Genomic DNA, 144,179 nt, shown 5'->3' with positions numbered 1-144,179 from the left:
GGTGGTGCCAATCTGACTGGAAGCATTATCCGCTATCCAACTAACAACCTGTTGACACTGGTCTTGGTTCAAGAGCGGTGTACTGCTGCGGTCCCCAAGAATTTGGGACAGGACGTGCGAGCGAGTAGATGTGGCCCTTTGTTGTGGCGAAATTATAGCTTGCACACGACCTCGGTCTCTGCCTGCACCACCATCACGTCCACTTCCTTGTTCGTTGCCAACGCCCTTGCGCATTTTGCAATGCTGTGCTGATGTGTATTCACTAGACTTGTGCGTTATATCCAAGTTTTTGCAAAACGCACACAAGTGCACCTGAACGCTGCCACCAACAGGCACACACATGCGGTTTTTAAATGCAAGCACGGATGCACTAAGAACCTAACAGGTCTCTATCCAGGGACAACGTGGAGCCTCCCAATTTTTGGCTGCCCTGCCAAAGGGCTATACTACAATAGACCCACTTCCTTACAATGGGCACTTCAGGTTTACAGGCCCTCATGCACGTCTCTATCCAGGGACAACGTGGAGCCTCCCAATTTTTGGCTGCCCTGCCAAAGGGCTATACTACAATAGACCCACTTCCTTCCAATGGGCACTTCAGGTTTACAGGCCCTCATGCACGTCTCTATCCAGGGACAACGTGGAGCCTCCCAATTTTTGGCTGCCCTGCCAAAGGGCTATACTACAATAGACCCACTTCCTTACAATGGGCACTTCAGGTTTACAGTCCCTTATGCACGTCTCTATCCAGGGACAACGTGGAGCCTCCCAATTTTTGGCTGCCCTGCCAAAGGGCTATACTACAATAGACCCACCTCCTTACAGTGGGCACTTCAGGTTTACAGGCCCTCATGCACGTCTCTATCCAGGGACAACGTGGAGCCTCCCATGTTTTGGCTGCCCTGCCAAAGGGCTATACTACAATAGACCCACCTCCTTACAATGGGCACTTCCGGTTTACAGGCCCTCATGCACGTCTGTATGCAGGGGCATTGGTGAACCTCACAATTTTGGACTGCCCTGGCAAAGGAAAATACTACAAAGACTCACTTCCTCAAAATGGGCACATTAGACTCAAGAGGCCTTCATGTACGTCTCTTCTCAGGGACATCGGAGTGCCACACAATGTTTTATGTAAAATCTTTCATATATTAATCTCAAAAAGTAACATACACCAGCTCTATCTCACTATTGGGTATGTGCCCTTAACATTTCCGCCATGAAAATTCATTTTGGTGTCAATTTTGAAGGTTTTCTGGTGAGTCCGTAAAAATGGCGTAAAACGCGGACAAAATTGTTCACAGCTGTGACTTTTGAGTGATAAATGCTTCAAGGGGTCTTCCCCATGCTGTTGCCATGTCATTTGAGCACTCTTCTGAGACTTTTGTGACATTTTTAGGGTTTCTACATGCTGCCGGGGGTCATTTCATAAAAATACTCGGGTCTCCCATAGGATAACATTGGGCTCGGTGCTCGGGCCGAGTACACGAGTATCTTGGGATGCTCGGCCCGAGCCTCGAGCACCCGAGCTTTTTAGTACTCGCTCATCACTATTAGTAGTATTTAATTTCCACCATAGCCCCCTAGAGTTTACTACGGCCATTTTACATCCCAGAACTTCTTGTCCCCATTGACTTGCATAGAGTTTGCTGTCAGGGGTCAAGTTTGGCTGCCGAACTTGATCATTTTTAGTCTGTGCTTGTTCGACGAACCCAAATATCCACAGGTTTGCTCATCACTAATTAGGCCCCTACATTAACTAAGGTCCAGTAGTAAGAATTGAAATTTGTCTCTCACAAAGCTAAAAACTACTACGGGGATGTTTGGACGCATGATTCGCGTGATGTCCCAACCTCACGTATGCCACAGGAACGCGAGTCTTGACATCACTGAAACGAAACTGGCAAAGGGTGAAACAAGTGGATTCAGAAGGAGTTGTACTAGTAGTGGACAATCCCTTTAAAATATTGTAAAATAAAGCATTAAACTAAGGAAAACCTTTTTTCAATGGTTTTCTGAAATTTTTATTTCAATAATGTATGCCTTTTCAATCCTACACTGTACTATCCATGCTACTATTTTCAATTGGATTGTATATTTTGGAAATTCCGCATAGGGGTTATACTATTTTTTCATGTGAATAATAATCTATATGGATTTATATATTTCTTTAGAAAAAATAATGTAATCATTTTTCTGTATAATTATGATCAGTCTAAATATACTAAAGTGGCCCGAATAATCCATATAAAGTACAAACCAAAAGTTTGGACACACCTTCTCATTCAAAGAGTTATCTTTATTTTCATGACTCTAAAAATTGTAGATTCACATTGAAGACATCAAAACTATGAATTAAAACATGTGGAATGAAATACTTAAAAAAGTGTGAAACAACTGAAAATATGTATTATATTCTAGGTTCTTCAAAGTAGCCACCTATTGCTTTGATTACTGCTTTGCACACTCTTGGCATTCTCTTGATGAAGAAACAAGAGGACCATGGGAATAGTAGTCAAGAGGTCATAAAATGACCAATTCAAAATAACAACAATCACTACTTTTTTGCAAAAATATAACAAATATTTTATTAGGTATAATAAATAGCAAAAAAGTGACATAAGACAATGACCAACAACATTAGACAAAGATCAGGCTCAACAAGGAGATGTCACTGACATAAAAGAACCAGGAATCCACCGCTCATTAGGGGAACAGAATCACCAAAATAATCAGTGGGACATGGCCAGGGGAATCACCGGATAGTGGACCCACAATAACCCCAGTGCTCCGAGATGCGCACACCTGTTATAGTATGCACCAAAAGGGAACAATATAAATAGGGGATCCGGTACCCGGAGGGTCAGACCATGTGCCACACAATAATCATAGCAGAGACAAGTACTAATCAAAATACATAACGTTTACATACAATAGTCTCTGTGCTGCACTCACCCATAATGAGGAAGGTGGAACCCGAGTAAAACGTGCCCCGACGCGCACGTTTCGATGTCTTCTTCGGGGGGCCGTGGTGACACACTATTTATATTGTTCCCTTTTGGTGCATACTATAACAGGTGTGCGCATCTCGGAGCACTGGGGTTATTGTGGGTCCACTATCCGGTGATTCCCCTGGCCATGTCCCACTGATTATTTTGGTGATTCTGTTCCCCTAATGAGCAGTGGATTCCTGGTTCTTTTATGTCAGTGACATCTCCTTGTTGAGCCTGATCTTTGTCTAATGTTGTTAGTCATTGTCTTATGTCACTTTTTTGCTATTTATTATACCTAATAAAATATTTGTTATATTTTTGCAAAAAAGTAGTGATTGTTGTTATTTTGAATTGGTCATTTTATGACCTCTTGACTACTATTCCCATGGTCCTCTTGTTTCTATATCAATTAATAGGGTGTAGTCTGTATTTGATGCCATAATTATTTGTCACATCTTGCCCTCATTTTCTCTTATTTATGCATTCTCTTGATGAGCTTCAAGAAGTAGTCACCAGAAATGGTCTTCCAACAGTCTTGAAGGAGTTCCCAGAGATGCTTAGCACTTGTTCGCCCTTTTGCCTTCACTCTGCGGTCCAGCTCACCCCAAACCATCTCGATTGGGTTCAGGTCTGGTGACTGTGGAGGCCAGGTCAGCTGGTGTAGCACCCCATCACTCTCCTTCTTAGTCAAATAGCCCTTACACAGCCTGGAGATGTGTTTGGGGTCATTGTCCTGTTGAAAAATAAATGATGGTCCAACTAAACGCAAACCGGATGGAATAGCATGCCGCTGCAAGATGCTGTGGTAGCCATGCTTGTTCAATATGCCTTCAATTTTTAATAAATCCCCAACAGTGTCACCAGCAAAGCACCCGCACACCATCACACCTCCTCCTCCATGCTTCACGGTGGGAACCAGGCATGTAGAGTCCATCCGTTCACCTTTTCTACAAAGACATGGTGTGTGGATCCAAAGATCTCAAATTTGGACTCATCAGACCAAAGCACAGATTTCCACTGGTCTAATGTCCATTCCTTGTGTTCTTTTGCCCAAACAAGTCTCTTCTGCTTGTTGCTTGTCCTTAGCAGTGGCTTCCTAGCAGCTATTTTACCATGAAAGCCTGCTGCACAAAGTCTCCACTTAATAGTTATTCTAGAGATGAGAAGGTGTGTCCAAACCTTTGGTCTGTTGTGTCGCCCCCCATGTCAGTAGCAGCTGGGCTGCTCACATCCGAACCCGCAGTGTGGCTCGAGGGATTCTCCGGACCCGGGGGTCACGCGGACACTCCAAATGAAAGGGGGGTGTATTTGTACGGGATTTGCCGTAGTCAGTCTGTGATGCCACCCATGGTGTGCGGTGAAGTATGGCACCACCGCTGCTGTTGTGGGACACCCGGGGCGATGGGATGGCAGCTGGTTGTTAACCCCTCCGTGGGTAAGGATGGTTGCCCCGGGACTCGGTGACTTGGTGCAGGGGGCGATGATGGCAGGGGCCGGCACGCCTGGTCAGACCACGGAGTCTCAGCTTACTCATGGTTAAAGAAATCAGACAAGTCCAGTGGTTAACCAAGGTGCTGGTGGCTAGCCGCCGCGGCCGGGTGTACTCTGGTCCCCCATGCGGGCTGGTGGTCTGTGTCACTTTTCTCTGCACTGTGTTGTGATGTGGTGGACTTCCTGGTGTGAAACGCGGGAGTCTGCTCCCGGTACTACTGTTGGGAGCCGTGCCAGCTGACGCTGACCCGTGGGATCTACCGGGCCCTGGCAGATGCCCTATCCCTTTCTGTGGGTGGTTGTCTGCTTTTGGGACTTTGGTTGGGACAGGACCTATAATCCTGCCCTCAATTGGTTAATTAGCTAGGCCGTTGGTTCTGGTCCTGGCTTCAGGGTCCAAGTACTCCCTCTGTGCACGGTTTCCGGGTCGGTTCTCCGGTGTCTGTACCGGCGGGCTCTAACCCTGCCCCGGTCCACCTCGGATCTTCGGCTGCCGTCTTCCCGTCTCCTACTAGACACGGACCACCGTCTGCCACCTAGCCAATGCACGAGGGCTCCAACCCCGGCGCCTCTGCTCTCTGCACTTGAGCTTCACCTCCTCCACTAGTACTCCACTCGAGCTCTAGACTAGAACTCCAACTTAGACTACTCCTTTTCCCGCCCCGGGTTCTCCAGACCCCCAGGTAGGCGTTTCACATCCACCTGGTCCCGCTCACTGATGTGCATGTCCTACCCTGAGGCGAGTGATTAGAGTTTCAGGTCAGCTGTTTGTAACCCTGTGAGTGAAGGTGTTGTGCGGGGGCCTAATCTGTGTGACCACCTGGCAGCGCCAGGGCATCACACTGTACTGTACATAATCAAGTTTGCACTGGATTCCGTGCTTTCATATCAGCTTGAACACTGTAATGCTGTAATATAATGGTTAAATATTTCCCTTGTCTCAACTTCATCTTATTTTCACTAGTATGTCATAATGTTTCTAATTGGTAACTGAATTCTTAAGATAGCATATATAAAAGTAAGTATTTGCTATTCTGAAAACACTCACTGTGTTTGAAATGCGTAAAGGCCCCTTTACACATTGCAACAATGCTAGCGATATCGCTGTAACGTCACCGGTTTTGTGACGTAATAGCAACCTCCCCAGCGACATTGCAGTGTGTGACACGCATCAGCGACCTGGCACCCGCTGTGAGGTCGCTGTTCGCTACACATTTTTCAGGAACATTCTTTGGTCCTTTGTTTCCCACTGCGCAGCATGCATCGGAGTGTTAGAATGACATCGTTAGCGACTTAGAACCCAGCCCGTAGGCATGCTATAGCGTTCCCTTTCCCGCCCCCTTACCTCCGATTGGTGGTTGCTGTTGCCTTCTGATTGGGTCGCCAATAAGAACGCACTAGTGATCACCAATCGGAGCTGAGGGGGGCGTGTAAAAAGGACACCTAGGTGACTTCAGCGCCAAACACCACGCCCCTAACATAGGTGTGAGTTGTCAAAAAGCTGCTGTGTGACACGTCCCCAATGACCAGCGAGGTCGTTCTGCAGGTCCGTATTGCTGCTGCGTTGTTGGCCAGATCTGCCGGTTTGACAGCTCACCAGCGACTATATAGAGACTTTTCCAGCGATCCCGGCCAGGTCGGGATCGCTGGTGGGATCGCTAGAAAGTCTCAGTGTGTAAAGAGGCCTTTAGAAAAAATTGTTATATAAAGATTAGAGTTGAGCGCGGTTCGTGGTTCGTGGTTCTCCAGTTCGTGGTTCGAGTGATTTTGGGGGGTGTTCTAGATCGAACTAGAACTCGAGCTTTTTGCTAAAAGTTCGTTAGCTTGAGTTACGTTCGAGAACGGTTCTATCAGCAAAAAGCCAAGTTAATTACTAGCTGGCTTTTCGCTGTAATAGTGTAAGTCACTCTGTGATTCACACTATTATGAAATTTCAGCATATAGTGTGCGGGGACTGCGCGTTCAGATCACTGCTTCTGGGATAATGGCATCGCCATTTTTTTTTTCTTTTCTTCCTTCCCTAAGCATGTCAGCCAATCCCAGACACACACACAGCTAAGTGGACTTTTTGCCAGACAAGCAAGGGCATGTGTCATAGGCTGTCCATGTCACATGTCCTTGCATTATAAATATGGCAATTTTCCCATCTGGACGCCATTATCTGCCTTCTGCGTCTGGGTAACACTCACCGCTGACGCAGCTCCTGCCGCCGATCCTGCTGTACGCTCTACACACAGCACTCTAGAGATTAGGGATAGAAGTTTAATTCAGCCCTTTTCAGGGCTAATTTCATCCGGCTCAGAGCTATAGGTGACAGTCAGGTCCGTGGAAACAGTTTTTAACAGCTACAGACAACAGCGTCTGTGTAGCTAAGCTCAGGGACTTCCTTGCTGTATTTCACCATTAGGAGGGATAGAAAGTGAGGCTTCCTTTCCTCTACACTGACCCACAACCCTGCCACTGTACCCTCCTGCCCTTTTTAGCAAAGCCATTTTAATTGCAGAGTGCTACCAGTTAGTGCCATCCAAAGAGTGGCTGATGTCCTCCATTATTGGGGCACTTGTGCCAAGCAAGTCCCACCACCTCTGCATTCTCCCCTCCTGCACATTTTTGCAAAGCCATTTTAATTGAAAAGAGTGCTGCCAGTTACTGGCATCCTAAAAGTGGCTGTTGGACTTCAGTAGTGTCGAACTGGTGCCAAGCTATTTCCAGCACCTCTGCATTGCACCCTCAAGCTCATTTTTACTAAGACATTATAATAGCAAACACTGAGGAAACTTAGTGGCATCCTATAAGTGGCTGTTGGACTTCATTAGTGTCCCACTGGTGCCAAGCTATTTGCAGCACCTCTGCATTGCACCCTCAAGCTCATTTTTACTAAGCTATTATAATTGCAAACTGTGCTGCCAGTTTAAGGGCTATAGTTGCATTGTCAGGGATAGTCTGTGTTGTTTCTTCTGCTGTCAATAAAGCTAGACCACCTCTGCAATCTACACCACCTCTCAATTTTTACTACCACATTTTAAGTGGACAATCTTGTCGCAATCAAAATGAGTGGCAAAATGACAGATGCTGGTGGAAAGGGGAACAGGCGTGTTGTAAAACGAAAAAAGTTTGTGTCCGTGGGGAAGGTGGCAAAGCTCCATTAACATCTGCTGAAGATAGGCCATCTTCCAGCAAAAGTAAGATGTCTACTACTTTCCGTGGACAATCCGATGTGCTCCCTTTTTTACGGACATGAACAACTGGAACAAAGGTATATGATGCCCAAAAAAAGAACATGCTTGAATGGATCTCAAGTGGTCCAACAAGTGCCCTCTCCTCCACCTCAACTACCGCATCCAAAAAAAACAGTCCTCTGAGTTGTCATTCCTATCACACTTGCTTTCTCCCAGCTCTCAAGTCTCCATCTGCCCTGCACAGTATGGTGGAACAGAGATGGTTGAGTCTGCAGAGCTGTTCAGTCACACTATAGCCTGGGAATCAGAGGTCTGCTCCCAAGCTACAGTGAGTACAGACCAGGAAATGGTCTGCAGTGATGCCCAGAACCTTTGTGACTCAGTCATCACGGCCTGAATCTAAGTTTCTGAGCATAATGTTGACACTTATTCACAAACTGTAACACCTGTTGTTATGGACAATGAGGAACATACTGATGACGATGAGACGCAGATACCAGATTGGGATGACAACTTAAATATTCGTTCAGGGCAGGAAGAGGCTCGGTCTGAGGGTGAGGGGAGTGTAAACACAACGCTTGATGAGGAAGTTCTAGATCCCACCTACTGTCAACCCACAGTCAGGCACTCAAGGAGGTCAACAGAGGCGGTGGAGGAGGATGCAACTGACGACGAAGTTACCTTGCGCTTTCCTGGACAGAGGAGGAGTACTGGTAGCACGTCTACAACTGCATCCTCTGCCTCTGAGCACTAGTCGGGGTGGCTCAGCAGGTCGCATGTTCTCTAAGCCTTGCCTAGCCTGGTCCTTTTTTGACCTTGCAAAGGATCGCCCAAATCATGCGATCTGTAATTTAAATTTAATCTGTAATTTGTCGGGAATCTGTTAGTAGAGGCAAAAACCTCAGCAGTTTGACACCTTCTTCCATGAATCGTCGCATTTTTTCAGGGACACCCTACTCACCACCATCTACACACAGCAGCCAGATCTCTGTCCCTCAGATGTGGACAAAAAAAAGGCCATTTCCTGCAACCCATGACAAAGCTAAGAGGTTGACTTTATCCCTCTGTAAGCTCTTGGCTACCGAAATGCTGCCTTTCCGCCTGGTGGACACACAGGATTTTAGAGACCTTATGTCTGTTGCTGTGCAGTACCAGATATCCAGTCGCCACTACTTCTCTAAGAAAGGTGTGCCTGCGCTACACCAGCATGTCGCACACAACATCACCGCTTCCTTGAGAAACTCTGTGTGTGAACGGGTGCATTTCACCACCGATACTTGGACCAGTAAGCATGGACAGGGACGTTACATGTCGCTGACTGGGCACTGGGTAACTATGGTGATAGATGGGGCATGGCCTGGACGGCAATGTGAGGAGACGTGTTTGTGGAGCTCTCCTGCAAACACCCATGATAAATACCTGAACACCGCTGTTACCACCTTATCTTCCAGACAGCCCGCTGAGGCAGTAATGAGGACTTGTCTGGGGTGAGTCTGGTGGATGCAGAGCGGTGCCATGGTCCGTCGCAGGCAAAAAGATAATGGAGGTGGGAAAGTTCCCAGCTCTCAAGATGGTGCCATGATAAGGGAGGGCTGAGAAAGCTAATGCAGCCTGTCAACAAAGAATGCAGGTCATAGCAAGGCTGGAGAAGTTTGCCTGGACTATAGAGATATCACTTCAGCATATAGATAACAGAGATGAGAAAGGAGAGGAGGGGGAAGACAATGCCAGCTCTGATGAGATGGGGGATGGTGAAGACCAGCAAGATAATACAGGAGAGATGGAGAAAGCACATAGTGCAGAGGAGGCTACAGAAAACCCCACTTTAAAGGACGTTTTTGCAGTGGTGTCTTTTTGTAAAGAAGCTCTGACTACCCTGACAAAGCAAATTAAGGGATTACAGGCAGAGGTTGCTAGAATTAAGAAAGACCTCAAAAAAGCAGACCTGAGAACAGGAGCTGTGGAGGAGAGAATGGGGATAACAGAGGATCATATTACAAAACTACAAAAGTCTGAAAAAACATTTGCACAGCAGATAGCTGAAATCATGGCAAAAAATGATGATTTAGAGAATCGCTCTAGAAGGAATAACATCAGGATTGTCGGCATCCCTGAGAAAGCGGAAGGAAGAAACCCCACTGAATATGTAGAAGACTGGCTTAGGGAAAAAATTGGGGCTATTGTCTTATCCAAGCTCTATGCCATGGAGTGCACACAGAGTCCCGATGCAGCCACAACCAGCAGGCAAGGGCCCTCGCACTATGCTAGCCAAGCTCCTCAACTACAGGGAAAGGGACACTATACTGCGAAAGGCAAGAGACATGGAGGATCTTATGATTGATGACCAGAGAATTTCCATATACCTGGACTACTCTATTTCTGTCCAAAAGCTACGTATGACTTTTACTGGAGTAAAGAGGCGCCTGCGAGAGATTGGGGTGCAATACTCAATGATGTTCCCAGCAAAGCTAAGAGTGACGGCGATGGAGCGGGTGCACTTTTTTACAACTCCGGAGAAAGCCATGCAGTGGATGGACGCAAACGAAAAGCGGATCCGTTTGAAGGAATGAGCGGACTGAATCTGCAGTGTGTTGGAGAAGGCCGGCTGAGGCTCTACGACATCCTTAGGAGCTTACAGGGGACCCTTCTTGTTTTTTCTTTCTTTTCTCCCCCTATTTTTACCTCCTTCCCTTTGGGATTGAGGTAGTATGCAGGGGGAATGCGAAGGGTTTGATGTGAGCTTCGCAGGACATGGGGACTGCCTAATTAGGTGCGGTGGTGGTGTTTACAATTTGAGATTTCAGTTTAATTACTGTTCGCCATTTTACTGTTATATTGGTTGAGTGGAATGTGATTATACATAGAAAGGGTGGGAATGGAGAATGGTTGGAAAAGGGACGAGTTTCAAAATGTGTCTAAGAGGGGAAGGCGAGGGAGGTGGGGGGGACCAGGTTTGAAAAACCCGATGCTTCACGGGAGTACTCAAAAACAGGAAGTGGTGGGGAGCAGGAGGGGAGGGGAGCAGGGGAGGAGGGGGGAAAGGGGTAGGGTAGAGGCAGCATGGGGAGATACTACAAGGTTTGATGGTTTTACTGGGTGGGATAATGGGGGATAGAATTAAGGTGTTGAGTTGGAATATTAGAGGGTTATCAGATAGGTCTAGGAGAGCGGCAATAATTAAATATGTTCAAGACCAGAATCCGTCAGTAATATGTCTACTAGAAACGCATCTAACAAAGGAGACAACACATGTTTTAAATAGGAGATGGGTGCAGAAGGCCTATCATTCCACCTTTTCCAACTATGCAAGGGGTGTATCACTGCTGATCCATAACTCTGTGCAAAATGAAGAGATAGAAGTGTATGTGGATAAAGAGGGACAGTGTGTGGCCGTCAAGTGTAAAATATTTGGCAGACTCATGTGTATAGCTGCAATATATATACCACCTCCATATATGTGCACCAAACTAAGGGAGATAAGGGAGTTCTCTGAGAAGGGGGGAGTAATCCCTTTTTTACTGGTGGGAGACTTCAATAATGTGATAGATCTGTACTGGGATAGGAGTAGTAGACCTCCAGGTATCCAGGATAGTTGTATGACTTCGTTTGGCACTCTTATTGGGGAACTTGGAATGGTGGATGCCTGGCGAGTGAGGAATGGGAGGGTATCCTGCTTCTCTTGTTATTCGGCTTCACATAACACTCTGTCCCGCATTGACATGGCTCTAGCTAGTGATCTGATGGATGCAATGATAGGCGACGTGCAATATCTGACAAGAGTGATTTCAGATCATAGCCCGATTCTAGTGTCTATACGACGGGGGATCCTGACAGGGGGAAGGAGGGGAGAGTGGAAGCTTCATCCAGCATGGGTCCGTCATATTAATATGGGGAATATAGAACGGGATCTCGGGGAATTCTTTATCCACAACGAGGGTAGCACTGGTCCCATGGTGGTATGGGATGCGATGAAGGCATACCTCAGGGGGCTCCTGTTCAGGGATATCTGTAAACGTAAAACACAGACGAGGCAGGATGAGAAAGATAGCCTGGAGGCATTAGATAAGGCAGAGCTGGATGCAATTCGGAGTAATACTACAGATGTGAAGCAAAATCTTAGGCAGGCGCATGAACAGGTTAATAAGATGCTTTTGGAGAAGGCGGTAAGGAAGCAGGCATTCCAAAAATTGCATTTTTATGAGGAGGGAGAAAAAGTTGGTCACCTATTATCGGTCATAGCTGCAGCTCAAAGGAGTAGTTCATTTGTGCATGGTATGGACACGGTGGAGGGGACACAGGTCACTGAGGTTGAGGAGATCCTTGGGGTCTTTAAAGATTTCTATCGCACTCTATATTCTTCTAGCGGAGAGATGAGGGTGGAAGAGGTGGACTCATTTCTTGAGCGAGGTGAGCTTCCGGTGTTGTCTGTGGCGGATAGAGATAAACTGGAGTCACCTATTACTATTGATGAACTGGAGGGCGCTCTGCATGGCATGAACAATGACAAGGTACCGGGAGCAGACGGGCTACCAGTTGAAATTTATAAACAGTTAGAAGAAATCCTATTACCCAAACTATTGAAAGTCTTTGATGTGGCGGAGGGGGCAGGTGTATTGCCTGAATCTATGAGAGAAGCAATAATAGTAGTAATTCCTAAGGAGGATAAAAATCCGAGGCTTCCAGACTCATATAGACCAATCTCGTTATTAACAGCGGACGTGAAGCTTCTGGCTAAGGTGTTGCCAAACCGGCTGACTGGAGTTATATCTAACCTAATACATATGGACCAATCAGGGTTCATGGCCAATAGGTCGACAGCTGCTAATATCAGGAGATTATATCTTAATCTACAGTTGCCGCCTGACAACCCTGGCCAGAGGGTGATCGCTTCGTTAGATGCCCAGAAAGCATTCGATAGTGTTGAGTGGGGGTATCTGTGGAAAGTGTTGCAACATATGGGTTTTGGCCCACGGTTTGTAAAGTGGGTGTAGCCGTTGTATAATAGGCCTACTGCTAAAGTTAGAGTTAACGGTATGACCTCCTCAGCGTTTGAGTTGCACCGGGGAACGAGACAGGGCTGCCCACTATTGCCGCTCCTATTAGCTATTGCAATAGAGCCTCTGGCGGCGGCCATTAGGAAATCGAAGGGGATCCATGGATTTAGGTATGGAAACTTAGAGGAGAAAATAGCTCTTTATGCTGACGATTTATTACTTTTCTTGGGGGATCCGTCAGCCTCATTGGATCATGCCATGCAGATAATAGAGAAATTTGGAGAAGTTTCGGGACTGACCATTAATTGGTCTAAATCGAGCCTCTTTAAAGTGGATGGGGAAGTAACCTGGACAAATGATGATACTGGGGCTATCAAATTGAAGAGTGTGGACGAATTTAAATATCTAGGTATCCAGATATCTCTGCCAGTAGAATAATACATGCAGGTGAACTTATGGCCGCTTCTTAAAAAATTGAGTGCCAAAGTGGATGCCTGGAACAAGCTACATTTGTCAGTTGTTGGAAGGGTTAATTTACTAAAGATGGTAGTAATGCCTAAACTCCTATACATACTGCACAATGCCCCTGTTTGTATTTCAAAGAAAAGATTTAAAGGGATAAACTCGCTGTTTAGGGACCTGGTGTGGGGTAAAAAGCAGCCAACGGTGCGATTAGAGACTTTACAAAGGCCGAAAGATGAGGGGGGTCTAGCAATCCCAAATCCGGAATTATATTATATGGCGGCGCAATGTCAACACCTTAGGGGCTGGTCTGATCGAGAGAAAGATGGGGGTATTAAAGAAGTGCTGGAATACATAGTGGGTAGAAGTCCATTGGTAATGGGATTAGAGGATGGTGCGGTGGAGATCTTGGGTGGAACGTGTCCTACAATGGCACTTATAAATAAGACCTGGGATAGGCTGAAAAGGGTGAGAGGGGTGACCCGGTTAACTAAGTTTACACCTATCTGGGATAACAGTAATCTCCCGGAGATTCAGAAAATGGGGAATATTGAGGAATGGAAACGCAAGGGTGTAATATACATGCATCAGATATTGGACGGAGGAATTCTGAAATCGTTCCCACAGTTACAGAGTGAGTTTCAGTTGCCGGCGTCTGTCTGGCTCCACTACAGTCAATTAAAACATGCGATTGCAGCCCAAGCGGCTAAACAAAGTGTGGACATACAGACAGACCTGGTACTGGAGTATGTGTGTAAGGGGGGAGGAAGCACTAAAGGGATCATTTCTGACACGTATAAATATATATTACATACCTTTCTTTTAGACTACCCAATTAAAACTAAATCTAAATGGGAGGAGGAAGTTGGGCCGATAACGGAGGAGGTGTGGGAGAGTATCCTGGAGTATGTCACTAAACTTTCCATGAGCGAACCGGCCAGACTATCTCACCCATACCTCCCAACCGTCCCGGATACAGCGGGACATTCCCTCTTCTGAGCCTTTGATCCCGAGTCCCGCCCGTGAGGCTGTTTGTCCCGTGCTCCGCCCACCCACTGTAGCCCCGCCTCGCTGTTTCTCCCTTCTATTCATTACAGAGTCGAGAGTCGGAGCGCGCACCTTGAAACTCCTGTGACTGCTGCTGAGGTATGAATCACCCCCTGCAGCAGAGCGACCTCCCTGCAGCAGAGCCGACCCCCCCTCCCCCAGAGCGGACATCCCCAGCCCGGAGTGGATCCCCTGCACCAGAGCCGACCCCCCCCTCCCCCAGAGCGGACATCCCCAGCCTGGAGTGGATCCCCTGCACCAGAGCCGACCCCCCCCTCCCCCAGAGCGGACATCCCCAGCCCGGAGTGGATCCCCTGCACCAGAGCCGACCCCCCCTCCCCCAGAGCGGACATCCCCAGCCCGGAGTGGATCCCCTGCACCAGAGCCGACCCCCCCTCCCCCAGAGCGGACATCCCCAGTCCCGAAGCCTGCGTTTCTCTGCAGCTGTTCTCTGACTCCCCGTGTGCGGGTTCTCACTGCTGCAGACACACGGGGAGTCTCAGGAAGCAGAGGAGACCGTGCAATCAGCACTTCTCTCTCCTGCAGATAGCACTGGCCAGTAATAACCTATGCAGAGTGACATCTGCAGGCTTCTATTAGCTTACCGATCAGTGGTCTCTCTCCTGCCTGTGGAGCAGAGCTGCTGGGTCCTAGCTTCCCAACAGCTTCAGCTCTGCTTTATCCTGGCTCCTCTACCAGTTAAAGGGAACCTGTCAGCAGAAATTTCACAATAAAAATAAAAGATTCCCCTCTGCAGCTCCTGGGCTGCTTCTGGAAAGGTTCCTGTTGTTATTGTGCCCCCTTTGAGACCTACAAAAATACTTTATGAAGTCTTACCTTTTTGTATGCAAATGTGTTTTTATGGTCACGGGGGCGGGCTGTCTGGCGTCCGTTATTCCCCCTCCTGCCGCTTTACGCAGTCCCCCATTGCTCATTTACATACACAAGGACGCGTTCCTCATGTAACTGTCCTCCCGAAGTTTTGCGCATGTGAACGCTTTTTCAGGTGATTGCGCAGGCGCGAGATTATGGGCGGCGCTGTGATTGTCATCAGCAGCGTTAACCAAGTACCCGCCCATAATCTCGTGCCCGCACTTTTCCCTCTGACTCCACCGTTATGCGCAAGTGCTGGCCATATGAACCATGTTACCTATTACTGCTTGCACGAGTTTATGGGCGGGTACTTGGATGACTTTGCTGATGACAATCACAGCGCCGCCCATAATCTCGCGCCCACGGTAATAGGTAACATGGTTCATATGGACAGTGCTTGCGCATAACGGTGGAGGCAGAGTGAGAAGCGTGGGCACGAGATTATGGGTGGGTACTTGGATGACGCTGCTGATGACAATCACAGCGCCGCCCATAATCTCGTGCCTGCGCAATCACCTCAAAAGCGTTCACACTTTGCACAGTGCTCACTCCCGCGAGAGTGGCACTGGGCATGCACAAAACTTCAGGAGGACAGTTACATGAGGAAGGTGTCCTCATGTATGGAAATGAGCAATGGGGGACGGCGTACAGCGGCAGGAGGGGGAATAACGGACGCCAGACAGCCCACCCCCGTGACCATAAAAACAGATTTGCATACAAAAAGGTAAGACTTCATAAAGTATTTTTTTAGGTCTCAAAGGGGGCACAATAGCAACAGGAACCTTTCCAGAATGCAGCCCAGGAGCTGCAGAGGGGAATCTTTTATTTTTTTTGCTAAATTTCTGGTGACAGGTTCCCTTTAAAGGGAACCTATCAGGTGCAATCTGCACTCAGAGCCAGGAGCAGTTCTGGGTGTATATTGCTAATCCCTCCCTAACTGTCCCTGTATACACTAGCATAGATAAAGGCATCTATAGAAAAAGTATTTTTAAAGAGCTTATATGTTATGCTAATTAGCGCGGGGACTAGTCCCAAGGGCGTTACTTCACTTAGCTAGTCGGCTCACATAGCGTGTTAGTACTCACACAGGGGCGTAATAACATGCTAACATGCTATGCGAGCCGACTAGCCAAGTGAAGTAACGCCCTTGTGACTAGTCCCCGCGCTCATTAGCATAAGATATAAGATCTTTAAAAATATTTGTTCTTGATCTCTTTATCTATGCTAGTGTATACAATGACAGTTAGGCAGGGATTAGCAATATGTACCCAGAACTGCTCGTGGCTCTGAGTGCATATTGCACCTGACAGGTTCCCTTTAAAGGGAACCTGTCACCAGATTTGGGGCCTATAAGCTGCGGCCACCACCAGTGGGATCTTATATACACATTCTAACATGCTGCATACCTCCCAACCGTCCCGGATACAGCGGGACTTTCACGCTTTACGTTGATTGTCCCGTTGCCACGGGCGGGACGGCCGGCTCCCGGGCTCCGCCCACCCACTCTCTCTCCGCCTCCCTGCTTTTCCCTCCTACCATCCTAGTAGACGTGGCATAGAGAGGAGCACTGCCTGTGCTGCTGCTGGTACAGTAAACGAATCTCCCCAGCGCTGATTTCCCTCCCTCCCCCCTCACCCCCGGCCGGAGCCTGTCTGTGCGGTCGGCCGGCCGCCTGTCTGTGCGGGCGCCCCCCTGCCGCCTGTCTGTGCGGGCGGCCGGCCGCCTGTCTGTGAAGGCGACCGGCTGCCTCTCTGTTCAGGCCGCCTCTTTGTGCGGTTGGCCCGCGCCTCTCTGTGCGGCGGCCCGCCATCTGTCTGTGCGGGCGCCCCCCGCTGCCTGTCTGTGCGGGCGGCCCGCCGCCTCATTGTGCGGGCGGCCGGCCGCCTCTCTGTGCGGGCGGCTGGCCGCCTCTCTGTGCGGGCGGCCCGCCGCCTGTCTGTGAAGGCGGGCGGCCGGCCGCCTGTCTGTGAAGGCGACCGGCCGCCTCACTGTGCGGGCGACCGGCCGCCTCACTGTTGCTGCCTGCGTCTCCGTGCTGGAGGCCCACCGGCTGCCTGCCTCTCCGTGCTGGAGGCCCGCCGGCTGCCTGCCTCTCCGTGCTGGAGGCCCGTCGGCTGCCTGCGTGTCCGTGCTGGAGGCCCGCCGGCTGCCTGCGTGTCCATGCTGAATGGGTGTGGATGGGGAGTGGATATGGGCGTGACTGTGAAATGGGTGTGGTTAGGGGGCGTGGCCTAAAAATTTGCCGCGGCGCGCGTATCATCGGTGCAGCGTCGGCGTAATTCATAATTACGCTGACGCGACGGTCCGATGTTGTTCCTCGCTCCTGCGGCAGCACACATCGCTGTGTGTGAAGCCGCAGGAGCGAGGAACATCTCCTACCGGCGTCACCGTGGCTTCCGTAGGTTATGCGGAAGGAAGGAGGTGGGCAGGATGTTTACATACTGCTCATCTCCGCCCCTCCGCTCCGATTGGCCGCCTGCCGTGTGACGTCGCAGTGACGCCGCACGACCCGCCCCCTTAACAAGGAGGCGGGTCGCTGGCCACAGGGACGTCGCACGGCAGGTGAGTGTGTGTGTGAAGCTGGCGTAGCGATAATTTTCGCTACGCCAGCTATCACCACATATCGCTGCTGCGACGGGGGCGGGGACTATCGCACTCGGCATCGCAGCATCGGCCTGCGATGTAGCAGTGTGCAAAGTGCCCCTAAGTGTGTACTAAATGGAATGTAGTATCGGGGAGAAGTGTTGCTGCCGGGGTGGGGGAGGGGGCGGGAGGGGGAGTTAAAGGGGTAATAGATGTGATAAACTTAATTTGGATGCCGATTTGTTATTCTGTTATATGTATTCTGTTTTAATAAAAAGAAGTATCTGATTTAAAAAAAAACAAACTATGGTGAGAGATGGTGAAGGGTCTGCTGCACAAGTCTTGCCGTCCCCATGACTTGTGTGTCAATCCTCTGTCTGTCCAAGTTCCTCCACTGCTTCTGCCTCCTCCACCTCGTCTGGGTCCTCCACCTCCGCCCCAAGCCTGCCTGGTCAGGCCACCAGCGTTGTAACTGCGCAGAAGGAATCACACACCCCTCATTACAATGCTGGCAGCAGAGTGCAACGGCATCAGGCGGTCTTTATCTTGAAATGTCTTGGAAATAAGAGTCCCACAGCGGCTGAGTTGTGGGCAGCTCTGGAGACTGAGTTTGGTAAATGGTTGTCTCCACTCAACCTGCAGCCTGGTAAGGCCGTGTGCGACAATGCTGCAAACCTGGGTGCGGCCCTTCACCTGGGCAAGGTGACACACATGCCTTGTATGGCTCACGTGTTGAACCTTGTTGTCCAGCAATGTTTAACACACTATCCCGGCCTAGATGGCCTTCTGAACAGGGCACCAAAACTGTCTGCTCACTTCCGCCGTTCAACCGCCGCAGCTGAGCGACTTGCATCACTCCAGAAGTCTTTCGGCCTGTCGGTTCATCGCCTGAAATGCGATGTGCCGACACGCTGGAATTCGACTCTCCACATGTTACAGTGACTGTGGCAGCACCGCCGAGCCCTGGTGCAATATGTCATGACGTATAGCCTGGGTCAACGAGATGCAGAGGTGGGGCAGATCACCCTGATGGAGTGGTCTCAGATCAAGGACCTATGCACCCTTCTGCACAGTTTCGACATGGCGACGAATATGTTTAGCGCTGACAATGCCATTATCAGCATGACAATTCCAGTCATTTACATGCTGGAGCACACGCTAAACACTATTCCGAGTCAGGGGGTGGGACAACAGGAAGGGGAGGAACTACAGGAGGATTCATATGCGCAAGGGACAACAACATCACCAAGGTCCAGACGTTCATCATCACCAAGACGGCAAGCATGGGACCATGGGGGACAGGGATCAACAAGGGCGCTTGGTAGCAGGCGAAATGTTGAGGAAGATGCAGGAGAACATGAAGAAATGGAGGATGAACTGTCCATGGACATGGAAGACTCAGCGGATGAGGGAGACCTTGGTCAAATTTCAGTTGAAAGAGGTTGGGGGGAGATGTCAGAGGAAGAAAAAACGGTTAGCACCTCTATGCCACAAACACAGCGTGGACTTGGTCTGCATGGCTGCGCAAGACACATGAGCGCCTTCTTGCTGCACTACCTCCAACATGACCCTCGTATTGTCAAAATTAGAAGTGATGATGAGTACTGGCTTGCCACACTATTAGATCCCCGGTACAAGTCCAAATTTTGTGACATAATTCTAGCCATAGAAAGGGACGCATGTATGCAGAAGTATCAGAAAAAGCTGTTACTCGATCTTAGCTCGGCTTTTCCACCAAAGAACCGTGCAGGTTGTTAGGACCAGGTGGACGGGCAGACCCAGGAGGTGGATCCACTGGGCTGAACACCTCACCGAGGGCAAGGTGCCCGGTAGCCGGAGCACTACAGGTAGCAGGACAGTCCGTGCAGAGGAGTGGAGTGAAGAAGTCCCTGGGACCACGGGGTCTCTGATGGTAGTCCGGGTGACGGAGCTAAGGTTCGGAGGCCGAGATGACGTCAGGCAGAATCCGGAACCAACGGAGCGAGAAGGTGGGTCACCGCAGGGATCGGAGAAGGTAGGAACTGACGGGATGGCAGACAGTCACCGTTCGGGGTTCGGGTATCGTCAGGACCGGTTGACGTGGCAGGAGTGACTCTACGAGAGAGATAGGTCTCCTTGTGTCTGGTGCCATACTTACCTGACTCCTAGCTTAGCAAACATGAAGAACAGGCCCCGCCCACTTGGAAATGATTCCCCTATATACCCTGTACCTGATACTTCAATATCCTGTTGGAGGACACTGGCCCTTTAAGAGAGGGTCAATGACCGCGCGCGCGCCCTAATGCGCATGCGCGAGGCCCGGGTGCCAGAAGCCAGAGCAGGGAGCGGTGCACAGGAGGCAGGAGTGCCGGGCTGGATCAGAGTTGCCGCCGGGCGCCGGGAGCGGGGACCGGGCTGCCTGGGGACTGCAGGTGATGGGGCATGGAGGCTGTGGAGCGGGGGACGCGTGGCAGGGGAGCCGGTGAGCAAGGCAGGGGAGCCGGGGAACATGGCAGGGGAGCCGGGGAGCATGGCCGAGGAGCCGGGGAGCGTGACAGTACCCCCTCCCCCACGCCCCCCTCCCCGCAACCGGGACAGGAAGGCACGTATCAGGGGAGTACCCACATTCTCCCGGGGTTCCCAGGACCTATCCTCAGGACCATACCCAGCCCAGTCCACCAGGAAGAACTGTCGGCCCCGCACGGTCTTCATGGCCACGATATCCCTTACCGCATAGATGTCATCATCAGCAATAGGAGGAGGAGCAGAACTGGCAGCAGCGGAGAAGGGACCAAGGACTACCGGCTTGAGCAGGGAGACGTGGAAGGAGTTGGGTATTCTCATCGTGGCCGGGAGCTGCAGCTTGTAGGAGACCTCATTAATCTTGCTGATGACCTTAAACGGCCCGATGTAGCGAGGACCCAGCTTGTATGATGGTAGCTTCAATCGGACGTACTTGGAAGCAAGCCAGACCAGATCTCCTGGAGAGAAACACGGAGGATCCAGACGCCTCTTGTCTGCGTGTCTCTTCATCCGCAGGGAAGCACGTCCAAGGGACGTCTTGACAGAATCCCAAATTGTTGTAAAGTCACGGACTACAGCATCAGCAGCAGGGACATCCGAGGAAGAGGATACAGGTAATGGGACGGAAGGCTGTAGTCCGTAAACGACATGGAAGGGAGAGCTGGAGGAGGACTCACTGACATGGTGGTTATGGGAGAATTCAGCCCAAGGAAGATGCGTGGACCAGTCATCGTGATGGGTATTAACATAATGACGTAAGAAGGAGGTCAGGATCTCATTGACTCGTTCCACTTGGCCATTCGACTGAGGATGGTAGGCTGAAGAAAAGTCCAGAGCCACTCCCAGATGTTTGCAGAGGGCCCTCCAGAAGCAGGAGGTAAACTGAGTTCCTCTGTCGGACACAATGTGTGATGGAAAGCCATGCAACCGGAAGATGTGCTGGATGTAGGCGTCAGTGAGTTCCTGGGCAGAGGGGAGTCCAGCCATAGGGACGAAATGAGCCATTTTGGAGAACCGATCCACCACGACCCATATGATTGTGTGTCCGGTGGACAAAGGCAAGTCTGTAATAAAGTCCATTGCAATGTGTTGCCACGGAACGGAGGGAATAGGCAGAGGCAGAAGGCGACCATATGGCAGGTGTTTGGGCGTCTTGTTCCTGGCACAAGAGGAGCAGGCTGAGACAAAAGACGCAACATCCGTGCGAAGGGATGGCCACCAGTAGTGACGTACAATTGTACTCCATGTTCTCTTCTGACCAGCATGGCCGGCTATTTTCGAGGCATGGCCCCAGTGCAACACTTTTTGTCTGTCAGTTTCAGAGACATAGGTCTTCCCGGGCGGTATCTGGGCCAGGGTGACAGGGGCCACCGGAACGATTTTACTTGGGCAGATGATGGGCTGAGACGTCTCCTCCTCCTGTTCCATGGGCATGAATGACCTGGACAAGGCATCTGCTCTCACATTCTTGTCCGCGGGCCGAAAATGGAGCTGAAAATCGAACCTGGCAAAGAACAAGGACCACCTGGCTTGGCGTGGGTTCAGTCGCTGAGCGGACCGCAGGTATTCCAGGTTCTTGTGGTCCGTGTAAATGATCACGGGGTACACTGCTCCCTCCAGAAGGTAGCGCCACTCCTCCAGAGCCAGTTTGACTGCTAATAGCTCTCGGTCACCGATGGTGTAGTTGCGTTCAGGCGCGGAGAAGCTCTTGGAGTAGAAACCGCAAGTAACCATCTTCCCGGAGGAGGACTTCTGCATGAGCACTGCTCCGGCTCCCGAGGAGGAGGCATCCACCTCCAAGGTGAACTGTCAGTTTAACTCAGGACGGTGGAGCACAGGAGAGGAAGCAAATGCCCGTTTCAGGGAGCCAAACGCGGCGTCTGCCGCAGGTGACCAGTCCTTCGGATTAGCCCCCTTCTTGGTCAAGGCGGAGAGAGGCGCTGTCAGGGCAGAGAAGTGAGGGATAAACTGACGGTAATAGCTTGCAAATCCAAGAAACCGTTGGATTGCCTTCAGTCCGGAAGGAGGGGGCCAGTTGAGAACGGAAGATACGTTCTCTGGGTCCATCTGCAGACTGGTATCGGAGATTACGTAACCCAGGAAGGGAAGAGAAGACTGCTCGAAGACACACTTCTCGTACTTGGCGTACAGACGATTCTCTCTCAGTCTTTGTAGTACCATCTGCACGTTCTCTCTGTGGGTCTGGAGGTCCGGAGAGAAGACCAGGATGTCATCCAGATATACCACCACACAGACGTAGAGAAGGTCCCGGAACACGTCGTTCACCAATTCCTGAAAGACTGCTGGTGCGTTACACAGGCCGAAGGGCATTCACAGTATTCATAGTGCCCATCGCGAGTATTGAATGCGGTCTTCCATTCGTCCCCAGAGCGGATGCGGACCAGGTTGTAGGCACCCCAAAGATCCAACTTGGTAAACACACGAGCTCCTCTAAGCCGATCAAACAATTCAGGGATGAGCGGCAGGGGGTATTTATTTTTCACGGTGATTTGGTTCAATCCCCGGTAGTCAATGCATGGGCGCAGGTCGCCCTCTTTCTTCTTAACGAAGAAGAAGCCTGCTCCAGCAGGAGAGGAGGACCTCCGGATGAATCCCCTTGCCAGGTTCACAGTGATGTAGGCAGACATGGCCCTTGTTTCAGCAGGGGACAAAGGATATATCCGTCCTCGAGGTGGTGTAATTCCCGGGAGTAGGTCGATGGCACAGTCGTAAGGACGATGCGGCGGCAGTACCTCTGACTCCTTTTTGTCAAAGACGTCCGTGAAGGACCAATAGGCCGAGGGCAATCCTGATAGGGACTCTGGAACCGGAGTTCGTCGGATGGGCTGTATGGTCTTCAGGCAGTTCTCGTGGTAAGAGGAGCCCCATCGGGTAACTTCACCAGTACGCCAGCTGACTGACGGTTCGTGTGTCCGTAACCAGGGGAGTCCCAGCAGGATTTGATGAGACATGTGTGGGAGGACGTAGAGAGTGATGTTCTCGGTGTGCAGGGCACCGATACGTAATTCTACCGACTCGGTGATCCACGAGACGGTGTCAGAGAGGGGTCTCCCATCCACAGAGGCAATCACGAGGGGTTTGTCGAGTGGAGTAACAGGCACCTGGTACTTGTCCACCGTGGCCTGCTGGATGAAATTGCCTGCTGCCCCGGAATCGAGGTACGTCTCGGCCGTGAACCGCGTCTCTCCCGTGGTCACTTTAACAGTCCACGTAACCGGGTCTGAGAGAGTCCCAGCACATAGGGTGGCTTCTCCTACCAACCCTAGGCTTTGGAGTTTCCCGGTCTCTCTGGACAGGAACGTAGCAGATGTGTGCCCTCTCCGCAGTAGAAGCAGAGACCCTTAGCGAGCCGTTCTGCTCGGCGTAGGTTGGACTGCCTCAGATGATCAATCTGCATGGGTTCGTGGACAGAGACGCCAGACGATGCCGACTGAGGTACGACGGGCTTCTGCGGAGGAGAGGAATGCCGTATTGGACGTCTCTCGCGGGACACCTCTTTGGATCGTTCCTGGAATCTGAGGTCCACGCGGGTGGCTAGTGCAATTAGAGCATCCAGTGTGGAAGGAACATCGCGGCCCACCAGCTCGTCCTTAATACGACCGGAGAGTCCTTCCCAGAAGGCGGCGGTGAGGGCTTCATTGTTCCACCCCAATTCTGAGGCCAAGGTGCGGAAGAGGATGGCATACTGCCCCACCGTCATGGTCCCCTGACGTAGCCTGAGGAGTGATGAGGCGGATGCGGCGGCACGGCCGGGTTCGTCAAAGGTGGTTCTAAATGCCTGCAGGAAGTCCTGGATGTTAGTAGTTAAAGGGTCCTCCTGTTCCCACAAGGGGTTCATCCAGGCCAGTGCCTCACCCTCTAGATGGGACATCACAAACGCCACCTTGGCTTGGTCGGAGGCAAACAGGTGTGGAAGCAGCTTGAAATGAAGGGAGCACTGATTTAAGAATCCTCTGCAGGTCTTGGGATCTCCGGCATAACGGGGTGGAGAGGCCAAGCGGAGTTTAGAAGCTTCCGAGGCAGCCACCACGGGAACCGTGGCCGTGGACTGTGCAGGAGAAGCCTGAGATGCCAGGGACGTGGCAGTTGCTTGCAGCGTGTTCAGGCGGGTATCCACCGAGGACATGAAGGCCAGCATGCGGGACTGGGTCTCGCGCTGTCGTACGAGTTCTTGCTGCAGGGTGCCCAGCTGGGCCGCTAGTGCTTCGGCGGGATCCATGGCCTGTTCTTACTGTTAGGACCAGGTGGACGGACAGACCCAGGAGGTGGATCCACTGGGCTGAACACCTCACCGAGGGCAAGGTGCCCGGTAGCCGGAGCACTACAGGTAGCAGGACAGTCCGTGCAGAGGAGTGGAGTGAAGAAGTCCCTGGGACCACGGGGTCTCTGATGGTAGTCCGGGTGACGGAGCTCAGGTTCGGAGGCCGAGATGACGTCAGGCAGAATCCGGAACCAACGGAGCGAGAAGGTGGGTCACCGCAGGGATCGGAGAAGGTAGGAACTGACGGGATGGCAGACAGTCACCGTTCGGGGTTCGGGTATCGTCAGGACCGGTTGGTGTGGCAGGAGCGACTCTACGAGAGAGATAGGTAAGTATGGCACCAGACACAAGGAGACCTGACTCCTAGCTTAGCAAACACGAAGAACAGGCCCCGCCCACTTGGAAATGATCCCCCTATATACCCTGTACCTGATACTTCAATATCCTGTTGGAGGACACTGGCCCTTTAAGAGAGGGTCAATGACCGCGCGCGCGCCCTAATACGCATGCGCGAGGCCCAGGTGCCAGAAGCCAGAGCAGGGAGCGGTGCACAGGAGACAGGAGTGCCGGGCTGGATTAGAGTTGCCGCCGGGCGCCGGGAGCGGGGACCGGGCTGCCTGGGGACCGCAGGTGATGGGGCATGGAGGCTGTGGAGCGGGGGACGCGTGGCAGGGGAGCCGGTGAGCAAGGCAGGGGAGCCGGGGAGCATGACAGGGGAGCCGGGGAGCATGGCCGAGGAGCCGGGGAGCGTGACACAGGTGCACAGAGTGAATCTCCCAGTTGTAACTTGACAAACATGGGACGGTCTCGTCATCTTCAACAGTCTACCCGTACCAGCACCACCATATCTGGTGCTGGTAACAGCAATTTTATTGAATCTTTTCATAATTTTTTTAGACCATTCTTTGCAAGGCCACTAGAGACAACAATTCTGACACATAGTCAACGGCTGGAGAGGATGATACAGGAGTATCTTTAAATTAACATCGATGCCATGACTTTGCAAATGGAGCCTTGCTTATTTTGGGCTTCAAATCTTAAAAAATGGCCAGAGCTCTCCACTTACGCCTTGGAGATCTTGTGTCCAGCTGCCAGCATTGTCTCTTAACGTGTCTTCAGTGCTGCAGGGTGTGTGCTGACAGATAAGCGCACGCGTCAGTGTGTATACATTGTCACTGGACAAACGTTCATCAAAATGAACAAGTCATGGATCCACAAGGATTTTACTACCCCTGTGTCATCCTGGGGAGAGTAAATGCTTGTGTATTTTGAATGTGCTTGATGCAAATCTACCTGTGAAGTGTATAACTGGGGCACAAGTGCTGCCACTGAAGGGGTTGTCTGTGTGGCCCAATTTTTGGAAAAAAGGGAGACTCCGCTTGGAGTAACCCTTGCTTGCAGTGTTTCTAAAAATGATCCAAGATGAACAAGTCATGGTTCAGCAAAGACTTTGCTACCTACCCCGGTATCATCCTGGGGGCGGTTAAGGATGGCGTATTTTTGAATGTGCTTGATGCAAATCTACCTGTGAAGTGTACAACTCGGGCACAAGTGCTGCAACTGAAGGGGTTGTCTGTGTGGCCCAATTTTTGGAAAAAAGGGAGACACCGCTTGGAGTAATCCTTGCTTGCAGTGTTTCTAAAAATGATCCAAGATGAACAGATCGGGGATCAGCAAAGACTTTGCTACCCACCCCGGTGTCATCCTGGGGACAATTAAGCCTTGCATATTTTGAATGTGCTTGATGCAAATCTACCTGTGAAGTGTACAACTGGGGTACAAGTGCTGCCACTGAAGGGGTGTCTGTGTGGCCCAATTTGTGGAAAAAAGAGAGACTCCGCTTTGAGTCACCTTGTGGTGTTTTACATCATTTTAGAAGGGCATGCCATGCCTATATCTGTGTCCCGTCCTCTTTTTCCTCACTCGAACTAGACCTCCGTTCGACGAACCAAGCTCGTGCCGAACTTCGCTCATCTCTAATAAAGATATTCTATCATTTAATCCATTTGTGAGTGACTACACTTACTTCTTTGGAATCAAATATGTAAATTGCCTTTTCATAAAGGAGGGGGACTTTAAGTCTAGTATTAGAAATCTTTCAATAGGTGGCACTAGAGTTCATGTCCTCTTCTTCTCTGAAGAGGCAATTTGCATTTTTAATTTCCTAGAGGAGCATTGCAGGGCCCATAAGCCTCCTCACACAGGCGTGCTAGATATGTCACTCTCCACAAAGGAGAAATGTTACCCCTTGTATCCCCTTGAATAAATAAAACATTGTTAGCACTGTGGAACCATTCTTCACTCTGATGTGATAAACCCTTTAAATATGGGACAGAAACACAGTTACAAAAGACTGTGTATCAGCTAAGGAATGACTATGCAGCTACATAAACCTCACAACTTTCCCTTTCAGACATCTGCTTGATTGACTTCTCTTTCTGGTTCATTTTCTTTAATATATAACTTTAAAGTATTCCTTTCCTGTGTTAGTACTATATGATCAGCAAGAACAGTAAAAACAGAAGGAACCAGAGTGGACTAAGGAATGCTTGGCAGACTCTGCTGTAGGAAATCTGACTTGTATTAACACAATACAGAACCCAGGGAGCCTAAGAGACCTGTGCGCTGGCCCTGGAATTTGGACAAACAGAAGCAAAGATCTCATAGTTATTATGAGCTTCTTGCAAGTGCATCTGTAACATATGAAATTAACTATCTTAAATATAAACGATTGTCTTATATAAAGGCACTCCATGCATTAATAATTATTGTAACTGCAATATATGTTTATAGGATGTAGTGAATTTTATGTGTTTTCTTTATAAATATTGATCATCAAGCACTGAAATGCTCGAATGCTCAATACTCGAATTGGGCAGGTTAGATGCTTGGATGGGCTCGACTCAAGTAAAGAGCATAATGGAAGCCACTGTGAAATTCAAGCGTTTTTCTGAAAGATCATAACAGGAGAACTGGGAGAGCTGGAAAATTGCTGAAATGGATGGAAACAGCGCTCAAATAGAATGGGAACAGCGTGGGGAAGACTGGAAGCATCTCAAACTCCCAGGTCACTGCTGGGAACTAAATAAATAAATAAATAATAAAAAAAAAATGACTTGGGGTCAATTGCTCTAATGTGGTGTCAAAAGAGGTAATATTTTGGGGGTGGATATCATCTCTCTAATGTCAGCTAGCATCAACCGAGGGGTTAGTAATGGAGAGGTGTCTAGCAGACACCCCATTACTAACCCAGTAATGCAAAAAAAACCACACACAGGAAAAAATTGTTTATTTATATTAAGGCTTCTCCACATTATCACTCGTTCTCCATGTTGCTTTTTCATTTATTTATTCTACAAGTACAGTAAAATACACATGCAAGGCTCAGAGATATTAATCAAATATATAATTGAATGAAGTAATTTTTTGGGGGGTTAATGTCAGCTGTGTAATGTCAGCTGGCATTAAGCCCAGGGGTTATTTATTGAGAGCTGTCTATCAGACAATATTAAATCAATAATAAAAAAAACACACACACACACACACATACACACACTCAGGAAACAATAGCTTATTTGAATATAAACTCTCCCAAACAATCTCTCGTTTACCAATTTATTATTAAAAATGTTCCCACTAAGCTACCCCACCATAGTCCTCATTGCCTGACTGCAGCTCTGGCGACTGTGAGTAGCAGGAAAATACAGCAATTCAGCGGTGTCAGGTAGTGACTACAACACTCATAGTTGTCGTCACTACCTGGCACCGGTGAATAGCTGTATTTTACGGCTATGCACAGTCACTGGAGATGCCTTACAGGGAACTTGGACAACAAAGAAAGAGCTTCATGAGAACATTTTGATAATAAATTGGTGAACGAAAGATAATGTGGATGAATTTAATTCAAATAAAATATTTTTTCCTGTGTGTTTTTTATTACTGGGATAGTAATGGGTGTGTTCGAAAGACACCTTCTCATTACTAGCCCCTGGGATTGAGCTGACATTACACAGCTGACATCAACACCAAAAAAATATTAACCTGATTGCTACCTCAACAGGGCAATCAGGAAAAGCCAGACAAAGTACCGAAATTGGTGCATCTGATGTGATGTGACAATTCTGTACTGAAATTTTTAGTTTGGGAAGAGCTGAATAACCATGGACCTTCCCAGTCTGATAATATCAACCCCCAGCTGTCTGACATATCTTAGCTGGTTTTCAAAAATAGTGGGGTGAGGACCCCAACTTGTTTTTTTAATTATTTATATGCTAGGTGAAACGGGTGAAATGCCCTTTATTTCCACATAAAGGCACTAAAGGCACTAAAGGGTGCAAGTGTACAATATACAATGTATTGCAACAGCAATTAAACACTGCCTATATGTCTGCTCTAATGTAAGCTCTCCCTGAACTGATTCCAAAGGAAAGTAAGTCGAGCATCATACCCGGGTCTCATATAAGACCAATCACAGTCATGCAAGTAGCCAACATGACTACGGCATTACCATGTATTGCAGGCAATTCCCACATGTTTATTGGCTATCTAACAGTTGCAAAACTTGAGGGTGGGGTCTTGAACATGGCGCTTGAACACTCGCAAATACTAGTGTGACGCCCTGGCAAAACCAGGTAGTCACAAAAGTGTCCACCCTCCTTGTTACCAGCAAAACCCCACACCCAGGTACAACACACAGCCATTAAAGCCTAGCCACCCCCTCATGATAATAAGGACACACCAGTGGGTGGGATCAGGAGGATGAGATTGCCCACCTAGGGGTCCTGAGGTGTCAAGGGCGGGAACACGGCGGTTCAGTCCAGACAATAGTTGAGACAGACTAGTTTTTGGAGTTCGAGTTGACAGTTGAAGCTGACAGCAGTGGAGTCAGGGGTAGGGGCCCCTGGACTACCTGGCTAGGTGGCAGATAGTAAACAGGGCCACAGGCGACCGAGATCCGGTCGCGGGAGACCTTAAGTGGACCAGGGCAGGGTTGTAGCCCGCTGGTGCTGACAGCGGGAATCCGGTCCGGAGGCTGTGAACAAACGGGATGCTTGGACCCTAGGACAAGGAAGGTTGCAAGCCCCTTGTTAATCAACCAGCAGAGGACGAGGTTTCAGTCCTTGTTCTCCAGAAGCCCAGAGAGCGAAATGGAAGGCCAATGCGAGGGATAGGGTGTCCGTCAGAACTCACAGAAATCCCAAGGGTCAGATTTCGCGGGCCAAAGCTCCCAAACACACACAGTACCGGGAGTGGACTTCCCAGTTCCATGTGGAGTAGTCCCACAGAAGGGAGAAACACAGAGTGCAGGAGGAAGGGACACCTGTTTACTACACCCGGGTGTGGGACCCGAATACACCCTCCAACGGCAACTTGGTTTACCACTGGACTTGTGTGAGATTACTGAACTGTGAGTACGCCATTGATCTCCGGTCCAACCCAGCACGCCACCTCCAGCAGCCATTACTCCTGTGTACCGTCAACGGGCCCCGGGACTACACCTCCCCTACCCATGGAGGGGATCCCATCTTGCTGCCCCCGCTCCATCAGCCCCGGGTGCCCCATCAACAGGCAGCGGCGGTGTTACCATCCCTCACCGCAACCCACGGGTGGCGTCACCGACACAACAAATCCCCTGTAAATATTCCCTCTTCCGACGGTTGTGAGAACGGACAACAGTGCGAGCCCGGGTCCAGTCACCGCTCGAGCCGCAGCAGCGAACCCGGATCTGAGCGGCCTCAGAAGCAGCAGCGGCCCTCGCCCGCAACACTAGATCGAGTAATGAGTGTGCCTCAAGAATTCCAATGCTAGATCAAGAATCGAGCAGTGTTGAGCACACTTGCTTATCACCATTTATAAAGCAGGGCAATTGGATCTATGAAATGTCTAGAAAACTCCATATCACATAGTATACCTAACAAGATCCTCAACTCCAGACCTCATTTAGTTTGTAGTCAGCTTTTTTCAGGGGGTTCTGGGTAGAGATGAGCGAGCCTCTAGAGGCTTGAGTTCGGTTCGATTCGTCGAACGGAGGCCGCGTTCGAGTTCGGTTCGGCGAACGGCTCGCCGAACCCCTCGAGCCCCATTGAAATCAGTGGCAGGCAATCACAAACACATAAAAACACATTATAAATGTACACTTACAGTTAATAAACATTGCCATCACACTTACCTGTCCCCGCGACGCGTCCTGCACTCTGTCTCAAGCCGCTTTTCCTTCCGATAATCGCTGCTTCCTCCCGGTAACCAGCACTGATGATAGCACATTCCGTGATGTCAAAAAAACATATGACCAGTCACATGTCTATTATCTCATTGGCTACAGACTGGTCACATGGCTAGAAGTCATTGCTAGGTCCTGTCAGTGCATCTCTCTGGTACGCCGTGCTCGTTTGTGCGTCCCCGTTTACCGGCGAGATGCTCTGGCACATGGTCGGCTCCCCGTTCTGCTTCCACAATCCGCTATTCACCGGCTGCCACAGCCGGTCAAAAACGAAGATCACCGCTGCTATAGCAACACGCCTGTCAGCGGTGATGTCACCACTTACAGCAGGCAGCTGCTGCTCACTGACTGAGTGATATAGACTGCACGGGAAGTAGCGTCTTTCCCCATGCAGTGCTGTCTGATGTAGCAGAGCTGCATGGGTTGAACGAGAAAGAAGACAGAAGACCATGGATCATGGAGGGATGAGAGAAATAAATACACAGACACTTTAGAGACTCCATGTTTATTACTCCCTATTAAAGTATTTTTTCTCTGTGTGGTGTGTTTTTTTAACCCTTTATTGGAGATTCTTAATGGCCGGGTCAAACTTGCCTGACATTAATAATCTCTGACTTAATACTAGCTAGTAAAACAAAGCTAGTATTAACTCATAATTACCCAGCAAGCCACCTGGCATCAGGGCAGCAGGACAAGTTGGATACAGCGCCAGATGATGGCGCTTCTATGAAAGCGCCATTTTCTGGGACGGCTGCGGACTGCAATTCGCAGCAGAGGCACCCAGAAAGCTCGGGCTAACCTGTGCTGCGGATTCCAATCCCCAGCTGCCTAGTTGTACCTGGCTGGACACGAAAATGGGGCGAAGCCCACGTGGTTTTTTTTTTTAATTATTTCATGAAATTCATGAAATAATTTAAAAAAGGGCTTCTCTATATTTTTAGTTCCCAGCCGGGAACAAATAGGCAGCTGGGGGTTGGGGCCAGCCGTACCTGCCTGCTGTACCTGGCTAGCATACAAAAATATGGCGAAGCCCACGTCTTTTTTTTGGTGGGCAAAAAACTCCTGCATACAGTTCTGGATGGAGTCTGCTGAGCCTTGTAGCTCTGCAGCTGCTGTCTGCTCTCCTTGATACAGACAGACATCAGCTGCAGAACTACAAGGCTCAGCATACTCCATCCAGGACTGTATGCAGGAGTTTTTTGCCCCCCCCCAAGAAATTACGTGGGCTTTGCCATGTTTTTGTGTGCTAGCCAGGTACAGCAGGCAGTTACGGGCTGCCCCCAACCCCCAGCTGCCTATTTGTACCCGGCTGGGAACCAAAAATATAGGGAAGCCCTTTTTTTTTTAATTATTTCATGAATTTCATGAAATAATTAAAAAAAAATGACATGGGCTTTGCCCAATTTTTGAGTCCAGCCAGGTACAACTAGGCAGCTGGGGATTGGAATCCGCAACTCAGGGTGCCCAAGCTTTCTGGGCACCCCTGCTGCGAATTGCAGTCCGCAGCCGCCCCAGAAAATGGCGCTTTTATAGAAGCGCCATCTTCTGGTGCTGTATCCAACTCTTCCAGCTGCCCTGGTGACGGGTGGCTCACTGGGTATAATGGGGTTAGGGCTAGCTGTATATTATCAACTGGCCCTAAGCCCTAAATTCATGGTGTCACGCCAATATTAAACATGGCCACCATGAATTTCTAGTACAGATAAAAAAAAACACAACATAGAAAAATATTTTTATTAGAAATAAAACACAACACAATTAGTGACTCCATCTTTATTGAAATAAAGAACCCCCCTCCTCAGTAATCCTGGGTCAAGGGTCCCGCGCTGTCCAATCCGGATGCAATATCATCTGATCGGTTTGCTGGAAGGCAAAGCGATTAGATGATGTGTCAGGTTCAAGGGCCTGAATCACGTGACACAGCAGCTGATTGTATAAACCGCTTTTATACAATCAGCTGATGCATCAGCGCAAAGAAAAAAAAAAACGACACACTTCAGTGCAGCCTCCTGTCCGACAGCATCAGCTGATAGTTTAGCTGTCCGGGCGGTAAAAAGCTGGCCTCACCGCTCGACTTATAGTGTCAGCTTATTCCGTCAGGTGACCGCATCAGCTGATCATCGCCAGGTCTGAGAGAGAGAGATAGAGAGAGAAAGAGAGTAGAGAGAGAGGAGAGAGAGAAAAGAGAGAGAGAAGAGACAGAGAAAAGATAGTGAGAAGAGAGAGGAGAGAGAGAGAGAGGGAAGAGAGAGAGAAGAGAGAGAGAGAGAGAAGAGAGAGAGAGAAGAGAGGAGAGAGGAGAGAGGAGAGAGAGAAGAGAGGAGAGAAGAGAGAGAGAGAGAGAAGAGATAGAGCAGATAGAGGAGAGAGCAATGCAGCCTCCTTCCATGAACTGCTCCGATTTTAGAGGTGTGTCCCGCGGCTCACAGCTGATGTACGGCTCCTCCCCTCAGTGCATATTTAAATTAAATTATAATTCTAAATATATAATTATAATTTAAAATTAAAATAAAAAAAAAATAAAAATTAAATTCTTTACTGGGACCGGGACTAGAACTCATGAAGTTATGCGTCTAAGGCGAGCGCTCTATCGACTAGTCTACTGCCTCTAATGATAAAGATAGGTAGATTTGGTAATCTTGACTTCTGCATTGCTGAAGTCTCTGCTGACAGCGCGATTTACTTCTTTGTTACGTGGAGCTGATACAGCGCGATCGTGTTCTACGGTGCTGCTGCAGCTTCATGTAATCGAGCTGACAGTGTCGTGTGGATTACGTCGGACCTGGAGGGGTATTTGGGGATTAATAAAGAGGTAAATGAGGTGTTTTTTTTGTCCTTTATTCCAAATAACGGATTTTTCGCTGTGTGTTTCTTTACTTTCACTTTCAGTTTAATCATAGAAGGTGTCTCGGGGAGACGCCTGGCATGATTAAACTCATTGTTACCCCCGATTGCCACCGCACCAGGGCAATTCGGGATGAGCTGGGTGGAGGCCTGGGACTGTTGCATCTAATGGATGCGGCGATTCTGGGCGGCTGTGTCATGATGTATTTTACCTTCTCACTGTATTTGCTGTAATACTATGTCAGGATGTGATGTCACTTTCCTTTGGTTGTACTTACTGAACACTTTGAAATGTCTTGGGATGTAAGTAACCATACCTTCCCCCCATCTCCTGTGTCTCTGGGCCCATAATGCAATTATCTCTTGTCCACACAGCCAGGGGAACTTCTCATTGTTTCGTAAGCAGTGGATAACGCCAACTACACAAACCTGTAGACATCTCGGAGCCAACCTTCTAGAATCTTCTAGTGGGCCCAACCATTGCATAGACCCCTACCCTTGAGGGGCGGGCCCACGAGCTCAAACAATTCACTCCTGTTTCTAAATGCAGTTGGGAGTTGAGTTTTTGAAGAGGAAGGGAGCGAGATCTGAATCTGCGGACAGACCTCGCCGTCCAGTGGATTGTGTGGGATTTCTGGGACTCTGAAAAGGACTATTACGTTGTGATCTGGCACTTTGGATTATCGGGAGGTGCCCCCGAATCTGTTTTATTTGGACTTGTCGTGTGCTGTTCCTGTATTCCTGTTAGTACACCTGTTGGATCATCCTCGGCCTGTTGTCTCTCTTTGCTCTGATGTACACCCCGTCACAAACTGGTGGCAGCAGCGGGATCAGAGCAGAAGAAATGGAGGACAACAGCCAATCGACGTCTGAAACCAGAACCTCAGGATACAGGAACTGGACTGTGGCGAGTCTACAAACAAAGGCCCGTGAATTAGGTGTCGGCTACAAAGGACTCTCTAAGGAGCAACTAATTGAGGCATTGGAACACGCTTGCCTGCAAGATGGCACCGAGGAACAATTTCCACAGCAAGGGGAGCAAAGACGGGAGCCGGAGGTGAATACCCAAAAAAGTCAATGGGTTGTGTGGTACAAGGAAAAGATGGCACTGCTTGGAGATGAGGCCACCATAGAAGATAAGAGGGAGGCCATGCGTGGAGCTGAAGAGAAGGAGCGCAGGATGGAGGAGATGGCATTGCTGGATAAGCAGCTCGCTGTGGAAGCCGCGAGAGGTTCCAGACAGACTGTAACCCCAGCACCCATTATGAGGGAACTTCCCAGAGTGTCCCGCAAAGACTTCAAGCAGTTTAATGAGGCTGCTGGTGACATTGAGGGCTTCTTCCAGGACTTTGAGCATCAGTGTCGATTAATGGAAGTCCCAGAAAGGGAGCGCGTCCGGCATCTGGTTGGGCTCTTAGAGGGTGGAGCTGCTGCAGCCTATAGAGCTATGGACCCTCGGTGGAACTGTGAGTATGCGGATATTAAACAGACTATTCTAGAACATTATGCTGTAACGCCAGACACTTACAGGACTCAGTTCCGTACTCTAGCATGTGATGAGGAAGTGTCCTTCAAGATGTATGCCCACAAACTCAAACATCTGTGGCATCGTTGGTTGGAGGCAGAGGAGGCCTTAACCTTGGAGACCGTCCTCCAGGTCCTCCTAAAAGAGCAGTTTTACTTCAAGTGCCCCGCTGAGATCCGGGAATGGGTGCGTGAAAGGAGACCAGCCACTGTGGAGGAAGCTGCAGCTCTAGCTGATGAGGCTCTCACCATCAAGCCTCAGTGGAAAAAACTACTACCCAGTGAGAAAAAAAACACCAACCCCCCAACGCTGGTGGCCCCTGGTCCTTCTGGCCCCAATGTTCACCATCACCCTAGACCGTCAACTCATGGGGACCTTCGTGTGACTGTGCCTCGCATTACTCATGCTCCACCTTTGGGAATACGACGCGGAGGAAGAATCCCAGAGCGCAGATGTTATGGATGTGGGCAGCCTGGGCACATGCAATTCCAATGTCCAGGTGTTCGTAGACAGAACAGCTACAGACCGCCTTTGCCTGTTCATTACCTACAGACACCTTCACCAGGAGAAGAGCTGGATTCTGTGCCTGATGACTTGCCAAGTGACTCAGATATCCTGGCTCCCCTACCCGGAGTCTATGGGGTGCGAGCTCCAGCCACCTGTTCTTCTGATCTTCAGGACAAACATCTACAGGAGGTCGTGCTGGATGGCCAAAAAGTTGTTGGCTTCCGTGACACTGGGGCTTTCCTCACCATAGCCGATCCCCGAGTAATTCAACCACAAGCAATTCAAAAGGGACCAGGAATTGCCATTGAACTGGCAGGAGGTACCCAGAGATATATTCCAAGAGCGAGTGTGACCCTGGATTATGGCTTTGGGGCAAAACAATGTGTGGTCGGTGTGATGAGCGGCCTCCCTGCAGACGTTCTTCTAGGAAATGATGTGGGGAATCTTCATTGCCACTTTGTCGGTGCGGTAACCAGAAATCAAGCCAAGAGAGCAGCCCATGTGGACGTGTACAACCCATCCATGGAACTGAGGCCACCAGAACTGCCATTACAGCCGGTGAGTGATTCTTCTTGTGGGGATAATATGAATGTTACTTGGGATAAAGTTCAGTTTAGACAAGAAGTAGAGACTGACCCCACCCTTGCTAGTTTTAGAACTCGGGCTGAAATAGGGCAGCTAGGGGAAAACGGAGAAAGAATTATCAGAGAAAATGGACTTCTGTATCGGGTTGCCAATGCCGACTCCCTAGATAAGCCCTGGACTTATAGCAAACAGCTGATTGTTCCTCAGAAGTACAGAATTCCCCTATTACACCTGGCTCATGACATTCCTACGGCTGGCCATCAAGGCAAAACCCGCACCGAGAGACGATTGACTCAAACTTTTTATTGGCCGGGGATTTCCCAAGCAGTGGCGCATTTCTGCCGAACTTGTGACATATGTCAGCGTAGAGGGCGACCCGGAGATCACCCAAAGGCACCCCTGCAACCGCTCCCTATAATAGAAGAACCCTTTCAAAGAGTAGCTGTTGATATCATTGGACCTCTGGCTAAACCAAGTAAATCTGGAAAGCAGTACATTCTCACTGTTGTGGACTACGCCACCCGATATCCAGAAGCCGTGACCTTGTCAAGTATCTCTGCAGCCAAGGTGGCCGAGGCCTTGGTTATTATTTTTACCAGAGTAGGATTCCCCAGTGAGATCTTGTCGGACCAAGGCTCCCAGTTTATGTCAGAGTTGGTCCAGTGTCTGTGGCGCACCTGTGGAGTACGAGCGATCCGAACGACCCCGTATCATCCCCAAACAAATGGACTTTGTGAACGATTCAACGGCACTCTGAAGAATATGCTGAGGGCCTTCACGGACCGAGATTCAGACTGGGAGAAGTACCTACCCCATCTCTTGTTTGCCTATCGGGAAGTTCCCCAGGAGTCCACTGGGTTCTCCCCCTTTGAACTACTCTATGGAAGAAAGGTCCGAGGACCCTTAACCCTGCTCAAGGAATACTGGGAGGGGCAAGTTGAAGATACAGGAACCCCTGTTGTCCCTTATGTCCTAAAGCTGCGAGAAACCTTGGCCCAACTTGCTAGTTTTGCACAGAGTCATTTGCGTATGGCTCAAACCAGACAGAAGACATGGTATGACCGTAACGCACGCTATCGGGAGTTTGTAGAAGGACAACAAGTCTTAATGATTGTTCCCCATCGGCAGAATAAACTGCAGACCACATGGGAGGGTCCCTTCCGGGTTCTCAGAAAACTGAATGATACCAATTACCTTCTTGCTTTAGATGATCAGGGGCTAAGGCAAAAGACTGTCCATGTGAATATGATTAAGGAGTACCATGACCGGAACATTCCAATGATAGCAAGCTGTCGGTTGGCTTCAGAAGATGGTCAAGAGGATGAGGACTCTCTACCTGATCTCGTGGAAGCAGCGAGAGCCCCATCCACTGTGGAACAGGTTCCCCTGGGAGATTACCTGGACTCCTTACAGAAAATCCAGATGCTGGAAGTGCTTCAACAGAGACGGGCTGCTTTCTCATCCCAACCAGGTCGAACCACCGTCACCCAACATCATGTGGACACTCAGGGCATCCGTCCCATACAACTGGCTCCTTACCGGGTACCGGAATCAGTTCGAAACAACATGCAGCACGAACTGGAGGAGATGTTACAGCTTGGGGTAATCCAGGCCTCCCATAGCCCTTGGGCCTCCCCTGTGGTGTTAGTACCCAAGAAGGATGGGAGTACTCGATTTTGTGTGGACTATCGGCGACTAAACGACCATACCGTCAGCGATCCTTACCCAATGCCTCGTATTGACGAACTTCTAGACCGACTGGCTGGGTCCCGATATGTCACTACCTTGAATCTCAGTAAGGGATACTGGCAGATCCCTCTAACGGATGAAGGGAGAGAACGGTCCGCTTTTATAACCCCCTTTGGTCTGTATGAATTTCTAAGCATGCCTTTTGGAATGAAAAATGCCCCGGCCACCTTCCAGAGAATGGTGGATCAGATCCTCCGGGGATGTGATGACTTTGCTTGTGCCTACTTGGATGATATCGCCGTCTTCAGCCACACATGGGAGGAACATCTGAATCAAGTAGCCATTATTTTGGACCTGATTCTTGCAGCCGGCCTAACTATTCGACCCGATAAATGCCAATTGGGGATGGGGGAAGTCCAGTACCTAGGACATAGAGTGGGAGGAGGGAAGCTCCGACCTGAGCCTGCCAAAATCCAGGCTATTAGAGACTGGCCTGTACCCCAAACTAAGAAACAAGTTATGGCTTTTCTGGGCACTGCCAGTTATTACCGAAAATTTGTTTCTCATTTCAGTACTGTGGCCAAGCCTCTTACCGACCTGACCAAGAAAACAATGCCCCGGCTGGTGATCTGGACTCCAGCCTGTGATGAGGCTTTTAACCGGCTGAAGGATGCTTTGATCTGCGATCCTGTCCTGGCTGCTCCAGACTACAAGAGGAGATTCATTGTGCAAACGGATGCCTCTGCTTATGGACTGGGAGCTGTCCTCAGCCAGGTGAATGCAGCTGGGGACGAGCACCCCATCGCCTATCTCAGCCGGAAACTGCTGGACCGAGAAGTGGCCTATGCAACTGTTGAGAAGGAATGTCTGGCTGTAGTGTGGGCCCTTAAGAAACTACGGCCGTATCTGTATGGACGGGAATTCACTGTGGTTACTGATCACAATCCCCTCACCTGGCTGAACAGAGTCTCTGGGGACAATGGACGCTTACTGCGATGGAGCCTGGCTCTGCAGCCCTATAACTTTACCATACAATATAGAAGGGGCAGCCAACACCAAAATGCAGATGGACTGTCCAGGCAAGAGGAGCCTTGAGTCCTGTCAGCCATGCCTGCGTGTACTTAACCAGCGACCTGTAGAGGTCCCTAGTACGTACACAAGTTGGGAGGGGAAGGAATTGTCATGATGTATTTTACCTTCTCACTGTATTTGCTGTAATACTATGTCAGGATGTGATGTCACTTTCCTTTGGTTGTACTTACTGAACACTTTGAAATGTCTTGGGATGTAAGTAACCATACCTTCCCCCCATCTCCTGTGTCTCTGGGCCCATAATGCAATTATCTCTTGTCCACACAGCCAGGGGAACTTCTCATTGTTTCGTAAGCAGTGGATAACGCCAACTACACAAACCTGTAGACATCTCGGAGCCAACCTTCTAGAATCTTCTAGTGGGCCCAACCATTGCATAGACCCCTACCCTTGAGGGGCGGGCCCACGAGCTCAAACAATTCACTCCTGTTTCTAAATGCAGTTGGGAGTTGAGTTTTTGAAGAGGAAGGGAGCGAGATCTGAATCTGCGGACAGACCTCGCCGTCCAGTGGATTGTGTGGGATTTCTGGGACTCTGAAAAGGACTATTACGTTGTGATCTGGCACTTTGGATTATCGGGAGGTGCCCCCGAATCTGTTTTATTTGGACTTGTCGTGTGCTGTTCCTGTATTCCTGTTAGTAAACCTGTTGGATCATCCTCGGCCTGTTGTCTCTCTTTGCTCTGATGTACACCCCGTCACAGGCTGCCTGCTGATATTGTTAGGGTGGTGGGCTCCCGATAACGTGGTGCTCTCCATCCTGACAATACCAGCCTCCAACCGTGTGGCTTTATCCTGGCTGGTATCAAATATGGGGGGAACCGAATTTTTTTTTTAAATTTATTTATTTTACTGCACGATATAGACCCGCCCGCTGGCGGCTGTGATTGACAGCTGTCTCACTGCAACCACTCAGCTTGGGGACGTGTCTGACTGCAACCAATCATGGGCGCCGGTGGGCGGGGAAAGCATGGAATAACTGATTGACTAATTAAGCGGCAGCCATTTTCTAAAGAGGAAAAGACACTGCAGATCTGTGACAGACGTGCAGCAAGACGCCCGTGAAGGAAAGAGAGAGGGATTGTGCTGGGGACGCAGGACGCATGCAGATAGCAACGTGTGCACATAGCCTTACTGTGAAAAGCCCCGTTTTTGGTGCTCGAACCGTTCTCAAATCTAACTCGAACTATCAAGCTTTTAGCAAAAAGCTCGAGTTCGAGCTCGAGCTCGAACACACCCCAAAATCACTCGAACATGAAATTGGCGAACCTTGAACATCGCTCAACTCTTGTTCTGGGTTTGTTCGTACATATACAAGAGTTTATTAGTATTAAAGATGGAAGGTCAAAAGATATGGATAACCCTTTAGGATGAACATGGCAGGAAGAGGGACAATACTAATGGCCAATTGCAGTCTAAAGGGAATATATATCCTAAAGTAAAATGTTTTGTCTCAAACAATTGCATAAAAAAACTAGGAGTCTGGGCTGAAGCTCAACAATAAAGCCCTCAAGCACCTTTGAGGCAACCCTATTACAGGTCCATAAAAAATTGAGTCATGATGCAGCCTTGTGCATAATTCCTTAAGAAATCTATTTCAACATCTCTTTTGGCCTGTGATTTTTAAAAGCTTAAATAGAAAATCAGTTTATATCTAAACTATAGTGCATGTTAGACTATTCAGAAGGAAATACTGGAAACTATTCATTCATAAAATTATATGAAAAGGAAATGGTATAACATTGTAAGATCTAAATTGTCTGAAAGGAAAAAGTGATGAAATAATGAAATACTCAGCTAGAAAAATATCCAGTCGCTGTGTCATTCTCAATAAAAATTGAAGAGCTGTATGTGATTCTGTGGCCCATTGCAGGATGTAACACATTTACCGTAATCATGTCTGAGAATCTATTCATGTTTCCAATGTCTTTTCATCCTAAATATATCAACCAGCAAGTCTAAATGCTGAAATTACTGTATACATACAGTCCAGCCAGGCCTGGTTAAACTAACATAAAGGGGCTAATACTGCAATTTTTTTTATCAGAATATGTTATCATGATGTTATTTTGGATCATGCTCTTATTGCTGGATGGACTAGTCTTTAATCAGAGCCGAAGGGGTACTTTGCATGCTGCGACATCGCTAGCCGATTGTAGCGATGCCGAGCGCGATAGTCCCCGCCCCCGTCGCAGATGCAATCTCTTGTGATAGCTGCCGTAGCGAACATTATCGCTACGGCAGCTTCACACACACTTACCTGCCCTGCGACGTCGCTCTTGCCAGTGACCCGCCTTCCTAAGGGGGTGGGTCGTGCGGCGTGACAGCGACGTCACACGGCAGGCGGCCAATAGAAGCGGAGGGGCGGAGATGAGCGGAACGTAAACATCCCGCCCACCTCCTTCCTTCCTCATTGCAGGCGGAACGCAGGTAAGGAGATGTTCCTCGCTCCTGCGGCTAAAATACACAGCGATGTGTGCTGCCGCAGGAACGAGGAACAACATCGTACCTATCGCTGCAGCGAAATTATGGAAATGACCGACACTACACAGATCACCGATTTTTGACGTTTTTGCGATCGTTTATTGGTGCTTCTAGGCTTTACACGTTGCGACGTCATTACCGGCGCCGGATGTGCGTCACTTTCGATTTGACCCCGACGATATCACAGTAGCAATGTCGCAACGTGCAATGTACCCCTAAGAACTAAGAAGAAGGTAGACACATATTGGTAAATGATACAGTTAGGTCCAGAAATATTTGGACAGTGACACAAGTTTTGTTATTTTAGCTGTTTACAAAAACATGTTCAGAAATACAATTATATATATAATAGGGGCTGAAAGTGCACACTCCCAGCTGCAATATGAGAGTTTTCACATCCAAATCGGAGAAAGGGTTTAGGAATCATAGCTCTGTAATGCATAGCCTCCTCTTTTTAAAGGGACCAAAAGTAATTGGACAAGGGACTCTAAGGGCTGCAATTAACTCTGAAGGCGTCTCCCTCGTTAACCTGTAATCAATGAAGTAGTTAAAAGGTCTGGGGTTGATTACAGGTGTGTGGTTTTGCATTTGGAAGCTGTTGCTGTGACCAGACAACATGCGGTCTAAGGAACTCTCAATTGAGGTGAAGCAGAACATTGAGGCGGAAAAAAAAGAAAAAATCCATCAGAGAGATAGCAGACATGCTTGGAGTAGCAAAATCAACAGTCGGGTACATTCTGAGAAAAAAGGAATTGACTGGTGAGCTTGGGAACTCAAAAAGGCCTGGGCGTCCACAGATGACAACAGTGGTGGATGATCGCCGCATACTTTCTTTGGTGAAGAAGAACCCGTTCACAACATCAACTGAAGTCCAGAACACTCTCAGAGACAGATACACCTACTTCACTAAGTCAACAGTAAAGAGAAGACTACATGAAAGTAAATACAAAGGGTTCACATCTAGATGCAAACCATTCATCAATTCCAAAAATAGACAGGCCAGAGTTAAATTTGCTGAAAAACACCTCATGAAGCCAGCTCAGTTCTGGAAAAGTATTCTATGGACAGATGAGACAAAGATCAACCTGTACCAGAATGATGGGATGAAAAAAGTTTGGAGAAGAAAGGGAACGGCACATGATCCAAGGCACACCACATCCTCTGTAAAACATGGTGGAGGCAACGTGATGGCATGGGCATGCATGGCTTTCAATGGCACTGGGTCACTTGTGTTTATTGATGACATAACAGCAGACAAGAGTAGCCGGATGAATTCTGAAGTGTACCGGGATATACTTTCAGCCCAGATTCAGCCAAATGCCGCAAAGTTGATCGGACGGCGCTTCATAGTACAGATGGACAATGACCCCAAGCATACAGCCAAAGCTACCCAGGAGTTCATGAGTGCAAAAAAGTGGAACATTCTGCAATGGCCAAGTCAATCACCAGATCTTAACCCAATTGAGCATGCATTTCACTTGCTCAAATCCAGACTTAAGACGGAAAGACCCACAAACAAGCAAGACCTGAAGGCTGCGGCTGTAAAGGCCTGGCAAAGCATTAAGAAGGAGGAAACCCAGCGTTTGGTGATGTCCATGGGTTCCAGACTTAAGGCAGTGATTGCCACCAAAGGATTCGCAACAAAATATTGAAAATAAAAATATTTTGTTTGGGTTTGGTTTATTTGTCCAATTACTTTTGACCTCCTAAAATGTGGAGTGTTTGTAAAGAAATGTGTACAATTCCTACAATTTCTATCAGATATTTTTGTTCAAACCTTCAAATTAAACGTTACAATCTGCACTTGAATTCTGTTGTAGAGGTTTCATTTCAAATCCAATGTGGTGGCATGCAGAGCCCAACTCGCGAAAATTGTGTCACTGTCCAAATATTTCTGAATCTAACTGTATATACACCAGGCTGCTTCTTCAAATTAAGGGTTTGTGCACATCACATCTTTTTCAGATATATCCACTTGAAAAAGTGCTAAAAAGAATGAACATATGCACTGCAATATAAAAACTGCTTAATATGTATACAGTATGTTCTCTTTTTGTCTTCTTTCAATCATTTTAGGTTTTCAAAGATACAAAGCAGTTAAAAGAAGTGGCCAAAGTATTATTGGAAGCCATTAAATTGTTTGTTAATAACAATTTACATAAAGAACAGTGTCCAAAATATGTCAGAACAGATGACTAAAAAGAAGCAAAAAAAGTTGCTTTGTGACATGTGACACCAGAGTGTTCTGAAGAGTCTTCTACCTGAAAAACTTAAAGACATTAATTGCCCATTCCCTGTAGTAAAGACTTAAGATAAAAGCAAAATGAGAATATATCCTCCTAAAAAGTAAGTAAAAAGTAATAGTACCCATAAATAACATAGGATACTAAGTACAAGCTGTTTTTGATAAAAAAAAAAGCAAAAAGCTATTCCACCGTGACAAGTGTACCCCAATTGGGACGGTTCTAAACTCTAATATTATAACCTCACTGTTACGTTCGCTACCAAAGGCACAGTTCACTTGCCTGGAGGAGCGAACTGGACCAGTCGGTGTGTCACCGAGGGTGGCGATAGGTACACACACTGGTAAGCAGCAGCCCCAAGGGATCTGTGGTACCTTGGTAACTGGCGCCACAGATACATTACAGTATCTGAGGATAGGAAAAGCAGCAATCGGTGCTGTGGATTCAGCCGGACTGAATGAATGGATGGATGCGGTAGCAGTGGCTGAAGAGGATACTTGCAGCAGTGAGCACTGTGGTGGGAGGCCAGCATGGATACTTGCAACAGTGGATATCGTGGTAGTCAGCCAACGTGAATGGTAGTAGCAGCAGCAGATTAGAAGTGCACTGAAAAACAAGCACAAATCAGCAGCAGAATATAGCTCGGTAACAGCAGCAGGGACAGTGTCACGTCTATAGGGACAGGCTCAGGGCTAGCTCTCACCTTACCATCTAGACCAGTCATGGTGAACCTTTCACAGGACGAGTGCCCAAACTGTAGTCTAAACCCAATTTTTTTTCCGAAGTGCCAACCAATCCTATTATGTAAATAATTGCTTTATATCTTACCTTTCCAGTATTCTCTTCAGCAGGGGGCATCACGCTCATGCATGCTTACCACACATTGAATATATTTCCTACATTCTGGTATATTTGTCCTCATCATGGCCCCATCCTGATAAATGTTCCCCATCCCAGCATATTCCTCATCCTGATAAATATTCCTTATCCTGGTAAGTGTACCCCATTCCTGGCATGTTCCCCTTCCTGGTAAATGTTCCCCATCCCAACTTGGTCCACCATTCTGGTAAATATTCCCCATCCTGACATGTTCCCCCATCCTGGTAAATGTTCCCCATCCCAACATGTTCCCCCATCTTGGCATGTATGTTTCCCCATGCTGGCATGTATGTTTTCCCCATCCTAGCATGCATGTTTCTCCCATCCTGGCATGCATGTTTTCCCCATCCTAGCATGCATGTTTCCTCCATCCTGGCATGCATGTTTCCCGATCCTTGCATGCATGTTTTCCTCCATCCTGGCATGCATGTTTCCCCATCCTGATAAATATTCCCCATCCTGGTAAGTGTACCCCATTCCTGGCATGTTCCCCTTCCTGGTAAATATTCCCCATCCTGACATGTTCCCCCATCCTGGTAAATGTTCCCCATCCCAACATGTTCCCCCATCCTGGCATGTATGTTTCCCCCATCCTGGCATGTATGTTTTCCCCATCCTGGCATGCATGTTTCCCCATGCTGGCATGCATGTTTGGAGATCCGGACCGCGCAGCTCCAACAACGGCTGCAGGTCAAGATGCAGCTCCTCTTGGAGGAGTGGGAGGCCGACATGGCGGAGGTTGTAGCAACCGTGCGGAGACGCGAGGAAAAGGGAGGTTCGGAAGGGAGGGTGAGTGACCCACGCCCCTGTACCCCTAGTGGGTCGGTCATCGCGGCCGAGGGACCCGGTCCACGCCCGCTCGCCCTGCTACCTCCCCCGCTATCCGTACCGGCCGCCGCGGCCCCGCCACTAGGCCCGCTACCCCCGCAACCGGTAGTGGTACCCTGCATGTCCGCCCAGGCGGATCGACCTGTAGCTGGAGCCCGTGACCGACCGGAAGTGCTACCCTGGAAGGTGCACAAGCCTGAGCCGGAGGCATCCCCTGAAAAACTTCCTGAGCCGGAGCCGACAGGCCGCTCCGTGCAGGAGGCCCGGCGGAAGAGGACCCCTGTGCCCATCTCCCACACTTGGCTGAGGTTGCGCCGGGTTGCCGCTGCAAGGCAGCACCCCAGGCCAAGTCACCGCGGGACCTTCCACCCAGATCACCAGTGGTGGGCAGTGTCCAGAAGGTCTCGTGGGGCCCGACCCAATACGGAGCTGCTGCGAGCTCCGGCGCACGGGACAGTGAACCGACACCGCTGGGCCCGGAGATTGCCGAGAGAGAGAGGAAGAAGGCGGAGTTGGTGGCCCGTACGATCCGGGAGAAAGAGAGCCTCCGTCAAGCGACCTTCCGTGTCCGGGGCCCCCTGTATGAAGGGCAGGTGAGGTGGTTTGATGTCCGCCGGGGCTATTGTTTCATCTATGAACCGGGCCTGGAGGCCGAGGTCTTTATAGCCCGGCGGGATGTTAATGCCCACCTGCCGGAGGAGCATCCCGGCCGCAATCTGATGCCCGGAGACCTGGTGCAGTATACCCGGCACTGTGGGGAGAGGGGGTGGTTCGCATTGGATGCGAAGCTGAGGGGCAGCCAGGAGGCTCGAGTGTCCACCGCAGCTCCTCCCCCAGCCGACTCAGAGGAATCCGAATAATGGCAGCGGAGTCCCATTGCAGTTGTCCCCGTTGGGACGACCAGTGTTAAAAGTACCGTTTGAAAGAATGATAAGCCAATTAACAGAAAGAAAGTTACCTGATTGACTAACTGTGATTGAGACAGGTCGTTGCCGGCACCGTTGTCCCCGTGGGGACTGTCTACAAGTTTTGCATAAGGGACTCCTTATGGACAAGCCTGAGAACTAGCAAGGCAACCACGAACTTGTGGCTTGTAAATAAAAATGTTGTTTTATGGCTTTCACCGTTGCCGCCTCCGGAGAGGCAGATTGGAGGAAGGGCCCGCAGTGGAGCAGGCTGGGGCCCAGCCACCACCGGAACCGGTGGCGATTCTCTGGGGGTTTCAGGGGTTCCCCATGGACGTGGGTCCCCTGAAAAGGACAGAACCCGCTCAGGCAACTTGTGCTGGACTGGGGTCAAGGGGTGCTGCCTGTTTGCTTAGGGGCAGCATCAGGGCCAGGTTGCTTGGGTGGGAGAGAGCGGAAGCCATAACCGTTTTGCAACGTTAAAGTAAGAGTACCTCCCGATGTGGGAAGATGTTATTTTAATTGTATTCTCTGTTTTACCGTTTATCTTTTCAGTTGTGAAAATAAAACCGGTGATGGATGGGCAGCCCGCGGACGGTCTGCATTTTACTAAGGGGGAATGTAGCACCCTGGACAAGCCAGGGGCCACAGAGAACAACACCCACACACCCCACACTCCCGGTCAGGCACACAGAAGTCAGACACAAACCCTTGTTGCCTTCCTCCAGGGGCTGATGTTCACACCAGGGGGGTGGGCCAGGCGGTTGGCCCCGCCCACCGAGGAGTTCACAGTCCTGGAGGCGGGAAAAGCAGGCAGATCAGTTTGAGAGCGGAAGTGAGAGGAAGGAAAGTGGTAGTAGAGCAGACAGAAGTTGGCCCGGGTGTGTGGCCCGGACGGATCAGCAAGGTTTGCAGACGGTGGTGACCGTCTGCAGGAGTGGCCTATCGGAGTCTACTGTAAGGACCGTGGATGGGCGGTGGCCCGGCGGTACCGGACCAGTACGCAAAGAGAAGCCAGCACCATCCGGCAGGGGCTTACGGACCCCGGCAAGGCTAGGAGTCGCCGTGAATTTACCGAATCAGTTAGCGAAGGGAACCTCCTGGGTTTCCCAGCAGCCAAGTCCCGACAGAAGGCAACCGTCCAACCGAGAGAGGGAAACACAGTCACCGCCAAGGCTAAAGTTCCCAGGCCAGAGCCTGCGGGCAAAAGGGGCTCCTCCAGCACCCATCCAAGCTGGGAAGCGGGTTACCGGTGGGAACCCATTGGAACCGTTACACTACATAGGTGCAGGGAAAGGCAGTCACCATCAACCTGCCGGGAGGAACAACACTGCAGCCGTCTGTGGGACCTGTCAATCCAGCCATTTGTTTTACCGGAGACTCTGTGTACATCATTGGCTGAGTGAGTACCACCGTGCCGTGCGGCACAGCGCTGCCCCTGCGACCCTGCACCTCACCAGGCCCCGTAACCCGCCTGCAATCCATCCTTACGCCATCACCGGGCCCTGGGACAACCAACCCCTACCCACGGAGGGGAGAACTAACATCCAGGCTGCTCCCAGTCATCGCTCCCGGGATCCCCGTCCAGAGCAGCGGTGGTGTCACCAATATCACCACAACCGTGGGTGGCGTCACGGACAATAAATCCCCAAAACCAAACCCCTTTTCACTCGCGGGCGAGGAGCGCCGCTCGAGTCCCCGGGATCCGGCCCACCGCTCGAGCCACCACCGAGCAGCAGCAGCCGCAGCGGCCGTACCCGAGCAGTGGGAGAGCGCAGCGTCCCCTCCTCCGCCCGTGACATATGTTTCCCACATCCTGGCATGCATGTTTCCCCCATCCTGGCATGTATGTTTCCCCAAGCTGGCATACATGTTTTACTCCATCCTGGCATGTATGGTTCCTCCATCCTGGCATGTATGTTTCCTCCATCCTGGCATGTTTGTTTCCCCATGCTGGCATGATTGTTTTCTCGACCCTGGCATGCATCTTTCCCCCATCCTGGCATGTTTGATGCCCCATGCTGGCATGTTTGTTTCCTCCATCCTGGCATGCATGTTTCCCCCATGCTGGCACTGGCCCCCAGATCTTACCTTGGCACAGCTGAACACAAGTTAAAAAAACCCCAAAAAAACCACACAACTCGCCTTCCAGCACCCGCTCCACCGCTGCGCGCCGCTGGGTCCTCAGTTCCCGCATGGCCAGATGACGTCATTACGCCGGCGCCACTTACTGGCCCTCCTCCGTCTCCTAGGCAACAGACCTGCGGCCTAGGAGAGGAGGAGTGTCAGAGCGAGGAGAAATGTCCCTTCGCTCCAACACAGCTTTGATCTGCCAGCGCCACCGCACCAGTATATGCTCTCCTTGCCCGGGCTGAGAGTTTTGGTGTTCGTGGCCCTCTCTTTGCAGGTTTGTTATGATACCATGTTCTTTCCACTTGATGATCATAGATTTGATGGTGCTCCAGGGGATCATCAGAGATTGGAATATTTTTTTACAATCCAACCCTGACTTGTATTACTTAACAACTTTGTCTCTGACTTGTTTGGAGATCTCCTTGGTCTTTATGATGTTGTTTGCTTAGTAGTGTCACTTGCTTAATGATGTTGCAGCCTCCGTGGCATTTCAGGAAAGGTGTGTGTATACTGACAGACTATCTGACATTTAGATTGCACACAGGTGGTATTCCTTTCACTAATGCGGGCTTTGCACGTTGCGATATTGCAAACCGATGCTGCGGTGTCGCACGCGATAGTCCCCGCCCCCGTCGCAGGTACGATATCTTGTGATAGCTGGCGTAGCGAAAATTATCGCTACGCCAGCTTCACATGCACTCACCTGCCCTGTGACCGTCGCTCTGGCCGGCGACCCGCCTCCTTCCTAAGGGGGCGGGTCGTGCGGCGTCATAGCGACGTCACACGGCAGGCGGCCAATAGCGGCAGAGGGACGGAGATGAGCAGGATGTAAATATCCCGCCCACCTCCTTCCTTCCGCATTGTGGCCGGCGGCAGGTAGGAGATGTTCCTCGCTCCTGCGGCTTCTCACACAGCGATGTGTGCTGCCGCAGGAACGAGGAACAACATCGTACCTGTCGCAGCATCAGCATTATGGAAATGTCGGAGCCTGCACCGATGATACGATAACGACGCTTTTGCACTCGTTCATCGTATCATCTAGGATTTACACACTACAACATCGCAAGTGACGCCGGATGTGCGTCACTTTCGATTTGACCTCACCGACATCGCACCTGCGATGTCGTAGTGTGCAAAGCCGCCCTAAGGCCCCTTTCACACGTCAGTGATTCTGGTACGCTTGTGCTTTTTTTTAAATGTACCAGAATCACTGACATATGCAGACCCATTATAATGAATGGGTCTGCTCACACATCAGTGATTTTTCACCGCACGTGTCTCCGTGCGGCATACACGCGTGTCCGTGAGTGCCGCATGGAGACATGTCCATTTTTTTCTGGCATCACGGATGTCCCACGGACCACACTATGGTGTGATCCGTGAAACACGTGCCAGAAAAAAACGTGCTTCTAAAATAAAAAGTATTTTTACTCACCCGGCTTCAGCGACGCTCTGTGCTCTCTGTGCAGTCTGCTGCTTCTGAGCCGGCTCATTACTGTCGCGCATATTCATGATGCACGACAGAGCCGACCCGGAAGCAGCTGGTGCGGGGGTCAGCGCCGGCCGGATGCTGCACCGCGAGAGCGATCAGCACCAAGGACAGCGGGAGCAGGCACAGGTGAGTTGATTTTTAAGTGCAATCACGGGCCACGGAGAACGGAGCCCGGATTGCACTTAAGACAACCCACGTGTGCCGTGATTCACGGCACACGGAGGGACATGGGCGTGTTTTACACGTCAGTGAAGAACGTCTGTGTTTTTCACTGACGTGTGAAACGGGCCTAAGAAGGGGACTTATGAAGGTAAATGCTTGCACGAACATTTTTTAGGGGCTTCATAGCAAAATGGTAAATACGTATGCGCATGGCAATTTTTATTTATTTTATCCCATAAATTAAAATTTTGCCTATATTTTTCTCACTTCCCTTCCCCAAATTAGACAGTTTAGTGGTGATGCATCACACACAAATTGGAGTACAAAAATATTTAATCACAGGTTGTAATGTAACAAAATAGGCAAAAAGCCAAAAGGAGTGAATACTTTTGCAAGGCAGTCTAGATTCATTCTGCGAGATACAGCACGGGATGTAGATAAAATTTAGGACTCTTGATGCTTTGATTTTTTAATTGATGACTTAGATATAATATACTAATTTATCGAGACCCAGTCATTGTATTTACCAATTTCTTGTATATTTGAATATTGTATGAATATGCTGTCTGTATTGACTAATAGAACCACTATAAAGACTTAACTCTCCAGTTATATTAGTAGATAATTCCTAATTTATCTGTTTCCCCTTGTGTCACAGCTCTCCAACAGCCCTCATTCACCATTTTTTTTTCTCAAAAAGGTCTCCAGTAATCCATAGTGATGTCCCATGATGTTCCCCAAAAGCGATCCTGAAACACATAAAAAGAGTATATTATGAAAAAAATAAAGAGTAGACAAAAGACACCCTCATTTGCCAATTTATTTCCCTGCAAAATCATTAAACCACATCTCTCTCAATTCACCATAACATCTCCGCTTGCACCTCCCTTACAGTCCACCGGTTTGTCGTGTATGTGCCGCCCCCGTGGCACCAGCCGAGCTGCTCGGATCCGGGTTCTCAGTGGCTCGAGGGTCTCCAGACCTGGGGGTCGTGCAGCCACTCAATTGATGGGGGGTATTTACAAGGGATTATAGAGTTTGTGACGCCACCCATGGTGTCTGGTAATTAGGAGTACCATCGCTGCAGTTCGGAGTACCCGAGGATGATGTAACGGGGCAGCAAGGTGTTAGAACCCTCCACGGATAGGGGGGAATGCTCTAGGACTCGGTGTGTGGGGAATAAGGCAGTGGGATGCAGGGATCGCTCTTGTACTCACTCAATCCATTTAGCAGACACCGACAACCGAGTAAAACAAATCTCTAAACACCGCTGCCACTGAGGGGAGCTAGTTCGGGTTCCGTCCCCAATGGTGCTGCCTGATCATCCGTTACCTGCCTCCTGGCACTAAGTTTACTTCTCTGGTGGTCCCGGTAGTGTGAAACTTGCCGGGTCCCGCTCCCCACTGTGGCTAAGTGTGGGAGCTTGCTCTCAAGGCTCAAGCTTGGGATTTTCTGGACCATTTTGAATGGAAAGTCCTAGCCCCCTTGTTGCGCTAATGCCCTGATTTTGAAGCGGTTGGGAATGAATCTTGAAGGCTCCGTTCTCCTCAGGTAAATTATCGGGTTGCATGCAGCTACTCCCCGACCTAGGGTCCACGTACTCCGTCGTGCCTTGGTCCCAGCCCGGTGATGGTGCAAGGCCGCCGGCTGTCCTGCTCGACAGACCCGAGCCCCTTGCCATGATCCCCTGCGAGCGGGGTCCAACTCCTTTAAGCCCAGACCACCATCTGCCACCTAGACAGTCTCCTTAAGGGAGTCCCCGCTCCCGACCTCCTCAGAGCTCCTCACTCCTACCACTCACTACTCAGTACTGACTGACTACACTCCTCACCTCCCCTCCTTGACCCCCCAGATGGGCGACTCTATTCCACTCAAGCCGTCCACTGGTGTGTCTGGTGGGTGTGCTGCAGGGTGTATCTAGGATTTGATTACCTGAGGTAGGCAACACCATTTGATTAGGGACCCATAACCAAGAGGGAGGTGGATACTGCACGGGAGGGTAGATTGTGCAATACCCTGTGACGACCTGATAGTCCAGGGGCGTCACAGTGTACACCTTACTCCACCCTCTCTCAGCACAGCAGCCAGCCCTTGGTGCCGCAGTTGTAAAAGATTATTTTCTCTTACACATGCCAAGGCTGAGAGCTTAAACTTCACCATATCCAATCTGTTCGCCACGGAAATGCTGCCTTTCTGCCTGGTGGATACAGATGGTTTCCAAAAGCTGATGGCCGTTGCAGTCCCCCAACACCTGGGGCCCGGTTTCCATTACTTTTCTAATAAAACCAAACCTGGAAAAAATATGTGTCTGACAGGGTATATTTCACCACTGACACCTGGATGAGCAAGCATGGCCAAGGGCATTACATCTTGCTGACTGGGCACTGAGTGACTCTGACGGCTATGGGGGCAGGTGGGGAAGGGGCTTCTCCACAAGTTTTGAAATCCCCAAGGCTTGCGGGACAAACCTCTGTATCCACCACTTCCTCCACTGCTTCTGCCTCCTCCAACTCCTCTAGTGCCTCCACCTGCATCCTCAACCTCTCCTTTAAAATGATTAGCATAGCTGCAAAGGTCTTTCAGCCTACCGATTAACCAGTTGATACTGTATATGATATGTCGACATGATGGAAATCCACTGTCTACAGTACGTGTTGTCATGACTGTGTTAGCAGCAATGAGCCCTGATGCAGTATGTTATAACACATAGCCTGGCCGTACGCAGTCCAGTTGTGGGGCAAATCATGCTTGTGATGTGGGCACAGATGAAGGATCTCATCACCCCTCTACACAAAACACCTACTAAGGCCTCCTTCACACGCACGTGCCTCCGGTACGTGTTAGGTCCATTCCTGCACGTACCGGAGACACGGACACATGTACTTCAATGTTAATCAATGTACTGAGTTACACTTTCGTTTTTCCATACGAAGCGTGTGTCCGTGTGCGTGATATATTTTTTTGTGCGTTAAATACAGAAGCATGTCCTTTTGTCTCACGGAACACGCACACACGCACCCATTAAACTCAATGGGTCCGTAAGCACACGTACGTGACACGGATGCATCTCCGTATGGTCCATGTCCGTTTTTTTGCAAATATGGCAATGATTGTATCATTTTGGAGCAGGTGCATGTGATTAGAAAAGGTCCCTAGGAAACCTAATTTATCTTGCAGGACACAGTGAGGGTGACTGAATTGAACACACCAGCAACATATTATCCCATTCATTAAATGATTTTTTCCAGCTACATGTACTAGCAAACCGGAAGGCATACGGATGGATTATGGATTACATACGTACTACAAACACGGACACACGCACATCTCATATGGACATATGGATGACACACGCATCACACACGGAGCCAGAAAACGGACGTTAAAAACGCAACACGGGCATGAAATACGGAACGCATAACACGTACGTAATTTACACGCACGTGTGAAGGGGGCCTAGGTTGGTAAGTGCTGACGATGCCGTAATCATCATCACTATTTTGGTTATCTACAAGCTGGAACACACTTTGAATAGTCTGTAGGTGAATGTGGTGGTCCCAGAGTAAGAGGTGGAAGCAGAAGAGGATGTGAAAGGATACCAATATCTCTAAGGTCCAGACTGTCGTCACACAGGCGGGTGGCATGGGATTGTGGAGTACAGCAATCGAAGAGGGCTCCTAATACCAGACAAACTGCTAGTGAAGGTACAGGTGTGGAGGATCAAATGGAGGAAGATACGGAGGAAGAAGTGATGGGCACACAACAGTCAGAACAGTCAGGAGATATTGACCCCTCTCTGTTGTCCGTGGTTGAGGGTAGGGGACAGAGGAAGCAAGCTTGAGTGTTACCCCACCACCAAAACCCCATGGGCTTGGACCTCAAGGAAATGTCCAGCACATGGGCACCTTCTTGCACTATCTGCAACATGATGGCCATAATGTTATGATTAGAAATAGTGTTGTTGACTACTGGGCTGCCAATGTCTTAGATCCACGGTACAAGAGTAAATTTTGCCAAATGCTTCCTCCCTGGAAAGGGATGCTTGCATGCTGGAGTATCAAAACAAACCTGTACACAATCTTAAGAATGGTTTTCCCCAAGGCAGCAGTGAGGCTCACAGTGTGCATCTCAGTTCTAGACCCCAGAAACTTCTAGTCAACTTCGCAAAAACATTAGCAGCAACAGTTTAAGTGGCACAAGTGTGACACCCTGGCCTATCAGGTCGTCACAAGGTATTGTGCAATCTGCCCTTCTGCATGATATCCACCTCCTCTTTGGTTACGGGTCCCTGACCTTTGGTGTTGCTAAGAACAGGCTAATCAAAACCCTAGGAAAACTCTGCACAACACCCACCAGACACACCAGTGGACAGCCTGAAGAGAAAAGGGCTGGCCACTTGGGGAGGTTGGTTAAGCGGAGGTCAGGAGTGTTGAGAGTCACTTCTCAACGGACTGTCTCCTAAGAGGAGAGGTCACAAGTGACTTGTGGAGTGACTCTTGAGAGGAGAGGTCAGGAGCTGGGCTCCTCGTATACTAGGTGGCAGATGTTGGTCTGGGCCTAGTAGGAGCTGGACCCTGGTCGCAGGTGATTGTGACAAGGGGCACGGACTGTCAAGGAGGACAGCCGGCGGTCTTGTACCATCACCGGGCAGGGGCCAGGGCACGACGGGGTACGTGGACCCCAGGCCAAGAAGTAGCTTCAGACGTCCTGGTAATTAACCCGACAAGGACGGAGCCTTCAAGATCCATTCTCCACTCGCTCCAAAATCAGGGTACTAGCGCAATGAGGGGGATAGGACTTTCCCACTGCCTCGTCCAGAAAATCCCAAGCGTGAACCCTGAGAGAAAGCTCACTCCGTTAGCCATACGGGTGAGCGGGACACGTTTAGTTTCAAGCTGAAAGGGACTAACTACAGAAAGAGGTGCCAGGGTTAATGTCACAGGCTAACAAGCAAAACCAACGGGCATGGGATCCAGGTGTGCTCCCTCCCTGCTGCAGTGGCATCAAGAACTTTGGTTTACCACGGTTGTCAGCGTCAGCGTTATTGGACTGAGTGAGTACGCAATTAACCCTTACCGGCCTGACGGCACCTCCCCAACACCATCACCAAGTCCCAGGGCATCACCCTACCCGTGGAGGGGTTAAACACCTGGCTGCCCACACCATCGCCACCGGGTACTCCCAGCCGCAGCTGTGGTACTTCACCCTTATCACACACCACGGGTAGCGTCACGAACTTTCCACTGTACATAGCCCCCCTTGATTTGAGTGGCCTCATGACCCTCAGGTCCGGAGACCCCTCGAGCCACCGCAGATCCGGATCCGAGCAGCCCGGCTGCTGAAGCGGGGCAGCACACCTCAAATTTCCTGGCGTCACGAACAGGATTCAAGCAGGACAAAATTCCTCTTCCCGCCAATTCCGCCATTTTCCGCCATCTTTTCGCGCCAAAACGCCATCTTCTCCGTGAAAGCGCGTGAAGCAGAAGCCCTGCCCTTCATCCTACGTGTGAGGCCAGAACCTGAAGTTCCCAGAGGGCAACAGCGCTCGAAAGAGTGCTGAGTGAAAACCAAGGAAGCGCGCAAAGATGTCGGCGCCAGATGATGGAAGTGTGGCGGCACTGCCTCTGCCCGACCAGGGTAACGCTGGTGCGGCGGACGCCGCTCCGGCAGCAGGAGCAGTGGCACCGGGACTTGAGGCAGTAGTACCAATAATGCCTATAACCTTGCCCTATGTGCCGGGCGCCGCCTGGCTCCCACAGTATGATGGCCGGCCAGACGCGCTGCAGGGATTCAAGAGGAAAATATGCAACGTGCTTGATATGTATGCCTTAAACGGACGGCAGCGGACGTCTGTAGTGCTCGGGCAGCTAACTAGTACTGCCGAATTGGAAGTGAAGACATGGACTGAGGCGGATCGGGTCTCAGTACCCACCAACATCTGGAGGCTGGGAGCTGCATTTGAGACCCGCACTGAAGCAAAGCTGAGGATGAGGTTCTACAGCTGCAAACAACGGCCCCAAGACAGCATTAGGGATTACGCCTCAAAGCTACAAGTGGCGCTACGGACCCTGAAACCGAAAAATGATATTGGAGAACCAGAGGGGAACAAGATGCTGGTGGAGCAGTTCTTGCAAGGCTTAGAGTCAGTGGAGGACCGTAAGCAGCTCTGGCTGTGGTCCCTGGAACATCCCGCCGTAGATTTTGCTACTCTGAAAGAGCGGGCTATCAAAGCCCTGCAGCCCCCTGAGGCCCCTGACTCTCCACTCCCGTCCTAGCAAGCTAGAACGTCTCCAATGCAAGTGAAGTCCCCTGCCCTGGCATTGCCAGAGCCCACTCCTTCAACAACGTTCGGGAGCGGAATAAGTGATCTATCTGCCAAAGTACAGCACTTGAGTAATGACGTCGCAAGAATCCTGGAGGCGATGCAGCTCAAATCGAGGACCCCCCGTCGAGGGAAATCCAACTGGCTGAGTACCTGGAGGACGTCCAATGGATGAGGAAGCGGACATCGACATATAAAGGATGCAGCAGCAACCGGTATGGACCACCTGCTTGTTATAAATGTAACGAGACCGGTCACTACGCAAGGAACTGCCCTTTAAACGAGCAACCCCTGGGGCCAAGGGCCAATCCCCAGGAATAAACTGCCAAGGCCCAGCCGACTGGAGAGAACAGTATGTGGGGGGACGGCCCATCGTTTCCATCACCCTGGATGGGATCCCGACTTCAGCACTTCTCGATACCAGCTCCCAGGTAGCGACTATTCCCTATGTATTATATAAGAAATTTTGGCTTGATGATGAACTTACCCCACCAGATGACAGCCTTACCATCTATACCTGTGTACCTGTGACTCAAATCGGGTTCAAGGAGGTGACCATTAAGGTGGGCCGGATAGAATTGACGATGCAAGGCCTCATAGTAGTACAAAATGATCCTAGTGATCGGAACCCGAAGATCATTTTAGGTACAAATGTCATTGAGAATTGTATGGGAGAAGTGTTGTTCTTGCTTCAACAGCTGTCCAAGACTGCAGGAGCAGGGCGGCAGAGAGTCCTGCAACGTGAGATCCGAGCTCTCCTGCAGCGGCCACAGGTAAATCTCTCTGGAGCTAAGTTAGGTGGTGTACGGGTGATCGATGTGGCCCCCATTGTAGTGCCCCCACAAAGTGAAATGATGATATGGTGCAGGGCAGCTGTAGGCTCCCGAGGACAGGATTACCAGGCAGTGGTAGAGCCCCTACCCTCAGAGCATTGGCCCACCGTGTTCACGGCCAGAGGGGTAGTTGATGTCCAGAAGGGGAGAGTTCCCGTGCGTGTGTTGAATTGTGGGGAGGAAGAAGTTACAGTACCCAGATATGCCACCCTAGCCAAGGTGTTTGTAGTAAATGCAGATGACATCCATGCAACAGGTTCCTCAACTCAACCTAGTCAGTCTCAATGATAGACCCCAAGACCTGGTCGAGAAGTGGTGTCAGGAATTACATGTGGGCACCGACTCTACACCTGCACATCATAAACAAGGGGTCTACAGGGTTGTCAAGGAGTATGAGCAGGTCTTTAGCAAACACCCATTGGATTTTGAGCGGATTAAGAGGCTACAACATCACATACCCACAGGCACACACCCACCTATCAAGGAAAGGTATAGGCCCATAGCACCTGCCCATTACCAATGTGCCAAAGACATGCTCAGAAACATGAAGGAAGCAGGAGTGATACTTGATAAATGCAGTCCCTGGGTGGCCCCATTGCTACCTGTGAGGAAAAAAGATGGTACCATGAGGATGTGCGTAGACTACCGACAGATTAACAAAGTCACCCGCAAAGACGCCTACCCTCTGCCCTGAATAGAGGAATCGTTAGCCGCGCTGAAATCTGTTACTTACTTCTTGATCTCACCAGCGGGTACTCCTGGGCTCCTCGTATACTAGGTGGCAGACGTTGGTCTGGGTCTGGTAGGAGCTGGACCCCGGTCTCAGGTGATCGTGACAAGGGGCACAGACTGTCGAGGAGGACAGCCGGCGGCCTTGTGCCATTACCAGGCAGGGGCCAGGGCACGATGGGGTACGTGGACCCCAGGCCAGGAAGTAGCTTCAGGCGTCCTGGTAATTCACTTGACGAGGATGGAGCCTTCAAGATCCGTTCTCCATACACTCCAAAATCGGGGTACTAGCGCAACGAGGGGGATAGGACTTTCCCACTGCCTAGTCCATAAAATCCCAAGCGTGAACCCTGAGAGCAAGCTCACTCCGTTAGCCATACGGGTGAGCGGGACCCATTTATTTTCAAGCTGAAAGGGACCAACTACAGAAAGAGGTGCCAAGGTTAATGTCACAGGCTAACAAGCAAAACCAACGGGCACGTGATCCAGGCATGCTCCCTCCCTGCTGCAGTGGCATCAAGAACGGTTGTCAGCGTCAGCGTTATTGGACTGAGTACGCAATTAACCCTTACCGGCCCGACGGCACCTCCCCAACACCATCACCGAGTCCCGGGGCATCACCCTACCCGTGGAGGGGTTAAACACCTGGCTGCCCACACCATCGCCACCGGGTACTCCCAGCCGCAGCGGTGGTACTTCACCCTTACCACACACCACGGGTGGTGTCACGAACTTTCAACACCATCCCCTGTACTTAGCCCCCCTTGATTCGAGTGGCCGCACAACCCCCCGGGTCCGGAGACCCCTCGAACCACCGCAGATCCGGATCCGAGCAGCCCGGCTGCTGACACGAGGTGGCACACAAGCAATCTCTGTGAGTTGTGGCACACATTTTCTAGACCATTCTGTGCACCAGCAAAACAGAGTACAAGTATGACACATAGTGAAGAACTGGATACGATGGTGCCTCAGTATCTAGAGTTCAACATTAATGCTATCTGGGAGATGTGGACCCATTTGCATTTTGGTTTTCAAAAATGGAAGAGTGGCCTGAGCTCACCAGTCATGCCTTGAAGTTTTTGGCATGCCTGTGTCTTCAGCGGTGCTGGTGGTGTCCTTATGGATAAGCACATGTAACACCTAGGGGGCAGGGGGAATCAGGCACGGGGCTTCGTACCTGAGTTACTCGTCACCGGGTCGGAGTGATTGTCTGGGATGTTGCGGTGGCCTGCCAAGCTTCATACCCCGACGTGTACACCAATAAGGAGGGAGGATGATGAGGGTTGTAGTAGGAAGATTGTCGTGACGCTACCGGTGGTACGCGGCTAGAGAATAGCCGCCACTGCTGTCGCTGTCCTCCGGGGCGGATGGTAATAGCAGCAGAGATGATGTCGCTCCCCACAGGCGGAGCGGGCCCCAGGAAGGATGATGAGGGGAGTAGTGATTGCGATGGCCTTTAGTGCCGAGGCGCGGGGCGGTGGCGCCAGTAATAAGAGTCCGAGTGAGATGCTGCTGTTCCAGGTGACTTTACTCACTCTTTGTGCTGCTCGTCCGGGTAGTACTGGTCACTTGCTGTGATGTGCCTCGTCAACCTCGCATAAGTTAGAAGCAGTCACCGGTGTTTAAAAGAAGAAAGTCCTTTGACAGAGTTGTGTGGCGCCCCTGACCTGGTTAGGCACCACTGAGTACTGCACTCAGGCTAAGTGAGTACAAAACAGGTAATCCCAAAGGCTGACTAGGGTGTGGACACACAGACACTTAGTAACCAGAACACACACACACAGCTTAGAGGGGACCCCTGGGCAGACCCAGGGAGGGGGCGTAGCCCTCGCATCCCAGCTAGTGGTGGGTAGTGGGACTGGAGACGAGGAGTGTGCAGTGGCAGCCAGAGGAGTAGGAGTGGAGCAGCCGCGTCTGAGGTGTAGAGCAGAAGAGCAGGACACAGTCAGACCCTGCACCTGTAGTGGTTGCTGGCGGGGGAGAGTGGCTACCCAGTGGTGCTGCCTGAAAACCACCTAGTGAAGAGGTGGCTGAGTAAGGAGACTACGGGTAGACCAGGTCCGCATTGGGAAACAGGTCCCCAGAGCAGGAACCCATCTACTCGGCCTGCTAAACCTGCTAGTGAGGGTGCTGGATGTACCTCACCGAACCACACAGAACCCGCAGTATCAACAGCAACGAGGGGGCCCATAAGGAGGATCGAGCCTGGAGCCATCTTATCCTTGGTCCACGCTGTCAGCAAACGGGTCAGAAAGGGGAGAACGGCAGTTGCGACTTCCCTGGGTGATTCCGACAGTACTACAAATCAGTCACCCCAAACAGGAAGGGCTAGGAAGGTGAGTCAGCAGTCATCCCTATATCAGCCGGAGGGATACTTGGTTCCACCTGGTTCATCAGAGCATCGCCCGGGTTATCTCACTCTACCAGCAAAAACTGAGTAAAAACCCTGAAAGTCATTGCTGCTTGTGTGTGAGTTCTTCTGCGACCTGTGGTACTACACACTTACACTGGGCCCTGGGACCAGCCTCACTCTCGGGAGGCCACAACAACTGACTGCATCTACCATCGGCCCTAGTCGCTCCCTAAACTGCAGTGGCGGTCACCCACTGACTGCAAATACCGAGAGTGGCGTCACGATTCCAATTGAAGTTAACCTGACCTATCTGTTGCCAGAAGATCACCAGCACATGAAGTCCCAAAAGACCGCGAGGCGACCTGAAGGTAATGGGGCTTCACATCTGCCCTTCGAGTCGTGTGGAACTCAGCTGAGCACTCCGCTCCAAGCCGCAAGTCCCGTGAAGAGAAGAAAGTGGTGATGGTGTTATGTCCCAGAACTGGTGTCCTGGGTAGTCTGACTGAAGATTGTGTGAGTTTGCTCCAACTTCTACCCCAAGTGGAACTCGTCCCCAGGTGGCTGGCTTCAGTTACCGGGGAGGTACCATGCATCGTGATGGCCACCCCACTGCCTACCCTGAGCCAACCTCCCCTGTGAGAAGGCTCCTAAGCTACTGTATATGTAAAGTGTGAATGTGGAACACCAGGGATTAATCCCCTCCTTACCAGAGGCAAGTCATGTATCTCCAATGACTTTTCTACCCCCGTAGCAGACTGTGCAGATTAGGTGATGGTGTAGTTTTCAGTGTGCTGCATTGATTTTGCATTATTGCAGTTGTGACACTTTTGTTCTGGCTTCTGTTGCTGTTGTTGCTACTGCTGAAGATGTTACTAACAAGTGCCTGGGTGGCACAACAACCAAACAATGTGTCCATTGCTATTACATTTACAATTTTGCTTTTTTTATGCTAATTTTATACTGAAAATCAGTTGCAAGAATTTTTAGCCTCAAATGGCTAAAAAAAAATGTTGAGCGCCGTTTAGGTAATGATTAGACCAGTATGAAAAAATGGTCATACAGGTGACATTGCATCGGCACATATGACAGCTACCAGGAACAATCAGCAGGGAAATTGGTATCACCTGCCAATCATGCAATCCTACATGATTTAAAGGAGTTGTCAGCAGATGCTGATCATGCTCAAAGGGCCCTAAAACAAAAACAACCCACTTAAAAATTGCAAAGATGTTTCAATTAAAAAATAAATGAAGCTTCCTAATGGTATATAATTAAAAACATGTATAGGGTGACCAGTGAGCAGCTGCTAACATTTGGTATGAAACCCTAGTGTAGTTTTAAGTCATACTATGCCTGCAGTTAATGCATGCAAGATCTGCTCTTGCATCTCCTCCTTTGCACAGTGCAGAGACATCACTGGTGCTGTCCATGTGTCTATACGGACAAAAGGTCATGGCTGGCCGCATGCGGCCCACGGGCTGGAGGTTCCCCACCCCTGATTTGGATGATGAAATATCAATTTTTGTCTGAACCACGCAATTACCACTATTTAGATGATTGAATGGCAATTTTTGGCTGGATCACAGATTTTGTAATCTCTATTTAGATGATGAATTAGCAATTTTTGGAAGGTCCACACCATTAGCAATCACTAGATCATGAAATGCCGAAATTCCCTACACTGAAGTTCTTGCATTTCAATATTCTACACTATCTCAACTACCTAAAATTAAACCCACTAGCTAAGTTAACTATCTGACTAGTAGCAGCAGCACTGTCCCTAAGCTGTAGCAATCACAAAATGGCTTTGACTTTGCATGTCCACATTTTATATGCAGAGGGACATGTGACCTAGGCAGCCAATGACAGAAGCCCTTATGTCTGAACATTGTGGATGTTTTCTACTCCCTGATTATGTGTGGATGTTCCGGCTGCCAAAAAAAACAAAAAAAAGTCCGCCGATCCTCTGACCTCTCCCCATTCCCTCCCCTTGTCAAACAACTATCCTCACCAAAGTGATAATAAGGTAGAAGAAAAGCAAGAATAGCATTAGTGCACCCGTGAACAGTTACTGAACAAAGCAGATCTTTGCCAATTTTTAAGAGAATCCAAATGGGCAAGACTTGTGCCGAATGTGAAATTGGCAAACCTTTTCAGAACAAGTTCATCTCTAATTAAATACCATACTATGAAGAAAAAGACATGGATCGCACATCCCAAAAATACAATGATCTAAAGCCGCTAGGCAAAAAATTAAATAGAACATGAGGTTCTTTTGTTACCATTCTGATCAGATTGTATTAAGCCCACTGCCACGTCACGGCAAACCTCTTGAGTGGGTCCCTAACCTGACCTTTTTGTGTGGCACCGTGCACCGACCACCGCCGCAGCGACAAAGCGCCAGCAGGGCGGGCGACCTGGTGCCTCACAGCACCCATGCTGCAAGGCAAAGCCCCCAAGGCTCCAGGCCGCGCCGCCCCACCGACACCACACCACCACAACAGCAGCCACCACACAGCACCAGCACACAGTGAGAGGAGCTGTGCACTCACCTCCCACTGGCTCCCATATGTGAACTGGGAGCAAAAAGAAGGCTGACCCCTCTTGCAGTCTCCTGCTGATTAAAATCACCTGTGCCAAATGGGGAGAGTGCAGATCCAAGCAACAAAAGAGGGGGATAGACTGATATAAATACCATACTATGAAGAAAAAGACATGGATCGCACATCCCAAAAATACAATGATCTAAAGCCGCTAGTCAAAAAATTAAATAGAACATGAGGTTCTTTTGTTACCATTCTGATCAGATTGTATTAAGCCCACTGCCACGTCACGGCAAACCTCTTGAGTGGGTCCCTAACCTGACCTTTTTGTGTGGCACCGTGCACCGACCACCGCCGCAGCGACAAAGCGCCAGCAGGGCGGGCGACCTGGTGCCTCACAGCACCCATGCTGCAAGGCAAAGCCCCCAAGGCTCCAGGCCGCGCCGCCCCACCGACACCACACCACCACAACAACAGCCACCACACAGCACCAGCACACAGTGAGAGGAGCTGTGCACTCACCTCCCACTGGCTCCCATATGTGAACTGGGAGCAAAAAGAAGGCTGACCCCTCTTGCAGTCTCCTGCTGATTAAAATCACCTGTGCCAAATAGGGAGAGTGCAGATCCAAGCAAAAAAAGAGGGGGATAGACTGATATAAATACCATACTATGAAGAAAAAGACATGGATCGCACATCCCAAAAATACAATGATCTAAAGCCGCTAGGCAAAAAATTAAATAGAACATGAGGTTCTTTTGTTACCATTCTGATCTCTAATTAAGATTACTGCAGTATCTCTTATATCAATCAGTTCACAGTAATATTGACTATCTGACTATATACAGTAAAGCTGGGTTCACACTAAGCGACAGCGACAACGACGTCGCTGTTACGTCACCATTTTCTGTGACGTAACAGCGACCTTGTAAGTCGATGTTATGATCGCTGCTTAGCTGTCAAACACAGCAGAAGCAGCAGCGATCATAACGTCGCTGTGCTACATGTGCAGAGAGCAGGGAGCCGCGCACACTGAGCACTGGCTCCTTGCTCTCCTAGGTACAGTACACATCGGGTTAATTACCCGATGTGTGCTGCAGCTACATGTCACAGTGCAGAGAGCAGGGAGCCGCGCACACTGCTTAGCGCTGGCTCCTTGCTCTCCTTGCTACAGTATACATCGGGTTAATTACCCGATGTGTACTGCAGCCACATGTGCACAGAGCAGGAGCCGGCACTGGTAGCAAGGGCGGAGGCTGGTAACGAAGGTAAATATCGGGTAACCAGGGAAAGGTCTTCCCTTGGTTACCCGATGTTTACGCTGGTTACAGCTTACCGCAGCTGCCAGACGCTGGCTACTGCTCCCTGCTCGCTTCATTTCGTCGCTCTCTCGCTGTCACACACAGCGATGTGTGTGTCACAGCGGGAGAGTGACGACCAAAAAATGAAGCTGGACATTCAGCAACGACCGGCGACCTCACAGCAGGGGCCAGGTCGTTGCTGGATGTCACACACAGCGACAGCGACGGCACGTCGCTGCAACATCACAGAAAATGGTGACATAGCAGCGACGTCGTTGTCGCTGTGTGTGACACCAGCTTTAGAACAGTGGTTTCATATATTTCACTTGAATCTGTTGGTTAGTATTCACAGTATGAGACTCCCAATTTCAATCTGGGCCATCAGCTTTGTACACTGTGTGCAGAATTATTAGGAGATATAAAAAATGGTTTCTTCAGCTCACCTGCTGCCCGGACTGTTCAGCCTTGCGGGTGCCTGGAATCCTTCGGTCTATCCCGACCGGTAACAGAGAACGTGGAAGGAAAAAGAGGGCGATCCGGCACAAATCCTCCTTATGTTAAAACATTCAAGGCTTTATTTCGACATCATTAAAAACATTGTGAAGACCGAAATCCACTTAGATGGTACAGGCAAGGGTCATGATAGCTTAACGCGTTTCGGACTATTAATAAAAACAAACAAGTCCTTAATCATAAGTGTCTCATGAAACCAGCAGGGCTACTAAAATAGACTAATCTGTTGAGTGAGGAAGAGGGAGGGGTAAGAATATGCTAATTACATTAAATGAAATAAGTTAAATTAAATGAGTTAAAATTAAAAGAATGGGTATATGTAATTTTATTTAGTTTTGTTTAATTTTATTATCCCTTATCACCTGGCATCGGATTATACATCTAAAATGTGGATCGCATTTATCAAAGAGCATAGAGTACCATCCACTTTTTCAGTGTCTTATAATGTATGCGCTACTTGAGTTCCGATATCCGATCAAATGTAAAACTGAAGATCGGAGCGATAATTGAATACATTCGGATATCTTAAATTCGATGTCAGCTGAAGTGATGTATATTATTATTCGCAAAAACAAGGATCCTTCGGTTGAAGGATTATATGTTCGCATCTATAAGTACTTAATCCATTTATAGCAAACAGAATGTTACCCGTGAGTGTATGATATATTATATATCTTATTTCCCCTCTCAGAGAAGACGTACAGGAGCATTAAATCCGAGTAATATCATTCTTATTAATTATATTCTTATTAGTTATGCTCAAATGCTTAAGGTAGAAAATAGGTGGATATAAACCCCTCTATTCTCCATCTTGTAGATGAAACGAATATGGGGAAAAAAATCTTCTTAATATTTCTTATATTTTTTTAATTATTTTTTATGTGTATTATTTTCTATATATAAGCAAACAATCCCAGAGGTGAAAAAAATATAATCCCTGATGGAAAAAGATGTGCATAGGTCATTAAATGGCAGTATATATGTATGCGTAAACCCGATCTCAATTTAAGAGCAAAGGAACCTTGTTCCTCATATTGGTATCAAATAAAGGGTAAATATGATCCTAGAGGGAAAGAGGGAGGGTGGGGGGGGGGGTGGGGGGGGAAAGGGGAAGGGGGGGATGAAATGAGATAAATAAAATTAAATTAAAGGAGTGGGTATATGTAATTTTAATGTCCCCTATCACCTGACATCGAATAATATATCAAAAAAGTGTGGATCGCAATTATTAAGGAGCATATAGTACCGTCCACGGTTTCAGTGTTTTATAGTGCTTGCGCCACTAAGTTCCAATATCCAATCAAAAGATGAAACGTAGGTCGGAGCGATAATTGAATCCATTCAGATATCTTGAATCTAACTTTAAGATCCATTTGGCTTCTGCCAATAACAAGGCTTTAAACCAGTCGCCTCCGCGTGGAGGTCTGGGAATAAATTCTAAGCCTGTGATCCTTAAAGTTGAAAAGTCTGCAGCATGACACTCGATGTAATGTCTGGTTAATCCTGATAGGGAACGTTTTCTAACCAGTGTAGCATAACTTAATGAGGCTTTATCTTGGGCGGCTATGGGGATGCGAGTATGTTCTGAAATCCTGGTTCTTAACGCTCGGGAGGTGCAACCTACGTAATTTTTACAACAAGAAACGCATGTAGCAACATAGATTATGTGTGTGGAGGAGCAATTGATGAAAGATCTAATTTCAAAGCTCTCCCCATCTTTTCCTGGAAGAGATTTATTATTCAGCATAAATTTGCAAAGACCGCACCTATTGGATCCACATTTATAACATCCTTGAATGCTGAGCCAGTTCTTGTTTGATCTACTAGATTTCTTAGGGGCATATCTGCTGGGAGCTACCAAGTTCCCTATTGTACAAGCCCTCTTGGCTACTATATTAACTCCTGATTGGAGAATACGGTTTAGAGTGACATCTTGGCATAATAAGGGAACGAAACGTAAAATGGCTTGTTTAATCTGGGAAAAATCCGTACTGAAGGGTGTAGAAAATGTTATACGATCTTCACATTTAGGAGGTGTGGGGCGATTTTTTAACAATGTAATCCTAGTCCGGTTTTCAGCAATAGAGGAGGCCCTCCTAAGGGTTGGTTCCGAGTAGCCCCTTCTACTAAGTCTTCCCTTAATGCAAACTGCCTCTTTATGGTAGGCTTCATCTGTAGAACATAAACGTTTGGCTCGTAAAAACTCGCCCACAGGTAAGTTTTTCAGAGTGTGGGGGGTATGGCAGCTGGTGGCATGAAGGGAGGAGTTCCCGCTGGTAGGTTTCCTATATAAGGTGGATTTTATAGAGCCTGAAGTCAAATCTCCAGATAGCAAGACGTCCAGAAAGGGGGCTGCTTCTAAATATAGATTCATTTTGAATTTTAAATTGAGGGTATTACCATCAAAATAGGTGTTAATAATTGTCATGGTTTCCTGGGGGGGTACTAGACTGATTTTTCCTGCAGATTAATATCTGGTCGTCTATGTACCTTGCATACCAGACTATGGTGTCCATAAAGGGGTTGCTATCTATATAGATGTACCGTTCCTCCCAGTATGCCATATAGATATTCGCTAATGCACAAGAGAAGCTTGCCCCCATCGGACATCCTGCTACCTGGAGAAAATAGTCACCATTAAATTCAAAGAAATTATGGGTTAAAAGGAAACCCGTCGCCATGAGAATAAATTCCTTAAGTGTATCCTCAAAAGGGCTGTACTTCTCAAGATGATAATAGAGGGCTTGGATGGCTTCTCTATGTGGAATACTGGGATATAGTGACTCCACGTCACTCATTATCCAATAGGAGTCATCAGTCCATGGGATATTTTCTAGATTTTGCAAAAGACTCTTAGTGTCCCTGATGTAGCCTACAGTACGCTTTACTAAAGGTTGGATCTGGTGATCTATCCAGTCACTCAAATTGCTCAATAGGGATTCTGTACTGGCCACTATAGGTCTAAGCGGAGGGGGAAATAGATCCTTATGAACTTTAGGGAGGCCTTGGAAAATAGGGCATATAGGAGAATCTACATAAAGGTACTCTTGAATCTTTTTAGTAAGAATACCCCATTCAAAGCCTCGCAGCAAAAGGGCTTGCAATTTAGATGAAATCTCAGCTGTAGGGTCGCATGTTAGCTTCTTATATGTGGATTCATCACACAAAATTTTATCTATCTCCATCTCGTATAAGGCGCTATCTAGCACCACTACTGCACCACCTTTGTCTGCCCTGCGGATGACAATGCAATCGTTATTCCTCAGATCCCTCAGAGCCTTTCTCTCCCTAGGTGTAAGATTGTCATAAGTTTGGGGTTTTTTGGTTAGTATATTCCTAATTTCTGACTCCATAAGGTCTTGGAAGGTGTCCATGATGGGAATTCTTGAGGCAATAGGGTAAAAATTGGGATTCCTGGTGGTAAAGTTCGGGGGTTCCGATGTTTTAATACAAGTATTACCCAGTTCCTGTAAATGTGTGACCGCGATTTGCTCCTTGAGGCTCAGAAATAAAGGTATATTCGTAATATTGGTGGTTGGAGGTTCTGGTGAATCACCTCTTACTTCTACTTCTTTGTCAAAAAAATGCCGTTTAACTGTGAGATTTCTTATGAATTTATTAATATCAGTAATGGTTTGAAATAAATCTGCTCTATTGCTGGGAGCAAAATTTAACCCTTTCTGAAGGATATTAATCTGAACGGAGTCCAAAATTGAAGCTGATAAATTCACAACCGTGGTCTCCGGGGGATCCTGATGTTTTAATTTCTCCAATAGCGGCGTTTTCTGGATCTGAGGTAGTATCTCCTCCCTCCTCCGTCTATGTTTTCTACCACCTCTCCGTGAGTTGCGTTTCTTGCTGGCAAGTTTTTTGATGAATGTGGAAGATGACTATTTCTATTAGATTCATATGAGCTGGTGCTGTCATTAGCAGATTCATTCTCCGTGGAGGAAAAATAAATAAACAGTCCTTCCATTATGTTGTCCTTGGTTCTGTTTTTTCAGAATAGATTTGGATTTGGTATTAAGATGCCAGGTATAAACCTGGTTGGACTCATAGTATTTAGTGTCTCTTCTATATTTATTTTGTTTCAAATCCATTATGTCTGATTCCACTTTATCTACAGCATTTCTGAGTCGTATATTAAGTCTATCAAAGTCTGTAGGATCATATGTCTCTACCAAATAAGTATGCACTTTTTTAATTTGGTCATCGAGACTTTGAATACGTTTCTTTTCCTCTGTAATGATCAAGTCCATTAATTTCAACGAACAGGATGAGAGGACTGAATTCCAACTTTCTTTGAATTCCTCTGAGAAAGAAAAGGTGGGAGACTTTTTGAGCCGTAAACCCCTTGGGATCATTTCTTTCTCCATATATTTGTGTAGGGTCATGGAATCCCACCAGGTTTTCAAACGCTGGATGGAGAGTTTTTCTAAATCCCAGAAGGTATATGTTGGCTCATTCTACTGGTGGTTAGTCTGTGTGTTACTCGGGTTCATTTGTCCTGAATAAAAATTCCTCCAACCTCTTTCTCCGTTCCTCACAATCCAGAAAACCCAAAGTGTCCATGTTTGGAGTATTGGGTTAATTATGGTAACACCTGTGGTAGCTTGCGGAAAAACTTTCTTGAGAAAGTATATGTGGTTTGAATTTAATGTAACAGAAAGGTCTTCACATTTAGGCGAAAGGGAGGATCAGTAAAATAAACTGTGTATTACCGCAATAAAGGCTCTAAGTATATATATATTTATATATTCCTGGATATACTTGACACAGTCCTTACTAAGGGCTGCAGGGAGCACGCAAGAGAAGGATCAATCAGTTCAAATGGAGATATAAAAAATGGTTTCTTCAGCTCACCTGCTGCCCGGACTGTTCAGCCTTGCGGGTGCCTGGAATCCTTCGGTCTATCCCGACCGGTAACAGAGAACGTGGAAGGAAAAAGAGGGCGATCCGGCACAAATCCTCCTTATGTTAAAACATTCAAGGCTTTATTTGGACATCATTAAAAACATTGTGAAGACCGAAATCCACTTAGATGGTACAGGCAAGGGTCATGATAGCTTAACGCGTTTCTGACTATTAATAAAAACAAACAAGTCCTTAATAGTGATGAGCGAGTATGCTTGTTACTACTCGGTACTCGCACGAGTATCACTGTACTCGGGCTACTCGGCGGGTACCGAGTAATTTTGCAATACTCGTGCTGTACTCGTGGTCTTCATCCCTGCATGTTGGCGCTCTTTTGAGAGCCAGCCCTCATGCAGGGATTGGCTGGCAGACCACTGCAATGCCACAGCCCTGATAGTTGTGGAATTGCAGTGATTGGCCGGCCTGCACAGCGTGACCGAGCCTTTATACCGGCGGGCGCGCTGTGCTCTGTACACAGCCATCTCATATTCCCTGCTTTCCACGCCCACAGGCGCCTATGATTGGTTGCAGTGAGACACGCCCCCACGCTGAGTGACAGGTGTCTCACTGCACCCAATCACAGCAGCCGGTGGGCGGGTCTATACTGTGCAGTAAAATAAATAAAGAAATAATTAAAAAAAACGGCGTGCGGTCCCCCCAATTTTAATACCAGCCAGATAAAGCCATACAGCTGAAGGCTGGTATTCTCAGGATGGGAAGCCCCACGTTATGGGGAGCCCCCCACCCTAACAATATCAGTCAGCAGCTGCCCAGAATTGCCGCATACATTATATGTGACAGTTCTGGGGCTGTACCCGGCTCTTCCCGATTTACCCTAGTGCGTTGGCAAATCGGGGTCTTCCTCATGCTGTTGCCATGTCATTTGAGCACTCTTCTGAGACTTTTGTGACATTTTTAGGGTTTCTACATGCTGCCGGGGGTCATTTCACAAAAATACTCGGGTCTCCCATAGGATAACATTGGGCTCGGTGCTCGGGCCGAGTACACGAGTATCTTGGGATGCTCGGCCCGAGCCTCGAGCACCCGAGCTTTTTAGTACTCGCTCATCACTAGTCCTTAATCATAAGTGTCTCATGAAACCAGCAGGGCTACTAAAATAGACTAATCTGTTGAGTGAGGAAGAGGGAGGGGTAAGAATATGCTAATTACATACAAAAAGGCAGGTGAGTATTTGAATACTTATTATCCTCCTTTGATTATAATTGCGGTTAAAAGGTTGACAGATAGAATTTATTCATACATGGCAAATGTTGGTATAAAGATAAAATTCGATGGCAGCTGAAGTGATGTGTATTATTATTCCCAAAAACAAGGCTCCTTCGTTCAAAGGGTTATATGCTCGCAACCATAAGTATTTAATCCATTTATAGCAAACAAGCCCTCTATTATCATCTTGAGAAGTACAGCCCTTTTGAGGATACACTTAAGGAATTTATTCTCATGGCGACGGGTTTCCTTTTAACCCATAATTTCTTTGAATTTAATGGTGACTATTTTCTCCAGGTAGCAGGATGTCCGATGGGGGCAAGCTTCTCTTGTGCATTAGCGAATATCTATATGGCATACTGGGAGGAACGGTACATCTATATAGATAGCAACCCCTTTATGGACACCATAGTCTGGTATGCAAGGTACATAGACGACCAGATATTAATCTGCAGGAAAAATCAGTCTAGTACCCCCCAGGAAACCATGAAAATTATTAACACCTATTTTGATGGTAATACCCTCAATTTAAAATTCAAAATGAATCTATATTTAGAAGCAGCCCCCTTTCTGGACGTCTTGCTATCTGGAGATTTGACTTCAGGCTCTATAAAATCCACCTTATATAGGAAACCTACCAGCGGGAACTCCTCCCTTCATGCCACCAGCTGCCATACCCCCCACACTCTGAAAAACTTACCTGTGGGCGAGTTTTTACGAGCCAAACGTTTATGTTCTACAGATGAAGCCTACCATAAAGAGGCAGTTTGCATTAAGGGAAGACTTAGTAGAAGGGGCTACTCGGAACCAACCCTTAGGAGGGCCTCCTCTATTGCTGAAAACCGGACTAGGATTACATTGTTAAAAAATCGCCCCACACCTCCTAAATGTGAAGATCGTATAACATTTTCCACACCCTTCAGTACGGATTTTTCCCAGATTAAACAAGCCATTTTACGTTTCGTTCCCTTATTATGCCAAGATGTCACTCTAAACCGTATTCTCCAATCAGGAGTTAATATAGTAGCCAAGAGGGCTTGTACAATAGGGAACTTGGTAGCTCCCAGCAGATATGCCCCTAAGAAATCTAGTAGATCAAACAAGAACTGGCTCAGCATTCAAGGATCTTATAAATGTGGATCCAATAGGTGCGGTCTTTGCAAATTTATGCTGAATAATAAATCTCTTCCAGGAAAAGATGGGGAGAGCTTTGAAATTAGATCTTTCATCAATTGCTCCTCCACACACATAATTTATGTTGCTACATGCGTTTCTTGTTGTAAAAATTACGTAGGTTGCACCTCCCGAGCGTTAAGAACCAGGATTTCAGAACATACTCGCATCCCCATAGCCGCCCAAGATAAAGCCTCATTAAGTTACGCTACACTGGTTAGAAAACGTTCCCTATCAGGATTAACCAGACATTACATCGAGTGTCATGCTGCAGACTTTTCAACTTTAAGGATCACAGGCTTAGAATTTATTCCCAGACCTCCACGCGGAGGCGACTGGTTTAAAGCCTTGTTATTGGCAGAAGCCAAATGGATCTTAAAGTTAGATTCAAGATATCCGAATGGATTCAATTGTCGCTCCGACCTACGTTTCATCTTTTGATTGGATATTGGAACTTAGTGGCGCAAGCACTATAAAATACTGAAACCGTGGACGGTACTATATGCTCCTTAATAATTGCGATCCACACTTTTTTGATATATTATTCGATGTCAGGTGATAGGGGACATTAAAATTACATATACCCACTCCTTTAATTTAATTTTATTTATCTCATTTCATCCCCCCCTTCCCCTTTCCCCCCCCCCACCCTCCCTCTTTCCCTCTAACATCATATTTACCCTTTATTTGATACCAATATGAGGAACAAGGTTCCTTTGCTCTTAAATTGAGATCGGGTTTACGCATACATATATACTGCTATTTAATGACCTATGCACATCTTTTTCCATCAGGGATTATATTTTTTTCACCTCTGGGATTGTTTGCTTATATATAGAAAATAATACACATAAAAAATAAATAATAAAATATAAGAAATATGAAGAAGATTTTTTTCACCATATTCGTTTCATCTATAAGATGGAGAATAGAGGGGTTTATATCCACCTATTTTCTACCTTAAGCATTTGAGCATAACTAATAAGAATATAATTAATAAGAATGATATTACTCGGATTTAATGCTCTTGTACGTCTTCTCTGAGAGGGGAAATAAGATATATAATATATCATACACTCACGGGTAACATTCTGTTTGCTATAAATGGATTAAGTACTTATAGATGCGAACATATAATCCTTCAACCGAAGGATCCTTGTTTTTGGGAATAATAATATACATCACTTCAGCTGACATCGAATTTAAGATATCCGAATGTATTCAATTATCGCTCCGATCTTCAGTTTTACATTTGATCGGATATCGGAACTCAAGTAGCGCATACATTATAAGACACTGAAACCGTGGATGGTACTCTATGCTCTTTGATAAATGCGATCCACATTTTAGATGTATAATCCGATGCCAGGTGATAAGGGATAATAAAATTAAACAAAACTAAATAAAATTACATATACCCATTCTTTTAATGTTAACTCATTTAATTTAACTTATTTCATTTTCCATTCCCCCCCCACCCTCCCTCTTCCCCCCACGGATTGCATTTACCTTTCTATTTTGATACCATTATGAGGGACAAGATCCCTTTGCCCTCAAATCGAGATCGGGTTTATGCGCACATATATATTTAATGACCTATGCACATTTTTTCCACTAAGGATTATCACTTTTTCATCCCTGGGATTATTTGCTTATATATAGAAAATAATACACATAAAAAATGAAAAATAAAATATAAGAAATATTAAGATGAGGTTTTTTTTCCCCATACTCATTTCATCTATAGGATGGAGAATAGAGGGGTTTATATCCATCTATTTTTTACCTTAAGCACTTGAGTATAATTAATATGAACATAATTAATAAGAATGATATTACTTGGATTTTGTGCTTTCATGCTTTTTCTCTGAGAGGGGAAATAAGACATATAGTATATCATATATCCATGTGAAACATTTTGTTTGCTATAAATGGATTAAATACTTATGGTTGCGAGCATATAACCCTTTGAACGAAGGAGCCTTGTTTTTGGGAATAATAATACACATCACTTCAGCTGCCATCGAATTTTATCTTTATACCAACATTTGCCATGTATGAATAAATTCTATCTGTCAACCTTTTAACCGCAATTATAATCAAAGGAGGATAATAAGTATTCAAATACTCACCTGCCTTTTTGTATGTAATTAGCATATTCTTACCCCTCCCTCTTCCTCACTCAACAGATTAGTCTATTTTAGTAGCCCTGCTGGTTTCATGAGACACTTATGATTAAGGACTTGTTTGCTTTTATTAATAGTCCGAAACGCGTTAAGCTATCATGACCCTTGCCTGTACCATCTAAGTGGATTTCGGTCTTCACAATGTTTTTAATGATGTCCAAATAAAGCCTTGAATGTTTTAACATAAGGAGGATTTGTGCCGGATCGCCCTCTTTTTCCTTCCGCAGAATTATTAGGCAAGTTGTATTTTAGAGGATTTTTTTTATTATTGATCAACAACTATATTCGCAATCAACCCAAAAGTCTCATAAATATCAAAGCTTAATATTTTTGAAAGTTGGAGTGGTTTTTCTTAGATTTGGCTATCTTAGGAGGATATCTGTTTGTGCAGGTAACTATTTCTGTGCAGAATTATTAGGCAACTTAATAAAAAACAAATATATTCCCATCTCACTTGTTTATTTTCACCAGGTAAACCAATATAACTGCACAAAATTTAGAAATAAACATTTCTGACATGCAAATGTGGCTCCCTGGACTAGCCAGGTCGTCACCGGTACTGCAGAACACACCCCCACCCCGAGACAGGCACATCAGCCAGACACAAAATCCTTGTTGCCTCCCTCCAGGGGCTGATGTCCACACCAGGTGGGGTGGAGCCAGGCGATTGGCCCCACCCACTTAGGAGTTCACAGTCCTGGAGGCGGGAAAAGGAAGTCAGATCAGTTAGGGAAGTGCAAGTGTGAGGAGTGAAGAGTAGTGGAGGAGTAAACTGACCGTGTCCGGGTGTGTGGCCCGGGCACTAAGAGCAAGGTTGGCAGACGGTATTGGCCGTCTGCAGGAGAGGCGAATCAACGTGGAACCGTAGGACCGGGGTCGGGCGGTGGCCCGTAGGTACCGAACCGGGGAGCGAAGTGAAGCCAGCACACACAGGCAGGGCCTGCGGACCCCGACCAGGCTTGGAGTCACCGTTAAAGGTCAAATCCATCAGTGACCGGAACCCCAGGGGTTTCCTAGCAGCCAAGACCCGATAGAAGGCAACCGTCCGACCAGTAGAAGGAAATACAGCTACCGCCACAGCTAGAGTTCAAAGGACCAGAGCCTGCGGGCAAAAGGGCTCCTCTGGCACATATATACGCTGGGGAGCGCTTTACCGGTGGGAAGCCATCGGAGCCGAACATACACAAAGGTGCAGGGAAAGGCAGCCACCACCAACCGTCCGGGAGAAGCCACAGCAGCCGGCTGCGGGACCCGTCCATCCAGCTGTTTGGTTTACCAGAGACTTTGCGTACATTTGTGGCTGAATGAGTACAACCGTGCCATCCGGCACCGCGCTGTGCAGTCCAGGCGACCGTGCACCTTGCCAACCCTGCCTCCCCGTCACCTCACCGGGCCCCGGGACCACCAACCCCTACCCACGGAGGGGGGAAAACAACATCCCAGCTGCTCCCTACCATCGCTCCCGGGATCCCCGTCACCAGCAGCGGTGGTGCCCAACCTCACCACAACCCGTGGGTGGCGTCACGGACCAAATCCACAAACCAAACGACCCCCTTTCACTCACGGGCGAGGAGCGCCGCTCGAGTCCCCGGATCCGGCCCACCGCTCGAGCCACCGAGCAGCAGCAGCAGCGCTGGACCCGAGCGTTAGCGAGCGCAGCGCCCCGCCGCCCGCGACACAAAAACAAAACTCCAAAAAAATTGTGACCAATATAGCCACCTTTCTTTATGATGACACTCAAGAGCATACCATCCATAGAGTCTGTCAGTTGCTTGATCTGTTTATGATCAACATTGCGTGCAGCAGCCACCACAGCCTCCCAGACACTGTTCCGAGAGGTGTACTGTTTTCCCTCCCTGTAGATCTCACATTTTATGAGGGATCACAGATTCTCTATTGGATTCAGATCACGTGAACAAGGGGGCCGTGTCATTATTTTTTCATCTTTTACACCTTTACTGGCCAGCCACGCTGTGGAGGAGTTAGATGCATGTGATGGAGCATTGTCCTGCATGAAAATCATGTTTTTCTTGAACGATACCAACTTCTTCCTGTACCACTGCTTGAAGAAGTTGTCTTCCAGAAACTGGCAGTAGTTCTGGGAGTTGAGCTTCACTCCATCCCCAACCTGAAAAGGTCCCACAAGTTCATCTTTGATGATACCAGCCCATACCAGTACCCCACCTCCACCTTGCTGGCATCTGACTCGGAGTTGTGCTCTCTGCCCTTTACTGATCCAGCCTCTGGCCCATCCATCTGGCCCATCAAGAGTCACTTTCATTTCATCAGTCCATAAAACCTTTGAAAAATCAGTCTTAAGATATTTCTTGGCCCAGTCTTGACGTTTTATCTTATGTTTCCTGTTCAAAGGTGGTCGTTTTTCTGCCTTCCTTACCTTGGCCATGTCCCTGAGTATGGCACACCTTGTGCTTTTTGATACTCCAGTAACGTTGCAGCTCTGAAATATGGCCAAACTGGGCCCTATCTGTGACTACCTTGCCTGGCCAGGGCGTCACAAGAACACTCTCGCAGCCACATTATTTTCACGCCCACAGTGATACTTAGACAACGCCATTGCATTCCTCCAGTTTCAGTTTACATGTGTTGGGGTGGCTAGTGGGGGCATTCGTAGTTGTCACAGGGGCTTCTAGGCTGCAGCATAGCTGGACGTTAACCCCTTGCACCCCGGTCACCACTCCAGTGCAGATATACTTCTACAACAGTCCATTCATCCTCTGAGACAGTAACTCTGAAAAGAATCCTTCTGTGTCTAACACTGGAACTTTACTGTCAGACTTCTTCACATCATCAACATCTCGCATCTTGCAGGCATCGCTTCTGACCCCATTGGGGTTCCTTCTAGTTTCTGTTACATAGTGCAATTTCCTAACCAACCACTTCCCTGGCACCTGGGTCTCAGTAAGTGCCACCAGGCCCCTCATCCCCTCCTTAGACATTACAACGCGTAACAGGTTCACACGCTTGGTCCCACCCTATCTAGGGGCACACCAACTATCAGTCTCTTGAAGGGAATTGTTGGGAATTCTTTCCAGGGAATGGCCGCCACCCACATCGTCCGAACTAAACTCCACCAGCAGGGAATATAGTTCTCTTCAGTTCTACTCATTCAGTACCCCACGTGTCCAGGGTATGGATTTGACACTGAATGTCTTGTCAAATCTGTCATCTGAGCTTCTGCTCTGTTTCACTTACTGGGGATTCTACTGTCCTCTACCTACAACTTGACCCTTTTATACTGTCGTGCCCTCCCTGTAAGTAACCCCTTCCTACCCACGGGGTACTAGTGTAGCGGTTACATGGGTCACACTACCACCTGGTGGCTACACGACAAACAACAGAACTTTATTGCACACCTAAATATATAACACCGACTACCTCTGCAGTGATGACAGAGCCTGGTACCTCCATTACATCAATCCTTCTTTTAACCTCGGCCGTCCCCAGCTGAACAACACTCTGAGGGAACCTGTACCTGTAAATTTTACCCACAACAATAAACCCCAGTTGCATGTCCCATACCGCTTACCAAGCAGCCTCCGCCTGGCTGCTCCAGGGGCCCGAAGATCCGTCCTCTGGTACTGGGTCCTGAAGATATTTTATCTTAATACAAATCATTTATCTCAATTAGTCACACACTTGTTTTTTTAAACACATGACACTTTAATCTCAGTAAAACTTGACCATTGGGGCTGAACACCCAGTCCTTTTTTTCACCAAAGGCCTCTCCAAAAGAGCAAAAAGAAAAATGGTAAAAATTAACTGCAGCCGAACTGACAGTTCCCAGTCACAGGAACTCACACAGGCTTTCTCAGTTCTCAGGGACTCTCCTTCTCCCCTGGGCACTCCACTTGAACATTGGTTAACGTTTATAACCATTCTCAAGTGTCCACCACCTCCTTCTTTTGAGGACAGCAGTCCTTGGGGGAACCATCAGGGGTAATTAACCAGAACAGTTCCATGCCAACTAGGCACAACTTCTTGCAAAAGCCTTCCTTTCACTCAATTCCTGCCTCTCCGTGCGGCTGTGGGAACTTGTCTCCTTGGGAGACGCTCAATACCGCCGCTGCAACAGAAACATCTTCCACCACCAACCGCCCCACGTTGGAGACCACAGAGTCCCTGCTTCTGGTGTCCTCGCTGGGGGTTCTGGACCGTCGCCGTTCTTACACAGCTGCTACAACTTCCTCCAAACTCACTGACTCTCTCACGATGCAGGTGGCTACCGCATACCATCCCCACAGTCTCTTTTCCTTTATGAACTTCAGTCAGTCCCCATAGCATACCGGAGACCAGCGTCCACAGAACCAGCATTAATGTAGACTTTAACCCCGGTCCCCTGCTCTACCAGGAACGTGTATTCCTGGCTGTTATTCATATGGGATATGTGGCCATAAGAAAATCTGGCCGCTGCAGCACCCAATCGGGAAGCGCGAGCTGGGCCCGTATTTGCATTTTGTGCTTTTCTTTTGTTGAATGACCCCCTAGATCCACACGGGATCGTCTTCGGGCCACACCTTAACCATTGGGGCTCACACTTGGCACCGGACAGCCCTTGGGGGTCAATGCAGCCACTGCTCCCTTTTGAGCGGCTTCCTTTCTAGCCCATTCTGCCTATTCCAGGATCCACGTGGCCTCCTCCTTAGCCTGCATAGCCTCTTTCTCAGCCCGAGCGGCCCTCTCTTGCACCCTCACAGCCTCACTCCTAGCCCTCACGGCTTCCTCCAGGGCCCTCACAGTTTTATCTACTTGCTGCAGCCGCGCTTCACTTACGCAAACTATCATGGCAACTGGGGTCCGGAGCTTCGCTACTATGGGCTCAGGCGTTCCCGCGGGACTCACTGCAACCTTGTGGTAAAACTCTTTCGGCCAGTCCCTCGGGGACTCCTGGTAATGAAGTACACACGGGGAACAGGTCCCTAGAGCCAGACATCCATTTAGTGGTCTGCTAAATACTGCAGGTGGTGGGACTAGAGGTTCCACACCAACCAACACAGAGTCTGAGCATCAGCAGCAACGAGGGGGCCCATAAGGAGGATCGAGCTTGCAGCTATCCACCTTGGTACACGCTGCCAGCAAACGGGCCAGAAAGGGGAGAAAAGGCAGATGCGACTTCCCTGGATGAATCCCACGGTACTTTAAGTCATGGGTTGTCGAAAACAAGAAGAGCTAGGAAGGCGAGTCAGCAGTCACCCCTATACCAGCCTGAAGGATACCTGATTCTCTCTGGTCTATCTCAGTATCGCCCGGGTTACCTCACAAAACCAGTTGAACGTGAGTAAACAAGTTGAAAGACATTTTTGGACTGAGTTCTTCTGCGACCTGTTGTTCCACACACATACGCCCGAGCCCCTGGGGCCAGCCTCACTCTCGGGAGGCCACACCACCCAACTGCAGATACCAGGAGCCCCAGATGCTCGTTATATTGCAGTGGCAGTCACCCATCACCCTGACCCCAAACAGAGAGTGGCGTCACGACTCCTATGAAAGTGAACCTGACATACCTGTTGCCAGAAGGGTCCCTACAGAGAAGTCCCCGCAGTGTCCCGGAGTCGACCGCTGCAGCACTGTGGTGGGCGACTCATCTGGCGTCACAAACAGGATAAGGACTAGACCTGTTAAGACAGGTGACCGTGCGCCTTGGAGGTCCGATTGAAAAGTTGGAAATGCCGCCATATTGCCACCGCAGAAAGCGCGCCAAAGAAACAACAGCAGCCTGCGCAAAAAGAAGTAACCGCCCACAAAGAGGTGTGGCTATCCTAGAACCCCTGTAGTGCTCTGACCCCGCGAGAAAGAGAGAGGGGGGCGGATCTGACACTAGACGGCAGAGATGTCCCAGGCTGGTGGAAGAAACGCAACTGAGAGGTGTGAGCAGTCAAGAACCTGTTAACGAGCAAGAGAGTCAGGATGGCATCCGCGGGAGGCAACCACGAGGAGCTGGGATGGACCAGGCCGATGACCGCCGCTGAGCTAGAGGCTGAAGTCGGTAGAATGGCCGACAGGATGAAGGAGCAGAGCAGGCGGGAGATAGCCGTGGGGAGGAAGGACATGGTGCTGGCCATAAGAAACCTGCAGAAGCTGGTGTAGCGAGGCCCCGGTGGAGGTGCCGCCCACGCCGATCTGGAGTCATCACCGACGATGGCGACCCTGCTGCAGGAGATCTCCGGCCTAACCCTGGGTGAGTCCCACGCTGCCCCTGCCCGATCGGGTGTGCGGACCCTGCCGGCGCTGTTACCAGAGGCCGATGCGATCCCTGCTGTGATCCCTGCTGCGATGCCCAAAACATTGCCGACGGCCAGACCAGACCAGGCCGCAACACCTTCTGTCCTGGTTGCCCAACCAGAGGTGGTCACCACACCCCAGCCACCGACTGAAGAACCGGGTCCTGCGTCCCCGCCTGGATAAGACCCAGTCTTCCTGCAGCTGAAGGAGGAATTGAGTACTCGGTACCCCGTATACCTGGTGGAGATGTACTTGATCCCAAAGCTGTCATCCAGACCTGAAGTGGTCCCAGCACCCTCTATGTCAGAGAGGGGTCCTCCACCCTGGCCAGCTGATGAAAGCTCATTCCCGGAGCCGCTGCCAGAGCAACCGGAGGAAGATATAGCACCCCCAAGGAGAAGGAGAGGTTTAGATGCCGAGCCAAGGATTCCCAAATGACCGGAGGAGGTTGCGGCATTCCTTGCCGAGGAAGAAGACCTGACAGCCTATATGCCTAGCATGTATGTGACCTGGGAACTGGCTGAAGACCAAGTGATGGTGATGAGGAGGCCACCCCACAGAGGACAGCGGCGTGTGAGGGCAAGACACGCCCTTGTGCAGCCTACCCCAGAGAAAGAGCGAGTGGAGGCCAGGGACTTGAAGGAGAAGCAGTCCCTGTGGCAGACCGGGTTTCAGGCCAGAGGTCCCCTCCACCGTGGGGTAGTGGAGGAATTTAACCTCCGCACAGGCTACGGCTTCATTGTGGAGTCTGGAGTAAAAGAAGGCATATTTGTTTCCAGACGGGATGTCCAGTCCCACCTACAGATAGGACACCCAGATCGAGACCTCTATAGAGGAGATGTTGTGGAGTACACCAGGCACATGGGTGAAAGAGGCTGGTATGCCTTAGATGTTATGCAGTGCCCTAAGAACACCATGGCAAGTCCAAGCTCCACCCCCACTGCTGCTACCAGGTCCCCAAAGTCACCGCCACCAGATGACACAAAAGGTGAAGCACCAGATGAAACACAAGGTGAAGCACCCGATGAAACACAAGGTGTCAATGAAGATGCAGCTCAAGAAGAAGCTCCAGGTACAGCACAAATTGCCCAAGAAGTCCAAAGCACTCAAGATGTCACTTCCCAGAACCAGAGCATCGAAGTGCCAAGCCCTGAGCTTGAGAGGAGGAAGTCGGTGTAGTTTACAAATGTACCTGCAGTAAAGTTTACAGTGTTACCGGTTAAGCAACGTTCAACGTTTAACGAAATGTGCCCACAAGGACTCTTGTGAGAACTTTTTAAAATTTTTCCTTTTTGACGAGGTTTTAGTGCTCTTTAACTACAGACCATAAGGTTATGAACTGGCTATAACCACAAACTCTCGCAGTGTAAAAAGTTACCCCACTGGTACCAACTCAGATCACGCCTGTTTATGATGCCTGACTCTGCACCACCAGGAAGCACGCCTGTTGATGAGGCCTGCTGTCCAAAAGCCAAGAGCACGCCTGTTTATGGGGCCTAGTACATAAGGATAAGGCTGCACATCAAAGTTAGATAATAGTATAATGCTATAAGCATACCGAAAAACATTGAAGCATACAATGAAAAATGCTACTTGCTAACTTGAAAGTGTGAATAATGAATTGCATACCTGCCATGCATATTAGGAAAAAGGAGATATTTAGCAATCGCATTGATCAATGTAACTGAGCCCCAAAACCTCGTCAAGGTATATCTCTATATTGGGGTCCCTAGTAGAGTTGAGCGCGGTTCGCGGTTCTCCAGTTTGCGGTTCGAGTGATTTTGGGGGCTGTTCTAGATCGAACTAGAACTCGAGCTTCTTGCTAAAAGCTTGACAGTTCGAGTTACGTTCGAGAACGGTTCTATCAGCAAAAGCAGGGCTTTTTATAGCTACAGTGTGCAGGGAGCCATCGCTGGCAGCCTGCGGTAAGCTGGTAACCAAGATAAACATCGGGTATCCAAGCAAAGTGCTTTGGTTAGTAACCCGATATTTATCCTAGTTACGTGTGCAGGAAGCCGACACTTCCCCGCTCAGCTCAATCCGCCCCCCTCCTGCACGCTGCATGTACACACACACTCTCACACACACACTCACACTCACCTGTCCCCAGCCATGCAGTCCACGACACTGACGTTCTCAGCGCCACATGGCCCCACTAGGCTCCACTCACTTCGCACTCCGCCGCCCGCACACATGGCCCCGCTAGGCTCCGCCCACCTGGCACTCTGCACACATGGCCCCGCTAGGCTCCGCCCACCTGGCACTCTGCACACATGGTCCCGCTAGGCTACACCCACCTGGCACTCTGCACACATTACTCCGCTAGGCTCCACCCACCTGGCACTCTGCACACATTACCCCGCTAGGCTCCGCCCACCTGGCACTCTGCACACATGGTCCCGCTAGGCTCCGCCCACCTGGCTTTCTGCACACATTACTCCTCTAGGCTCCGCCCACCTGGCATGCTGCACACATTACTCCGCTAGGCTCTGCCCACCTGACACTCCGCACACATTACCCCGCTAGGCTCCGCCCACCTGGCACTCTGCACACATGGTCCCGCTAGGCTCCGCCCACCTGGCACTCTGCATACAAGGTCCTGCTAGGCTCCGCCCACCTGACACTCTGCACACATTACCCCGCTAGGCTCCACCCACATGGCACTCTGCGCACATTACCCCGCTAGGCTCCGCCCACCTGGAACTCTGCACACATTACTCCGCTAGGCTCTACTCACCTGACACTCTGCACACATTACTCCGCTAAGCTCCGCCCACCTGGCACTCTGCACACATTACCCCGCTAGGCTCCGCCCACCTCGCACTCGGCACACATGGCCCCGCTCGGCTTACCTGCGGTGATGAAGTCCCGCCCTCCCGACCTCAGCGCTGTCACTGTCCTCCATGGCCGCCGCTTGTCACATCACCTTCTCTCGCTTCCGACCCGAGACTGTGACTATCGGTGATGTCACGGGCCACTCGCGATACTTGGCTGTGAAGGTCATTGAAGCCAGTGACAGGGGCTGTCAGCAGTGCAGGAGATCGTCACCGCAGGTAATGTACCTCGCTCCTGACAGCAGCACTTGTCATCCCCTACAGTAACCTGGGCTATTGATGTTAGCTCAGGTAACTGCATTGCTCTCCCAGCCAATGGGGAACATCCTGCTCTTCATTGACTGGGACAGTGTGGATCGTCATGGGAACCCCTTGGATTACAGCAGACCTGGATTTGTTTTTCTTTCTAATAAATTGATGAAAGAGGGAATGTATTGGGCAGTGTTTTTTCAAATAAAAATGTGTTTGTCGTCTATTTTTTTATTACTGACTGGGTTGGTGATGTCGGGTATCTGATAGACGCGTGACATCACTAACCCCAGGGCTTGATGCCAGGTGACATTACACATCTGGTATTAACCCCATATATTACCTCGTTTGCCACCACACCAGGGCACGGGATGAGCTGGGGCGAAGCACCAGGATTGGCGCATCTAATGGATGTGCCACTTCTGGGGCGGCTGCAGCCTGCTATTTTTAGGCTGGCGAGAGTCCAATAACCATGGACCTCTCTAGTCTGAGAATATCAGACCCCAGCTGTCTGCTTTACCTTGGCTGGTGATTAAATTTTGGGAGGACCCCTTTTTTTTAAAAAATTATTTATTTAATTTAAAATAACAGCGTGGGGGCCCCTCAGTTTTGGATTACCAGCCAAGGTGAAGCTGCCAGTTGTGGTCTGCAGGCTGCAGCCGTCTGATTTACACTAGCTGGCTACAAAAATAGGGGAAATTTTTTTTTGGCTAAATACAAAGCTAAGCACCCCTTAGTGCCACATGAAAGGCACCAAAGGGTGCAAAATTACAAAATGCAGGAGAGTGGGACATTATGTGTCTTTCTGCCATTATAATGACAGAAAAGACTGATATGAAGTTTACAAGCACAAGAAAATCACCAGAGCGCTCTATGCTGAGAAAAGCAGTAGAAAATGGCACTGGAGTGAACATGTGACCGCCTCATGTAGGTTGAAGCTATGGATCTGTACCGCCCTGGGGGCTCGGCTGCTCTCCGCCGAGCCACTCGGATCCCGGCTCGGGTTGTCGGTGGCTCGAGCACCTCCGGACCGGGGGCCACGTCACTCTGGAAAGGAAGGGGTTTGGTTGTTTGGTTTGGGGTGGACCGGTTTCACGGCCGGAGCCGCGGTGACCGGTAACAGTTCGTGACGCCACCCACGGGTCATGGTGAGGTGATGGGCACCACCGCTGCCGTGAGGGTGCGGGGGCTCGTCCGGGATCGGTGGTGGGTCGCAGCTAAGTGTTGACCCCTCCGTGGGTAGGGGGTTTGTTGGTCCCGGAGCCAGGTGGCAGGAGCGGGGGGTTGCAGGATGCAGGGGCTTGCTTGCAGCGTGGTGCCTGATGGCACTGGTGTACTCACGATAAAACCACACAGAGTCAATGGTAAACCAAGTTCGGTGTAGATCGGTGCCCGCAGCCGGCTGCGTGTGTCCCCAGTGAGGTTGGTGATGTCGCCTTTCTCCTGCACCTTTAAATTTGCTATAGTGACTCCTATGCTTCAGCAACGGTAGTCCGCTCCCCGGCTTTTGGGTACCGGAGGAGCCCTTTTGCCCGCAGGCGCTGGCCCTTTGGATCTCTGGCCCTTGGCGGTGGCTCTTATCTGGAATCGGTGGGCTGTTGCCGTCTATCGGGACTTTGGGTGGGAATGAACCCCTGAGGTCCAGACCGCAATCAGTAGATTTGTCTGAGCCCGGTTGCTTCTGGGCTAGAACGGGGTCTGAATACCCTGCCTGGTGCTCCGGTTGACTTGTTAGCTCCCCGGTTCGGGTCCGAAGGGTCACCACCCTCTTCTCGATCCCTACGGTTATGCAATTCAGTCCCTGACCGAACTCCTGCAGACGGCCACCACCGTCTGCCTGCCTGACCGTTCCAAGGGGTCCTAGGCTCCGTCCTAGGCCCCTGACTCTCAGCTCGCCACTTTTACTCCTCTCACTACTCCTCTCCCCACTCGACTGACTTGTCCTTTCCCTGCCTCAGGCCAGCAGACTCCTCGGTGGGCGTGCCTATCCGCCTGGCTCCGCCCACCTGGTGTGTCTTGCTAGACCTGAGGGAGGCGGTCAGGACTTTGTTGGCTGCTGGTGCCTCACTGGGGTGGTGGTGTGTGTGGTGTTGTGTGTTGTTACCTGTGACCCCTGGGGGTCCAGGGCATCACAGATCCTGGGTAAATTTATGTATTTTCCCTCCTTCAGTTTTTTTACAGTACGCAAACAAACGGAAGGCACACAGATGACATACTGGAACAAGAAGACAATATGGAACAGAAACGGATGCCACACGGATGCACCCGTAAAAAAACCGAACCGTTTTTTACGGACCGCAAAAACAGATCGGTCGTGTGAAAGTAGCCTTATTCTGATCTGCCGTTTATAAACAGCAGGCAGAAATAAGTGAACAGCGCCCCCCAGCGTCAGAAAATCTCCGGGGTTTCAGGGGGTAGCTCAGACCCTGGAGATCATGATTTAGGCTGTTTTTTCCGGTCCCCGCTCACGTGATCACTGGTATACACCGTATGCCGATGATCACGTTACAGTAAATGACAGCGTCGGTAAAAAATTATTTATCTCCCATCTGGCATGAACAAACATGATAAATCTCCTCCCCGGTCCCCTCCGGTCCCCCGGTGTCGTCAAAGTGCCCCCCTGATCCCTCCCGGAAATCCAAGAAGGCCGCGCGCACAGCAGCGTGCCGGCCGCATTCACCCTACTCCTCTGATTTCTGTCGCATGTGCTATGACACATGCGACAGAAAACTCCTCCCCAGGCCCTGCCAGGTCACCCCCTATAACCCCACCGGTGTTCCACGGTGTCCCACGGTACCTGTGCAGCGTTGATCCCCCGCGGTCCTCTCGTTCACAATAGACGCTGCCGCATGCACAGAGCGGCTGTCAGCTCATCTTCCTGTGTTCAGACATAGTGAGTGGTGGTTATGCATCTGTAAGCTAAATGGGCGGCACGGTGGCTCAGTGGTTAGCACTGCAGTCTTGCAGCACTGAGGTCCTGGGTTCAATTCCCACCCAGGACACCATCTGCAAGGAGTTTGTATGCTCTCCCCATGTTTGCATGGGTTTCCTCCGGGTACTCTGGTTTCCTCCCACACTCCAAAGACATACAGATAGGGAATTTAGATTGTGAGCCCCAACGGGGACAGTGTTCCCAATGTATGCAAAGCGCTATGGAATTAATAGCGCTATATAAATGAATAAATTATTATTATTACTGCAATGCCCTGCTCATGAGGTAAGAAACATAGATGATCAGGAGAGCTATATACTACATTTCCAAAAGAAGGTATTTGATTTTACAGTTGCCCTGCTGAACGACTACCAAACATGAGAGTCCGTTATACGCCACAAGAAAACACATCTAAATAGCGAGCTCTGTTGTTTAGTATTCATTCAGCTGGATAACTGGACTTAAAGGGGTATTCCATCTCCAAGATCCTATCCCCAATATATAGTAGGTGGAATAGCAATAATATCAGCAAATACCAATATTTGGAAATGTAGAATAGTTCTCCTGATTAGGCATGCTCTTACCTCATGAGCAGGGCATTGCAGCTTTGGTAGCAACAGTTACGACATGGACTCTGCTGCTGTGGACCCGGGGAGAGTGGGTGCAGATTCATTGCACCCACACTCCTCACATGGAGGGTCTGCACTCCTAGAAAATGGGGAATACATTCCCTGAGTGTCTCCTCCCATATTCTAGATGGTCCAGAGTCGTCGTGGGACCCCCTTTTTTTTTTCTTACAATAAATTGGTGAAAGAGGGAATGTTTTGGGGAGTGTTTTTTCAAATAAATTTGTTTTGTCGATTTTTTTTGTTAGTACTGACAGTTTGTGATGTCGGGTATCTGATAGATGCCATGACATCACAAACTGCTGGGCTTGATGTCAGGTGACTTTACAGCTAGTATCAACCCCATATATTACCCCGTTTGCCACCGCACCAGGGCACGGGATGAGCTGGGGTGAAGCGCCAGGATTGGCGCATGTAGTGGATGCGCCACATCTGGGGTGCCTGCGGCCTGCTATTTTTAGGCTGTGAAGGCCCAATAACTATGGACCTTCCCACCCTGAGAATACCAGACCACAGCTGTCCACTTTACCTTGGCTGGTGATCCAATTTGGGGGGAGCCTACTTTTTTTTTGTAATTATTAAGATTTATAAAATAATTATAAAAAAATAGCCTGGGGTGACCTCCACATTGGATCCCCAACCACGGTAAAGCTGCCAGCTGTGGTTTTCAGGCTACAGCCGTCTGCTTTACCCAGCTGGCTATCAAAAATGGGGGGACCCAACGTCATTTTTTTAAACTATTTTTTAAATAGAAAAAATTAATGGGCTTCCCTGTATTTTGATTGCCAGCCAAGGTAACACCAGGCAGATGGGGGTGGCAACCCGTAGCTGTCTGCTTTATCTGCACTGAGAATCAAAAATACCGCGGAGCCTGTCATGTCAGGCAATTAAAATACAGGGAAGCCCTTTTTGTTTTTAGTTATTTAAATAAATAATTAAAAGAAATATATATGGGCTCCCGCTGCATTTTTTGTATTGCTAGCTAAGAGTAATCCAAGCAGCTGCTGGCTGCTAATCCAGGGAAGCATTTTTTTATTTTTTTTTGCCAAAAAACTACAAAAAAAATGACGTGCGCTTCGCCATATTTTCGTATGCTAGTCAGGTACAGCAGGCAGGTATAGACTGCCCCCAACCCCCGGCTGCCTATTTGTACTTGGCTGGGAACTTAAGTAAAAAAAGGGCTTCCCTATATTTTAACTCATGAATTTTATGAAATAATTAAAAAAAAAAACAAAAAAAACGATGTAGGCTTCGCCCCATTTTTGTGTCCAGCCGGGTACAACTAGGCAGCTGGTGATTGAAATCTACAGCACAGGTTAGCCCGAGGTTTCTGGGCCCCTCTGCTGCGAATTGCAGTCCGCAGCCGCCCCATAAAATGGCGCTCTCATAGAAGCGCCATCATCTGGAGCTGTATCCAACTCTTCCAACAGCCCTGAAGCCGGGTGGCTTGTTGGGTAATCATGAGTTAATACTGGCTTTGTTTTACTAGCTAGTATTAAGTCAGAGATTCTTATTGTCAGGCCCAATTGACCCGGCCATTAAGAATCTCCAATAAAGGGTTAAAAAAAAACACCACACAGAAAAAAATACTTTAATAGAAATAAATACACAGACACATTAGAGACTCCATCTTTATTACCCCCTCTCAGCCCTCCACGATCCTGCTCTTCTGTCTTCTTTCCCTTACAATACATGCAGCTCTGCTACATCAGACAGCACAGCTGCATGGGGGAAGACGCTGTGCTCCATGCAGAAATCACTCTGTGAGAGTGACCACAGGCTCCCGGCTGTAAGCGGTGGCACGGGTTGCCATAGCAACGCTGCTCCGATTACGTGATTCCGGTGCCGCTGCGTGCTGGTAGCGGGACGTCCCCGTCACCGCTACCAAGCGCGTTGCTATGGCAACGGTGATCTCCGTTATTGACCGGCTGTGTCAGCCGGTCAGGAGCCGGCTTCTGCGGACGCTGGTAACTACAGTAAACATCGGGTAACCAAGAAGCCCTTTCCTTGGTTACCCGATATTTACCTTCATTACCAGCATCCGCCGCTCTCACGCTGTCAGTGCCGGCTCCCTGCTCCCTGCACACATAGCCAGACTACACATTGGGTTAAATTAACCGAGACCGTGAATGCCGAACAGTGTGTTGTCTGCCGGGTGCTCGGGTTCGGCATATTGCGGATCGGATAGACAGATTGCTGGGTGGGGCTGGGGAAAACCCAGCGGTCATGGTGCACATTGGTACTAATGACAAAGTTAGAGGCAGGTGGAAGGTCCTTAAAAATGATTACAGGGAACTAGGAGAGAAGCTAAAGTCCAAGACCTCCAAGGTGGTGTTTTCAGAAATACTACCGGTGCCACGAGCGTCACTAGAAAGACAGCGGGAGCTTAGGGAGATAAATACGTGGCTTAGAAATTGGTGCAGGAAGGAAGGGTTCGGGTTTATGGAGAACTGGGCTGACTTCTCAGTTGGCTACAGGCTCTACGGTAGGGATGGGCTGCACCTCAATGGGTAAGGTGTGCTGGGGGAGAAAATGGTCAGAAGGATGGAGGAGCTTTTAAGCTAGGATCTGGGGGGAGGGAGGGTAGTGGAGCAAATAAGGGGATAGATAGAGCAGATAGAGACAGTGAGATGGTAAGGGTCAATGAAAGATTAGGGGGGGATGGGACATGCAAGGTACGTAGGGAGGCTAGGAGTAATAAAGGTGTTAATAGTATTAAATGTCTACTGGCAAATGCAAGAAGTCTTGCAAACAAAATGAATGAATTAGAGACTCTTATGTCAACCATGGATTATGATGTGGTGGGCATTACGGAAACCTGGCTGGATGAAAGCCATGACTGGGTGACAAACATACAGGGTTATACTACATTTAGGAAGGACAGGAAAGACAAAAAAGGTGGTGGGGTGTGTATATTTATCAAATCTATCCTAAAACCTGTGTTGAATGATGACATTGGGGGGAACTGCAACAATGTGGAGTCAGTATGGGTAAATGTACATGGGGATGGGAATAATGGAAAAATGCTAATTGGAGTTTGCTATAAGCCTCCTAACATACCTGAACAAATAGAGGGTGAAATGCTCGAACAAATTGAAAAGGCAGCTAATAATAATAATCGGGTTCTTATGGGGGGTTTCAACTATCCAGACATTCAGTGGGACATAGAATCTTCTGGTTCTGCTAAAAGCTGTAAATTCTTATCTACCATTCAAGACAATTTCCTCTCTCAGATGGTAGATGAACCGACTAGGGGAGATAATTTGCTAGATCTGGTCCTGTCAAATAGACCGGATACCATTTCAGACCTACAGATCCGGTAGCACTTGGGCACCAGCGATCATAATATGGTAAGCTTCAAAGTAATATTCAATAGAACATTTCAAAGGGGAAATGCAAAAACCTGGAATTTTAGGAAAGCTCATTTCAACAAATTAAGGTTAGAGCTTAAATGTGTAGATTGGGACAATGTCATGGTAACTGGGGATACCGAACATAAATGGGGTAAGTTTAAGGATATACTGCTAGAGTCCTGTAAAAAACGTATATCCTCTGGTAATAAAATGTCCAGGAATAAAAAGAAACCACTATGGATAAATAAGACTGTACAATGTATAATAAAACAAAAACAAAGGGTGTTTAAAATCTTAAAGGCTGAGAATACAGAAATAGCATTTCAGGAGTATAAAGAATCAATAGGAAATGCAAAAAAGAAATCAAAAGCAAAACTAGCTACTGAAACAAAAATCGCCAATGACATTAAAATAAATCCCAAAATCTTTTATAAATACATTAATGCAAAAAGGAAAACAAAGGATAGTATTGGCCCCTTAAAATATAATAACAAGTTAGTTATAGAGGACAAACAAAAGACTGAGGTATTAAATAGGCATTTCTCATCTGTGTTCACCAAGGAACTGACTGTACCAGGGATCATTCAACAAGAGAAAAATCAAAGGTCAGCACCCGATATAATTAATTTAACACAAGAAGTACACCTACGTCTAAGTAAACTAAACATTGACAAATCCCCAGGGCCAGATGGCATTCATCCACGAATATTGAGGGAATTGAGCTCCATTATCGACAGACCGCTGTATCTCATCTTTTTAGACTCGCTTGTAACAGGGTTGGTGCCTCAGGATTGGAGGATTGCTGATGTGGTATCGATATTTAAGAAAGGTAAGAGGGTAGATCCAGGCAACTACTGTCCAGTAAGTCTGACATCAGTAGTATGCAAGGTTTTTGAGGGCATTTTAAGGGATGACATGCAAAAATATATTGCAGAAAATAATATAATAACTGACAGACAGCATGGATTCATGAAAGATAAGTTGTGTCTAACAAACCTGTTGGGGTTCTATGAGGGGGTAAGTGCAAACCTGGATATTGTTAATGCAGCTGATGTGATTTATTTGGACTTTGCAAAGGCATTTGATACTGTACCACACAATAGCCTTATATTAAAGCTCCAGAAGCAAGGACTAGGGGAAACTATATGCAACTGGGTAAGGAATTGGCTAAAAGATAGGAAACAAAGAGTAGTCATAAATGGTACATTCTCTAAATGGTCTATAGTCAGCAGTGGGGTGCCGCAGGGATCTGTGCTAGGACCAATTCTTTTTAATCTCTTTATTAATGACCTTGTGGATGAGATTGATAGTAAAATGTCAGTCTTTGCTGATGACACCAAACTATGTAGGATATTAAAAACTGACCTTGATAGTACAATATTACAAAAAGATCTGGATAAGATGTCAGAATGGGTAGATACTTGGCAAATGAGATTTAATGTTGATAAATGTAAAGTAATGCACCTAGGACGGAGTAATCCTATAGCTGCATATACATTAAATGGAAGTAAACTCGGGACTACAGAACAGGAGAAGGACTTGGGTATTCTTATTACAAATAAGCTGAGCAGCAGCACTCAATGTGAAACAGCAGCTGCTAAAGCAAACAAGATTTTAGGGTGTATAAAAAGAGAGATTAGATCCCGTGATCCCAACGTATTGTTACCCCTCTATAAATCACTTGTAAGGCCACATCTGGAATATGGGAACCAGTTTTGGGCTCCACATTTTAAAAAGGACATTCAGAGGTTAGAGGCAGTTCAAAGGCTGGCAACTAGACTATTACAAGGAGTGGAAGGCCTCCCATATGATGAGAGGTTGAAAAAGTTAGATATGTTTAGCTTAGAAAAAAGACGTCTCAGAGGAGATCTCATTTCTATTTATAAATACATGTGTGGTCAATATAAAGGACTGGCACATGACTTATTCCTTCCAAAGACAATACTAAGGACCAGGGGGCACTCACTGCGAGTGGAAGAAAAGCGATTCCGACAGCTAAATAGGAAAGGGTTCTTTACAGTTAGAGCAGTCAGACTGTGGAATGCCCTACCACAAGAGGTAGTAATGGCTGATACTATAACAGCTTTTAAAAAAGGGCTGGATGATTTCCTCACTACATACAACATTGTTGGTTATAAATGACTTAAGGGGGCTTTACACGCTACGACATCGCTAATGCGAACTCGTTGGGGTCACGGAATTGGAGATGCACATCCGGCCGCATTAGCGATGCCGTTGCGTGTGACACCGATGAGCAATTTTGCGTCATTGCAAAAACGTGCAAAATCGCTCATCGGTGACATGGGGGTCCATTCTCAAAAATCGTTACTGCAGCAGTAACGAGGTTGTTCCTCGTTCCTGCGGCAGCACACATCGCTCCGTGTGACGCCGCAGGAACGAGGAAGCTCTCCTTACCTGACTCGCGGCCGCTATGCGGAAGGAAGGAGGTGGACGGGATGTTACATCCCGCTCAGCTCCGCCCCTCCGCTGCTATTGGGCGGCCGCTCAGTGACGTCGCTGTGATGCCGCACGGACCACCCCCTTAGAAAGGAGGCGGTTCGCCGGTCACAGCGGCGTCGCCGGGCAGGTAAGTATGTGTGACGGGTCTGGGCGATGTTGTGCGGCACGGGCAGCAATTTGCCCGTGCCGTGCAACAGATGGGGGCGGGTACCCACACTAGCGATATCAGGACCGATATCGCAGTGTGTAAAGCCCGCTTTAGTGACCAAATGTAGAACTGGTGGAGGAAGGTTGAACTAGATGGACCTAGGTCTTTTTTCAACCTAAGTAACTATGTAACTATGTAACTATGTAACCCGATGTGTACTCTGGCTAGGAGTGCAGGGAGCCAGCGCTAAGTGGTGTGCGCTGGTAACCAAGGAAAATATCGGGTTGGTTACCCGATATTTACCTTAGTTACCAGGCGCAGCATCGCTTCCATGCTTCGCTGCTGGCTGGGGGCTGGTCACTGGTTGCTGGTGAGATCTGCCTGTTTGACAGCTCACCAGCAACCCGTGTAGCGACGCTCCAGCGATCTCTGCCAGGTCAGGTTGCTGGTGGGATCGCTGGAGCGTTGCTTAGTGTGACGGTACCTTAAGGGAACGGGGAAGCAGAGCGGGGAGTCGACCGTGTGCTAGAGCATGTCGCCGGTACACGGCGATACACAAACGTGCACCGTGTAACAGAGAGATGCAATGACAGGTCCTACATGACGCGTCATAGTCATTTGACCAGTCTGTAGCCAATGAGATAATAGACACGTGATTGGTCACATGGCTATTTTGACGTCACGATAGGTCCTGTCTCACTGCTAGTGTTCCCGGAGGACGCAGCGATTACCGATGGAAAAGCTGCAGGAGACAGAGTGCAGGACGCATCCCGGGGACATGTAAGTGTTATGGCAATGTTTATTAACTGTATGTGTACATTTATAATGTGTTTTTATGTGTTTGTGATTGCCTCCCATTGTTTCCTATTGGTTCGAGTGGTTCGCCGAACCGAACTAGAACCAGACCTCGGTTCGGCGAACCGAGCTCGAGCCGAACCGCGACCGGTTCGCTCATCTCTAGTCCCTAGCTCTATGACCCTGTGTGTCATCTCATTGCAATTAAAAACTGCTGTGTGTGGAGAGGGGTAACCAAGGACTTTCTTATATAGGAGATGGAAAAAACATGGCCGAAAGGGGCGGAGCTGTGTTCACATTCAGAAAAAAAACTTCTTAATACTAAGGATAACTGAAGTGAGCACTAATATATATTATGAGTGCAAGCCAAAAAAATACATAGTACATAAGAATAAGGTTGCACATCAAAGTTAGATAATAGTATCTTTGTATAGTAATACTATTACTAGTAATAGTAACTTTGATGTGCAGCCAAGGGGGAATGTTGCGCCCCTGACCTGGTCAGGCGCTACTGAGTACTTCACCCACGCTGGGTGAGTACAAACAGGTAATCCCAAAGGCTGAGTAGGATGTGTGCACACAGAAACATTGTAACCGGGTCTCACACACACACCTTAGAGGGGACTCCTGGGCAGACCCAGAAGGGGGCGCGGCCTCCACATCTCAGCTAGTGGTGCGGTAGAGAAGCTGGAAGCGAAGTTGTTGCAGTGGCAGTCAAAGGAACAGGAGCTGGAGGTAGCCGAGTCTGAAGTGCAGATGCAGGAGAGCGAACACACTAGTCAGACCCTGCACGTGTAGTGGCTGCTGGCGGGGGAGTACATTGCCACACAGTCAGCCTGAAAGACTCCTGCAGAAGAGAAAGGACAGGCAGTTGAGTACGGGGACTCCTGGTAATGAAGCACGGACGGGGAACAGGTCCCTAGAGCCAGACATCCATTTAGTGGTCTGCTAAATCCTGCAGATAATGGGACTAGAGGTTCCACACCAACCAACACAGAGTCCGAGTATCAGCAGCAACAAGGGGGCCCATAAGAAGGATCGAGCTTGCAGCTATCCACCTTGGTCCATGCTGCCAGCAAACGGGCCAGAAAGGGGAGAAAAGGCAGATGCGACTTCCCTGGATGAATCCCACGGTACTTTAAGTCAGGGGTTGTCCAAAACAAGAAGTGCTAGGAAGGCGAGTCAGCAGTCACCCCTATACCAGCCTGAAGGATACCTGATTCTCTCTGGTCTATCTCAGTATCGCCCGGGTTACCTCACAAAACCAGCTGAATGTGAGTAAACAAGTTGAAAGACATTTTTGGACTAAGACTGAGTTCGTCTGCGACCTGTTGTTCCACACACATACGCCCCTGGGGCCAGCCTCACTCTCTGGAGGCCACACCACCCAACTGCAGATACCATCAGCCCCAGACGCTCGTTAAATTGCAGTGGCGGTCACCCATCACCCTGACCGCAAACAGAGAATGGTGTCATGACTCCTATGAAAGTGAACCTGACATACCTGTTGCCAGAAGGGTCCCTACAGAGAAGTCCCCGCAGTGTCCCGGAGGTGACCACTGCAGCACTGTGGTGGGCGACTCATCTGGCGTCACAAACAGGATAAGGACTAGACCTGTTAAGACAGGTGACCGTGCGCCTTAGAGGTCCGATTGAAAAGTTTGAAAGGCCGCCATATTGCCACCACAGTTAGTGCGCCAAAGAAACAACAGCAGCCTGCGCAAAAAGAAGTAACCTCCCACTTAGAGGTGTGGCTATCCTAGAACCCCTGTAGCGCTCTGACCCTGCGAGAAAGAGAGAGGGGGCGGATCTGACCCTAGACGGCGGAGATGTCTCAGGCTGGTGGAAGAAACGCAACTGAGAGAGAGGTGTGAGCAGTCGAGAGAGAACCTGTTAACCAGCAAGAGAGTCAGGATGGCGTCCGTGGGAGGCGACCGCGAGGAGATGGGATGGACCAGGCCGATGACCGCCGCTGAGCTAGAGGCTGAAGTCGGTAGAATGGCTGACAGGATGAAGGAGCAGAGCAGGCGGGAGATAGTCATGTGGAGGAAGGACATGGTGCTGGCCATAAGATACCTGCAGATGCTGGTGCAGTGAGGCCCCCGTGGAGGTGCCACCCATGCCAATCTGGAGTCGTCACCGGCGATGGCGACCCTGCTGCAGGAGAACTCCGGCCTAACCCTGGGTGAGTCCCACGCTGCCCCTGCCCAATCGGGTGTGCTGACCCCGCCGGCGCTGTTACCAGAGGCCGATGCGATCTCTGCTATGATCCCTGCTGCGATGCCCAAAACAGTGCCAACGGCTAGACCAGACCAGGCTGCAATGCCTTCTGTCCTGGTTGCCCGACCGGAGGTGGTCACCGCGCCCCAGCCGCCGACTGAAGAACCGGGTCCTGCGTCCCCGCCTGGAGAAGACCCTGTCTTCCTGCAGCTGAAGGAGGAATTGAGTACTCGGTTCCCCGTACACCTGGTGGAGACGTACTTGATCCCAAAGCCGCCATCCAGACCTGAAGTAGTCCCAGCACCCTCTATGTCAGAGAGGGGTCCACCACCCTGGCCAGCTGATGAAAGCTCATCCCCGGAGCCGCTGCCAGAGCAACCGGAGGAAGATATAGCACCCCCAAGGAGAAGGAGAGGTTTAGATGCCGAGCCAACGATTCCCAAATGACCGGAGGAGGTCACGGCATTCCTTGCCGAGGAAGAAGACCTGACAGCCTATATGCCTAGCATGTATGTGACCTGGGAGCCGGCTGAAGACCAAGTGATGGTGATGAGGAGGCCACCCCACAGAGGACAGCGGCGTGTGAGGGCAAGACACCCCCTTATGCAGCCTACCCCAGAGAATGAGCGAGTGGAGGCCAGGGATTTGAAGGAGAAGCAGTCCCTGTGGCAGACCGGGTTTCAGGCCAGAGGTCCCCTCCATCGTGGGGTACTGGAGGAATTTAACCTCCGCACAGGCTACGGCTTCATTGTGGAGTCTGGAGTAAAAGAAGGCATATTTGTTTCCAGACAGGATGTCTAGTCCCACCTACAGAGAGGACACCCAGATCATGACCTCTATACAGGAGATGTTGTGGATTACACCAGGCACATGGGTAAAAGAGACTGGTATGCCTTAGACGTTATGCAGTGTCCTAAGAACACCAGGGCAAGTCCAAGCTCCACCCCCACTGCTGCTACCAGGTCCCCAAAGTAACCGCCACCAGATGACACAAAAGTTGAAGCAACAGATGAAACACAAGGTGAAGCACCCGATGAAAGTGCAGACGCAGAGTCCAAGCATCAGCAGCAACGAGGGGGCCCATAAGGTGGATCGAGCTTGCAGTTATCCACCTTGGTCCACGCTGCCAGCAAACGGGCCAGAAAGGGGAGAAAAGGCCGATGCGACTTCCCTGGATGAATCCCACAGTACTTTAAGTCAGGGGTTGTCCGAAACAAGAAGTGCTAGGAAGGCGAGTCAGCAGCAATCCCTATACCAGCCTAAAGGATACCTGGTTCTCTCTGGTCTATCTCAGTTTTGCCCGGGTTACCTCACAAAACCAGCTGAACGTGAGTAAACAAGTTAAAAGGCATTTTTGGACTGAGTTCTTCTGCGACCTGTTGTTCCACACACATACGCCCGAGCCCCTGGGGCCAGCCTCACTCTCGGGAGCCCACACCACCCAACTGCAGATACCATCAGCCCCAGACGCTCGTTAAATTGCAGTGGCGGTCACCCATCACCCTGACCGCAAATCGAGAGTGGCGTCACGACTTCTATGAAAGTGAACCTGAAATACCTGTTGCCAGAAGGGTCCCTACAGAGAAGTCCCCGCAGTGTCCTGGAGGCGACTGCTGATGCACTCTGGTTGGTGACTCAGGAGCGACACAGTTAATTAAACACATAAATGAATCCCATGGTAGTAACCAGGTGTTGCGGTTTGCAGGGCTGGAGAAAATAACGCCGTCACCATCAGGGGTTACACTCACAAGTGCCTACTGAGAAAGGAGGCACGGTGGATATTAGATAGTATGGCCCTAGGACCACTGGGGTTCAACGATAAAAATGACTTGGTTATTTTTTTTATAATTAATTGCCACCAACCTGTTAATATACTCATGTACTACAAGTGATTCTTCGTGTTATATTTTCAGAAAAATGGGTATTAATCTATTCATTGTAAAGATTTGATACAATGTTGAATGGATTGATAAAGAAGTTTTTCTCTTTTATGCCACTTAAATGTAAATTATTAGATTAATCTGGCCATCTCCGATTGATGTTTATTGCTTTTCTGTGAATGTTTTTAAGTTTGTTTTTAACTTCATCACGTCAGTCTCGGTACCGCCCTATATAAAAGGCAGTTCTGACGTTAGATTTGTGGACTCGTGGAAGTGCCCTCAGTGGTGCGAAACGCTGCCGTTGTCCTGCATGCCCCCTCCCCTGCACCTCCCCCTTTTGCCTGTTTGATGTACACACTTCTGCAATAAAGCAACGTTGGATCAAGTGAGTGCCGTCAGCTTTTTTCATTGATGAACTTTTGGATCTCATTTTACGGCAAGAGCACCCCTGATCCATGCATTCCTCCTAGTGGTTAATTAAATGTCAGTGGGAAGTAGTGGAATACAAGGCATTCCTTCAAGCAAGACGGACTTTCCACGGCGATACTACACCAACGGTAAATGTGGTAAGCAGTGCCCGGTATTCATCTTTATCTCACTACAGCACCACCACCGGGCAGTGCGAGCTGGGCCCATATTTTCCTTTTACGCTCTTTTTTTTGTCGAATGACCCCCTTGATCCCACACAAGGTCGTCTTCATGCCACACCTTAGCCATGGGGCTCACACTTGCCCCCAGACAGCCCCCGGGAGTCTCAGCAGTCACGGCTCCCTCTTGAGTGGTATCCTTTCTGGCCCGTTCGGCCTCTTCCAGGGCCCGTGTGGCCTCCTCCTTAACTTGCATAGCATCTTAATCAACCCACATGGCCCTCTTTGCACCCTCACAGCCTCACTCCTAGCCTTTGCGGCTTCCTCCAAGGCTCTTACAGTCTTATCTACTTGCTGCAACTACGCATCACATACACGAACTATCATGGCGACTGGGGTCGGGACCTTTCCTACTACGGGCTCAGATGCACCTGCGGGACTCACCACAACCTTGTGGTAATACTCTTCCGGGCAGTCCCTCAGACCTCCAGGTCATTTGTCAGTTGTCCACTCCAGCTGTTCCTCCCACGCGCACCATCCGCAGCCCCGGGTTCTTTGGGTAAGCCAGCGGGCCTCATGGAGTGCCTCAAGTCAGCGTCTGCGCTCCATTTCCTTCTCTTTCTCCACACAGAATGGCCGCTCCCGGGTCTTCTCAGGGAGGATCCCTCTTCCGGGCCACGCCTGCAGGGGTGTGGCTTCTTCCGGCTGATGCACCCGTTCACTCCTGGTCCCTACCCACCAAATCTCGCTATCCAGCAATGGGTGGGACTTCGCTTCAGACCGCACCCTCCGGGGTTGAACATCAGTCTCTGTACCTCTCGGGCAGTGGTCACATCTTCGCGCCATTGTGCTAAACATACGTCCACGATGGGAACGCCTTCCTCTCCATGTGGTCTTTGCATCTTTATCCTCTTCAGCTGCACATGGACGGCGGCGCTCCATTTAAACATCGCCCTGCAAGCAGGGCCAGGATACGCAGAAAAATCCTGCCAACTATGCCAAATGTTTGGGGTAGCAACCAGGGGCATTCATAGTTGTCACAGGGGCTTCTAGGTCGTAGTGCAGCCGGACGTTAACCCCTTGCGCCCTGGTCAGCACTCCAATGCAGTTATACTTCCTCGACAGTCCATTCATCCTCTGAGACAATAACTCAGACACAGGAGAATTCTTTTCAAACACTGGAACTTTACTGTCAGACTTCTTCACATCATCAACATCTCGTACCTTGCATGCACTGCATCTGAGCCCGTCGGGGACTCTCAACTTGCCTCTTTTATACCATTCTGCCATCCCTGTATCTAAAGCCTGCTTTACACGTGTCGATATGTAGTGAGATCGCATTTGCGAAAGCACCCGCCCTCATCGTTTGTGCGGCACGGGCAATTTGTTGCCCATGTCGCACAAAGTCGTAGACCCCCATCACACGTACTTACTTTCCAAACGACGTCGTTGTGGGCGGCGAACATCCTCTTCCTAAAGGGAGACGGACGTTCGGTGTCACAGCGACGGCACACAGCGGCCGGCCAAGAGAAGCGGAGGGGCGGAGATGAGCGGGACGTAAACATCCCACCCACCTCCTTCCTTCCGCATTGCAGGTAAGCTGCAGTTCATCGTTCCCGGGGTGTCACACGGTGCGATGTGTGCTGCCTCAGGAATGATGAACAACCGGAGCACAGAAGGACGTTCGATTTTTAGAAAATGAGCGACGTGTCAACGAGCAACGATAAGGTGAGTATTTTTGCTCGTTCACAGTCGCACGTAGCTGTTACACGCTACGATATGTCAAACGATGCCGGATGTGCGTCACTAACAATGTGACCCCGACGGCATATCGTTAGATATATCGTAGCGTGTAAAGCCCGCTTTAGCCCTCAAAAAGCATTGGTTGCACCAGCAGGTACTATAACGCTATAACAGACTGGTTCTCCTATAGTAGAACCTCGGCCTACACTATTTAGAGGTACTCAAAACATTATGTGTCCAAGAACACACCAAGAGAGTACTTATAGTCCAACACAATTTTATTAAGATCTCTCTTTGTTATTGTCTCCTATGCCCTATGGCCTTAACCCCTTGCTACCCATGGGGTACCAGGAAAGCGGTCACTTGGATCACACTGCCACCTGGTGGCCGCACGACAAACAACATAACTTTAATACACACCTAAATATATAACTACCTTTGCTGGGTGGTAGAGCCTGGTACCCCCCTTACACATGTGCAAACTGTGCGGATGTGATGCCCTGACAAAATCAGGGTGTCACAGATGACTTTACCCCTCCAGGGTGCAGGAATCACCTTCTCCTTGGAATTCTACCAACATCCCACACACAGGTACAAACACCAGCTACAAAAGCCTAGTCACCCCCCCGGGACAATAGGGAGACACCAGTGGGCGGGGCCAGGCAGATAGTGATGCCCACCTAGGGGTCCTGAGGTGTCAGGGGAGGGAACCAGTTAGTCAAGTCTGGAGAGAGGAAGTGAGAGGAGTGTAGTGGTGGTCGGGGGTTGGAGCTCCCGGGCTACCTGAGCTGACTAGGTGGCAGACATCAGAGCAGGGCCACAGGCGACGGAGATCCGATCGCGGGAGACCTTAAGTGGACCAGGGCAGGGTTGTAGCCTGCCGGTCCCGACAGCGGGAATCCGGTCCGGAGGCCTTGCACAGTAGGGGTACCTGGAGACCCCAAATCAAGGACAGCCTTAAGCACTTTCCTAATTCACCAGCAGGGGACAAGATTCCAGATCTTGTCCCATTAGCAGCCCGGATAGAGCGAGACGACAGCCCAACACGGGGGATAGGGCATCTGCATGTGCCCACAGAGATCCCAAGGGTTAGTTCTCGCGGGCCACAGCTCCCACAGCAAAAACACAGGGAGTGGACTTTCCCCGTTTCATACGGACTAGTCACCACACAAAGAAACAACACAAAAGTGCAGGAGGAGGGCCCCTGTCCTGTCAACGGTGTGCGGGACCCGAGCACACCCCTCCAGAGGCAACCAGCATCCAGCCTTGGTTTACAATATGGACTCTGTGTGTTTACTGACCTTCCAAATCAGCACCAGCTCATCCAGCATCACGACTACCAACTGTGAGTTCCCTGTTTCCTGCCTCCTAAAGACTGCTCCCTGCAACCCTTCACAATACCCTGGGCCCCGGAACTACATCTCCCCTACCCGTGGAGGGGATCCCACCTTGCTGCCCTGCTCCATCAGCCCCGGGCACTCCCATATCTAGGCAGCAGTGGTGTCACCATCCATCACCGTAACCCACGGTTGGCGTCACTGACAAAGACTCTATCCCCTGTAAATAACCCCTTTTCACTCGTGGGCTACGGACGGCTGTGCGAGCCCCGGATCCGGCTGCCACTCGAGCCAGAGCAACCGCCCGGATCTGAGCGCCTTGAGCAGCCCCCCTGTTATGGTCTGTGCCCCGCCTGCGACACAGACTCATAAACTTACTTTGGAAACTGCTCATTCTTAACAAGAGCACTGTCAAGTGAGTGGCTTTATTATGCAAATAGGAGTGCGTAATGGTGCACCAAGAAATAGATCACATCAAGGGTACACCTGAGCGCAGTTAATTGCATAATAATTAAAAAGTAAAGATTTCAGCAAATTTTAAATTAAACTATTTATACCTGGAATGATTTATAGTGGCTATGTTCCCTATATAAATGTTTATGCAGTTTAATTGGCATGTCACTAGAGACAGACTTTCTTTAAATATGACTGTTCTCAGTAGATTGTCATTCTCTGTAGATGTGCCCAGAACAATGGTATTTTATGTAAAACCTAAAAATATGAATCCATACAACAGAAGCAAGAAAAATTACCATACTGTCTCAAACCACATGAAAAAACACAAATGGAGCTGGTCACATTCCCAAAGGTAAACTGCAGAACTAAGTTATCGTGTTGCACAGAATAAGAACTTAACTTAAGAAATTCGGATTCAGCAATCAACTGAAGCCACTGCAAAAGTGTTGTTGGATTCCCACAACAGATATTACTTTCTTCTATTATTCTTCTCCTGGGGATGAAATTATTCAGCTAAAGCAAAAACCATATCATGGAGTGCATAGGCCAAAACACCCATCAATAGTGAAGTACTATGACACAGAGCTTCGAGCTTCCTTCCACAATCTATTTGATTGTACTTACAAAAGATCCTTAAAAAAAGAGCATAAAAAGCATTGAGAGGTAGAACTCGAGTTGGGCTTTATATGCTGTTTTTTTGTGGATTTTTTGTAAGTACAATAAAATGCCTTGTGGAAGGAAGTTCTGCATCGCAGTACTTCACTATTGTTCTGCTTTTTAGCCTATGCTCCCTACATTCTAGGATGATAAGATGGCAAAGTTAAATACTTTTATTCCCAAGAGAAGTACGATAGAACAAGTGGACTCAATTCTTGAAATTGAATCTTTTCAGCTAAGTCCATAGTCTGCGCAGAACATTGTTATTTCTGCAATATTATTCTATAAAATGTAAACACAAAAGTACAGTCACAGCCTCTCCAAGATTCAGATAACAGATTGGTGGTCATTTAAAGGATCCAATTGGCCAAAGTAAATGCACGCTTAGATCTACATACTTGACAACCACAGCCAGGGCCGTATTTGCCACTAGGCACCCGTGGTCCCGTGCCTAGGGCGGCACGTTGCGGGGGGCGGCACTTTCTGGCAGCAAAAAAAAAAAAAAATATATATATATAATTTTTTTTTTTTTACATCCCCGCCCCCCGTCCCTCCCTCCGTTACACTCGGCTGTGTTCGGGGGGGGGGAAGAGGGGGGGTTGGGAGGGAGGAGAGGCGCACTTCTGCTGTCTATTTAAATACATGGCGGGCGCCAGGCATAGTGAGCTGACTAACCCCGGAAGTTCCATGGCCTGCACTTCCGGGGTCAGAGGCGCGCGGGCGCGACAATCAGCTCACTGCCCCGTGCTGCAGCGTCCAATGCTGCAGACGACACACACCGCGGAGGAGGACGCGTCTGCAGCTGGAGCCAGCCAGAAGAGGAGCCAGCCAGAGCAGGGCGGCGGGCACCGGAGCAGGTAAGGCAGAGGCAGAGCCTAGAATGTATGGGCTCCTTACAGGGTAGTTGATGATCGTTGCGAATTGCGATGCCTCTTTTTGTCCACTGTAATCATGCAAGGGGAGGCTGGGGGGAGAGAGGCTGAGGCTGGGAGAGGCTGGGAAGAGAGGGAGGCTGGGAAGAGAGAGAGGCTGGGGGGGAGGCTGGGAAGAGAGAGAGGCTGGGAAGAGAGAGAGGCTGGGGGGAGGCTGGGAAGAGAGAGAGAGGCTGAGGCTGGGAAGAGAGAGAGGCTGGGAAGAGAGAGGCTGAGGGGAGGCTGGGAAGAGAGAGAGGCTGAGGCTGGGAAGAGAGAGAGACTGAGACTGGGGGAGGTTGGGAAGAGAGAGGCTGATGCTGGGGGGAGGCTGGGAAGAGAGAGGCTGATGCTGGGGGGAGGCTGGGAAGAGAGAGAGGCTGAGGCTGGGGGGAGGCTGGGAAGAGAGAGAGGCTGGGAAGAGAAAGAGGCTGAGGCTGGGGGGAGGCTGGGAAGAGAGAGAGGCTGAGGCTGGGAAGAGAGAGAGGCTTAGGCTGGGGGAGGCTGGGAGGGGGAAGGTGAGGCTTGGAGGAGGGAGGCTGATGCTGAGGGAGGCTGGGAGGAGGGAGGCTGATGCTGGGGGAGGTTGGGAGGAGGGAGGCTGATGCTTGGGGAGGTTGGGAGGAGGGAGGCTGAGGCTGGGGGAGGCTGGGAGGAGGGAGGCTGAGGCTGGGGGAGGCTGGGAGGAGGGAGGCTGATGCTGGGGGAGGCTGGGAGGAGGGAGGCTGATGCTGGGGGAGGCTGGGAGGAGGAAGGCTGATGCTGGGGGAGGTTGGGAGGAGGGAGGCTGATGCTTGGGGAGGTTGGGAGGAGGGAGGCTGAGGCTGGGGGAGGCTGGGAGGAGGGAGGCTGAGACTGGGGGAGGCTGGGAGAAGGGAGGCTGAGGCTGGGGGGGCTGGTAAGAGGGAGGCTGGGAGGAGGGAGGCTGAGGCTGGGGGAGGCTGGGAGGAGGGAGGCTGAGGCTGGGGGAGGCTGGGAGGAGAGAGGCTGATGCTGGGGGAGGCTGGGAGGGGGAAGGTGAGGCTTGGAGGAGGGAGGCTGATGCTGAGGGAGGCTGGGAGGAGGGAGGCTGATGCTGGGGGAGGCTGGGAGGCTTGGAGGAGGGAGGCTGATGAGGAGGGAGGCTGATGCTGAGGGAGGCTGATGCTGAGGGAGGCTGATGCTGGGGGAGGCTGGGAGAAGGGAGGCTGATGCTGGGGGAGGCTGGGAGGAGGGAGGCTGATGCTGGGGGAGGCTGGGAGGAGGGAGGCTGATGCTGTGGGAGGCTGGGAGGAGAGAGGCTGATGCTGTGGGAGGCTGGGAGGAGAGAGGCTGATGCTGGGGGAGGCTGGGAGGAGAGAGGCTGATGCTGGGGGAGGCGGGAGGCTGATGCTGGGGGAGGCTGGGAGGAGAGAGGCTGATGCTGGAGAAGGCTCATGCTGGGGGAGGCTGGGAGGAGAGAGACTGATGCTGGGGTAAGCTGGGAGCAGGGAGGCTGATGCTGAGGGAGGCTTGGGGGAGAGAGGCTGAGGCTGGGGGGAGAGAGGCTGATGCTGGGGGAGAGGCTGCTGCTGGAGGCGGGGGGAGAGAGGCTGCTGCTGGGGGAATGGGAGAGAGGGGCCAATGCTAGAGACAGAGGACAAGGGTTGAGGGATAGAGCAATGACAATATCGATGGTGGGGGAGTGTAAGGACTCAGAATAAGAGGGGGGCAGCATTGGGAGCTCATTATGGAGAAGGGGCAGCATGTGTGGGCTCAGTTTGGAGTGGAACAATGTAGGGGGAGTCAATATCAAGAGTGGGGTAGTGTGTGTGTGTGTGTGTGGGTCTCAGCATAAGCGTTAGTGTGGTGGTCTTAGTATGATGAGTGGGGCAGCATGGAGGTGTCATTATGGAAAAGAGGAAGGCAGCATTAGGAGCTCATGGAGAGGGGCAGCATGCATGGGACACTGTGAGGAGGAGGCAGCATGCATGGGACATTGTGAGGAGGGGGCAGCATGCATGGGACATTGTGAGGAGGGGGCAGCATGCATGGGACATTGTTAGGAGGGGGCAGCATGCATGGGACACTGTCAGGAGGGGGCAGCATGCATGGGACACTGTCAGGAGGGGGCAGCATGCATGGGACACTGTGAGGAGGGGGCAGCATGCATGGGACATTGTGAGGAGGGGGCAGCATACATGGGACATTGTGAGGAGGGGGCAGCATGCATGGGACATTGTGAGGAGGGGGCAGCATGCATGGGACACTGAGGAGGGGGCAGCATGCATAGGACACTGTGAGGAGGGGGCAGCATGCATGGGACACTGTGAGGAGGGGGCAGCATGCATGGGACACTGTGAGGAGGGAACAGCATGCATGGGACACTGTGAGGAGGGGGCAGCATGCATGGGACACTGTGAGGAGGGGGCAGCATGCATGGGACACTGTGAGGAGGGGGCAGCATGCATGGGACATTGTGAGGAGGGGGCAGCATGCATGAGACACTGTGAGGAGGGGGCAGCATGCATGAGACACTGTGAGGAGGGGGCAGCATGCATGGGATACTGAGGAGGGGGCAGCATGCATAGGACACTGTGAGGAGGGGGCAGCATGCATGGGACACTGTGAGGAGGGGGCAGCATGCATGGGACACTGTGAGGAGGGGGCAGCATGCATGGGACACTGTGAGGAGGGGGCAGCAAGCACGGGACATTGTGAGGAGGGGGCAGCATGCATGGGACATTGTGAGGAGGGGGCAGCATGCATGGGACATTGTGAGGAGGGGGAAGCATGCATGGGACACTGTGAGGAGGGGGCAGCATGCATGGGACACTGTGAGGAGGGGGCAGCATGCATGGGACACTGGGAGGAGGGGTCAGCAAGCATGGGACACTGTGAGGAGGGGGCAGCATGCATGGGACACTGTGAGGAGGGGGCAGCATGCACGGGACATTGTGAGGAGGGGGCAGCATGCATGGGACATTGTGAGGAGGGGGAAGCATGATGTGAGGTCAATGTGCAGATCATATTTCATAATTGAGGAAGGTGTGGTGGGTATAATTTATAAGGGAGGGCAGTGTGTAGTTTATTAGGGGCAGTGTGACAGTCACAGTATATAAGTGGGGACGGTGTGGTGGGAATATTTTATACTCATGCTATGTTTTGATGTGCCTGTGGTGATCCCCATTGGGGGGGGGGGTTAGTGCCCTTCGTTTCTCATTGATACTTTTTCAAGTGTTTTACAGAGTAGATCTGTCTTAAACAGATGTCGTGTGCGAAAACTCAGTTCTACGTTGTCAATAAGGGGCGCGACCACTTAAAGTGCCTAGGGCAGCACGAAGGCAAAATACAGCCCTGACCACAGCTGTTCTCTGTAGACTTTCCTCTTCTTTGGTCTCCTGCTACAAAAATAGCAGTGTCATTATAATGGCGCCTTTAAAAAAATAACCATCCGTGCTGTGCCCTACATACAGTCATATGAAAAAGTTTGGGCACCCCTATTAATGTTAACCTTTTTTCTTTATAACAATTTGGGTTTTTGCAACAGCTATTTCAGTTTCATATATCTAATAACTGATGGACTGTGTAATATTTCTGGATTGAAATGAGGTTTATTGTACTAACAGAAAATGTGCAATCCACATTTAAACAAAATTTGACCGGTGCAAAAGTATGGGCACCCTTATCAATTTCTTGATTTGAACACTCCTAACTACTTTTTACTGACTTACTAAAGCACTAAATTGGTTTTGTAACCTCATTGAGCTTTGAACTTCATAGGCAGGTGTATCCAATCATGAGAAAAGGTATTTAAGGTGGCCACTTGCAAGTTGTTCTCCTATTTGAATCTCCTATGAAGAGTGGCATCATGGGCTTCTCAAAACAACTCTCAAATGATCTGAAAACAAAGATAATTCAACATAGTTGTTCAGGGGAAGGATACAAAAAGTTGTCTCAGAGATTTAAACTGTCAGTTTCCACTGTGAGGAACATAGTAAGGAAATGGAAGAACACAGGTAGAGTTCTTGTTAAGCCCAGAAGTGGCAGGCCAAGAAAAATATCAGAAAGCCAGAGAAGAAGAATGGTGAGAACAGTCAAGGACAATCCACAGACCACCTCCAAAGACCTGCAGCATCATCTTGCTGCAGATGGTGTCAATGTGCATCGGTCAACAATAAAGCGCACGTTGCACAAGGAGAAGCTGCATGGAAGAGTGATGCAAAAGAAGCCATTACTCCAAGCACTACAACAAACAGAGTTGCCTGAGGTATGCAAAAGCACATTTGGTCAAGCCAGTTACATTTTGGAAGAAGGTCCTGTGGACTGATGAAACAAAGATTGAGTTGTTTGGTCATACAAAAAGGCGTTATGCATGGAGGCAAAAAAACACGGCATTCCAAGAAAAGCACTTGCTACCCACAGTAAAATTTGGTGGAGGTTCCATCATGCTTTGGGGCTGTGTGGCCAATGCCAGCACCGGGAATCTTGTTAAAGTTGAGGGTCGCATGGATTCAACTCAGTATCAACAGATTCTTGACAATAATGTGCAAGAATCAGTGACGAATTTGAAGTTACGCAGGGGATGGATATTTCAGCAAGACAATGATCCAAAACACCGCTCCAAATCTACTCAGGCATTCATGCAGAGGAACAATTACAATGTTCTGGAATGGCCATCCCAGTCCCCAGACCTGAATATCATTGAACATCTGTGGGATGATTTGAAGCATGCTGTCCATGCTCGGTGACCATCAAACTTAACTGAGCTGGAATTGTTTTGTAAACAGGAATGGTCAAATATACCTTCATCCAGGATCCAGGAACTCATTAAAAGCTACAGGAAGCGACTAGAAGCTGTTATTTTTGCAAAAGGAGGATCTACAAAATATTAATGTTACTTTTATGTTGAGGTGCCCATACTTTTGCACCGGTCAAATTTTGTTTAAATGCGGATTGCACATTTTCTGTTAGTACAATAAACCTCATTTCAATCCAGAAATATTACTGAGTCCATCAGTTATTAGATATATGAAACTGAAATAGCTGCTGCAAAACCCCAAATTGTTATAAAAAAAAAAGGTTAACATTAATAGGGGTGCCCAAACTTTTTCATATGACTGTAGTCCCTGTGCCGTGCCACTCAATAAATAATTGCTATTTACTGTGGTTCCTACACAAATAATGACCCCCCACACACACACACACACTGTAGCTCTTATGGTGCATGGCCTCCACACTATCTTCTTCTATAAAATGACTCCCACACCACCCCCCTAATATACTATAACAGCCACAATATCGGCCCTTATGAGCTAGGAGCACACTGTCCGCCTTGGCCAACACACAGCCTTATAAACTAAAACCATCACACTGTCCTCCCATATGAATTATACCCACCAAACCTTCCTTACTTATGAACTGTAATCTCCATACTTTCCTCCTATGCTGCCCCCTTTCCATACTAAGCCCACATTCTGTCCTCCCAACATGCTGAGACACAAAAACTGCCTTGCACTCCATTCAGAGCCCTTCATTCTATGCTCTACATGTGGCACCTTTCCATACTGAGCTGCCCTTTCTCCATGCTAAGTCTCCATTGTGGCCATTTTTCCATACTGAGCCCATTGAAAAGCCTCTTCCTACTGAGCTTCCATTGCTATCCTTTCTCAATACTGAACCACCATGCTGCCCCTTGTCTATACTGAGCCCATTGAAAAGCCTCTTCCTACTGAGCTTCCATTGCTATCCTTTCTCTATACTGAACCACCATGCTGCCCCTTGTCTATACTGAGCCCATTAAAAAGCCTCTTCCTACCGAGCTTCCATTGCTATCCTTTCTCAATACTGAACCACCATCCTACCCCTTGTTTATACTGAGCCCATTGAAAAGCCTCTTCCTACTGAGCTTCCATTGCTATTGTGAAGCCCCACAGGTGTAGTGTCAGTGTCGGTGCATTACCTTCAGGGACTCCACGTTGCTGGATCTCCGTCACTGGTAGGAAATCTTCTTGTTTGATCGTGACGCCACTCTCAGTATTGCGGTCAGTGGGGACCGCCACTGCAGGTTAGGGGACGCCTGGGGCTGATGGTGGGTGCAGTCGGATGTAGTAGCCTCCTGAGAGTGAGGCAAGCCCCAGGGCCCTGTGTAGGTTTGTAGTACCACAAGTCGCAGAATAACCACACAGGCAGGAATGTCTTTCAAGGGCTTTACTCACATTTGATGGCAGGGTGAGTAGCCCGGGCGTAGCTGGGATGAACCAGATGGGAATCAGGTATCCTTCAGGCTGACGTTATGAGGGTGACTACTGACTCGCCTTCCTTAGCCCTTGGTGGTTTGGGGTGACCCCGACTTTTAGTCCCTATGGGGGTCACCCAGGGAAGATGCTCCAAGCCTCTCTCCCCTTCGTTTGCCGTTTGCTTGTTCCCCGGACCAGGCCACTCCAGCCTCTTGCCTCCTATGACCTATGGGCCCTAACTTGCGGTTACGTGGCTGCGGCTTTTGTAGTGTTGTGGTGTGGGCTTTAAGAGCCCCACACCGGCAGGTTTAGCAGGGAAAGGTGAATCTATCCTCGCTTCGGGATCTGCCGCCCGGTTGGGCCTGGTGCTCTCTAGCAGTCTCCTTACTTCCCACTCCGTGCACTCTCTAGCTGAAGCTGGCTTTCAGGTAGCACTCCTAGTTGACCGTTCTCCCCCGTCTGTAGCCACTGCGCGGGCGCTGTTAGACAGCAACAGCCCCACAGGTCTGCTCCTCACTGAGCCCTATGGAGTTCTCTGCTCTAACTGACTCACTGCTCCTCCTCTCCTGTTCTTGCCTACGCCACCTAGCAACCAGACTCTCCACCACACCCCTTGAGAGGAGATGGAGGCTTTTTAACCCCCTGCCACTATTCCAGTGGAGGTATAGGCTTTGCCCCCTCCTGGGATCCCCAGGGGTCCTCTCATGGGTACATGTGTGAGACCTGATCACTATGCGCCTGTGTTCCACACCCCGGTCAGCCTTCTGGATTACCTGTATTGTACTGTCCCCAGCATGGGTGCAGTACTCAGTGGTGCCTGACCAGGTCAGGGGCGCCACATTCCCCCTTAGTTATCACCAGCACGTCCTCGGGCTGCAAGACAACATTTTAAAATGCATAAAACATTAAAACATGTAAAACATTTTTAAAAGCACCAGGTATCAGACATCACCACCCTCCACCCACAAGTCCGTTAACCCACCCAAAACCCTCTCAGGAGGCAGGTCACCGGTCCTTTTGGTAACCAGGTCTGGGCCATCTACTTCCCCAGACCTTTCCTCCAATCTTCCTCTCCCGTTGGCCGCGACTTCAGCCACTTCTGGCAGGATGTAGAGGCGGCTTTCATGGGCTGGTGGTTTCAGGGTATACCTGGCCTGGTGGATCCGCGCCGTCAGCCTCTTCTGGCAGGATGCAGAGGCGGCCTCCACAGTTGGTGCTGACCAGGTACCCTCTTTGTGGTGGAGAGCCAGGCCCCATAAACAGGCATGCTCTCTGGTCGCAGGTGAGCCAAGGCCCTATATACGGACGGGCTCCTCCTGGTTGCAGACGAGCCAAGCCCCTAAACAGGCTGACTCTGGTGGTGGTGGTGCCCTTTTGGTGTAACTATTTACACTGCGAGAGTTTGTGGCTATAGCCAGTTCATAGCCTTAAGGTTTATGGTTTTCTCACAATAGTTTATGTGGGCACATGCTTAAACGTAAACGTTGCAAAACAAAACTTTTCAAACTTCAACTGGTAACTTCTTTCTTTACTTCTTGCTTTACTTTACTCCTCTTTTTCACTAGGGCGAGGGCACGTTGGGCACTGGCACCTGTGACTTTCTTGCTCTTTGTCTCTTTCTTCATCTGTGGTTGCCTCATCTATAGGTTCTGTGTCTTTCCTTTCTTGGTCTGCATCTGATTCCTTTTCTGTATCTGTTTCTTTATCTCTGTCTTGTCTTTCTTGTCTTTCTTGTCTTTCTTGTCTTTCTTGTCTTTCTTGTCTTTCTTGTCTTTCTTGTCTTTCTTGTCTTTCTTGTTGCAGGGGATGGCTGTAAGGTTTGTTGGGACATAGCGTTACGCCCAGAGCATACAATCCTCTTTCGCCTTGATGCAGGGTGAACTGAACGGAATCTCCCATCTTTAGATTTCTGCAAGGGTGTCCTCTTGGCAGATGAGCGTTCACATCTCTGCGGTTTACAAATATCCCTTCTTTTATTCCTGGTGCTACAATGAATCCATAGCCGCTTTTCAGATTAAAGTCTTCCACTACGCCATAACACAGGGGTCCTCTAGCCTGGGCTTTGGACTCTCTCAACAAACGCTTCTCCTTTAGGTCTCTGGCGGTGACTGCTCTGGCCTTACAGGCCGGGGTAAATGCTGAGGTAGTCTTTTCTTGGCGGGCCGCGCCTGGCATGGCGGCGGCCTGGTCTTGGCGGGCCGCGCCTGGCATGGCGGCGGCCTGGTCTTGGCGGGCCGCGCCTGGCATGGCGGCGGCCTGGTCTTGGCGGGCCGCGCCTGGCATGGCGGCGGCCTGGATCAGTGTCGCTGTTGCAGGGGGCTCTGTGCAGGCTGGGCTGGACGTCGCTGCAGCAGTCTGGGCTTGGCGGGCCGCGCCCTGTATGGCGGCGGCCTGGTCTTGGCGGGCCGCGCCCAGGATGGCGGCGGCCTGGTCCTGGCGGGCCGGGCAGGGCATCGCTGCAGGGACTGGGTCTTGGTGGGCCGAGCAGGGCATCGCTGCAGCCGCCGGGGCTTGGAGGGCCGCACCTGGCGTGGCTGCGGCCTGCTTCAGCGTCGCCGCACCGGACGCCTCTTCAGGGACCGCGGACGTGGCAGCAGGGGTCGGGGCACTTGCGCGGGCCGGGGCATCATTCGACTCACCCGTTGTTGGTAGCACTGGGGTTTGCGTCGTCACCGTCCCGCCTGACACCCGGCGCGCAGCTCTCCCTTCATAGGCCCGAACCGCCGCGGTCATCTCCTGCAGTTCCATCCGTTCCTCCCGAATCTGCTCCACGACCCGGGTCTCCAGCCGGTTGCAAAACTGGGCCAGCTCTCGGTACCACCAGGCAGCGGAGCCTGGTTCTGGGTTCCTGCGGTCAGACGCCATTTCTTCTGCGCCGTCTTCTGCACGGTCTCCCAGCAGTGGACTCTTCGCTGCCTCCTGTAACAAGCTGTCCAGTTTCTGCTCTGCCTCTTTCAGCAGCTCCTCTCCCAGCAGCAGGCTTGTGGCTCCCTTTCCTTCCCGCCGTCTCTCGACGCTTCCACTCTCATAGCTGGCAAGGTCAGAACTCTGCAGGGGATCTCTGGGTAGCCACACCTCTTCGTGGGCGGTAACTTCTTCCAGCGCGGGCTGCTGTTGTTTTTCAGCGCGCTTTTCATGGTGGCAATATGGCGGCGCTTCCAATTTTTCAAGCGGACCGCCCAGGCACATGGTCACCTGTCTGAACAGGTCTAGTCCTTATCCTGTTCGTGACGCCAGATGTGAAGCCCCACAGGTGTAGTGTCAGTGTCGGTGCATTACCTTCAGGGACTCCACGTTGCTGGATCTCCGTCACTGGTAGGAAATCTTCTTGTTTGATCGTGACGCCACTCTCAGTATTGCGGTCAGTGGGGACCGCCACTGCAGGTTAGGGGACGCCTGGGGCTGATGGTGGGTGCAGTCGGATGTAGTAGCCTCCTGAGAGTGAGGCAAGCCCCAGGGCCCTGTGTAGGTTTGTAGTACCACAAGTCGCAGAATAACCACACAGGCAGGAATGTCTTTCAAGGGCTTTACTCACATTTGATGGCAGGGTGAGTAGCCCGGGCGTAGCTGGGATGAACCAGATGGGAATCAGGTATCCTTCAGGCTGACGTTATGAGGGTGACTACTGACTCGCCTTCCTTAGCCCTTGGTGGTTTGGGGTGACCCCGACTTTTAGTCCCTATGGGGGTCACCCAGGGAAGATGCTCCAAGCCTCTCTCCCCTTCGTTTGCCGTTTGCTTGTTCCCCGGACCAGGCCACTCCAGCCTCTTGCCTCCTATGACCTATGGGCCCTAACTTGCGGTTACGTGGCTGCGGCTTTTGTAGTGTTGTGGTGTGGGCTTTAAGAGCCCCACACCGGCAGGTTTAGCAGGGAAAGGTGAATCTATCCTCGCTTCGGGATCTGCCGCCCGGTTGGGCCTGGTGCTCTCTAGCAGTCTCCTTACTTCCCACTCCGTGCACTCTCTAGCTGAAGCTGGCTTTCAGGTAGCACTCCTAGTTGACCGTTCTCCCCCGTCTGTAGCCACTGCGCGGGCGCTGTTAGACAGCAACAGCCCCACAGGTCTGCTCCTCACTGAGCCCTATGGAGTTCTCTGCTCTAACTGACTCACTGCTCCTCCTCTCCTGTTCTTGCCTACGCCACCTAGCAACCAGACTCTCCACCACACCCCTTGAGAGGAGATGGAGGCTTTTTAACCCCCTGCCACTATTCCAGTGGAGGTAAAGGCTTTGCCCCCTCCTGGGATCCCCAGGGGTCCTCTCATGGGTACATGTGTGAGACCTGATCACTATGCGCCTGTGTTCCACACCCCGGTCAGCCTTCTGGATTACCTGTATTGTACTGTCCCCAGCATGGGTGCAGTACTCAGTGGTGCCTGACCAGGTCAGGGGCGCCACACTATCCTTTCTCAATACTGAACCACCATGCTGCCCATTGTCTATACTGAGCTCATTGAAAAGCCTCTTCCTACTGAGCTTCCATTGCTATCCTTTCTCTATACTGAACCATCATGCTGCCCCTTGTCTATACTGAGCCCATTTAAAAGCCTCTTCCTACTGAGCTTCCATTGCTATCCTTTCTCTATACTGAACCACCATGCTGCCCATTGTCTATACTGAGCTCATTGAAAAGCCTCTTCCTACTGAGCTTCCATTGCTATCCTTTCTCTATACTTAACCACCATGCTGCCCCTTGTCTATACTGAGCCCATTAAAAAGCCTCTTCCTACTGAGCTTCGATTGCTATCCTTTCTCTATACTGAACCACCATGCTGCCCCTTGTCTATACTGAGCCCATTAAAAAGCCTCTTCCTACCGAGCTTCCATTGCTATCCTTTCTCAATACTGAACCACCATGCTACCCCTTGTCTATACTGAGCCCATTGAAAAGCCTCTTCCTACTGAGCTTCCATTGCTATCCTTTCTCAATACTGAACCACCATGCTGCCCATTGTCTATACTGAGCTCATTGAAAAGCTTCTTCCTACTGAGCTTACATTGCTATCCTTTCTCTATACTGAACCACCATGCTGCCCCTTGTCTATACTGAGCCCATTAAAAAGCCTCTTCCTACTGAGCTTCCATTGCTATCCTTTCACAATACTGAACCACCATGCTGCCCATTGTCTATACTGAGCTCATTGAAAAGCCTCTTCCTACTGAGCTTCCATTGCTATCTTTTCTCTATACTGAACCACCATGCTGCCCCTTGTCTATACTGAGCCCATTAAAAAGCCTCTTCCTACTGAGCTTCGATTGCTATCCTTTCTCAATACTGAACCACCATGCTGCCCATTGTCTATACTGAGCTCATTGAAAAGCCTCTTCCTACTGCGCTTCCATTGCTATCCTTTCTATATACTGAACCATCATGCTGCCCCTTGTCTATACTGAGCCCATTAAAAAGCCTCTTCCTACCGAGCTTCCATTGCTATCCTTTCTCAATACTGAACCACCATGCTGCCCATTGTCTATACTGAGCTCATTGAAAAGCCTCTTCCTACTGAGCTTCCATTGCTATCCTTTCTCTATACTGAACCACCATGCTGCCCCTTGTCTATACTGAGCCCATTAAAAAGCCTCTTCCTACTGAGCTTCCATTGCTATCCTTTCTCAATACTGAACCACCATGCTGCCCATTGTCTATACTGAGCTCATTGAAAAGCCTCTTCCTACTGAGCTTCCATTGCTATCCTTTCTCTATACTGAACCACCATGCTGCCCCTTGTCTATACTGAGCCCTTCATATTGCCCTCTCCATATTGTACCTTCAATGCTGTCAGTTTTCAATACTATATGGATTTCATAGATTATTCCATAAAAAAACGAGGACAGTCTGCATCCTCATGAACGTAAAGCAGTAAAATGCAGGCAGATTTTCCATGCCAAAGGAGGAATAAGTTGCATGCTCTTGGTGAGTAACTCCATTGTCTTTTAATTTAATCCTGATGTGGAAGTACAGCACATAAGCAGGAAATCTGAAGCAAAAATCCAAATGACAATTTACATTTTTGCACTGGGAAATATATTTTAGCATAAAAGTATACAAAAGAAAGGCAGCCATATTTACCAACACTACTGTAGGTCACAATACTAATGCATGCCAGAATGCACGCAGGCCCTCATAATAAGTATGGAGGTAGCAAATCTGCAAAATAATTATGAGCATTCATGCAGGATTTGGTTGACTAATATTTAAAGTGCACACAGATAAGGCTTGTATAGGGCGCCATTTATAAAGATACATGTCATACACCGTGTCTGACTTAAAACCTATTAGTGACACCCATTTTATTAGATAAAAAATAAAAAATATGTATAAAACATATGAAGTACTGGTCAATATTCTGGCCAACTACACAAACTCTCTGTTAGAGATGACGAATTGCAAATACTAATACAGTGGAACCTTGGTTTACGAGCATAATTGGTTCCGGGAGTGTGCTCTTAAGCCAAGTTACTCTTATATCAAAGCGAATTTTCCCATAGGAAGTAATTGAAACGCAGACTGTTCATTCCACAACCCAAAAATATTTACTGTATTTATACAAACTTGTTACAGTAATACATAATATTGTACTTTATTCATATAAAAGTATTACAATACACCAATACAAAATACAGTGCAGCACAGTAAAAAACGTAAAACAAATTTAACTGCGCTTTAGCTTACAATAAAATTGTTGGTGTGTAAGAGGAACAGTTTAAGCAATGTGCTGTACTGGTTATCAATAACAAAGTAAAGTACTGTATCCACAAATGCAAATTGATAAAAATGCTATATAGTATATACTGTACTGTACATTGGTATACTGTATACAGTACATATGTACAGAAAGTTACCTCCAAAGCCGGTCAGAGCATGGTCAAACGACAGAACCGGAATCGTGCACTGTGAGGATTTGCTCCTATTGCAAAGCATTGCTCTTAAACCAAGTTACAAATTTCTAAAAAGCTTTGCTTGTCTTGCAAAACGCTCTCAAACCAAGTTACTCTTAATCCAAGGTTCCACTTTAATTAAATAATTTGCAATTGTAGCCCAAGGTTCATCGTGTGGTGATGGTAAGACCGCAGCTAAGTAGCCCAAGGGGCAAGGCAGACTCTGCAACTAAAATAATAGCAGAGGAGTCCCACACCAATCTGTGTTAATTCACACAGGAGAGTGGTCAGCAGTAACCCCTATTAACTTCACATGGATTATGCAAATACAAAAGTCACTGTAACCAATGTTAGCCTCACAGAGGTTACGCTAATAAGGTGATGCTAACTCAGGGCGGGCCTTAGCCTGAATGGCGCCATGTGCAAAACTGCCCTTTGGTGCCCCCACCCTACAAATTTTTTTACCCAGTTTCCCAGGAAACAAACAATCCTCCAGATTTGTGCTGGAGAATCTACATTAATGTCACCACATCTGACCTTGTTCTTATGGGGCTCTTCTGATTTCAACAATTTATGCAGTATCTCTGGATATTACATTATCGATGGTACATGTGGATCTCATCAATGGGGCCCACATGTATTTGGAGAATGAGGAGCTGCCGCTCTTCGTGGAGAGATGGTATAAATCTATGTACACTTGGATGGGAGTTCTGCATCTCTGGACTGATAGCGGTGCACGTCGTGGCCCCATTGGTGGGATCAGCATCTTCTACATTTATCCACAGGATTTGTATAGTAGATGATACCAGACAAGGCACCATGGAGCCAGCGGCCGATGTTGCTTGTACTCCAGACCAAAAAGTCCAAAATACAGATGTTAAAGGGGAATGTAAGAAATTAGAAAAAAATCTCTGCTTTCTACATAATAAAGAGTCCTCAGGTTATGTGTATTGCTGCCTCTCAGCTCCAATGACCTGAACAGACTGAGGTGCAATACCACATACACACCATAAGGACGGGAAGCACTGTGTATGTGTCGCTGCTTCTCAGCTCCACTGATCTGAAGAGACTGAGGTGCAGTACCACATACACACCCTGAGGGAGGGGCACTGGGTATGGAAGAACTATGGCATATATACTGTAATCCCTTTATTAATCAGTCTGGGCTTACACCAGCTGGCAATGCTGCAAATAATTTTGTTGGAAAATTTGTAAGATGAATCCACGCCGAATCATGATATTATGCAGAATATTCTGCTTCTCCCTGCTCTGCTGCCCTAAACTGACCAGTGTCTCCCCAGGGTTTGACATTCTGCACATTGACCGGCTGGATCTCCAAAGTGTGTAATATACGCTGTCAGGATTTCATTTGCCAATTTGAGTGGTCGTGTGATCACTCACAAGTGATTTGCGGACTCTGTGTCTTCTGCAGAAGGACGTCTGCTCCTGCTTCTCTCATTGTTATAATTTTAAATTTGAGAGAAACAGGAGGAGACATCATTCGGCAGATGACCACACATTGCAAATCGCATGTGAGCAATCAGATGACAACTATTCGAATCGGCAAGTGAAATCCTAACAGAGCGCAGATTACACACCTTTAGGATATGGCAGGTCAATATTTAGAATTACATTACATTACACACCATATGTGACAGGTACAGGGCATATGTAGGGTATATAATAAATATATATGTATCTATTAACCCCTACACATGCAATACACCCACTCTGACCGCAGCTGTAGGGCCCACTGGCATCACGTCACAGGCTCCCCCTGATGTCATTACACCTATCTGGGACCCACAGCTGCAGAGCAAGGGCGAAAAAGGGAGCCATTGGCCATCCGCTCCTCAATGGTGTTCAACCATGTATCCGAGGAATAGCAATGGCCATCATCAACCACACGCCCAGTCGTTTTGCCACTGCATAAATTACACCATATACATGACACCAGGGCCGCCATCAGGGCATTACAACTGTGACACCCGTAGGGGCCCGTGATAAGCCAGGAGGGGGGCCCAGCCGCTGACAGCCCAGGCCCCTCCCGTTTCTCACCAGGCTCCAGGAGGCGGGACCACAGTCACTCATAGAGAGCTGCTTTGCACTGATCTATGCGATCGATGCAGAGTATGACAGGAAATGTACTGGACCAGAACAGAGGCAGAGGTGAAGGACCTGTCAGATCATCTGACTAACGATGTGCCTGATCACATGACCGGTGAAGTGGCAGGTCCTGTTGTTCAGCTGCTGCAGCCTCCATGCAGGTCCCCGTGGTTTCTCTCCTGCTCTGTACCGATCAGGAACTGCAAGATGAGGTAATGCATAGTGTGTTAGGCTATGTGCGCACGTTGCGTCCAGTTCACTGCAGAAATTTTTGCAGCGATCTGAAGAGCACATGTGCGCTTTAAATCGCTGCAGAAATGTCCGTAGTGAAAGCCGATTCCATGCGCTCTGCCTGCAGCTCCTCCCATAGACAGAGCAGGAGCTGCCGGTAAAGCGCACGGAAGAAGTGACATGTCACTTCTTTTTATGCAGCGCTTCGGCAGTAGCTGAAGCGCTGCGCTCTAAAACGCCACGTGCGCACGGCCCCAGCACAATCTCCATAGACTGTGCAGGGGACGCAGGACGCATGCAGTTACGCTGCGCTACAAAGCGCAGCGTAACTGCATGTATTTGCGCAACGTGCGCACATAGCCTAACTGTGCATGTAGTCTGTCTCTGTCTGGATGTCTCTGTCTGGATGTCTCTGTCTCTCTCTTTCCCGGTCAGTTTGTCTCATTCCCTGTCTGTCTCTCTCATTCCCTATAAGTCTCTGTCTTTTTTATTCCCTGTCAGTCTGTCTCTCTCATTCCCTGTCAGTCTGTCTCTGTCTGTCTCTTTCCCTGTGTTTGTCTCTTTCCCTGTCAATCTGTCTCTCTCATTCCCTGCCTCTCTCATTCCCTGTCAGTCTGTCTCTCTCATTCCCTGTCTGAGTCTGTCTCTCTCATTCCCTGTCAGTCTGTCTCTCTCATTCCCTGTCTGAGTCTGTCTCTCTCATTCCATGTCAGTCTATCTCTCTCATTCCTTGTCTGTCTGTTTCTGTCTCCCCATAGACATCTTATTACCTCACAAATAAGCTTCTTATACTAAGAATGTCCTTTGTTGCCTATAGCAACCAATCACAGCTTCTATTAATGACCTGTAGCTCCCAGTTCCATTGACTTTAATGCAAGGAGGTTTTTTAGCGAATAACTAAAGCGCAAGGTTAAATTTTCCCCTCAAAGCATAGTCTATGACGTTCCCTGAGTCACATGAGGCGTCTGTGCAAAATATGGTGATTGTAAATAAGACAGTGAGGATTCCTTTGGCGGATACACAGCAGGAGCCCCCCACACAGTCTTCTATGCACAGCAATAGCTCCCACACAGCCTCCTATATACAGGAGGCGCAACCACAAAGCATCCTATACGCAGCAGGAGCCCCCACACAGCCTCCTATGTACAGCAGGAGCAACCACAAAGCCTCCTATACACAGCAGCAGACCCAACACAGCCTCAAATTCACAGCAGGAGCCCCACACAGCCTCCTATGCACAGCTGGAGCTCCCACACAACCTCCTATGCACACCAGGAGCCCCCACACAGCCTCCTATACACAGCAGGAGCCCCCATACAGCCTCCTATGCACAGCAGGAGCCTCCACACAGCCTCCTATGCACAGCAGGCAACCCCAGACAGCCTCCTATGCACAGCAGAAGCCCCCACACAGCATCCAATACACAGCAAGAGCCCCTACACAGCCTTCTAAACACAGCAGGAGCCCTCACACAGCCTCTATACGCAGCAGGAGCCCCAGGGAGGATGAGGGTGATGGGGACGGCTGATGGCGCTGAAGAGCGGGGTGGCCGCAACGACAATGACAAGGACAACACCGGGGCTGCAATTCAAAGTTCTTTTTACTCACAGTTCTTAAAGGTCCCAAGAGGTACCGCCTTCTGCTGCCATGGATGGACTCCAGCCAGTCCCAGGTAAATCGGAGGCAATCACCGGAGTCTATGGAAATATGTGAGACCTTCAACCTTGCGCTTGGTTGTGGATCCAGGTGGCTTGAAGAAACTTGGGGACCACGCTGTCTGTGTTAAGTGTCCCATCCCGTGTGGAGGTGATGCAGTTCCTCGCCGTGGGGCCTGACTGTAAACCCGACCCCGGATCCTATATGTCACTGTGCTCCGGGAAAAAGGGTGGTGGGCAATGGGACATGATTTCCCCAACCCCTGCAGATTTGTTAGAGTCCATGAAGGTTTCCCCAACCGAGGGCTCTGCACACCGACTGCGCTGGCACTGTGGGAATGGTTAAGCTCGACCTCAGCTACCATGTCTCCTCTGTCTCGACTGGATGCCTCTCGCCCTATTCCAATCTCATTCCTGCAGACTCAGTGCGGTCTTGTGGTCCCTGGTCCTGGGATCAAGTCCACCAGTCTCCCATCCTGAGGACCAGCCTTGCTCTTCTTCCTCTCTTAAGGCTGTCACTTTTGCAAACGAGGCACCATAGGTCACTCCAGGTCAGTGCCATACCCGAAGTTTCTCGTAAACAGTGACTTTACTGAGTTACTAACATCACAGAACCTGAGAAACTCTGGGTCTGGCGCTAACCGGGAACCTCTTACCCAAACTTCTGACCCGAACGTTTAGGGTCAGGCAGTTATCAGGGTTGTTTTCCAACTCCTTCAGGGACAGGTTACTGTAACAATTACCCTCTTGCATCCATCTTGAACTTGGGATAACACAGGCCCTAGACCATGTAAATTCTTGTCAGTGTACAACCAGAGCGAACCATCGAACCCCACATACGCCGGAATTGGGGCACTGGTCAGAGCTTTCTTTAATGCTTAAAAGGCTTCTTGCTGCCGTGGCCCCCAACCCGATGAGTTGAGTCTTGGCTTCTCCAGTTATGCCCCTCAGCAACACATTTATCAGGATGGCTAGATGAGCGAACCTGGGTATAAACCTTTGATAGTATCCAGCCAGAGCTAAAGAGTCAAGCAACTGATGAAGAGTACTTGGCCAAGGCCACTTCTGGATAGCTTCCATCTTGCTGGCAACCAGCTGTACCAACTCTAGGATTAATACATAGTAGTCAGAAGAGTTGAAACTTCTTGGGCTTGATCTTTTTGGCCATGGTCTTGCAGCTGCCCCAGGACCTGCCTCAGTTTTTGGATGGGATCCTTGAAGGAGGTTCCAAACACCACGACATCGTCCAAGTATATCAATACCAACTCAAAGTTGAGGTCACCCAGAGTGAGAAGCAGGCTAACACTGACAATGACAGTCAAAGTTCGATCGAGTCCATTGCTAAGCCATGGAAATAGGTTAACCCTGACTTCATCGCGAACATGGCCGAAAAAAGCCGAAGACTGCCGAGTGACGAGCAGTGCAGTGAATACCGCCGGATATTAATAATCAGACTCGGAAGCAGAAGCGACCAGGAGACAGCGGGTCTGCAGGACGTGTCGGGGACCGGAAACTATAATGACAATGTTTATTATTAACTATATTCTTTATTTTACAGCAACCCCCCGTCCCATCCCATAACTATAAAGTCCAAGCTCGGGGTTCGGACGCAAGTTCGCGTTATCTCCAACCCCGAACTCGGACTTTACAAAAACTTCGGGCGAGTCTCCCGATCCCGAGCATCGGGGGGTTCGCCCATCACTATTTATGATATCTTACACTATGCATTCTACCATACTGGCGAATCACATGCTGCACTGTAGGTACAAGGGTTTTCACTTCTTACAGTGACTTTGCACTGCCTCTCCCATAGGTTGTGAATCCCTTCCCATGAAGTTGTTAAACATCACTTTCTAACATTTTCATTATGTGCTCAGGGAAGAATAAAATGGTAAATTGATGTGGCTAACCATGAGTAGAGTTGAGCGCGGTTCGCGGTTCGAGGTTCTCCAGTTCTAGGCTCGAGTGATTTTGGGGCCTGTTCTAGATCGAACTAGAACTCGAGCTTTTTGCAAAAGCTCGATAGTTCTAGAAACGTTCGAGAACGGTTCTAGCAGCAAAAAAACAGCTAATTCCTAGCTTGGTTTCCGCTGTAATAGTGTAAGTCACTCTGTGAATCACACTATTATGACATTTCAGTGCATAGTGTGCGTGAACAGCGCCTTCAGATCACTGCTGTTTCTATAATGGCGATCGCCATTTTTTTTTTTTCTTGTCTTTCTTCCCTAAGCGCGCGCGTCTTGTGGGGCGGGCCAGCATGTCAGCCAATCCCAGACACACACACAGCTAAGTGGACTTTTAGCCAGAGAAGCAACGGCATGTGTGATAGGATGTCCATGTCACATGTCCCTGCATTATAAAACCGGACATTTTCCTCCAGGACGCCATTATCTCTTCTGCGTCTTTGGTGTCAGACATCACTGTCGCAGCTCCGTCCTTTGTCCTATCGCCGATACAGCTGTATGCGCTCCATACACAGCGCTAGACAGCTTAGGGAGAGCACTTTCTATCAGTCCTTTTAAGGGCTCAAACCGGTAGGGTCAGAGCCATAGGTGACAGGTCCTGAAAACAGAGACAGCGTCTGTGTAGCCAAGGTCAGGGATTTCGTCGCTGCATTTCACCATTAGGAGGGAATAGAAAGGCAGGCTTCCATTCCTCTACCCAGAGCCCCACAATCCTGGCACTGTACCCTCCTGTCCTCTGCACACTCCAACTCTTTTTAACTAAGCCATTATGCTAGCAAACAGTCAGTGTACCTAGTGGCATCCTAAACGTGGCTATTGTACTTTTGTGTAGTCACACTAGTGGAAAAATATTTGCAGCACGTCTGCCTGCATTGCACACTCAAACTCTTTTTAACTAAGCCATTATACTAGCAAACAGTCAGTGTACCTAGTGGCATCCTAAACGTGGCTATTGTACTTTTGTGTAGTCACACTAGTGTAAAGATATTTGCAGCACGTCTGCCTGCATTGCACACTCAAACTCTTTTTAACTAAGCCATTATACTAGCAAACAGTCAGTGTACCTAGTGGCATCCTAAACGTGGATATTGTACTTTTGTCTAGTCACACTAGTGCAAAGATATTTGCAGCACGTCTGCCTGCATTGCACACTCCAACTCTTTTTAACTAAGCCATTATACTAGCAAACAGTCAGTGTACCTAGTGGCATACAAGAAGTGGCTGTTGTACTCCATTAGTGCCCCACTGGTGCAAATCTATGTGCAGCACCTGTGCAGTACACCCTCCTGCTCTGTTTTTAATAAGCTATAATGATAGCAAAAAATACTGCCATTTAGTGGCATCATAGAACTGGCTGTTGTATTCCATTAGTGCCCCACTGGTGCCAAGCTATTTCTAGCACCTGTGCAGGACACCCTCCTGCTCTGTTTTTAATAAGCTATAATGATAGCAAAAAATACTGCCATTTAGTGGCATCATAGAACTGGCTGTTGTATTCCATTAGTGCCCCACTGGTGCCAAGCTATTTCTAGCACCTGTGCAGGACACCCTCCTGCTCTGTTTTTAATAAGCTATAATGATAGCAAAAAATACTGCCATTTAGTGGCATCATAGAACTGGCTGTTGTATTCCATTAGTGCCCCACTGGTGCCAAGCTATTTATAGCACCTCTACATGACACCCTCATGCACATTTTGCTACGCTAATGTTATAGCAAACTCAGGGAATTCATTGCTGCATTTGATAATTCGGAGGGATAGAAAGTCAGGCTTCCTTTAGCTTTTCCTTCTGTTCATAGACAGCATCTCCAAGAGCAATTTCCCCTCCACGTCTAAGTGTGGAGAGGCAGCTAGTGCGCATGCGTGTGCCGATTTACCCCAGCTGCAGCCTAATTACAGTGTTTCGCCTAGTGAGTATGCTCAGCCTGACTGTGCCATTCCTGACGCTAAGTCTTCATTTCGGGATACAGCGCATGCTCCCACACTAAGTGTGAAAAGCCTCCTTGCACAGGTGCTTGCATTCCGTGCCGGGTCTAAGTCCTGTTTTGTGCCTAGACACCATGCTAAAGCTGATAGTCTTTTTTCAGAGACTGTATTTCATGCTACTGAGCATGCTCAGGCACTTACTGCATCAGAGACTAGGTCCGGTAATGAACTCTTTGGCCCTGCCCCTGATGTGGGGGTCCCATATGGACCACAGGGCATCAGGTGTCCTCCCAAATGGCTTGCAGAGGCCCACCCCTATGACTTGTCACCGCATTATTGATGGTCAGACGATGACTGGTGAGGTGTTTGGGTCATGGCAGCCATGAGGTCATCATTGAAGTTGCGGTTCCAAATAGGACGCTAGTTATGCCACTCATGACGTGTCACTCTACTTTTGTCTCCAGGAGGTACATTGTGGTTCACCCTGGTTTGGGGCGGACCCAGGTTATAAAAGGGGCTGGAGCCAACAAGGAGGTGCGCAGTCTTCTATTATGCTCCGAAAGAGCACACCTCCATGTGTTGAACCCATTGCGGCTTTAGGCCAGAGGTAGGCAGGGATAGGGTGTCGATGCAGGCCACCACCACAGTTGGTAACGCAGAACGGTTAAGACCAGCTCCTGTCCTACCAGTCCTGCTTGTGCAGCCCAGTGGCATTAACAGGCCTGCTGCTGCTGATGCGCCTGCTGTCCACAGGTGTGCCCCTACGCACACGGTCAGCGTACTCAATGGCCCCTGTGTTGTTAACAGGGAGTTCCTGGGCTGGGTGGGCATGTGGACCCTGTGACGCTAACAGGGCTCCCAGTCTCCAGATCCGAATGGCGTCTAACTCGGTTCAGGCTACTATTAGTTTCATAGCCACACAGCTCTGTATCCTCCACCAAACCTTCCAGTTGCCAACCTCTCCTTTTCCAACTGGGAGCACGGTGGACACGGACTGCTGATGGGGATATATACCTTTCTCTTTCTTTTCTTATTAATTTTCGTTATATAGCGGTAACATAGTATATACCACTTTATCCAAATCTGCCAGTCCCACTGTAACAGATGGTGTTTCTTCAGCAAATGTTACTGTTGCTTAACCACCAAATCCACGGACCAAAACTTTTTTCCCCTTTCCAACACACCTGTTCCCCTTTCCACCAGCATCTGTCCTTTTTCAACTCATTTTGGTATATGACCAAAAGTGCAACTCTGCAGGGACACCGTACTCAACGCCATCTCAACACAGCAGCCAGCCCTCGGTCCCTCAGATGTGGACAAGTAAAAGACCATTTCCTCCTATCCATGACAAAGCGTTGAGATTCACTCTGTGCAGCACTGGTGTTTAGTGGAAAAGTAGATCTAAGATTGCGTACCACATTCTGCAGATACTCCTGTATACGTGCGTCCATTTCTATGGCAGGAATTATTTTGCCAAATTTTGTCTTGTACCGGGGATCTAACAGTGTGGAAACCCAGTATTCTGGATTACTTTGAATTCGTACAATCCGAGGATCATGTTGTAGGTAGTGCAGCAAGAAGGCGCTCATGTGTCTTGTGCATCCAGGAGGACCAAGTCCTTGGTGTGTTAGTGGCAGAGAGGTGAAAATCGTGCCTCCTTCCTCTGCCCTCTCCCCACAACCTCGCACAACCGAAATGTGAGCAAGCTCTCACTCATCTGCTGAGTCTTACATGCCCATCGCCAGTTCGTCCTCCATTTCTTCATGGGCTCCTGCACCTTCCTCAACACTTTTTGCTGATACTATGCGCCCTTGTTAATCCCTCTCCCTCACCATGACTGCCGCATAGGTGCCGCTGACCATCTGGACCTCGTAGATCTTGTTGTTATCCCTTCCGCATATGACTCCTCCTGTACTTCCTCCCCTTCCTCTTGTCCCAACACCTGACTCCGAATAATAATTACAGTGTGCTCCATCATGTAGATGACCAGAATTGTCACGCTGAGAATGACATTGCCAGTGCTAAACATCTTCGTCGACATTTGTAAACTGTGTAGCAGGGTGCATAGGTCCTTGATCTGACACCACTCCAGCAGCGTGATCTGCACCACCTCTGGATCAAGTTATCCCAGGCTATATGTCATAACGTATTGCAGCAGGGTTCGGCGGTGCTGCCACAAACGCTGCAACATGTGCAGATTCAAATTCCTGCGTGTGGGCACATCGCATTTCAGGCGTTTAACCACCAGACCTAAAGACTTCTGTAGCGACGAAAGTTGTTGAGCTGCTGTGTGCGCACGATGGAAGTGAGCACATAGCGAGCGTGCCCGCTGCACAAGGCCATGTAGGCCGTGATGGTGTTTTAAAAATTGCTGGAGAATTAAGTTCAACACGTGAGCCATACAAGGCACGTGTGTCACATTGCCCTGACGATGGCCCGCAGCCAGGTTTGCATCTTTGCCGCACACGGCTGTTAAGTCACCAACGGAGTCCGCTCCGTCAATTTGTACTCCGGTCGCCAGGTGACAACGTGTTCCTTTCATGAATAGTGCTGATGATGGGAGAGGAGTCGATGCCAGCGGCGCAGGTGGACGCACGTTATGCTCACCCACTGGGCTGCATTACCTTGACAGATGCAGAATCTCTGGCTGAATGTAGCTGGTGGGTATCTCACAGATGAAATACCATCATTCAGCTACAACCAATGGGAAGACACCACACCCTTTTTTATGCCCATCCTGTCTGCAGACCACTGCCAGACATAGCTCTGCTTTTACCCCCAGTTCAGTTTTATGATTTTGTGTGCTTGTTACCTGACTACTTTTCTTGCTTGCTGTTTATGTACCTTGTTGGCCGATCCGCATTTCACCTCTGCTTGTTTTCTGATTAAGTCCTGGCCGTCCCATTCTGTTCCTGTTCCTCAATTAATGTTGTGACCCTGCCTGACTACTATTCTCTGGAACTGCAGCCTTCCACAGGTATTAATCACCTTGGGCCCTGTGCAATTCCTAATCCCTGTATAGGGGTTAAAGGGTTTCAGGGTTCTAGGGGTCCTACTTGGTGAGTGGCTTCCCTCTAGCCTATCATTTACAGCCCATCTGAGTGTGTGGATCAAGGAAGGCGTTACACGGTGCTCTCTGCAGAAGGCCATGTGGGCCAGGATAGTGCTTTAAAAATTGCTGGACAACCAGGTTCAACACGTGAACCACACAAGGCACGTGTGTCACATTGTCACAGCGAAGGGCCGCACCCATGTTTGCATCATTGTCGCACCCGGCCTTCCCTGGCTGCTGGTTGAGTGGAGACAACCATTGATGAAACTCGGTCTCCAGAGCTAACCGTCCACAACTTCTCAGCGGTGTGACTCACATTTCCCATACATTTCAAAGTAAAACTTTGACCGCCTGATGGCATTGAGCTCTGCTGCCAGCATAGTAAGGAGGTGTGTGGTAGTCCTTGTGCGCAGTTACAAGGAAGGGTGGCCTGACCACACAGGGTTTGCGCCAAGGTGGAGGACCCACACGAGGTTGAAGAGGCAGAAGCAGTGTATTAACTTCTACATACAGAAGAAGGATTGAAACAACTCGTGGGGACGGCAAGACTTGTACAGCAGACCCTTCTCCATCTCTCCCCACAGTAACCCATTGCCCAGTCAGCGACATGTTACGCCACTGTCCATGCTTACTGGGCCAATTATCTGTGGTGAAATGCACCCTGTCACACAGAGTTTCTCAAGGAATCAGTGATGTTTAGTGCGACATGCTGGTATAGCGCGTGCACGCCTTTGTTGGAGAAGGAGTGGCGCCTGGGCATCTGCTCTTGGGGCACTGCGATGGGCATAAGGTCTCGAAAATCCTCGGTTAAAAAGGTTGGAAAGGCAGCATTTTGGTAGCCAACAGTTTCCAGATGCTGAAAGTCAACCTCTAAGCCATGTCATGCCCTTCTAAAAGCATGTAAAACACAGCGAGGGGACTCCAACCACAGTCTCCCTCGTTTCCACTAACTGGGCCACACACACCCCACTTGACTGGCATCGGTTGAGCCCCCTTTTGAAAAAGAAAAAGATGCTTTGCATGAAGCACTCTCAAAAATACGCGTGCCTTTCCCGTCCCCTGGCTGACCCAGGGGAAGAAAAGTCCTCTGAGAGCCATGACTTGTTCATCTTGGTTCTTTTAGAAACACAGCGAGGGGACTCCAACCACAGTCTCCCTCGTTGCCACTAATTGGGCCACACACACCCCACTTGACTGGCATCACTTGATCCCCTTTTCAAAATGAAACAGATGCTTTGCATGAAGCACTCTCAAAAATACGCGTGCCTTTCCCGTCCCCTAGCTGACCCAGGGGAAGAAAAGTCCTCTGAGAGCCATGACTTGTTCATCTTGGTTCTTTTAGAAACACAGCGAGGGGACTCCAACCACAGTCTCCCTCGTTTCCACTAACTGGGCCACACACACCCCACTTGACTGGCATCGGTTGAGCCCCCTTTTAAAAAAGAAAAAGATGCTTTGCATGAAGCACTCTCAAAAATACGCGTGCCTTTCTCGTCCCCTGGATGACCCAGGGGAAGAAAAGTCCTCTGAGAGCCATGACTTGTTCATCTTGGTTCTTTTAGAAACACAGCGAGGGGACTCCAACCACAGTCTCCCTCGTTTCCACTAACTGGGCCACACACACCCCACTTGACTGGCATCGGTTGAGCCCCCTTTTAAAAAAGAAAAAGATGCTTTGCATGAAGCACTCTCAAAAATACGCGTGCCTTTTCTTCCCCTGGGTCAGCCAGGGGACGGGAAAGTCCTCTGAGAGCCATGACTTGTTCATCTTGGTTCTTTTAGAAACACAGCGAGGGGACTCCAACCACAGTCTCCCTCGTTGCCACTAATTGGGCCACACACACCCCACTTGACTGGCATCACTTGATCCCCTTTTCAAAATGAAACAGATGCTTTGCATGAAGCACTCTCAAAAATACGCGTGCCTTTCCCGTCCCCTGGCTGACCCAGGGGAAGAAATGTCCTCTGAGAGCCATGACTTGTTCATCTTGGTTCTTTTAGAAACACAGCGAGGGGACTCCAACCACAGTCTCCCTCGTTTCCACTAACTGGGCCACACACACCCCACTTGACTGGCATCGGTTGAGCCCCCTTTTGAAAAAGAAAAAGATGCTTTGCATGAAGCACTCTCAAAAATACGCGTGCCTTTCCCATCCCCTGGCTGACCCAGGGGAAGAAAAGTCCTCTGAGAGCCATGACTTGTTCATCTTGGTTCTTTTAGAAACACAGCGAGGGGACTCCAACCACAGTCTCCCTCGTTGCCACTAATTGGGCCACACACACCCCACTTGACTGGCATCACTTGATCCCCTTTTCAAAATGAAACAGATGCTTTGCATGAAGCACTCTCAAAAATACGCGTGCCTTTCCCGTCCCCTGGCTGACCCAGGGGAAGAAAAGTCCTCTGAGAGCCATGACTTGTTCATCTTGGTTCTTTTAGAAACACAGCGAGGGGACTCCAACCACAGTCTCCCTCATTTCCACTAACTGGGCCACACACACCCCACTTGACTGGCATCGGTTGAGCCCCCTTTTGAAAAAGAAAAAGATGCTTTGCATGAAGCACTCTCAAAAATACGCGTGCCTTTCCCGTCCCCTGGCTGACCCAGGGGAAGAAAAGTCCTCTGAGAGCCATGACTTGTTCATCTTGGTTCTTTTAGAAACACAGCGAGGGGACTCCAACCACAGTCTCCCTCGTTGCCACTAATTGGGCCACACACACCCCACTTGACTGGCATCACTTGATCCCCTTTTCAAAATGAAACAGATGCTTTGCATGAAGCACTCTCAAAAATACGCGTGCCTTTCCCGTCCCCTGGCTGACCCAGGGGAAGAAAAGTCCTCTGAGAGCCATGACTTGTTCATCTTGGTTCTTTTAGAAACACAGCGAGGGGACTCCAACCACAGTCTCCCTCGTTTCCACTAACTAGGCCACACACACCCCACTTGACTGGCATCGGTTGAGCCCCCTTTTGAAAAAGAAAAAGATGCTTTGCATGAAGCACTCTCAAAAATACGCGTGCCTTTCCCGTCCCCTGGCTGACCCAGGGGAAGAAAAGTCCTCTGAGAGCCATGACTTGTTCATCTTGGTTCTTTTAGAAACACAGCGAGGGGACTCCAACCACAGTCTCCCTCGTTTCCACTAACTGGGCCACACACACCCCACTTGACTGGCATCGGTTGAACCCCCTTTTGAAAAAGAAAAAGATGCTTTGCATGAAGCACTCTCAAAAATACGCGTGCCTTTCCTGTCCCCTGGCTGACCCAGGGGAAGAAAAGTCCTCTGAGAGCCATGACTTGTTCATCTTGGTTCTTTTAGAAACACAGCGAGGGGACTCCAACCACAGTCTCCCTCGTTGCCACTAATTCGGCCACACACACCCCACTTGACTGGCATCACTTGATCCCCTTTTCAAAATGAAACAGATGCTTTGCATGAAGCACTCTCAAAAATACGCGTGCCTTTCCCGTCCCCTGGCTGACCCAGGGGAAGAAAAGTCCTCTGAGAGCCATGTCCACATTGTCAGTGGACAGACACGTGTGCTTATCTGCCAGCAGACCCCCAGCAGCACTGAAGACAGGTTCCGAGAGAACGCTGGCTGCAGGACACGACAAGATCCCCAAGGCGTACGTGGCGAGCTCAGGCAATTTATCAAGATTGGAAGCCTAAAATGAGCAGGGCTCAAGTTGCACAATAATGGAATCGATGTTTCCTTGCATATACTCATATATCTGTGTGTCCTCCTCTTTTTCCTTGTCCAGCTGTTTTGTTTTCGCATGAGTATATGTCCTTGTCACTTTCCCATGTGTTTGTGTTGTGTTGTGAGTTGTTTGTCACCTTTTGGACACCTTTGAGGGTGTTTTCTAGGTGTTTTTCTGTGTTTGTGATTGCCTGCCATTGTTTCCTATGCAGTTCGAGTTCGGTTCGTCGAACGTTCGACGAGCCGAACTCGAACGGGACCTCCGTTCGGCGAACCGACCTCGAGCCGAACCGGGACCGGTTCGCTCATCTCTAACCATGAGGTTAAGGGAGTTACCTAAAATTATAACTGTGCTCTTTTTTCTTCTTCGAACATTGGGTGGCATGAGTCTATTTCTGGGGTGCCCCACTAGATTGATATTTTCATACATATTTCCTTATTTACAACATCATTATGTGTTGCAAAAAATATGTTTGCTCAAATAATCTGCTTTTGAAATTCCTTTTTTCCCTTCAGGTGACCCTCTTTTAATGACAGAAGGATCTGTTCTGCCAGGAAGAAGATATTGTAAGCTAAGTCCATTAGAAAAGAACAAATTGTTCCTCTGTGCTTGTTTAGATAGGTCACAATCACTTTAGTCTGTGATAAAATTTGGATATTTCTGTTCCTTATTAATGGAACGTCTTTTTGCTGGAATGCTGAACAGCTAGTAGGTCTTTGAAAGTTGAGGATATCATCAGGACTAATTTTTCCTAAATTCATTGAAAATACTGACCATCTAAATGAGCCCACCACTAATGATGAGCAAGCACTAAAATGCTTGGGTGTCCAGTACAAGAATCGAGAAAATCTAAATGCTCGGGTGCTGGTTTCGACTAACGAGTATAATGGAAGTCAATGGGAAACTCAAGCATTTTTCCAGCAGACCTTCCCAGGACGTTTAAGGTGCAGTAAAATCACTGAAATTGATGGAAAAATTGCTTATTTGGAATGGGAATAGCATGTGGAAGACGCCTGGAGTTAGGTCGCTGTTGAGAACAATGTTGTCAGAGTATTACTCTACTTTTACAGACTGACAATAAAACATTCCAAACATGGATTTTAAAGGAAAAAATGTTATTAAACATTCTTTCCTGTATATTGGCTTGATTATAAAGCAAATTAAAAAAGAGAGAAAAACCGCCTCCTACACCTCTTAGGCTATGTTCATACATAGGATGTTTGCAGCGTCTTGCACTCTCATTGCTTTTAATAGTGAAAAAAACTACAAAAATACTTCAAAAACACTGAAAGAAAGCAACCACTATTTTCCTGTCTGTCATCCCCACCTTACACAAGCACACAGCGTCGGACTGGCTACCGGAGTAATCTCCTGTAATGCCAGGCCTGGATTCAGTTACCTGCTTTGCACTCCGGAGCTCTCAGCTGCAGCCTGGTCTGATCTCAGAGTTTGCAGGATTGTGTGCCGTCCCTGCAGTGGTCGAACCGCTCGGATCCGGGGTCTGCTGTGGCTCGAGGGTCCCCGGACCCGAGGGCTCGTGGCCACTTCAAATGCAAATGGAAAATTTACAGGGGATGAGAGTTCGTGACGCCACCCGTGGTTTGCGGTAAGGGGAGTACCGCCGCTGCCGATGGGAGTACCCGGGGGAGATGGAGTGGGGCAGCCAGATGACGTTCCCTCCACGGGTAGGGGAGGCCCCGGGACTCTGGATGGTGGAGAAGGTGTAGGAGAGCATGGTGCAGATTGGAAGCAGGGGAGTACAGCGTACTCACTCAGGCAGTGTTGGTAGTGCTGTGACCGCAAAGCAGACTCTGACACAAAGGTAAACCAAGTCTCTGGGTGCCACTGCCACTTCAGGGGAGTTCGCCCAAGGGTCTGCTCCCTTCGGTGTTGCTGGTGATCTGTACCTTGCCTCCATGCACTGTATTTTAGTGTTCGTTGTGACCCCTATGCTTGAAGCTGTCGGGGTCACGCTTCCCACTGTTAAGTAGTGAAGCTGTGCTCTCAATGGATGACACTTGGGATTTCAGTGGGCTGCATAAGATGGAAAGCCCTATCCCCCTCGTTGTGTTGATGCCTTCGATCTTTGAGCTCTTGGGGAAAGTTCATAAAGAAACTATCCTCCTCAGGTTAATTATCAGGTTGCGTGAAGCTACTCCCTGATCTAGGGTCCAGTACCCTGTCGTGCTCGGTATCAGTTCGGTTACTAGGTACTCCGGTGCCAACCGTTCCCCAAAACTAAACCTGGTTCCTTTCTCCAATACCCTGCAATCGGGTCTCCGACTCCTTCAGTCCCAGACCACCGTCCATGACCTAGCCAAACGTCCCCAGGGAGCTCCAACTCCCAGCTCCTCACTCTTCGGGCGCTACTACTACACTTCAGGGAGCTGCTACTCCCAGCTCCTCACTCTCTGGGAGCTACTTCTGTTGTGTCTTAGCTTTGCTCTCCACTTCCTCTCTCTGACTTCATCCCTCCCACCAGTCTGCCTGACCCCTAGGCGAATGTCCTGTTCCAGCTAGACCACCCACTGGTGTGCCTGACAGGGGGTGGTGTGAGGTGTGACTAGGATTTGCATGCTGATACCAAATGTTAGGATCCCAGAACCATGGGGGGGTTGAGTCCTGCACCAGAAGAAGTGAAAGGGGGTGCAGTACCCTGTGACACCCTAACTAGTTCAGGGGCATCACAATTGCACCGCGAGCACAGAGTGATTGTTTTCCCAAAGATTGCGGTTCAGTTCATAACAGCTGCGGACAGGCCGGGCTGCAATCCGGAGTTTAGGTGAGAGCACCGGAGATCAGCCAATGATGTCTGCAGCTGTCTTGAACTGAACCGCAATCACCGGGGAATCAATCACTCGGCGCTCGTAGTGCAGTCTAGGCTGCACTCCGGAGCTCAGGTGAGAGCTTCGGAGTGCAATGCAGGTACCAGAATCCAGGCCTGACATTACAGGAGATTCCTCCGGTAGCCAGTTTGACGCTGCAAGCACGTGTCCCAGAACATCACCTGTGCCCTCATCTAAGCAGTTACTAGGAAGGTCCACTAAACGACAATATGTGCATAAGTTCTTGTTGCCAGGGATGCTACATTTCTCTGATGGCACACTGGATGAAATTTGTGAAGGCCGTCTCATCAACTGATGTGCAACATGACCACACACTGGAGTTCCACATTACACGTTAGCAAGGCTTTGTGAGCAGCAGAGGGTAGTAGTTGAATACCAGTTACAACATGCCCATCGATATTCCGGTCACTCTCTGCACATAAGAACCAACAAATGAGCATAAATGTTTGACATCTGTGAGGTTCTTCAAAACTTTGAGGAAGCAACCAAGATGGTGATCAGCAAAGATGTGTAACCATCCTGCTGCTGTGTCTACTAAAGCGCTTGCTGCTCACAAATAAAGAGGAAGATTTCCATGTGGATCAGTTAAAGTGAGAGAAAGTTAATAAGGTGAAGCATGCCTGCATATACTGACTGCTTGTCTTGGAAATGTTGCTGATTCGGCTTGTGGACTCTGAGGCTTCAGATGGCAGCGGCTGTCCCTCAGTACTTGGTCCCTAGCCGACACTATATTTCCCGGTTTTTCATCCCCACCTTACACAAGCATGTGTCCCATAACATCACTAGTGCCCTGACCAACGCAGTTGGGTTGCAGCAGCAGAATATCCATAGAAGGCCTGTAAAGCAATATACCTTGCCTATATGCCTCTATGAAGCAGCTTGCCCTACACTAAATGCAGATAAGAGCTGTATTATAATAAATAGAATAGAATAGATTTCTTACAGCAACAACTACTACAAGGCTAGAGTCCTTAAATAAATGCCTCTAAAGGTCCAGTCACACTAAGCAACTTACCAGCGATCCCAACAACGATAGGGATCGCTGGTAAGTTGCTAGGAGGTTGCTGGTGAGCTGTCACACTGCGTCGCTCCAGCGATCCCACCAGCAACCTGACCTGGCAGGGATCGCTGGAGCGTGGCTACACGAGTTGCTGGTGAGCTCACCAGCAACCAGTGACCAGCCCCCAGTCTCCTAGTTACAGCACACATCAGGTTAATTAACCCGATGTGTGCTGCAGCTAAATGTGCACAGAGCAGGGAGCAGCGCACAATGCTTAGCGCTGGCTCCTTGCTCTCCTAGTTACAGCACACATCGGGTTAATTGCCTGATGTGTGCTGCAGCTAAATGTGCACAGAGCAGGGAGCAGCGCACACTGCTTAGTGCTGGCTCCTTGCTCTCCTAGTTACAGCACACATCGGGTTAATTACCTGATGTGTGCTGCAGCTACATGTGCACAGAGCTGGAGCCGGCAGCACAGGCAGTGAGAGCGGAGGAGGCTGGTATCAAAGGTAAATATCGGGTAACCAAGGACAGGGCTTCTTGGTTACCCGATGTTTACATTAGTTACCAGCCTCAGCAGAAGCTGGCTCCCTGCTCACTGCACATTAGTTGTTGCTGTCTCGCTGTCACACACAGCGATCTGTGCTTCACAGCGGGACAGCAACAACTAAAAAATGGCCCAGGACATTCAGCAACAACCAACGACCTCACAGCAGGGGCCAGGTTGTTGCTGGATGTCACACACAGCAACATCGCTAGCAACGTCACAAAAGTTGTTCGTTACCAGCGATGTTGCTAGCGATGTTGCTTAGTGTGACGGGGCCTTAATGCACTAGACATTCTCCAGCAGCTTATCTTACACACATAATGCAGATAAGAGCAGTATTATTTTAGAACAGAATAGATTTTTAAGTAGCAGCAGCAAAGTCCGTAAGGCTAGAATCCCTGCCGGCATGGTCTTAATACACTATTTCTTATCCAACTGCTAGCTCTACACTAATTTCAGCTAAGAGAGCTAAGAGCAGTATTATTAAAGAATAGAATATATCAGAGTTAGTCCTGAAAAGGTGAAAAGGAATTTTGAGTTAATATAGCAGCAGCAAGGTCTGTAAAGCTAGAATCCCTGCCTACATGCCACTAATACACTATCCGTTCTCGAGCAGCTTGCCCTACACTAGATAAAGATAAAAGGGGTATTACATTCTATTTTATAATATGTTTTACATAGCAGCAAGGTCTGTTAGGGGGGCTTCACACGCTGTGACATTGCTAGCGATTACTATCGATGTCATGAGCGATAGCACCCGCCCCTGTCGTTCTTGCGACATTTGTTGATCGCTGCCGTAGCGAACATTATCGGGGAATTCAAGGGGAAGGTACGTTCGGCGTCATAGCGACGTCACTGCGGCATCACTAAGCAGCCGCCCAATAGCAGAGGAGGGGCGGAGATGAGCGTCCGGAACATGCCGCCCACCTCCTTCCTTCCTCATTGCCGGTGGACGCAGGTAAGTAGATGTTCGTCATTCCTGCGGTATCACACAAAGCGATTTGTGACGTCGCAGAAACGACAAACAAACAGCGGCATGCACCACCAATGATATTATGAAAAGGAGCGACGTGTCAATGATCAAGGATTTTTGACGTTTTTGCGATCGTTGATCGTCGCTCCTTGGTGTCACATGCTGCGATGTCGCTAACGGCGCCGGATGTGCGTCACTAACGACGTGACCCCGACGATATATCGTTAGCGATGTCGCAGCATGTAAAGCACCCTTAAGGCTAGAATCCCTGCCTACATGCCTTTAATACACTACAGTATCTCTTCTCCAACTGCTAGCCCTACACTAAATGCAGATAGAAGCGGTATTATTAAAGAATATAATAGATTTCTTAAGTACCAGTAGCAAGATCTATAAGGCTTAGAATCCCTGGCTATATGCTCCTAATACACTATTTTTTCTCGAACAGCTTGCTCTACACTTAATGAAGATAAGAGTGGTATTATTTTAGAATAGATTTTTACTTAGCAGCAGCAAGATCTATAAGGCTAGAATCCCTGCCTACATGCCTCTAATACACTATCCCTTCTCCTCCAGCTTGCCACTACACTAAATGCATATAAGAGTGGAACTAGTTTACAACAAAATAGATTTTTGATATAGCAACTGCAAGGTCTGTAAGGCTAGATTCCCTGCCTAGATGCCCCTAATACACTATGCCTTCTCCAGCAGCTAGCTCTTCACTAATTGCAGCTAAGAGTGCTTTTATTAGTGAATAGATTTGAATTAGCCATGAAAAGGCCTTTTAGGTTAATTTAGCGCAAGGTTTCTAAAGCTAGATCCTTGCCAAAATACCTCTTATACACCACTCCTTCTATAGCAGCTTGCCCTATACTTCATGAAGATAAGAGCGTTATTATTTTAGAATAGAATAGATTTTTTAAGTAGCAACAGCAAGGTCTATAAGGCTGGAATCCCTGCCTAGATGTCTCTAATAAACTATCTCTTTTCCAGCAGCTATCCCTATACTAATTGTAGCTAAGAGTGGTATTATTAGAGAAGAGAACATGTTTGAATTAGCCCTGAAAAAGGACTTTTGGTTTAACATAGCAGCAGCAAGTTCTGTAAGGCTAGAATCACTGCCTACATCCCTCTTATATACCATCCCTTCTCCAGCAGCTTGCCCTGCACTAAATGCAGATAAGAGCAGTATTATTATAGCATAGAAAAGATTTTTTACGTAGTAGCAGCAAGGTCAGGAAGGCTAAAATCACTGCCCACATGCCTCTAATGCACTATATTTTCTCCAGGCGCTAGCCGTACACTAATTTAATTTAAGAGCAGTATTATTAGAGAATAGAATAGATTTGAATTAACCCTGAAAAGGACTTTTGGGTTAATGTAGCAGCAGCAAGGTCTGTAAGGCTAGAATCCCTGCCTACATGCCTGTAATACACTATTCGTTCTACAGAAGCTTTCCCTACACTAAATGCTGATAAGAGCAGTATTATTATATAATAGATTAGATTTTTTTACGTAGCAGTATCAGGATTTGTAAGGCTATAAATCCTGCCTACATGACTCTAATACACTATGCCTTATCCAACTGCTGGCCCTATATTAATTTCAGCTGAGGGTGACATTATTAAACATTAGAATAGATTTGTATTAGCTCTGAAAATGACTTTTAGATTAACATAGCAGCAGCGAGTTCTGTAAAGGTCCCGTTACATGTAGCGACGTTTCAGCGATCCCGACAATGATACGACCTGGTCAGGATCGCTGGTGCGTCGCAACATGGTAGCTAGTGAGCTAGCAAACAGGCAGATCTAATAAGTGACGCAGTAACGATAGGGCGATCCATATAAAGACCTTGGCGGTCGTTGGGACCCTGTCACACAGCAGTTATTTTGATGACTCAGACTTCGTAGAGGCGTTTCCACCCAGGCATGTCAATGAGGTCTCTCATCGTTGCTATGGCGTCAAACACAGAAATACATGCTGCCCGGGGGGACACCAATGATCAAAAAATGAACCAGGATGTTCAGGTACGATCGGTGATATCGCAGCGGGGGGCCGGTCGCTGCTATGTGTCACACGTAGCGAGATCACTAGCAAGCTCACTGTTGCGTCACAAAACCTGTGACGTTTCAGTGATCTCGCTAACGACATTGCTATGTGTAACGGGGCCTTAAGGTTAGAAGCATGTAAACAGGGATTCTAATATACTGTCCCTTCTACATCAGCTTGCCCTTTGCTAAATGCAGATAAGAGCAATATTATTATAGAATCGAATAGACTTTTTATGTAGTAGCAGAAAGATCTGTAAGGCTACAATTCTTGACTATGTTCCTCTAATATACTATATCTTCTCCAGCAGCTTGTCCTACAATAGATGCAAATAAGTGTTTTATTATTATAGAATAGATAGATTTTTTATGTAGCAGCAGCAAGGTCTGTAAGGATAGAATCCCTGCCTACATGCCTCAAATACACTATCCCTTCTCCATCAGCTAGCTCTACACTAATTGCAGCAAAAGCAGTATTGTTAGGGAATAGAATAGATCTGAGTTAGCCCTGACAAAGACTTTTGGGTTAACATAGTAGCAGCAAGGTCTGTAAGGCTACATGCTTCTAATACACTATCCCTACTCCAGAAGCTTGTCTTACACTAAATTCAGATAAGAGCAATATTATTATAGAATAGAATAGAATAGATTTTTTTGCATAGCAGCAGCAAGGTCTATAAGGTTAGAATCCCTGCCTACATGTCCCTAATACAATATATCTTCTCCAGCAGCTGGCTGTACCTGTACACTAGTTACAGTTAAGAATGGTATTATTAGAGAATATATTTGAATTATCCCTGAAAATGAATTTTAGATCAACATAGCAGCAAGGTCTGTAGGGCTAGAACCCTTGTCTACATGTCTTACGTACACTTTCTCTACTCTAGAAGCTACCCCTACACTAATTGCAGACTAACAGCGGTAATATTAAAGAATAGGGCTGAGCGGATCCGGACTGTAAAATGCCAGATCCGTGCGGTTTCAACGATATCAGGGTGCCAGACCAGGGCCCAGGATTCCGGGTGCACGATCCGGATTCGGCAATTAAAGTAAAAATAAACAAAAGAAAAAATAAGTGAGAGTTTCATACTTGCCGATACTCGGTGTCATGGCAGCACACTGCTTCCGGGTTGCACGTTCACTTCCTGTACTGTGTATGTATACACACAGCTTTCCGTGTTTTCCCCACCCACCGGCTGTGATTGGTTGCAGGCTGACACAACCAACCAGCCTGTGATAGCATCTGCCTGTAGTCGTCGCTCATCGCGGCCCAGTAATAGGCTACACTCATAGCTAGCAGTCTTCTCTATGGCTGCTTGCTGTGAGATGTAGCAGAGCTGGATGTGTCATCGTGGGACCTCGTGTGGATTACTCTGTAGCTGCAGGGTGTTGAGGATTACTAAAGTGGTGAAGGAGGGTGCGTTTTGTACTTTATTCCAAATAAAGGATTTTTTCTCTGTGTCTGTGTTTATTTACATTAATTTACAGGTTTGTGATGCAGGTGTCTCATAGACACCTGTGCCATCACTACCTAGGGCTTAGTAGCAGCTGTGTGCTGCTATTAACCACTTATTACCCCGATTGCCACCGCTCCAGGGCATTCGAGAAGAGCCGGTATCGCATCGGGATTGTCACACCTAATAGATGCGACAATACCGGGCGGCTGCGGCCTGAGAATACCAGCCCCGAGCTGGCATTATCATGGCTGGGGATGAAAATTAGGGGAAACTGCAGGTCAGTTTTATTTTTTTTTAAAAAAAAGCCGGAGTCACGCTTGTTAGGGATACACTGCAGTTCCCGCCCACCGGCTATCCTGCTGCCTGTGATTGGTTGCAGTAAGCTGACACACTGCCACTCAGGGTGGGGGCGCGTCTAACTGCAACCAATTACATGCACTGGTGGGCGGTGCTGTATTGGAGAGAGGGCGGCAGGAATGCTTCCACGGATACATTATTAGCCTAACATTGGGGTTGTGTGGGGGCGCACAATACTTACAGGTGAGCAGTGGATAAAAGTTTTTTCGTTTTCAATATTGCTGGTACTCCTCATTGCGCTCCCATATTATTTTTCTAATACATTATTTCCGGGTACAGTGTGCCGAGTATGGTGTAACCAGGTCTTGTATAGACCCAATGATGCTATGCGGCAAGCCAGTCAAGGTAATGCCAGCACCCAACATGGTTATGGCATTACTGTGATTGGCAGGCAATCCTTGTATGTTAAGTGGCTGAAAAACAGCAGTGAAACATGTGGGGCGGAGACTTGAGCATGATGTCCGAGTACAAGGCCCTCGATGCTTGATTGAGTACGAATCAGCACCGAGTATGCTCGCAGATCACTACAAGCCACCCTTTAGTACTTGTATCTGGTGTAAGAATAATCAGTTTTTCTAAGTTTCAAGGGAGACATGTCCTTTGAAAACAAGTTATCACCTATCCAACGGATAGTCTCAGAGCAGACTATAATGAGGTACATTCTTCGGTTATAATTTTATGAATACAAGATTGACATATAAGCATTTTACTCCATGGCTTGAGAATGATTACTAGGATGATTAGTACCTAACTCCAGAAAAGAATCTACAAAAAAATAATGCAGGCAGAAAAATGCTGGCCAGTATTCCAAGTGCAACACCCACATGTTAGGGTTAGTTTAAATAATAATCTAAGGGGGAGTGTTTCTCCTTGTGGCATGAGACATGCTTCCCTGAGAATTTAAATATGCAACCAGCCTCATCAGTGGGAAAGAGGACTTGAACTCTTCTGCCTCCTTTTGGAGTTTCTGGGTTCTATTGGCTTCTTATTGTAAGTCATGTGGGAAGACTTGTTAAGGGTCAATATTGACTCTTAGGATTGTTACATCCAATAGGTGGCACTAGAGTTTAAGTAATCTTCCTCTCTAAAGAGGCTATTTGCATTTTTAAATTCCTAGAGGAGCCTTACATGGCTTATAAGTCTCCTTGTGCCGGCTTGGCACTCGTCAAAAGTAGAAATTTCCTTCTTAGGGCTCATGCACACGTAACTGCAGAATATTCTCAGTGATTTGACAGCACATGTGCACATCAAATCTCTGCAGAAAGACTGCATAATGGATGCAGTTTTTTTGTTAAAAAAAATCCGATTTCATGCGCTCGGGTTGCTGCCCCCACCATAGACAGAGTGGGAGCAGCATCCAGAACGCAGAAATAATTGATATGCTGCTTTTATGAACGCACGGATTTGGGTAAAAATTTTAGCATCCAAATTGCTGCGTTCATAAAAGCATTGTGCGCATGTGTCATGCATAATCCTCATAGATTGTGCTGGGGACGCAGGACGCATGCATTTACGCTGCAGCGCAATATGCAGCGTAAATGCATGTAAGTACACAACGTGCCCATGAGCCCTTACACTGCCATTCAAAGGCCTCTCACCTAGTCATATCTTTTTCCTGCTTTGCAAACACCCTGAAACATGTGTTTGCAAATAGAGTTTTTGGTTTGGTTCTTATCATAAGATATGTGGCAAGGCTCATTAAAGGGTCAATATTAACTTAGGATTGTTACATTCAATAGGTGATGCTAGTGTTCAATTCCTCATCCTCTTTGAAGAAGTTATTTGAAAATGTAAATAGTAATTCTGGACTGAGAGCTTGAATGCAGGCTTTCTTTATAGGTCAGTTCCGCTCACCTTGTATGTCCCACTATTGCCTGAGTGATATATCAGAGGAGGACCAGAGTACAAGACGTAATGCAATGAACTTGCAGGAAGGAATCATCAGATACCTAATACCCCTCCTAGGCACCAGCATCCCCAGCATCCATAACAGCAGACATCTTTTTGGTCATCCTGTAGGCACAGTAAACAAATGAGATGAAAATTGAGGAGCAGCTTTTTATCTCCAAATGTTTTATTTTCAAACTATTCTCCAAATGTAACATATGTTCCTGACATATTTTAAAACAAAGAGCTAGAAAGTCAAAAATCTGTAAAACACTTGCTCCATAATCAACAGTTGCTGCATGCAAACATTATTACATTCTCATAACACTTAGATTTCAAGCTTTGGCATGTCAGTGTACATTTTATATCATAATAGTGAGATATAGCTAATACAAATGTAATACTGATTTTATAATAACTGTTAATTTTTTCATTTATTTTTCCTTTTTAGCCTTTTTTCTTAATTTAGACTTTAAATAAAGATAACATTAAAAGTGTTACCTAATGTAGTAGTAGAGAAGATAGGATATCACTGACAGTTCCCTCCAATATATATGAATATGCTAATATCACAGACCAACCACATATGCCAGGGCACTAGAAAAAAGACAGAAAATAGAATTTGAAATGCCACTAAAGGTACAATTCAGGCTTTGTTTAAAAAATAATTCACTGTATTTGAGCATAGGGAGACTTGCATAGGATCAGCTGTATACTATTTCTGCAGAATGTTGGCGTTCAGACAAAGTTCCAGCATCATTAGAGAAGAGACTTTGTGTGGAAATGTTCTGTGCACAGGATCAGATCTTAAGTTTCTGCATGTTTTTCATGGATCTACGTCTTTCTCGAAGAGTCTCTTTCATTTCCTCTGACAGAAACAGTTCGGGAGACAGATTCCATTCAATTTCAGCAGTCCAGACTGTGATGGAAAATAAACAGGGTGAATAATATCAGAAGCAGCAGTTAAAATATTCCATTTTCAACACTGAGAATGTTGTTCCACTGAGAATTATGCCAACTACATTTCATGCTATAAGAGAACACCCTTTAGTAACCCAATCCTAGCATCCCTTCATGAATTATCCGAAAATAAAGTAAAATAAGGTCTTGCTATAGAGGACATATTTGGAATACAACATTGACCTCTTCTTCTTTAGCATCTGAATTAGGTCTTCTTTCTCCTAATGTTTCTGTAAATATAGTTTTATTGTTGTTATAGATCACAATCCATATGGTTGTTCCATAACCCCTTTGACTGCTATTGCCAATACCCCCCTCAAAATACTAACCAAAATAAAAATGGGGTGCACTTGTGATGACCTGGCCAGCCATGGTAGTCACAGATAGGGCCCCGCATTACACCTGTCCCTCAAAGGTAACATACAGCCAAACACATAAACCCTAGTCACCCCCCTCAGAGCTTGATGGAAACACCAGGGGGTGGAACCAGGCGGTTGGAAGACGCCCACCTAGGAGTCTCAGACAGCCCGACGCGGGAAAGAAAGGAGAACAAGTCTAGAGTTCAACTTGGAGAGGTGTGTGGGCTGGAGCTGTGTGCAGCTCCAGCAGAGGAAAAAAAACAATTTGAGCAGGTGCCAGGGTAGGAGCCCTGGTACTTCTGGTTAGGAGGCAGATGGAGACCTCTGTCTGCAGGAGCCGGAGAGACAGCTTGGTGGAACCGAGGTGGACCGGGACAGGGTAGTGTCCCGCTGGTACCGACCCGGGGAACCAACTCGGAAACCGGAGCACAAAGTGGGGTACCCAGACCCTGAAGCTAGGTCAAGAAGCAACTGGGGGCTAGCTAATTAACTGATTGGGGGAGACAGGACCTCTAGTCCTGG

Source organism: Anomaloglossus baeobatrachus, chromosome 2, assembly GCF_048569485.1.
Source record: "Anomaloglossus baeobatrachus isolate aAnoBae1 chromosome 2, aAnoBae1.hap1, whole genome shotgun sequence".
NCBI lineage: Eukaryota > Metazoa > Chordata > Amphibia > Anura > Aromobatidae > Anomaloglossus > Anomaloglossus baeobatrachus.
Note: the sequence above shows the minus strand (reverse complement) of the source record.